General features: G+C 43.6%; 1 pseudogene; it reads left to right on the plus strand.

The window, feature by feature from the left end:
- The first annotated feature begins 49,269 nt into the window (after positions 1-49,269).
- On the plus strand, positions 49,270-108,826 carry LOC144751970 (nicotinamide N-methyltransferase-like; annotated as a pseudogene).
- The last annotated feature ends 35,353 nt before the right edge of the window (positions 108,827-144,179 follow it).

A 144,179-nucleotide genomic window follows, 5' to 3' on the forward strand; every position in this document is an offset into this window, starting at 1 on the left:
TTCGGTGCTGTTCGACTACCTACTTGCATGATACAGCTCGCTACAGCAAGTGCCAAAGGAAGCCAACTCTCCAGCTGACGCACCGATCAGAAGCTGTCATCCTATTCTGAGAAATCCAGCACCAGCGTTTCTGTCTCCCCCCATGGGGTTGGGAAATCGAGCCTGTCAAAGAGATACCAACCTCTCGCATTCTAAGGCATGGAGCTGATTAGAACCTAGAGAAACCTTTGCCAATTCTTGGCAAAAACTAAATCTATGCTAAAGAAAAACACCTACTTCTTCCCTCGTACTAGACCTAGGTTAGGTGCCCTGGGGTAGGCGTATTTTAGAAGCACCAGTTGAGTATTTAACTTGTGTTATTCGTGTTTGTATTTTTACATGTCATAGCAACAAACAATGCTATTACAATATTATGTTATATTACTGTTTCCTCTGTACGCATTATACTTTGCATCGGTCTAACAATTGTAGCAGTTCACCGCTCTTGCATGAGAAAGAAGACTGTTCAATAAACCCATTTTTATTGAAACGCCCTTCTCTATATTTCTATGCAACTCTGAAGATATGTTTCAATTCTTGGGGAAACAAAGTTGTCATATTTAAGCTAATCCCTTCTTGTTTATTCAAGAAGCTTTCTAGTGACCTTTGAGCTAACTGGCACTCACAATTAAGTTTAGTATACTCGATAGAGACATACTGACCTCAGTCCTATGTCAAATCTATAGTGTATATTATTCCAATGCGCAGAGCCTATTGGAAATATAGGAACTACAATACAGAAGGCTCCAAAAATAGTTGTGTGAATACCCAGAGGGGACAGAAAACTGACAAGGGGTATAACACTGACTGGATAGGAGGAGCTAGAAAAAACCAGGACCAGGTATGCTTGAAGTGAAAAATGAATTGTTTGCGCACATGACTGGTGAAGTGAGGCTTCACAGAGGCCAGAAATGACTGACTGATTGGGACCATGCTGCCGCCGGCCATAATTAATTATTTCTAGCCCCTGGCTAGCTCAGTTTTGCCCCGTCTTCTGCCGCCCGCAGATTGGGGTGCAGCTCGTAGCAGTCTTTGGTGTGTGAACTACTTGTGGACAGTCGTTCTTCCTGGGAGCCCGTGGACCGCTGAAATCCCTGCCTGAAGCCTTTGGGGGAGACCTGAGCCAGTCCGGCTAGTGGGTGCGGGACTGCGAGTCCCAGCAGGCTAAGCGCGTGAGTCACCAGCGCACCTGCGACTCTTCCCACCCCACCCCCTCCCTTGTATATAGCTCAATTTACATCCGTGCACACGGGACGTGCGCGGGACGGAGTTTGGGCAAAGGGCGGGCCCTCTGAGGCCCTCAAAGACTGAGTGAGGCCGGGCAGGGCCTACTCTCTTTCATCGCATTTACTGTCACTAACAGTTGGTGCATTTGTCCGCAATATCCCAAAGTCCTGAAAAAGCACTCCCTGAGAAGACTGGGGGTAATAATAATGGCACAGTTGATAATTATTTCACAAGGGCTCTCACTGATTCAGATAGGGAAAAGTCACTGGCAGAGCGCCGGGCAGATCGTTGTCGCTCTGTCGAATGTATGAAGAACAGGGCTTCTATAGATCCCCCGCTCCATGCCCTTTTTCCCTACTGCAGGATGTACTGGCAGCAATGAAGACTTCCTATCCTTGGAGAGTGTCCCACTTTTGTTACGTAATTGCACCTCCACACCCTAGTCCCTATTGACCAGCCCATAAGTGATATTCCTCTCTCCAGTCCGATTTGCATAGATGTCGACCAGACTACCCAGACTCCGGTCCGGGTCAAACCTGCTAAAAATAAACCGGAAATACCAGTGCCTGTCAAGGTCCATGCCCACCACCTACCAAAAGAAGACGGAAGGGGGGGACCCGCAAAAGCCCAAGATCAGTCATACCGACTTTGGCAAACCCTCAAAGCTTTGTACTAGAATTGCCTCGGCCCCAATGGCCGCACTAGTTAATATGTCAAACTCGGCACCTCTCTCATCACTGCTACCAGTTGTTCAGGCTGTGAACACTACTGTTCAAATTGATATCCCTGTTGACCCCTCCCTAAAGGACGCACCTACTGCTGTCTCACTGGATAACATGGAACACCTAATAAAGTCTTTCATCCTTCCCATAATAGAGAGGCTGAGGAGGGTTGAGAAAAGGCTTGAGGACATTGAGTCTGCAATTAGTAATCACGAGGGATTATCCAAGGTACTGGAGAGTGGGGTTGCCCCACCCTCAGCCTTGGTGACATTGTGTACTCCCATTGCTCCTAAAGTTATAGTTCAATCTATTAATCTAACAAACCCCAAGCAACAGAGGGCACCACTCCCCAAGCAGGGTAACAATCTAGCTCCAAATCCGGCTAGTGAAGTTCCGAGGGGACCTGAAAAAGTATCTGCAGGAAACACACAAGAGACTTGGGGCACCACCAGATATACCAGGGCACCTTCCCGTAAAGGCCCCCAAGTAGAACTACCCCCTGAAGCTGTCCCCTACGTGGTTGTTCTGACAGGGGTCCCTAGATTGCCAGATAATAAGAGGGAGGGGTTTCACCAGTTGAAAAATAAAATTATGCACTGGCTCAGCCAATTTAGACCACTCACACACAACATCAATGGTGACATTGTGCACGTCCGGCGACACTCTTGGCTGGGTAGTAGGGTCAAGGACAACGAGGGAGACCTAGTTGTTGTAAATTTTAGAGACCCACGAGCGGTCAACTATATATTAAACTGGCCCCTAGGTAGTGGTAGCAATTCCATTGTCCCTCGCCCCTTGACTTATTTTTACCCCAGATCCCTAGTGTTCCCCCCCATCTACACTGGTGGCCAGGCAGCCAATCAGATTATCCCTTCATTACCTTACAATACTAAATACCGGATACTAGCACCACACCCTTTACCTGCCGCTGATCCCTTTGGGTGGAATACGGTACTTCCTAGGCTTAATAGAAATACCAATAGGAGAATGGATCACCTGAGACCTTTTACACCCCTGGAGACAGTAAATAGGTTTGATGTGTTTACAGGTATGGACGATTGTGATAGAAGATTACAGTCTGAACAGGACATGGGTGGCCAAACAAACGCCATTTGCCTTGAAGGTACAGATTATGAGAGTCCCAAAGTAGTCCCAACACAAATTATGTCATCCTTGCACCGGGGGTTAAACATGGCAACTGGATCTAAATGGGGAACCCCATATAGTCCCCCTTCCCCCCCCCGGACGAGGGTGTGACCGGCGCGGAACACCAATCTACCGAATCTCTCACCGAGTTGGTGGACACTACTGCGGCTACTATACCTGATTTCCCTGCTACATCTCCCGGCGAGCATATATCCTGTTTGTCCATTCTCTCCTGGAATCTGGCCGGACTCCAGGGCAAACTAGACTCCCCTGAGTGGGGGTCTTTTATCTACAAACAGGATGTATGCCTGTTTCAGGAGACATGGGCACGGGAGGACAAATGGCAATCGGGCTATGCAACCTTCTCAATTCCAGCTAAATGGGAGGGGAAAGGACGGCCCTCGGGGGGTCTTTGCATATAGGTGGCATCCCATTTGGGATGCAAGGCTATAGCCCTCAAAACTAATTCATTGGATGTTCAGTGCGTGCTGTTGGAATGGCCAAACCATACCCAACTCGCGCTGATAAATGTATACTCCAGACCGACGGGAATAACAAAGCCCTCACCCACTTTTGATGAGCTCTCTCTATTTCTGCCCACAATACCCAAGGGTGCTAGGATCCTTCTGGGGGGAGATTTTAACTGTCAGTATGAGCCGCTAACCCTGACTATGGAGGGAGCACTTCTGGAGGAGGATGACCAGTGGGGAATTCCGCAATTAGTTGGCCCCCCAGCTAAGCCATGGTCATCCTTAGCAACACAAATTCTGGCACTCACTCTCAGTAATTCTCTGAGGGCTTGTAATGGCCGAACTAAGAGTGACATCCCTTCAAAACCCACCTTTAATAAACGAGGGCAGGAGTCTCAGTTGGACTATATCCTTGTTGAGACATCTGACTGGAACAAGGTCTCTGACTTCGTGGTAGTCCAAAGAACTGACAGCGATCACAATGCGCTGATTCTTTCACTGGTTTTGCCAGGTGGTCTCATGGGTGATCAGCCAGCGGAGGCATCCTTAGATCTTAAACTAATTTTAACTAATGACAGGCGTAGAGTGAGGTGGGCCAAGCTCCTGGACAATCCTGCGCACATTTTCGAGCTCTATGCACGGATCCTCCCCATATTTGAACGCGTTGGGGCCCTTATTTTTCAACCCTATCCAGTAAAATTGTTTCCCAAGTTGGGCACCCTCCATACGGAATTGGTGGACATCCTTGCGGAACTTCTAAACCCAATTCCGCGGAAAGGGCCCGCAGGGGGCAAAGACCCTCCTGGTTCAACTCAGCTTGTTGTAAGGCAAAGGCCGACCTCCTCGCTGTATTTAAGCACCCTAGGTACACAGAGATAATTAAGATTAGGAGGGCGGAACTGAAGCAAGCAATCCACCATGCAAAGGTGGAATGGGACCATTCCAACTGGGAAAGTATGTTGGCCTCTCTCCAGACTAGAGATGCTCGCAAATTTTGCAGATAGTGAGAACAGGGTCTGCCGAGCCGACTCAAGCTGTGGAGGCCAATATAGCAGCTGCGGTGTGGGAGGACCACTTTCGCAGCCTCTATGAAGAGGTTAGCCCTGGTTTGCCCAAGCTCCAAGATGGGCTACCGTTTGAACACCTCCTACTCTCCGGCAGGCCAACCGCGCAATCTAAAATTATAGAGGGCATTGAGGTAATGTAATTTTCACTGGGGGAGGTTCTCAATGTAATATCTAAGCTGCCATCGGGTAAAGCCCCCGGGTAAGATAAAATCCCGGGAGATCTATTCAAGCACCAACCGAGGGTTTGGGCCCCCTACCTGTTGGAAGTTTATAATGCAATCCTTGGGGGAATGGCGGTCCCTAGTACTTGGCTGGGCGCAGAGATTGTACCTATCTTCAAGAAGGGCTCTCCTCTGCTCCCAGCCAATTACAGGCCAATCAGCCTCATTGATGTTTCCCATAAAATCTTCGCGAGGCTTATACTTGACCGCCTGCAGGAATGGATGATGGACCATTCAATCCTAAGCACGTTCCAGGCTGGGTTTAGGAGCAAGGTGTCAACTACGGACCAAATTTTTCGTCTGGCCCTCCTCTTTTGGAAGACGGTGCGGGTGGAGGGGGGTACATTGTATACCATCTTTGTTGACCTCCGTGCAGCCTTTGATTTGGTTCCGCGGAGTAAACTATGGACGGTACTCGCCAAACTCAGTATCCCCCCCGCTCTTTTAGACATCATTGTTTGTCTACACACACATAATTATGCACATGTTAGGTGCGGGAGGATGGGTAGCCTTTCAAAAATATTTCCCGTTGGCAGAGGGGTAAGGCAGGGATGTGTCCTAGCACCGACTCTGTTTTGCCTCTTTGTCAATGGGGTAATCGATTATCTAAATAAGGTCCCCAACACAGATGCACCAAGGCTCGGCGGCAGCAGGGTGCCCGCAATTATGTTTGGGAACGACACCCTGCTGCTGTTGAAATCCCCTATGGGGATTCAGCGTATTCTGGAGGGCTTTGAGGCATTTTGTGGAGAGCATGGTCTCGAAATAAATGCCCTCAAGACCAAGTACATGATTTTTAATCCCCCCAAAAAAACACGCCCCAACCCCTCTATAGGCCTGAACAGGTTAGAAAGAGTCTTTACGTTTGAGTATCTGGGTGTGACCGTGAATGATAAATTGGAATGGGGCGACCATCAAGTTAAGTCCCAGCTCAGATTGGCTCAAATAGCAGGGGGAATAATCAGGCTAGTTAACTCTAATAAATCATCTGCTAGACCGCTAGCACCCCCGTTTGAGATCTATAGACTCCAGGCCAGAGGTGCGATTCTCTATGGCAGCGAACTCTGGGGACATGTCTGCAAAAAAGAGCTGGTCACTGCTGAAAACAAGTTTCTTAGGCAACTCTTAAAGATACCGGCTAGCACCCCCCTTCTGCCCCTTAGGTTGGATTTGGGTCTGAAACCTTTGGACGAAGTACTGGGTGTAAAGCCCTTAACTTTTTGGAGAAGATTATGGTCCACTCCTGAGTTAGCCAACTATAGGCAGGAACTGCGGGAAATTCTTGCTCTTCCTACTATAGAGAACATCCCGTGGTTTAAATATCTAAAAACTGAGTTTGCCCGGCTGGGTCTTCCGACCCTGTGGAGTGATCCTGAAGTGGCCTGTCAGGGACTGTCCCGCAAACATCTGGTGGCAACTTTCGATGCATGCAACCTTGCATTTCACACACAGGGTACACACCCAGATTCCTTGGCTAACACTTTTCTTGGGGTGAAAGATTCCTACAAGTTTGAGTCAGTTCTTGATGACATTTTTCCGAATCTGGCCAGGAAATTATATCTGCAATGGCGGTATGGCACTCTCCCGCTAAGAGCATTTACCAGTAAATGGAAGCAGCACTCCCTGGAGAACTGTCCTGGCTGCAATTGTAGGCTTGAAGATGAATTGCATTTAGTTTTCTTTTGCCCCGCCTACATTGCGGCTAGAAGGTTCTGGATAATTCCACTCTGTAAAAATCTAGGATTTGCCAAATGCTCTGAGGCCTTTAGAATTCTTAAGACTGACCTTTCAAAAGTAACTGTTTTTGCAATGGCCACATTTCTCGAAGCAGCATGGCACAAGAGATTGCTTTTAATTCCCAGGGCACTCCATCCCTGATTCAGATTCCGTATTAGTTAGTGTATAAATTTCTTGTACCAGGTCATTTTATGTAAGATTTTAGCTATATTGTTAAATTGTTTCTACTTTTAATTCGTAATATTATAGACTGTTTGTAAATAATTAATCAGTACTGATTTATTCGACTGTTTTACAGTATAGGCTGTTGTGTACTGGGGCATTCTCTCTTTTGTATCTGTGTGCCATCCCGCTATTGATGTAATACTGATGTGTGATTTTTGTTTTGTATCAATTTCTTGCTCATCTTTTATGGCAAATTGCCGAAATAAAGATTAATGAACGAACAAATTGTTTGAAGTAAGGGCAGAATGCTTCAAAACAAAAGAGGCACGACACCACAGATAAAAGTCACTAAGAAATGTGTCTATATAAAAATACATTAAAATACATTTTAAAAAAGGCAGCAAAGACTTGGCTTAGTGCAGTAGGGAGGGTGATGACTCAAAGCAAATTAATTTACCTGAGGAAGTCCAATTTAAAGAGGGGGTGCCTTCCTCAAAGTCAGCGCCGGAACGAAACAAATAACAAAATGGCGGTTGAGTCCTGAAGAGAACGCATCATGGGAGCTAGGAGGACAGCCTTTGCCAGTAGAGTTTCCGAAGAATGAGGTACTTGTGCCCCTGAGGTACCAACATCAAAGTAACCACTTTATGATGGGCGGCGAAGCAAACTCCTGACGTATAAAAGCTTTTGGCGCTGTCGCGTTGCAGACCTTTAAAAGGGTGCAGCCATATTGCGAGCGCATTAGCCACTCCCCCAATACTACCTTCTTTAATTCTTAAATGGCTGTTTAAATGTGTATGCAGGAGTCTGCACAAATACTTCAGTGCCTATGTTAAGCAATAGAGAACTGTAGGTGTGGCTGCAACTACCTTTGACTCTGCTGCATGTATACATTGTTTCTGGTGAGTGATTGAAGCACAAGAGCTTCTGTAGCTCTCTGTAGCTGAAAGAAAGGCTCTAAACTTTTCTTAACATGTATGTCAAGTGTTTCAGTGATGGCATATTCTATGTAGTACATGATATAAATGGCTGCAAGTAAGTTATTAAACTTAATAGGACATCTGTTAAACTCTTGAGTATAAAACAGCATTCTTTACGGTATACCTACAGCATATCTTGGAAGTGTGTTATGTTCATATAACATGCCAAGTGAAGCTTGAACTGACAGTGCACATACAAGGTCTACACCAGTAGCCATCCCCAATGATTTAAGTAGTATTTCTCTGCATAGTTGAGAAGATGATCTCAGTACTTACCTACATATCTAAACAAATGTAGAAGTACACGTCTATAAATGCCATGAGATATTTAAGTAAATGTTTAGGTCTTTAACTGCCTGTTATAATACTACAATGACTGTCTAAATGTGTCTTCAAGTGGCTGCAGAAATACTTCAGTGTCTTCATTGAGCAACACAGTGCTATGTAAGTGTGACTGTAACTATGTTTGACTCTGCTGCATTTTTAAATAGTTTTGGTGAGTGACTGAATCTATACATGCTTCTGTAACTTTCTAAATAGCTGAAAGAGAGTCTCAATAAGTTCGACACGTGTTATAGGTTCCTGGTAATATAATTGGAATTACCTGTGAACACAGTCAGAGAAAACTCCAGGGAGAGCAGCCCTTAGGGGTCAACTAGCCTACCTTATACCGCCAGTATGCCCCAGATAGAGGCATTGCTGAGAGGTGGACACAGGCCACACACCCTTTGTCCACCACTCTGCTAACGTACATCCTGGAGTTCTCTTGGTTGATGATGAAGTTCTCTTGCCTATTGATGGTCTCTGGAGGCCAACTAGTCCTCCTGTAATCTCTAGTAAGCCCCACAGAGTTTGATTGCTGACATTGGTCCAAGGCCATGCCCCCTTTTTACACCACTACACAAACGCACCTCTTAGCGTACTGATGCTTGGGGGATGAAGTCCACTTTAGTCCTGAGGTCCTCAGGACATAAAAGGAATTTATCGTCTCACCAGTTCTCAGACTGGTGTAAAAAGGGTTGTGGCTTTGGACTACTTCTTAGCAAACCCTTACTGGGGCTTACTGTAGGCACCTGCTAGGCTAGTTGGCCCCTAAGGAGTCTTAAGAATCAAGGGGACATAATACCCCAACCCAAAATGGGCTAGGAAGCGGATTTACAGAGTGGTGCAGGGAGGGGGCAGGGCCTCCAGTGAGATATCGGCTTCTCTCACTTTTTTTTAAGAAGGGGGATGAGTGGCTCCCCTTCTCTTAAAATTTTAGGCCACAATGGACCCCAATATTTAAAAATTAAGTGTACTGGGGAGGGCACGTTATTCGGGTCTTACGGGGATATCATTTGAAACCCCTGGGAGGTGGTAGTCCCCGTGGCAGCATGGGGGAATGGCCCATCACACATTTCAATAAAAAAAACCCAGGGAGGGGGGTCCCTGGTGATGTGGGGGGGATGCTCCCCTTGTGCATTATCAGCAAAGCCCTGTGAAGGTGACAGTCCCCAGGGCTGAAGGGCCCCATGGTCCCCCACACAAAAATTAACCTATACCCGCGGTACCTGGCCCCACCCAGTGGCTTAAAACAAACAAAGCCTGTGGTTATTTTTTTTTTCCAGATGGTTTTATGCACCCAGTGCAAATACCACAGAAAATATTTAAAGAATGTTTTTGGGCCATGGGGTGGTCCCTGTTGGACCCATAACTAGGCCTGGGGGGTCAGAGTGTTTCTACCCTGTCCCCTTTTCTTTTTGTATAATTTTTTTACCTTTTTTCTTGTGACTCAGCTCTACTGAGTCACAAGATGGTTGCTAACACTTCCTGATTTGATTGTTGGCAGCCAATGAGAAACAAGCTTGAGAGGGCTCAGTCAATCGGATCCCACAATTCTCAAATATTGATATCTGTAAATGTTTACATTTCTAAAAAATACTGCATGGATTTATACCATTTTATGAAATTAGTGCTTTCTGTTTGCAAAATTTGGTGTAATTCCGTTCTGCAGTTCGGGGTGTAGCCATGACTGAAGTGTCCTATGGAAATTAACATGGAGAAAACAAGTTTTGGGAACCCCCATTTTTTCTCAGTCCCTGCTTGATGAAATACCCCGAAACTTTCAAGGCAGGAGCTGACCAGAGTGCCCCATTAGTTTTTGTAAATTTTGCAAAGATTTGTCAAATGGCGCTAAAGATATTGACAAATGAAAAAAACACTTTTTGAATAGAATTAAGGATCTAACTATAACTAATAATAAACAAACCAATTTGGGGGCATACCTTGCTGCTCCGGACGCTGCCACCGCCGAGAGTCACTTGGAGGCAGCCATCAGCGTCGTCGCCGCTCCGGAACCACAACTCCCGGCAGCCCCAGCGGCGCGACGCCAACACACGTAGCCAGCAGCGCCAGGAGGCGCATTAAAATCGGCACAGCCCTTGGTGGAGTGGGGACATAACCAATTTGGGGGCATACCTTGCTGCTCCGGACGCCGTCACTGCCGAGAGTCACTTGGAGGCAGCCATCAGCGTCGTCGCCGCTCCGGGACCACAACTCCCGGCAGCCCCAGCGGCACGACACCAACACACGCAGCCAGCAGCGCTAGGAGGTGCATTAAAACCGGCACAGCCCTCGGTTGAGTGGGGGACATAACTAATTTGGGGGCATACCTTGCTGCTCCGGACGCCGCCACCGCCGAGAGTCACTTGGAGGCAGCCATCAGCGTTGTCACCGCCCCCGGACCTCAACTCCCGGCAGCCCCAGCGGCGCGACGTCAACACACGCAGCCAGCGGCGCCAGGAGGCGCATTAAACCTGGCACAGCCCTCGGTGGAGTGGGGGACATAACCAATTTGGGGGCATACCTTGCTGCTCCGGACTCTGCCACCGCCGAGAGTCACTTGGAGGCAGCCATCAGCGTCGTCGCCGCCCCGGGACCACAACTCCCGGCAGCCCCAGCGGCGCGACGCCAACACACGCAGCCAGCAGCGGCAGGAGGCGCATTAAAACAGGCACAGCCCTCGGTGGAGTGGGGGACATAACCGATTTGGGGGCATACCTTGCTGCTCCGGATGCCGCCACCACTGAGAGTCACTTGGAGGCAGCCATCAGCGTCGTCGCTGCCCCGGGACCACAACTCCCGGCAGCCCCAGCGGCCCGACGCCAACACACGCAGCCAGCAGCGCCAGGAGGCGCATTAAAACCGGCACAGCCCTCTGCGTCGCGGGATGCGCGCGGGCAACGCCGGGCTGAGCCTGGGCAGAGGGCGGGCCGTCTGTGGCCGTCAGGGGTCGACAGTGGTCGGGCGGGCCATCCTACTAAGCTGCTATATGGGTGAGCCTTTCAGATATTATTATGGGGAAACGGAATAATACCCCCTCAACCCAGCTTACTAAAGCTCCCTCTGCTATACCTGCCTCAATTGAAAGTATGCTGGAAAATGCTTTTAACCTAGTCACCACTGAGATAGCCAACACTGAAAGAAGAATGTCTATGGGACTGTCAAGCTCATACTTAGAACCCCCAGAAATCCAGCCAGTTGGTACGACTAACATTCTGCCACTTTTTCCAGTGGTCACAATCACCAAAAATGTTCTTCCGGTTAATTTACCGCTGTTTTACTAGCGGATAGCAATATTATTACCATCACTGACTCACAGCAAGATCCCACGGACCTCATTGATATCCCCCCCTTGGTTCCTGGCGATAAGACAGTTGGAGAGAAAAGGAAGAGAGGCCCCACTAAACCAACACCAAACAATAGGAAACAACCAGTACGTAATAAAGGGCAACCTACCCCACAGAGTATGTGGTCTCGAGGGAAAACCACATTGAGCAGGGGTCCTGACATAGAGACTGCACCCTTGGAACACTCCACTATTGTTACTGCCTCTTTAAGTTGTGAGCAAATCTCTGCCTACACACAGACTGAACCAACCATGGGAAATGCTTCGCAGGACAAACCAAATGGGAATTTTATTGAAACTATTGTAGACTCAATTTTTAACCAAATGAAAAGTCAAATGGATAAAGAGTTTAATATGATTTTGAAAAGACTGGATAGACTAGAAAGCCTGGTGAAAAGGGAAGATGTAAAAAGGAAAGGTACCAAGTTAAGGGGAGATCGATTCCTGAAAGATATGGAGACTGTCAATAGGGGCATTATGGGGGAAAGGCCTACCCAAGGTACATTGGTCACTAAGAGCATAACCAGGGACAGTCCAACAGCTTTTGCCTTCACGGGGCACTACTGTGGATAAACCACTTCAGACCGGGTCGCATGTACCAGATAGGCAGCCCTGTTCTACTGGTGGGGTGCTGGGAGCCCCAACGGGGTCTGCTTCTGGGAAACCGGGGAAACTAGGAAATGCTGCCCTGGATAATGGGCCAACCAATGTCACACGGCCCAAAAAACAAAACAGGGCAAGTCCTTCATTTGCCCCCTGAAGCTTGTCCATACGTTTTAATCCTAGCAGGAGTCCCCCCCTTGAAGGAGGACCAAAGTGACTTTTGGGTTCAGTTAAAAAATAAGTCTATCGATTGGCTGTCTAGGCACAAAGGTGTGGGGATGCAGATCTCTAGCGAAATCTTGACAGTATGACGGGTAGACTGGGTTGGTCCCTCGCCCAAGAATATCGATGGAGACTGCATTGTCATGAATTTTAGGCATCCCTCAACCGTAAAACACTTATTAAACATCATTAATACCTATTTCAGCCCATCAACTGCTGTGACCCCTCTATCCCTGGGATATTTCTATAGACCTCCAGTGAGACCATTCAACCCAGTCATACCAACTTATCCATTATTTAATAGATTTAGTGCTCTATCCGATCTAGAGAGCCAGGGTTGACCACCAACGGACCCCCTAGATGTCATAGAAAGGCCCATGACCTACGATAATGCCTCCCAGCATAATAATAAACCAAATGCCGTCATTACTGTTCTCAAGCCTTGTAGGGAGGTTATACTACCAGGGAAATTAAATACAACTGATCTTGTCACCCCAGTCGTTACACCTACCGATAGGTTAACCGTACTAAGCTGGAACATTGCTGGTCTAAAAGCAAAAGTGAAATCAACTGACTGGATTGAATGGATCAATAACTTATATCTTAATGTTCCAGGCAACATGGTGCACCAGCCGCCTACTTCTTGAAGGTTATACTTGTCATAATCACATTGTACCATGTCCGGCATGGGTAAAGATCACAGCAGGTGGAAATACCAAAACTCTGGTGACTAATGACGAGAATTTTCAGGCTTTAATCTATTCCAGTAGGATCAAGCTGTGTTTAATTAATTTTTATAATAACGATTTTTCATCCCAACCCAACAATAATTTTATAAGGCTATTTGATTTTATTGATAAAGTTGTGGATGGTCATACCTATGGTAAATTTGAAGGGTTCATCTTGGGAGGTGACTTTAACGCCCACATCCACAAGGGTAACACCAATCCAGCAGCCCCTTCTAGTCTGGTGCTACCTTGTAAAAGAGGGGAGGAATTACTTAATCATATAGCTACTCATGCCTTACTCAATGTCATGGAGATAGCCAGCCGCACCACGGGCGATGGTACCTTGGCAACATACACAGGGCGTGGCTGTTTCTCCACAATTGACTACGTATTTATTTCCTCTCTATTTGTGGATTGTTTAATAAAGGCTGACGTCCCTAGCACTGTATATAGTGATCATAATCCAATTCTGACTATTTTCAGCTCTATTAAAAGATTGGATAAGCGACATGAAATAGGGGCAACTAACCTGACGGCATCAACTGATAAACTCAGAATAATCTGGAAGGGGATAGACAATAAGGGGCTTTTAGCATGTATTATTAATAAGCACCCCCAACTGATTGATATCTGTTTATCCATTGATTATCAAGTTCCTGATATCATAGCGGCCTTTGTACGACTATGTGTGGCTTTTAAAAAGTAGATCTCCAAACCAGTCAATCGCCCTAATAAAGATCCCAGGTGGTTTGATAGCTCCTGCTCTAAAGCAAACCGGGAGCTACAGGTGGCCCTTCTAGTAGAACCTCGAGATCAGCCCCTGCTAAGATTATTGAGAGCACGCTACAAGCGCGCCACAAAAACTCGGGCTGATGAACTTTTAAAGGACAAGATGTTGCCTGGTTTTGGGGCGCGGTCAAATCTTTGAGGTCTATCGGATCAAATATTACCCCTATTAACTGCAATATATCAGGTAAAACGTGGGAAGATCATTTTACAAATATTTACGCCGCACCTTGCGCATCAGATGACATCACTTACCCAGTCATGACACTTAATTTTACTATAATTTAGGTGGAAGATGCCATAAATCAAAGCGCAGGCAACAAGGCACCTGGCCCGATGGATTATCCATCGATCAAATTAAATCAGAGCCTGAACTTTGGTCACCCTTATTGTGTAATGTTTTTAATAACTTGTCCGACTCTCCTGCCCCGGAGACCTGGTCTAATAGTATCAGCGTCCCCATCTTTAAGAAGGGTGACAGACTCAACCCTAGTTGTTACCGCCATATATACATATATATCTTTAATTGATAACGCCCTGAAGAATTTAGGCAGAGTAATTTTTAATAAGATCAGGGCCTGGGGAGAGGATAATAAGATCTTACACCCGTGCCATCTAGGCTTTAGAAGCAACGTGGGGACCGTGGAGCAATGTCTGAATTGAAACCTAATAATGGGCAAATATATCATAGCTAAAAAAGCCCCATTGTATTTAGGATTAATGGATTTAAGTTCAGCTTTTGATTTCATTAACCGCTCCCAACTATGGGTGGCTCTTTTAAATTATGGGTTGGACAAAGCTCTTGTATATTTTTTGGCCCACTTGCACAGTGACCTGAAAGCCCGTGTCAGAATAAACAACAAAGGGGAGGTCTCAGAGGACATTTTAATAGGCAGGGGGTCAGACAAGGTTGTGTCTTGGCCCCCCTGCTTTTTATTTTGTACATAAATGAATTAAGAAATTCATTGTCTAGACAAACAAGTGATGTCCCCAGTATTAATGGAACATTACTCCCCTGTCTCTTATACGCGGACGATGCGGTCCGTATGGGCCGCACCTCCAAAGCACTGCACACTTTAATAATGGGCTTTGTCTCTTATATGGCGGATCTTGACCTGTGTACTAATTTTAATAAATCGTATATAATGTCGTGTGGGCCTAAAAAATATAATATTCAGCATATCATGTCGGGGAGCAACGCCTTAAAAAGCACTAGCACTTTCCCCTATCTAGGCCTGATGTTCTCTAACACATATTCCTGGCAGCCCCATGTGGCCCATGGGAAGAAAAACTGGGAAAGGCAATAAATGCTATAACCAGCCTTCGACAACCCAAACGTGCTGAGATAGTAAATCCATTATTGCAAATCTATAGAACCCAATGCCTACCTACGGCATCCTATGGTGCTGAGGTATGGGGGTACTCTAACAGCACCAGTATACAGATCGAAGAGAACAGATTCTGTAGAAAGGTTCTGGGGGCGTCTATCTCAGCACCCACTTACATCTGCCACTGGGAGCTGAATCTTTTTTATGTGGAGGACTTCATCAGGTCAAGACCAGCACTATTTTGGTTAAAAATATGGCGTAACCCTGCCGCTTCTTTGACCCAAGAACTAATTATGGATTGCGTAAGGTGTGACAGGGCAAATCACATACCTTGGCTGGGGGCAGTAAAAATAAGTTTAGCAAGTGTGGACATGGAACACTTATTCTTCTCCCTCCGAGCCACTGAACAAGCACAACATAAGCTAGTAAGAGGGGCATTGTATAATTTATATCAGAAAGAGAGAGAAACATCTGAGAAATATAAACCAGCCATCATAAGATACATTCCCGTCCTGGCACAGGGTAACAGGCTTATTAACATGCCACAGGGATATCTTAGAACAAATGTGGGAAGGTGGAATAGACGCTTGCTCTTTCGTTTTAGGAATGGAAGCATTAAACATTCCTTATCATTTCCATTGGGCTTCAATAAAAACCTGGAGACTTTGCAATGTCCTTGTAATCTAGGGTGTAAACAAACGTTGTTACACTTCCTGTTCTTCTGTGGTTTCTATGCTAGATACACAAAACTTTATTTTATTCCCTACTTTAAAGAGCATGCTGTGGTGGACTTTAATCTAGCATTCAAGGAATTATTACTGTTGAGTTGTGACAAAGTAATTTTTAGAGTAAGTTGCTTCCTACAATCAGCGATACGTTCCCGAGCAACTATGAATATGCCCTGATAAATTGATCACTTATTATTATTATTGCGGTTTTGCACAAGAGTCTGAATATCTATTTATTGCACCTCTGCACTTTATAGCAGTCCGCACAGTACATTTACGATACTTTGTACATAGCCAATTAGCTTACAATGTTTAAATTTATTGAGCGCCAGTCTGGACTATAAAGTGATGTATTTATAATGATATAATTTGATGGTTCCCACCTTATATAGATTGCTAGGTAACCATTGCACATATTGATTATATATTTCTAAATTGTTTTTTATTGTCTTAAATGCTTTATGTGGATTGTTGAGATGTCTTTGTACTTTTATGGATGTTTTTATATATCCGAATAAAGATCCTTTGACTTGACTTGAATAAACACTTTTTCCCCATGTTAATTTCCTTTGGAAACTTGACGCAGCTAAAGCCCGAACTGCTGAACCGAATTACACCAAAATTGGCAGAAAGGTATCCCTTGGTCCAGAGGGCACTCTTTTTGTTAAAGGATGTAAAACAATTCAGTAGTTCCTGAAAAATATAAAGATTTCTCAGATAGACAACTGGGGACGAGTAGGATCTGTGTACCCTTCCAATCGTGTGCCTGCAATCTGACTGACTGCCAACACTTCGAACCAGGAAGTGTTGGTAGTCATCTTGTTACTTTGTTGAACCAAGTCAAAAGAAAAAAGGTAAGGGTAGAAACAGGGATCCACAGTTCCATAAAAAGCATGTAAAACATCTTTTTTTGGCCCTATTTGCGCTGGGTGGGCCCTTTTTGCGCTGGGTGGGCCAGGTCACAATTCTTAATTATGGTGTGGGGGGACTACCTCCTTCCCAGCGGCTTTGTTTTTCATATGCAAGGAGCACATGGCCCCCTGCAGCCCCATGGACCGCCACCTCCCCGGTGGCTGCACTCCGTCCATGTCTGTTATAGCTAGGCTGTATATACCTAAGGATGTGGTTAGAGAATTCTATAACAATGATGACATTGGGCAGTGGTTCAAGGTCTATGAGGTAGCCATGTCCTCCCACTAGGTCCCTGAGAAGGATTGTGGAGCCGGGTTGTGGGGGCGGTTCCTTAGTGAGGGGCAGGATACCTTGTTAAGCTTGTCCTCTTGTAGTAGCAAGCCTCATCCAGGCCTACTAGTGCAAGGGATTTGCCCTTCTCTGCTTAGAGTCCTTAGACCAATAACAAGAAGTTGGTACAGAAACTGGAATAGAAAAGACAGAGTTTATTAAACCTCATGAGGTGGAACTATATTCACACAACACCCTTCGGTAAAGTACGAGGTAGCACACTGACTAGAAGGGGCGTGGTCCTTTTATACCCACACAGATGAAGGTGGTACAATGCACAGAATGTTAGTTTCAAATACATATAAGGTCATACAGAGAGTGTGCTAGCAACAAGTGGGAATGGCTGACAATTCTGGTGGACACATCTTGACAGTTACAAGTTAGCGACAGTTGTAAGCTTGCTTGGGCATGCACAAAGGAGAAGAGGATAAATATATCTTGTCTCTTGGCAGATTTCAAGAGCAGGAAGGTAGGACAGAGCACATGGCATACAAAATGGCCGACAGAAATACAAAATGGATTCCCTGAACGGACAAGATAGTCTCTAAATACAACATGTCTTCTGCTAATGCTTAACCTAGTCATTGTTGAATTACAACACTCTGAAGTCTACAATTTGTATAGCCATATGACAGAAGCATTGATTTACAGGTATGGGTTGACTCCTGAACTGTATGGACAGAGGTTTAGAAATTGCAAGAAGACGGAGTCAAACCAGTGCTTTAAATGGGCCGGTACTGTCCGGTACGGAGTACCGGCACTTTTTTATTTTGAGAGGGGGAGTACCGGCACTTCTCCAGAGAAATGCTATACTTTTAATTGGAGAGTACCGGCACTTCTCAGAAACAAGCAGGCACTCTGGTACAGAGTACCTGCACTTCTATTTTTCCATTTCAAGCACTGAGTCAAACACCTGGGTTGAGTATGTAACTGTTTTTTGCAGAGCAATGGGTGATTGGGTAAAGGGTAGCAGAGTGAAGGATTTTGAGGCGCTCTTTAATTTAATTGCATGGGAGCACCTGTGAAGCAATTGATTTCCAGAGCTACGCCGGCACCTTATGGATAGTAGGCTGCCTAACCCTAGGAAGCTTGCTGAGGAGGCGGATCGCTGGGTGAGTAGCCGGGTCCACAAGGGTCATGTGGGAAACTCTGCCAAGAGTGGGCGGGGTACCCAGCAGAAGAGTGGGGGGGACAAGGGTAAACAGAGTGAGTTCCAGAAGGGCCCCACAGTAATCCCCAAGGGAACCCAAGGAAAGGTTCCCAGCCTCCCCCTGAGAAGAAACCCAGGACCCCGACCGGTAGGCCTGTTTATAGGGGACCCCTGATGTGCTTCAAGTGTGGTGAAGTGGGCAATAAGTTGGTTGATCCCCATTGCCCACCGTATGGAAACACATCACCCACTGGTGCTCCACCCTGGCTGACGGTGGGTCTAGCCCTGGGGGAGGAGATGGGTGCCCAAGGTAAGTGGAGTCCCGCAGAGATGTCCCTTGTCTCTTTAGGAGACTGTGAGTTAGTCCCCAGCTACCTGCGAACTCTAAAAAGTACAGGCAGTAGGTGACCTTAAATGGCCATAGAGTGGAGGCTCTGAGAGGCACAGGAGCCAGTATGACAGCTGTCAAGTGTCACCTGGTGTCTGAGGAGCAGGTGTTTTCCAATGCATTTTACCCAGTTGTTGCCGCTGACAACACAGAGAGCCACTGCAAGGTGGCACAGGTTCCCTTTGAGTGGGGGGTCCTCTGGTACTCTTCAAATAGCTGTGAGGCCAGCCATGCCTGTTGATTGTCTGTTGGGTAAATATTTGGAGAGCTCCCTTGGGATAAGGTGGATCAAAATGCTCATCTGGAGATGTTGGGTATGCCTGAGTAGGCGTGTGTGACCACACGGTCCATGGCAGCCAGTAAGGGTTTTCAAGAGGACCTGGAGCCTGAGAGAGAGGCCCAGGTGCCTGCCACAAAGAAAAGAGGCAGGGGTACTGGAAACCGGCACCTGAAGTTCACACGGTCCAGGGGGAGGCAGACCCTGAGGGGGATGCCCTGGAGCCTACAGGGGAACAGGTAGCTGAACTGGGTGAACTGCCTGAGTTGACCCATTGCCAGCAGGAAGCAGGACCCTCCAGGGAAGAGTTCTGCACGGAGCAGAAGGAGTGCCCTTCTCTTGTGGGCTTGCGGCAACAGCCTGCAAACCAGGCAGCAGGTGATCAGTCTGGATCACATTGGACCTATAGGGATAATGGCCTCCTGTATAGTGGGCCCAATGTTCCTGTGCCTGGGTCAGCACGTGTGATGTTGGTATCCCAGCACTTCAGAGCGGTCATACTGGGACTGGCTCAGGATGTGCCTTTAGGAGGACATTTGGGGCAGGACAAGACCTTTGGGAGGCTTGTCACCTACTTTTATTGGCCCCAAATGAGCAAGAGTGCAGACACACATTGCAGAACCTGTCAGACTTGCCAGGCAAGTGGAAAGAGTGGGAGCAAGCAGAAGGCTCCGCTAGAGCCATTCCCTGTGGTCAGTACCCCCTTTGATAAGGTGGGTATTGACATTGTGGGGCCACTGGACCCCAAGATAGCCATGGTTATCAGGTTCATCCTGGTCTTGGTGGACCATGCCACCCGGTACCCAGAAGCCATCCCTCTCAGGACAGTGATGGCCCCTTTGGTGGGACGGGACTGATGGGAATGTTTTCCCGTGTGGTGTTCCCTAGAGAGGTGGTGTCTGACAGAGGTCCAAACTTCATTTCCAAGTATATGGAGTCCCTGTGGTAGGAGCGTGGTGTAACATACCAGTTCACCACTCCTTACCATCCCCAAGTTATGGGCTGGTTAAAAGATTCAACCGGACCCTGAAGGGCATGATTATCGGTCTAGAAGAACCCATGAGGCATATGTGGGATGTCCTCTTGTCATGCCTTCTCTTTGCATACTGTAAGGTGCCACAGAAATCTCTAGGGTCCAGCCCCTTTGAGCCTCTCTTTGGTCACCCAGTGAGAAGACCTCTGAGCTACATATTGGCCTTTAGGAACCAGACTAGCTATTCAGACAACTCACTGAGGTGAATCTGGAAGCCAGCCAGGAGGAGAAGAAGCAGTGGTGTGACCAGAATGACACTTTGGTGGAGCTTCAGCCTGGTCAGAAAAGTGTGGGTCATGACCCCTGTGGAACCCTGTATGCTCCAGGATAAGTGGACCGGACCAGTTGAGGTGGTGGGGCGCATAATTCCTATTACCTACTGGACTTGCGGTCTCCCGCGAAACCCTTGCAGTTCCTGCCTGTCAACCGCCTAAAGCCCCACTTGGAAAGGTCCGAAGATGGCATGCTCTTAACAACAGATGCTGGAATAGAGGATATTGAGCCTCTTCCTGCAACAGAGCGAGATGGGTCAGTGGATGGTGTGAACCTCTCTTTCACCCTGACCCCTGACCAATAGAATGACTGTCACCAGTTGCTGGGACAGTTTTCTAATTTGTTTTCCATGCTTCCCATTGTCACAGATTGGTGCATCCATATTGTGGACACTGGAGACAGCCCTCCTGTGATGCACAAAACTTACAGAGGGACTGACAGGTTGAGAGCTTGGATTAAGGAGGAGGTCTCCAAGATGCTTGTGTTGGGGGTAATTGAGTCCTTTAACAGTCCTTTGGCCAGCCCAGTGGTCTTGGTCCCAAAGGCTGCCACACGGGATGCCACGTCAGAACTCTGATTCTGTGTGGACTAACGAGGGCTTAATTCAGTCACCAGGACTGACACGCACCCCATCCCCAGAGCTGATGAGCTCATCGATCAGTTAGGGGCTGCCCGTTACCTAAGCATGTTTGACTTAACGATTGGGTATTGACAGATCACCGTGACTGATGGGGCAAGAGAGAGGTCAGCATTCTCCACACCAAATGGGTATTACCAGTTCTGGGTTATGCACTTTGGGATGAAGATTGCCCCTGCTACCTTTCAGTAGTTGGTCAACCAGGTGATGGGTGGACTGGAAGGGTTCAGTGCCACCTACCTGGATGACTTTGGAGTGTTCGGCGCGAGTGGGTAAGAACATCTGAGCCACCTCTGGGAAGTGTTGATGGTGCGGCAGTGAGCAGGCCTTATGATCAAGGCGAGTAAGTGCCAGATTGGGCAGGGTTTGGTAGTGTACTTGGGACACCAGGTTGGGAGCGGCCCAGTGGCGCCCCTACAGCCCAAGATTGAGACCATCCTGGCTTGGAAAACCCCCAAGACCCAGACAGAGGTGAGAGCCATTTTGGGACTCTCTGGGTATTACAGGAGGTTTGTCAAAGGTTATGGCAGCATCGTTGTCCCCTTGACTGAGCTCATTTCCAGGAAGCAGCCCAAGAAAGTGATTAGGACTGACACCTGTCAAAGAAGCTTTTGATGCCCTGAAAACTGCCATGTGCACAGCACCCTTATTTAAGTACCCAATTTATGTTTTCCAAGTCTACCTTGATGATGATCTGCTGCTGCTGTGAACTACAAAGCAACTAACATTTCAGTTACAAATAAGACCAAAATCAGCACCCACCCTGCTAAAAAATGCCTAAAATTAGTGTAGCCCAATACTTTTGACATTGATTAAAAGGTATCAGATATTTACCCAGTCGCCATGCAAATAGTGAAATGTCTCTGTTCTTCTTTCGGCTTTAGAAACTATTTTGTATTGGACCAGCGGCCTTGAAAACAGTAGAGAATCTTTATTATTTACCTATCAGCTGACTAAATATTAGAGCTGCAGCACAGTTTGGCCAGCCGTAGTGCAAATAACAGAAATACTTCACTATTTACCTGGCTGCTGGTTAAATAATCATTATTTCCCCAGTCGCTGGAAAAATATTAGAAATTCTGCACTGCTTACATGATGGCCATGCAGATAGAAGAAACACTTACATATGTACACACCGGGTGGCTAAATAATAGAGATTCTGTATTGTTAGGCCAGTGGTCATGTGAATAGGGGAAAGACTATTTACCCTGCCGCTACCTAATAGTAGAGATTCTGCACTGGTTGACTGCTGGAGGTGCAAATAACAGAAACACTTCACTATTAACCTGACTGCTGGCTAAATAATAGAGATTTAGCACTGCTGGGCATGCGGACGTGCACATAACAAAAATAATTCACTATTTACCTGCTTCTGGCTCAATAGTAGAGATTCTGCAATGTGTGAATACTAGGGGTGGGCGTAATTTGCATAATTGTGTTACTCAAATCTCTGCAAAATGGTAAAAAATCTCCGCTAACATGCAGAAATTCCACGAACACGCGGAAATGCTTGTTCGGGGTGCTTTTTACCTATCCGCAATCGCTGTTTGCTTGCTCGGGGGGAAATATCTCGCGACCACGCATTTTGAGAACGCGAACAAGCAAAACATTTTGCAAATTTTAGGCAATTTTGCATTCTCCGCGGAACGCAAAATTACCCAAATTCCGCAAGTGGAATGGAATTTACCATCCAGGCTTAGTGAACACCGGCTTTGCAAATAGAAGGAAAAAAACTGTTTACCTGCTGCTGGCTAAATAGTAGTGATTTTGCACTGATCAGCTGGCAGCTGTGCAAATAGCAGAAAAACTTTCTTATTTAACCGGTCACTGGCTAAATAGTAGATATTCTGCACTGCTTGCACGATGTCCATACAGATAGAAGAAACACTTAACCTCTTCACTGCGCCGTGAATTCTGCCGCAGTGCTGGACATTCCAATCGTGGGTGTGGCTCGGAGGGCCCCCAGCCATCATGCGCACACACCCACCATGACTCATGACGGCCGGGGGCCATCATGAGCATGGAAGAGGTTAAATATTTACCCTGCCTGTTGCTAAATAGTAGAAATTTCTCATGGTTTGGCAGGCAACTGTGCAAATAGCGCAAAAACATTACTATTTAGTCGCCCGCTGGCTAAATAGTAGAGATTCTGTACTGTTTGGCCGCTAGCCATGCAAATAACAAGAGAAAGTCAGTATTTACCTGGCCAATGGCAGGGATTTGTAAACAATAACATTCACTCATTATGAAACTGCTGGCAAGTGAGAAGACATGTACAATTTAGCCGGCAGCCATGTACATAGGGAATACATGTAAATATCTATGTGGCTGCCAGTTACACAGCAGACATTTTTTATTTACTTGACCAGTAGACTTGTATTTAACAAATCACTTTCAAAATGTATCCTAGAGTTTGCTGAATAAGCAGAAATGATGCACTGCTGGTGGCCTTACAGATACCTTGACAAGAAACTTCATTACATACTGGTGGCTGACTAATAAAGTGTGCACAACGTGGCCAGCAGCCATGCAAATATCCACTTGTCAACACTATTTATCTGTCTGCTGCCTAAACAGCTTACATTATGTTTTACTATGCCTTAAGGTGATTTCAACAGGTACTTATACCAAGTAGAACTGCAAACATGGAGTGAACAGAAACAGAATGCATCTCCATATGAAAGTTCAGGTCTTGCTGTATTATTTCATTTGTAAAGTTGCAAATGGGGCACAAGTGTTGGGAGGCTAATCTCTGATTGGATCTATGTCAATATATTTGAATTTGGTTGACTTCAATTACCAAATCTGACTAAAACACCAGAAATCAATGATTTGTAAAAGAAAAAACATATTTAGAAATGTTATATCCAAGTGATATTGAGCCATGTATTATTTTGGTTTATTCGATCAAAATACAAACAGTTCCATAGTGGCCATTATGAAGTAACCAACACAGTATAACGGAGAGGCCTCATTCCAATCTCATGACAGAAAGAAGGAAAGTTATGGGATTGAGAGTTTCAGGCTGGAGTTAACTCTGTCAGAATGGTGGAGGACAATACCTCTGCCATCCTGGCGGACCTCTGCATGCCAAATTCAGAGTTGTCAGCTGGCCCCCTGGGTACTTCTCCACATTGACAGGAACTGCTGTCATGGGGGTTCCTGTTTATGGATGAAATGTTTAAAGGACAGTACAGTCAGACATGATGGCCGGCCAGCAAACCTTTCAGATATGTTTTGTTTTTCAAAATGATCCCAAATTGTGTGATTTTTAAAAAAAAAAGCAATTGTCCCTGATGCTGCGAGTTTTCTCTCAGAGTGATGAGGTCATTTTTTTGGCCTATCCCATAAAGCTAAGTTTTTACTCTAAATAGACTAGACAGTATAAAGTCCTTCTATCCATGGCCCCTGCCTACTCTGTCATGCCATCAGTGGAAGTATTCCATTGAGGAACCACAAGCAGAGGAATGGACCTAAAACTAATTGAACTAAATGTCACTGAAATATGAATGAATGTTCTCAGTAAATCAAAAACAGGCCTCAAAGACACAGACAAAAAATAATTCACAGAGATTTGTAGTTACTAACTATATTACAAATATCATAAGAAAATACATTGAATGGAACTGATTATAAGCTATTTGCATACGCAGACAACGTGGCTATTATAACATCGAGACCTGGGGGAGCGATAGTGGAAATTGAGCAAGAGGCATTGAAGTTTGGAGAGATAGCTGGATATTTAATCAACAAAAGCAAGACACAAATCGTGCAGAATAGTTATAGAACATACCAAGATAATAGAGTGGTAACTGAAGCCACATATCTCGGTATAAAAGTGACTACGGACTTAGATAATCTAGTAGGGCTTAACATGGAACCACTACTATCCAAAGTAAAAAGAAATACAGAAAGGATAAATCATCTCCACTTGACATTAATGGGTAGGATAAACGTCATTAAAATGATTACGTTCCCGAAATTTTTGTATATTTTAGGAGCAATACCGTTATTTTTTGATCAGATATGGTTCAGGAAACTTGAAGTAGTACTTAATAGACTGATATGGGCTCAAGGGAAGACCAGAAGAGCGTATAGATATATGGTACTACCTAGGGAGAAAGGGGGTTGAGGGGCCCGGATTTTAGACTTTATTATTTAGCAGCTGCCCTTCAGTCCGCACAGGGGCTTTTGGGTGGAGGTGATATCGAGCAGCAAGGTGGCAGCACAGGTCTTACAAATGTATATAGGGCATTGGTGGGGGGGAGGCTGAGAATGGCTTGTTAAATACGATTGACTACAATTACTTTAAACATACCAGGTTTAAGACTCTACGAGCGGCATATAAGGTATGGAACATGGTGGCTAAAAAACTTGGTATAGGCAGATACAACTTCTACACCCGGTTGTACACAAATCATTCACTCCCAGAGGAAATCTTCCGGGATGTAATTATGAAGGATTGGAATAACAAGGGGATTAGGAAGATAGGGGATTTACTGGATACAGCGGGGGTGGTCATGCAATTCCAGGATTTACAAAGGAAGCATGGGATATCGGGTAACAGCTTCTTTAAGTATTTGCAGATAAGAAGCTTCTTGGCAAACAAAAGGGGTGGCTCGATAGGATTTAATCACTACAGACTAATGGACTTCATTGAAAATAGTTATCATTGTACAATTCGTCAGCTGTATGCAGAGATGTATTGCCTAAAACATGATGATAGAGAAAAATATGCCAGTAAATGGGCAGATAAGGTGGGCTGTACAACGGAGGGATTACAGACATCTATAGACCTCGGGCGAACAGTTTTATGCTCTGCGACATTACAATCACAGCATTTTAAGACAGTGTACTCACTTTATCATACCCCGGCCAGAATTGCACAGTGGGGGGGAGACACAGGGATCACCTGCCCACGGTGCGATGCAACTGAGGAGGATATTGTACATATGTTTGCGCAATGCCCACAACTACATACACTAAAAAGGGGCAATTGAGGAATTTCTGGAAAACCCATTGGGAATCAAGATTAAATTGACAGACGAATTAATAATCTTAGGTGTCTCGGCAGGCTCAGTGGGCGACTCCAGAGAATTCTTATTTATGGTAACTGCGATATATTGAATTGAAATTGCAAGGGCATGGCTCGACAGGGTGCCTCCATCATTTCAAACTTGGATTGCAAGGCTACTCTCTACGTATAATTTGGAGAAAGCTATATATGAAAGGAAGGGTAGAAGGGCAAGAGCACTGGGGAAAGGATTTGGCTACCAATAGACCAATGGAAAAATAGGTCAAATAGAATGGATTAGAGAATTGATGTGTTAGTAGGGATTATAAAACTATTTGCTCGTATGCTCCTTGTCCAAATTTGTCTTTAGGACGGGAAAAGTATATGTACCTGACTTTTATTGATGCCTGTATGATTTTTGTCGTTTGAATTTTTTCTTTGTGCTGTAATATGTAATGGAAAATATGGAAAAAGGGGGAGAAAAAAAAAAAAAAGAAAATACATTGAATGAACAGAGACATTTTATTGCCTCCATTCTTCTGACCGATGGATCGATCATTTCACAGTTCCAATTTAATACTAATTTTCCAGACAGGGATCTGGATCCACTCTTGAGGTTTCAGAACTGATTTGGGGTGATTCTCTTTTAATTATCATTATCTGGCTGTGACTCATACATAGCCTTTGTGCTAGGCGACAGCTGTGACAGAAGTTGCAACAATGCTGGCTCCAAGCAGAAGTATCTAACACAAGGATGCAAGCATGACATCTCAGCACCTGGTTGTGATTAGCCTTCCTGAGCAGTCATCATACACAGACAAAAGTGCAGTCAAACTTAGAAACGTTGACACCTTAGACAAGAGATAACTTTGACCTACCCCGTACTCCTACCATCTACCATATTTTGCCACTCAGGAAAATCGAATCAGCATCCCACTGTGTAGGGAAGGTTTTCTACATATCATGCAAATTGCATCCCACTAGTCCCTGCACTTAGACTTCGATCACACAAGGAGTCTCACTACTCCAAACTAGCTACCTACCCATCTTTATACAGGCATAAGTACTGTCAGCACAAAGATCTGAAGGCACACAGAATTCCTCTTTGGGCCACCTAAGATGATTAATCTGTAGCCTCCTTCACCCCCTCATCTGCTCTTTGGAGCCTTCATATGATCCCAATCGCTCATTGCTGATGGCCATCACCTATTAACCTCTTTATTTGACATTAATCATGTTTCCTGTCTTCAGCCATCTATGTTCCTGAAACCCTTTCTGCCATCGTTCACAGACCACAATCATTCCATTCACCTTCAAAGTCCTCTGCCAAGTATCAGTTCCTATGCCCTCAGACCCAACCCCCAGACTTCCGTGCCAGCATCAGAAAGTGTCTTCCATCACCCAGAGGTTAGGGTGTAAAAGTTCTAGCTTTTTATTCACTTTTCATGCTCTTATTTTTCAGCAAATACTTACCAGTTCTATCTGGGGTCTGAAGAGGTGGGAGATTTCCCGGGGTCGGCAAATAAAGAAGCATAATTAAGAACAATTTATAAAAGGGATTTCATGATGTTTGTGGCCTAAACTTCCATAAGAGTCTTTCTGCTCCCACTATTCTTCCTTCCCTTCTAGGTCCTTCTGTGCTGTTAAGAGTTCGTCATCTTTTAAGTCCTGTTCCAAATCCTCCTTTCTGTTGGGCTATGATGGTCCTCCTGATCCTCACCCTGGCCCTGGTATAACTAGTTCTGCTCACCCTGGTACTGTTTTTCTAAATCTGGTATGCCTGGTTGTAGTCCTTCCTGACACAGGCCTTCCTGTGCCTGCTGCAAGATTATCCTTGTCCTGGCCCTTCCTCGGCCTCCAGATTCAGGTACCACTGTTCTTCACCCTGATCCTACTGGTCAGCTGGGTCCTTATCCACCTCACCCTTGTGTCTGGTTCTCCTAAGTCTGGCACTCCAAGTCTTCCTGGTTTGCATCATCCTGGCTCTTCTTGCGCTTGTCCATGTGGAACTGCATCCACTTGTCTTCCATAAATGTCCTATTGGGCTGGGGCTGATCATTCCAGTACTGGTCTGGTTCTATTGGTCATCCTGGCTCTGACTGTCCTGGTACCCCGATTCTTGCCAGCCTGGTCCTTATACCCCAGGTAAGATGTCATGAAACTCTTGACCTTGCTCATTGTCATCGTTGACTTAATGTGTCCACTTTGTCCTGATCCTCCTTGTTCATGTAATGCTGTTCCTAGCCACTCGGTATGTCAAAGTATGCCAGGTCCTGATACTTTTGGCCCTCTGTGACTTACCCTTCCTTTTCCCCTTGGCTGTGATATAACTGGCCCTTCCCTGCTGCTTTAGGCCCTTTTCCTGCTATCTCTGGTTGCTTGGCCATCTCCTCTTTATTCTTCATATCCTGGTCTCCTAGTTATCTTTCAGATTGCGATTCCTTCTATGAGAAAACATAGGATTAGGTAGAGTGGTAGTGCTGTCACTTAGAATTCTTCTGTGCTTGTTGATTATTTTGGTAACCGTGTTGGAAGTGGTATTGGTATGTTGTTAGGCAGATGGTACGTGTCTCATCAGTTACTCTTGTGGTGTGATCCAATAGGGCTTGTCCGTCATTGTTTCTTGCCCTTTTCATCACCTTAGCCACTAATTTGTCTGGATAGTAGCATGCTTTCAGTTTTGTGCTCAGATCTGTTACTTGTGATTTGTTGTTGATTTCAGAATAGTTGCTCCTTTGGAATTGCCCGAATGGTAGGTTCTCCCTGAGGTGACTATCAAAACTTAAAAGGCAGTTTTGGGCTGTTGCTTTGAAGTGTGTTGCAGTTTTCAAACCATCCCCAGTGGGTAAAATATTGAGGTCTAGAAAAAACATTTCAGTTCTCAAGATGGTGTAGTTAAATTTTAGAAATGTGTTTTGTTCATTGAGCAATGTGATGAAGGTCTTGCCAGTGTCTTCATTGCCGTTACAAACACATCATCTTTATATCTTTTCCAAAGCCCAATGTTGTTGAGGAATGGGTTGGTGGTTGATTGCACTTTACGCTGTTCAAGATGGTGGACATACAACCTAGCCACACTAGGACCAAACATGTTTCCCATACTAGTGCTGTGCTTTGTAGAAATGGTGATCCTCAAAGGCAAAAAAATTCTCAGTGAGGGCGTGGTGACAGTGAGATTGCGCGGATTTTGATATTGCAATTCACGGGTGAAAAATAGTTCCTCACAGATCATCCTAACCTTTCCTAGTGCTGAGGTTCTTTGACTTTTAGTTCACACTAGTCTGAGAACTTTCTCGCCCTGTACTTCTTGTCCTGGTTTGATTGGTTGTCATTCTCAGGTACCCCTGCATCTAGTCCTTTTGATCCTGAGCCTCAGCAGCAGCTGCGGTGGCGGCGCGCATCTCGGGGATGCAAGGAGTTTTCTTCGATGCGGTGCAGTGTGACAGTTCCAGCGGCAACAACCTCCTTTGGAGTTGAGACAGCAGGCACAGCAACGGCAACATGCTCCAACCTCCTTGCGATACTCTTCTCTCGATGCGGTGCAGGGCGACAGCTACAGCGGCGACACTCTCCTTCAGAGTTGCAACAGCAGCAGCAGTGACGGTGACACGCTTCCTCTTCGTTGCAGCACGCTTCTCTCGATGCGGTGCAGTGCGACAGTTCCAGAGGTGACACCCTCCTTTGGAGTTGCGATGGCAAGCACAGCGACACGCTTCTTCTTCGATGAGTCGCGCATCCAGCTCCTTGAGACACGCAGTTCCTCAGAAGGCCCGAAACAGCAGCAGGCACTTCCACAAGAAATCTGGGGAGCTGGGGGTTGAAGTCTGTTGTCCCTGAGACTTCAGCAGGAGGCAAGCTCTTTTCAAAGCCCTTGGAGATCCTTTACAAGTTGAAAATAAATTACACAAAGTTCCTTTCTCCTTCCTTTGGCAGTAAGGCAACCACTGCAGGCCAATCTCCCAAGCAGCAATTCAGCATGGGAATAGTCTCTCCTCAGTTTCTTCAGGTTCCGCTCCTCAGTAAAGGTTTCTTTTTGTGGTCCAAAAGTGATCTAATTTCTTGGGATCAGGGTCGCAATATTTATACCCCAAAATCCTTTGTTCTCTGAGAGGAGAGGGGCATTTACCCAGTCAAAACCAGTTTTGAAGCACTCTGTTTACCAGACTTCTCCTTTCCTTTCACAGTGCAGGGCATACACATTAGACGCCCTACAGGAGGTGGAGCCAGCATTGTGGAAGGTAAGTACAGTCCTGGAGCACTTTCTTGACAGGACTCCTTCTCTTCTTTCAGTGTGCAGGGTAGAGACATCAGACGCTCCCCAGAAGGTAGACCCTGCATTGTGGAAGGCATGCACAGCCCTTTTCAAGGTTTGGGTGCAACTCCTCCCTCTAATCTAGATGCAGTTCTCTCTTTTTTTACGACTGGGGTGGCTCATTCTGTCTCTTGGAATCCCCCAGCCTTGTCACTCACAAAACCAGACAAAGGAATACACAACCTTGCAGAGGCAGGCTTGAAAGGTTAGACAAGCAAATACCTACTTTCTAAAAGTGGTATTTGCAAACACAGAATGTTAAAACCACTAAAAGATGCATCTTATCATTCTTAGTCCAGGCATACTAAACTCGAATATCTACCATGTTCTCTGAGACAGTTAGGATTATAAACATGTAATAATCTAACAACCCATTCTGGCCTATGGAAAAAAGGTAGCCTTGCAATAGTGAAAAACGAAGATGGCTGTAATCCTCTATTAGGACATGCCACACACATCAGGGCTTGCCCTACCTTATACTTACAATGCACTCTGCCCTTGGGCCTACCGTAGGGGTTACTGATATGAAGAAAAGGGAAGGTTTAGGGACTGGCAAGTGGGTGCACTTGCCAAGTCAGCATGACAGTACCAGACTGCACGCAGGCTCTGCAACGGCAGACCTTAGACACATTTTACAAGGCTTCTTTGGTGGGTGGCACAACCAGTGCTGCAAGGTCACCTGCAGCATTTGGATTTACACGTCCTGGGTACACTCAGTGCACTGTATTAGGGTGTGACAAGTAAACCAAATAGCCAAACATGGAACCACTGATTAACACATCAATTTACAATAGGGAGCACCTGCGCTGTGGCACTGGATAGCAGTGGCACAGTGTACAAAGCATCTAACACTAGCAAAAATACATGAGGCAACAGTAAAAAGGGAAGGGAGACCCACACCAATGATGCCAGGTCTAACAACACTCATGTACCCTCTGATCTTGGTCCACTTAGAATGGACATCGTTATTCTGATAACCTTCTGGTCATTTCATTTTAAGGGTCTCCACAATCTACGATCCCTGGTTCATATTTGTCTTAGTCTTCCCTTTCTTCCCTTTTGCTTCTTACCCCTTGGTTGTCTGTGATATAATATCGGTAGACTTGGCCCTCCTGTCTTTTTCCTTCTTTCAAATGGTATCCTGGTAGAGGCCCTCTTTGGTCTGTCTACAAAGATCTGCTACTACTGGTCATGGTCGCCCTTGTCCCTCTGGTCCTGGTCAGTGGCCACATCTCCTTACAGTCCACCTTGATGTTATGTTCCAGGGCATTCTAGAGATAACCTTTCGAGTGCATATTATTATAGTCAAGACCATGGCATATGGTGTAGATTTCAGGGTACTGTGTTTGGTGCATTGTATTAACCTGATTGTTCTGGACATTCTCAGAAGATAAGATATAGTCAGCAACATAAACTTTCCACCTGCAGAAGAATATACAGTCATTTCAGTCATTCTTTTAAAACCCAGAACCAGTTGAGGACCATTCAGCATTCTAATAGAGTACCTGCTAAAGCCCTCACATTGGAACTTAAACCAGTACATGCCAATCACAAACAATGTCCTTCAAAAAGGAGAGGATCTAACTGGGAAAAGCAAGTCCATGGTGGATAGTCAACTATCTGATATACATGTTTCTTCCTTTTGAGGTTTCTACAGGAGAAGTCAGCAAGTAGGACCCTACGATGAGCCAAGAAATCCTGTTGTTGCATCTGCTGCCTGAGCAGTTAGAAAACGTGTCACAAAGGTTTGCCATTGTGAATGAAGAAGATTGTGAGTTGCTTCAGTGCATACTCCTTTGTTTGGATATTAATACAAGTTTGCAAAGAGTGATAATGTCCTCCAAAGAGTATATCTCCCGCTGAGAACTTTACAATCTAGCTCTCTACACCTGGCCACCACTAAGAAAATAAGGAAGATGAGATGGGTTGGACGCTCCTTCTTATTTACTGCTGAAAAATTGTGGAACTCCCTCCCCAGGCCTTGCGGGGGAAAAACAATCTGTTGGCCTTCCGTAAGCTTCTAAAATCCCACCTGTTTGGAATGCTTGTATAGCTTCGCAGACTGACTGCACTCTGCTCTTCTTTTCCTCAGCGCTACGAGGCCTCCGGGTAGTTAGGCGCTATAGAAATATTTTTCATTTCATTTCATATCTGTGCCACAATACTTGATCAATGGTACAAAAAAATACTAGCTACTTTCATTCCTTTTTCAGATAGGGATGTTTCACAATACAGAACTAGGATTGTTGACCAAGTAAATAGACTGGAAGTAGAACAACTGGAAGTGAGAGGCCCTAGCAGAGGTTCTAGCATGCAGACTTCAACCTCCAGAGAGGGCAAGGCTGTTGTCTTACAACAGCCAACACGAGTAACACTAGCAGAAACAACAGCAACAACTCAAGCAACAGAAGAATTTGACTGAACCTCTGTAAGGGCTTTTTTTGAAGTGGCAGGGCTTAAGTCAAGTGCAGAGGTGAGGGTAACAGAGGTTAACCAAGTAACAAGGAACAACACTAGTGACTACTAAGAGGATGGTCCAAGACTATCTGGATGACCATAAAAGGTCTGCATGGACCAAAACTCATTGGTCTATTATGATGGGAAGATTAGCCAATGACCAGAGTTTAAATATGATTTTCTAGAGAGAGGTGTGGCGCCTCGGCCAGGGCGACTGACGCTGGAATCTGGGGACCACGGTTCGATCCCCGGCACCGGCGGCAGGTTAGCCCAGCACCATGTGACTCTGGGCAATAGCTCGCTTAATCTTCCCGACGGCCCCCAGCGCCTAGAGACCCTTACGGGTGATTGTGCGCTTTACAAATGTGGACTTTACTTTTACTGAACTATGTGTGAGTGACGTCTAAATATCACACTTGATATATAATTGCATACATGGCTCTCTAGGAACATGCATTCCTTTGTTACTGAGCACGCGCATGCATCAGTACATTTATAAAATAGAGAAAAAAACATTTTTAATTTTTGTAAAACGCAAATCTTTTTGTGAATGGTATGCATACATAATTGGTCAAATACTTCTACTGCTACTGAAGCTCGTGTGATCAAGACACCGGGGGTGTTGAAACGCGTAGCTTTATCCGGAAAATAAAACTTTCTGACTGAGAATCCTTGAGTGCGCGGTTTTGCTTACTTGCAAACTTGAAAATTTTATTGAAATTTACTCGGCTTTGGGTTTGCAGAACTGCCGCACCACCTGACTACGGGAGGAGGTACCCAGAAGGACCCAGTGTGCTGTTTACATCCTTCTAAAGCATGTATTCAGTATTTCTCAAACAAAAGTTACACTCCAAATGAACCTGGCATAGGAACTCTCGAAGCATCCGGCACTATTAATCCTCCTCCATTTGAATCAAACCGTGTTTAAATGAAAAACACCACCCTCACCATATAAATGGCATTTTCATCGGCCTTACTGAACAAAGATTACCATGTAAACATATCTGCAATTTCTTAATGGATGTACACCTTCAACCAATGTTTCCAACTCTGCCTCTTTAAGTAAACTTAAAAGTCCCACCGTATATATAGCTGTCTGCAACCACAAGAACCAAATCTCACCGTTCATGCATATGCACAGCTACCATATAAGACAAAAACCACATTGACAAATACTTCCTAATACATACCTAAAACGTATTACTTCTTTTGAATTTATATACAGGCAGACAACACGTTCTTATCTTTTACTTGTGTCTACACTACTATTGTTTAATATCTTACTAAAAGTACTACAACTTCAGGAATGCAAATAACAGCTGTATCGCTTCTGCACATGATGTTTAGATATTTAAGCATACTTAGTTCCTCATTGCAACTTTCCACACTACTATACTTTCATTTTACAATAAAGTACACAACGTAATAAAGAGGCACTAATTCAATGTTCTCTTACTTCACAAAACCTTGACAGGTATAAATAAGACAACACTTTGTGAATGAATTTGTGGAAAAATTGTGAAAAAATGAGATAGCACCAGTGAAAAAATATACGCCCAATTAGTCACTTAACAATCTCACTTATTCACACACATGTATCTTGTGTATTCGCACCAGAGGTTCATATTAGGCCCACTAGTTCAGAATAAAGTGTTTTGGTGACAGTGTTGCCTATCTCAATTTTAACTTCACAGAGTTTATCATTTTTGTTGTCAGCAGACATACATTTTTTCTCTGGTTTTCTGGACACCATTATTTTTTGTGAGATAGCGACCAATTCTGAAAAACGTGAGCACGACTGGTGATTATTAACTAGTAAGCTCTGTTGGTGTTGGGCACGTGAGGTGCTATCTCGTTTTTTCAAAAAAAATTCCACAAATTGAATCACAATTTTTTGTCTAATGTAGACCTGCCAAAGTGGAGGGTATTTGTGTGTAACAAAGTGACTGTCAATTTGAAGGTTTGTTTTATATTAAATAGAAAGAGGGGTAGCGTGAGTAGGGACAATACTTTAGAAATATTGAGGATTGTTGTTGGGGTAGAAAATGAATTCCCACTCCCACTCAGAAAGTCAAAGGAATCAAGTGCTCTAGTTTATCAGGTCTATTCGCTTCTGTTAGTTGCTTTCAGTGGAGGGCGACCTCATCAGTTTTCCCTCTAGAGCTCCTTTGTGTGTGGATGTAAGTGCAGAAAGAGATAACAGGGATGCATAAAGAAACATCAGGGGTGTGTGAACAGGCAATAGAAGTGCAGAAAGAAGCAACAGATGTCCAGAAAGAGGGAAGAGGGGTGCAGAAAGAAGAGGCAGTAGTGCAGAAAGAAGCAAACGAGGTGAACAAAGAGGCAACAGAGGTGCACAAAGAGGCAAGAGCAATACAGAAAGAGCCAAGAGATGTAAAGAAAAAGGGAAGAAGGGTGCATAGAGAAGCAAGAGAAGTATAGAAAGAGGCAAGTGTGGTGCAAAAAGAGGCAATAGGGGTACAGAAACAAGCAAGAGAGGTGCAGAAAGAGGGAAGACGAGGGCATAAAGAGACAACAGGGGTGCAGAAAGAAAAATGAGAGGTGCATAAAGAGGAAATAGAAGTGCAGAAAGAAGCAACAGATGTCCAGAAAGAGGAGAGAGAAGTGTAGAAAGAAGCAAAAGAGGAGTAGAAAGAGGCAAGAGAGGTGCAGAAAGAGGCAAGAGAAGTACAGAAAGTACCAAGAGATTTGCATAATGAGGCAAGAGTGGTACAGAAAGAAGCAAGAGTTGTTCATAAAAAGGCAAGAAGGGTGCAGAAAGAAGCAAGAGAAGTACAGAAAGAAGCAACAGAGTTACATAAATAGGCAAGAGGGGTGCGGAAAGAAGCAACAAAAGTGCAGAAAGATGCAACAGAAATGTAGAAAGAGGCAAGAGAAGCACAGAAAGAAGTACCGAAATACATAAAGAGGCTAGAGAAGTGCAGGAAGAGGGAAGAAAAGTGCAGGAAAAAGCAACAGAAGTACAGAAATATGTTAGAGAATTGCAGAAAGAGGCAAGAGAGGTACAGAAACAGGGCTGAGAGGTGCAAAATGAGGGAATGGGGGTGCATAAAAAGGCAAGAGATGTGCAGAAGGATGCAGGAGAACGGCAGAAAGAGGCAAGAGAGTTGCAGAAACAGGCAAAAGGAGTGCAGAAATAAAGAACAGGTCTGCATACAGAGGAAGGAGAGGCACTGATAAAGGGAAGAGGGGGACGGAAAGAGGCAAGAGGGATACAGAAAGAGGCAAAAAAAGTGCAGAAAGAGGTGCGGAAAGGGGCAAGAGAAGTGCAAAACGATGCAACAGAATTGTAGAAATAGTAAAAGAAGCACAGAAAGAAGGACAGAAATGCAGAAAGAGGCTAGAGAAGTACTTAAAGAGGGAAGAGAGGTGCAGAAAAAAGCAACAGAGGTGCAGAAAGAGGCAAGATAAGTATACAAAGAGGGAAGAGAGCTGCAGAAACAGCAAAGAAAGGTTCAGAATGAGGGAATAGGGGTGCAGAAAAAGCAAGGGAGGTGCAGAAAGAGGGAAGCAGGACTGCAGAAAGAGAAAGGAAGGGTGCAGAAAGAGGCAATATAAGTGCACGAAGAGAAACAAGAATGTGAAGTCTAGAATGAAGCAACAGAGGTCCAGATAGAGGCCGGAGAATTACTGAAAGAGGCAAGAGAGGTGCAGAAAGAGGAAAGGGAGCTGCAGAAGGGTCAAGAGGGGTGCAGAAAGAAGCAAGAGAGGGGCAAGGAGAAGCAAGAGAAGTGTAGTAAGAAGCAACAGAGGTGCAGAAACAAGCAACAGAGGTACACGAAGAGGGGCACAGAAAGAGGGAAGAGGGTGCAGAAAGAAGCAAGAGAAGTAAAGTACGAATAGAGGTCCAGAAAGAAGAAAGAGAGGTGCAGAAGAAAGCAAGGGATGTGCAGAAAGAAGCAAGCGAGGTGCACAAAGAGGCAAGAGAAGTACAGAAAGAGTCAAGAGAGGTACAGAAAGTGGTAAGAAGGTGAAGAAAGAGGCAAGAGAAGTGCATAAAGAAGAAACAGGGGTGCAAGAGAGGTGCATAAGAAAGAACCAAGAGAGGTGCAGATAGAAGAGAGAGTTGCAGAAAGAAGGGAGGTACAGAAAGTGGCAAGAGAAGTGCATAAAGAGCCAAGAGATGTGCAGAAAGAGGCAAGAGGAGTACAGAAACAGGCAATTGAGGTATAGAAAGAAGGAATGGGGTGCAGAAAAGGGCAAGAGAGGTACAGAAAGAGGAAAGAGGGTTGTAGAAAGAGGCTGGTGGTGTGCAGATAGAACCAACAGAGGTGCAGTGAGGCGAGATTAGTGAAGAAAGAGTAAATAGAAGTGTATAATACATCAACAGTGGTGCAGAAAGAAGCTAGAGTACTGCATAAAGAGGCAAGAGAGGTGCAGATAGAGGAAAGAGGGCTGCAGAAACAATCAAGAGGGGTGAGGAAAAAAGCAATAGAGATGCAGAAATAGGTAAGAGAATTATTGAAAGAAGAAACAGAGGAGTGCAGAAAGAGGCAAGAGAAGTACAAAAAGATGAAATGAAATGAATGAAATGAAAAATTACACTTGTATAGCGCATAACTACCCTGAGGCCTCGCAGCGCTTGGTGACTAATTGCTTAACGCAGGCTCAGGGTAGATCAGTAGGGTTTGGAGAACAAGTGTGTTTTCAGAGCTTTCCTGAAGGACATAAGATTACCGTTTCCTCGGATGGAGAAAGGAAGGGAGTTCCAGAGTCTGGCCGCCGAGTGGGAGAAGGAGCGGCCGCCCCAGCGGGCTCTATTGATTTTGAAAGAGGTAGCCAGCTGCAGGGTGCCAGAGCGAAGGGGGCGAGATGGAACATAAGGCGTAACCATAGAATGCAGAATCGCTGGGCCTATTCGATGAAAGGATTTGTGCAAAATGCACATAGCTTTAAATTGCACTCTGGCAGCCACTGGGAGCCAATGGAGCTCTTTCAGGGCCTTCTTCGCTGACAGCCGACGAGGCAAGTTGAACAGTAAGCGGGCCGCACTATTCTGGGTGACCTGAAGCCTCTGTATAACCGAGGCCGGGGCTCCCAGATAGAGAGCGTTCCCATAATCCAGGCGAGAGAGTATCAGGGCCTGGACCATGATCCTCCTCGCCTGGAAGGGGAGCAGAGGAAGCACCTTACGGAGCATCCTCATTAGCCCAAAGCAGGTGGCGGCAGTCTTAGTGGCCTGAACCGAGAAGTCAAGTGCAGTGACGAGCCAGATCCCGAGCCTCTTTATCTGGGACCTTGGGACGGGAGGTACGCCTAAACATGGTGGCCAGATGGATGCAAGAGCAGACGGGGGAGGATTGCCAAGAAGAATAATGTCTGTCTTCTCCCCGTTGAGTTTCAAACAGGAAGCTTGCATCCACCTGGCAACAGCCTCTAGACAGGGGCCTAAGGTGTTGGATGATCCTTCTGAGTGGTCTAAAGAGACCACCAGCTGTGTATCATCCGCGTAGGTGACAATACGCACACCAAAGGGACGGATTATCCTGTCCAGAGGTTCCATGTAGGCATTGAAAAGGGTCGGGCTCAGGGAGGAGCCCTGAGGGACCCCGCACCTGAGAGGATGTTTGGGAGAGGCTGCCTCCCCCTCAAAAACCTGAAAGAAACGCTCGCTCAAGAAGGATGCCAGCCATTCCAGGGCCGCGCCCGACACGCCCATGCCAGCCAGTCGATGTAATAGCGTGGCATGGTTTACCGTGTCTAACGCGGCACTAAGGTCCAACAAGTTGATGGCCACCTTTCCTCCTTGATCCAGTACGGCTCTTGCTTCTTCCGTTACCGCTAAAAGAGCGGTTTCGGTTCCGTGTTGCGGACGGAATCCTGTCTGGGAGGCACGCAGCAGACCATTGGGTTCCAAATAGTCTGTTAGGATGTTGTTAACGTGCCTCTCCAGCAGTTTACTCAGCCACGGGAGTAACGAGATGGGGCGATAATTGGCCAAGTTACTCTGGTCCAGGGTGGGCTTTTTCAGCAATGCCCTCACCATAGCACACTTCCAGGAAGGTGGAACAGATTTGGAAACAATGGAAGTGTTTAGAGCTTCTAAAATAACCGGGCGAATAACGTCCAGGACCTTAACAAGGATCTGAGGGGGTGCTGGGTCGTTGGGCGACCCGGAGGTGACCTTAGAAATTAGTCTGTCTAGACCACCGGCATCGAGGAGTGGAATTGTGTCCAGCCTACAGGGGGCCGGAGAGTCAGATATATCGTAAATAGCAGATCCTGCATCGTCCGTGGGATTGCTAAATGAGGAGTATATGGTCTGAATTTTATTTGAAAAGAAGACGGCCAGCTCATTGCAGCGGTCTTGTGCATCTTCAGCGAAGGGACGCTCAGCAAGAGGTGAAATGAGGGACTTTGCTATCTTAAAAATTTCCCTTGGCTCGTTGGCTGCTGCATTAATTTTCCCTTCGTAAAAGAGAGCTTGTGTCCTCTTGATCTCTGATTTATAAAGCTTTATTGCAGCCCTATAATCATCTTTCCTAGACTGAGAGTGGTCCTTCCTCCAAGCTCTCTCAAGTTTGCGGCACTCAAGTTTTATAGACCTAAGAGCAGGAGTATACCAGGGTGCAACTTTAGTTCTTCTTATAGAATTACAAGAACATTTAGGAAAAACCTGGTCAAGGGTGCTAGAGATCCACTTGTCAAATTTATTAGTGGCAGAGGCAGGATTCGTAGCCTTCCTCGGTGGATCTTGGGCAAGAGCAGCTGTCCAATTAGTAAGGGGGAGTGAGGACCATTTCCTTCCCAGGCGCTTGGCAGAGTCATGAGAGGGGGAGGGAGGTTTGGAAAGCCAGGTGAAAGGTATTAAAAAATTGTCCGTCCAGGGTAATGGAACAGGGGTCTCAACAATAAGATCAAAGTTCCTATAAATGTGATCAAGAAGATGTCCCCTATTATGAGTTGCCTGATGGCCTCTTTGGCAAAGGTCAATCGCTTGCAAGTTAGCACGCAAGTTATTGGCTGACGTATCATGGGGGTCGTCAAGATGGAGGTTGAAATCCCCAAGCAGAGTAAAATTAGACGAGGTCAGCACAACATTTGCAGTGAGGTCAGTGATCTGAGTGATGAAGTTATTAAGGGTGCTGTTGTATATAAAAGATGTTCTTGAGTCATAGGTATATTTAAGGTTGCTTTATTCAAGGTAGTTACAGGTCCAGTTCTTATGATGGTAATTAACAGACCCCACCAGGAGTGACTGCCTTGTCACTCAGCCTGCCTCCAACTGACCGTAGTCTCAGGTCTAACTACAACATTCTATGATGTCACTAGGAATTATTACATTGGCATCAACAGAGCAACAAGGGAATATATAGTTAAGAGAAAGGGACAAAGTCCCTGTACAACAGGTGCCTGGTGGACCGTAAAGCAGAATACCGGAGAAGGTAATAGTGGGGGAGAACTCCAACGCGAAGTGTAGACTCTCGCAGGTCAGCGAGGAGGTTGGAGTAACACGACACCTAAAACTATCTCTATATATAATGGCCAAACCACCCCCTCTCCCAGACTGATGGTCAAGGCGTTTAAGGGTATAGCCTTGAGGTATGGCCCACGTTGAAGTCGGGTCATTGTCCATCTGGAGCCAAGTCTCTGTGAGAAAAAGAGCATCAGGATTGAGCTCTTCAATTAGCAGGTACAGCTCAGTAAAATGTTTCGGTAACAACCGACAATTGAGGAGATACAGTCTCCATTTATGTCCAGGGGGGGGGATGGGAGCTATATGGACGAGAAGTACTCCACTTGCAGTATTTGCAATAATATTCTAAGTTAGTTGGGGAGAAAGAATGACAACAGGACAGACTGGTGGAGGGTCGTAGGGCATGTAACAGCGAGGAGTTGTAGGTTATATGGTTCCCTACCATTGTAGTAATCGGGTCCAGAGCCGGGGCCGGCGAGAAGCGTCTGAATGCGGACTGGCGCAGACTGGCTTCTCTTTGGCGCCTCTTCGGCGCATCTACGGCGCTACCGCTGCGCGTCACCGCTGCGCGAAAGGAAGAGGGACCATATAGATTAGGCGAGGGTGGAGACTAGCACGTCAACCTCCCCAAGATGGCCGCCCTAGATGGAGCAACCAGGAAGTGGTGTCGCTTGACCTCCCTCCACAACAATCAGCACAAGAAGCTGCGGTGGACCGGGGAGTGGGCGAGCAAAATGCAGGTAGGATCCCAACAAGTGTAAATAAAACACAATTTATCACATTCAATATAAAAGTTTTAGAAAGTTTTAAAAAGCAGTAACAACGCTTGCAGCAGTCCTATTCACTGCCAAGCGCTAGCGCAGCGATCTTCGTTAGTCAATAATCGCGCGCGAGTGACTCCCGCCCTAATGTAGTGAGGGCGAGGGGGGAGACTAGCACGTCAACCTCCTCAAGATGGCCGCCCTAGATGGAGCAACCAGGAAGTGGTGTCGCTTGACCTCCCTCCACAACAATCAGCACAAGAAGCTGCGGTGGACCGGGGAGTGGGGGAGCAAAATGCAGGTAGGATCCCAACAAGTGTAAATAAAACACAATTTATCACATTCAATATAAAAGTTTTAGAAAGTTTTAAAAAGCAGTAAAAACGCTTGCAGCAGTCCTATTCACTGCCAAGCGCTAGCGCAGCGATCTTCGTTAGTCAATAATCGCGCGCGAGTGACTCCCGCCCTAATGTAGTGAGGGCGAGGGGGGAGACTAGCACGTCAACCTCCCCAAGATGGCCGCCCTAGATGGAGCAACCAGGAAGTTGCAAAGGAAATGTTAAAAGAGGCAAGAGAAGAACATAAACAAAGACAGAATTTCAGATAGAGGGTAGATAAGTACAGTAAGAGGGAAGAGAAGTGCAGAAAAAAACAGCAGTCTTGGATGCAAAACCAGCACAAGCAGCACCACACAGCGTGCCAGAGGGCGCTGCTTCTTTATTACCACCCAAGTAGATTTTCTACTCGAGTGGCAGTTTTCTCGCCTTGAATGGTTGCAACCGCCCATGAATATCATGCTAGAGTATGCCAGTTATTACTCACAAATAGTAAGTTGGGGAGCCATGCACAAGGAAAACTCCAACATACGGTGGTTGGTAAAATTTGGGTAGAACTCTGCGTTACATTTATCACCCACCCCAGTACTGAGCTTACTACAAAAGTACAGCTTGTGAGTACTGAACTGTAGTAAAATGACTCACAAGTGTATAATGTAGTTTGATCATCTTGGTACATTTTTTATCACAAATCTTTTTTCTATTTTGCTTAATTGTTTGGAAATGTTAGTATGTTTTGTGCTTTACTTTAAAATTGTTGATACTGCTTGAACTTAACACACTCTTTGCTGAGGATTGCTTGCCGTTTGTGGCATAGCTACCAGGAATTGAAAAGTAATTCACTCTGTATTGTATTTTGATCGACCAGAGGTAGTTTATGAGTTGGTTGGGGTGTTGTCACCTCAAATGAATAAACCCATGTCAGGCATTATTGTTCAAAGGCTGGGACAAGAGAGTGTCCAGCAGTTGCCATGCAGTTTTCAATATTAGTCATTTAGGGCTAGATGTAGGTAAATCTATTTTACCACTTCTTAAATACCGAATTTTACCGATTCGGTATTTAAGAAGTGGTAAAATAGAGGGGGGGGAGATGTAGGTAATTCCAGATGTGGAATTATCGAATCGGTAATATTCGGTATTTTCCGAATCTGTAATTACAGAATCGGTATTTCCTATTGATTTCTATGGGCTGTGAAGCCCACAGGAATCAATGGGAAATACCGATTCTGTAATTACAGAATCGGTAAATACCGATTTTAGCAAGGGTGCAGGGGGTGTCTCTTTGACACCCTCTGGCACCCCAAAAATTGACATGTGTGCCATGTGGCACACAGACATGCCCTAAGGGCATGTCTGTCTGTCACATGGGATAGGTGTGCATGCACACATGTGCATGCACACCTGAATTCGGTATTTTAACACCCAATTGGATTGGGTGTCAAAATACCGAATTTGTAGGGCCTTTGGGACTCTGAAGAGTCCCACCTACATCTGAGATTTACCGAATCGGTAAAAATACCGATTTGGTATTTTACAGAATCGGTAAATTTACCGATTCGGTAAATTTACCGATTCTGTAAAATTGTGCTCCTACATGCCAAATCTGTAATACCGGTCGGTAACGGCCGAAATTACAGATTTTTGGCCGTTACCGACCGACCTACATCTGGCCCATAAACATTTGATTTTTGGATTTTTAATAGGCAAGGAACTTTTGATTAATTGTTGATCAAGTTATTTTTTTCATTCTTTAATCACATTTTAGTACCTTGTTTTTTGAGTGGGATCATGGGGGTGAATCTGCCCACTCTGGATAGCCTTACTATGATGGAGACGAAAGTGACTTGCTAAGTAAGAAAGCTTAGAGTAGCCCTAATGCAGGCTGCAGGACTGACCAGGAAAAACATCCCAGTTATTTGAAAAAGTTGTAGACTAGGGACTAATTTGAAGTTTGTTCAATGCGATACTCTATCACAAATATGAAAAATATCCTGTTCACCTTAGATAAGGTAATTGTATCCTGAGGTGCTTTTAATAAGGTGACTGGGACATCTGTCACATTTGCGTAACACTTCAGTGCCCTTAGTCATTGTTTTCATCTCTGAAGTTTCAGAGGAGTTGCTGAATTATGCCCATGGAAATTGCACAGAAAGTGAGTAAGGTTGGCAACAAATCCGGGTTTATCCTGCTCAGAGCTTTTTGCTCCTATCAAAACGGATTCAGTGTAACATCATGCCAAAGGTGTGCAGCATTGTGGAGCCCTGCTGGGCCTTGCCTCGCCAGATGATTGCTGCTTCCAGTGAGAGGCTGGCTCAGTATATGAAGTACACTTTTGTAAGTGTTATAAACAAAAAGGGAGGAGATGGAGGTAGACATTAGGTTCATCAGCCAGACTGTGTATAGTTATTAACAAATCTGTAAATGACAGATCAGAGAACCTAACCAAAGGGAAGTGCTGCCGCTGAATGTGCAAAACAGCACCCCAAATCTAAGAAGAAAAAATTCTCTTCTTCAGTCCCCTCACTCACCAAGTGTTGTCCCTAGGTAACATGCTTCATTATTGGGGCCATCCCAGACAGCCTCTGTCAGGGGTGTGCTGCAACTTGCGGAACTACGTAGGAGCACTTTTTGTGAAGAAATGTGTATTGCAGTGTATGGGAGAGTGGTGATGTGATGCTTAAAATACTTAGCTAGTGAGCAATTAATTTATTCCTGATCCTAGTATAGTAGTAAACATCAGCCAGGCCTACTAGTGCAAGGGATTCACCCTTCTCAGCATAAAGTCCTTTAGACCAATAGTAAGAATTTGGCACAGAAACTGGAATAGAAAAGACAGAGTTTATTAAACCTCATGAGGTGGAACTACATTCACACAGCACCCTTCGCTAAAGTATGAGGTAGCACACTGACTAGAAGGAACTTGGTCCTTTTATACCCACACAGGGGCTCATAGAAAGGCGGTACAAGGCACAGAGTGTTGGTTACAGTACATATAAGGTCATTCAGAGAGTGTGCTAGCAACAAGTGGGAAGGGCTACCTGTTAGCCTATTCTGGTAGACACATCTTGACAGTTACGAGGTAGCAACAGTTGCAGACTAAACAGAGCATACGCAAAGTAGTGGGAGATAAAGATATCTTGTCTCCAGACAGATTTCAAGAGCAGTTGACAGGAAAGTAGGACCAAAGACATGGCAGCCAAGATGGCCAACAGAAATACAAAATGGATTCCGTAAACGGACAAGATAATCTCTAAACAAGAGATGTCTTCTGCTAATGCTTAATCTAATGATTGCGAAATTACCACAGACGACCCTTTCAGCATTTGCTGAAGACATCCGTCTATCTGGGGTTATCTAGATCTGCATCTCGTATTTTGATATTCATCATTTCTGCAATTGATTTTTTTGTATTTGCCCCTCTTTCACAACATTCTTTCTAGTAGAGGTAAAAGCAGTGATGCGCATAGAACAGAGCATGGGACCACATTGTATACAGATACAGCATGTAAATAGGATAACCAGTAGTATACAGAAAATAGTAAGTAGTTTCCAGCCCCAAGTATCAAAAAGTGTCCATATCCAATTTGAGAATGTCCAAGTGCCAGTCTCTGTGTGAATGTCTGCAGCAATCTTATGCAATTTGGAGATTGTGTCATAAACTGAGGGCGAGTGGACTGGAATGAAGACACAAAAACTGCTACCGATGATGCGGCATGCACCACCTTGATCTGCCAGAATCACATCGAGCACCATCTGGTTTTGGAGTGCTACAACTCTCGCAATTTGTAGTTCTTTGGTAATGTTTCCAAGTGCCATAGCTGTCTGATTGGTAACAGCTTCTACTACACGGGTCAATCGCCTAATTTTTCTACTATTCAATGGAGCACCCACAAAGAAGTACAAACCCAAATTGAAATCAACATATTGTTGTAGAGCAGTGTCTGCCTGGTCAACATCATCAATAGTTGTAGTACGTTTATAACTATTTTTGGAAATATTGTTGTACAATTTCAAGTCAAGATGATATGATGCAGGTGCCAAAAATACAGGGGGCAACAGGAATGATATATAACATACCCCTAACCACCCAACAGGTAATTGGTAATACCCTTTATTACCGCACACAAAGTAGGTATGATGCGGTGAGGTAAAGCTGCTGTTGTTCATAACATTAATACTTAGTACAGTAATACATTCACTTCAACCAACAGGAATTCTCCCAATGCTACTAATACATAAATCTGCTTTTGCTCTTGTTACAGATATTACAAAAAGACCATTGTTTTTTATTGTCCTCACATTTGTAAAAACATATGGTGTTGAAATATTGTCCGGTTGGTATTCATCCTATTCCCATTTAGTCCCTTTAGCTTGGGGATAACCATTCTTACCTTGGTAACACTCTTTAATTAATTGAAAACATATTCCACCTACTGAAGGCTTTCCATAAGCAAACAGGAGAGCATACCCAGCTTGACATGAACCATTATGGGAAAATGGTAGAGGAATAAAAGGCGTTCCTTCTTTCTTCTGGTGTGCAGGTATCATTCCACACACCCAACAATTAGTAGCATTCGTGGCATTATGAGTATGATGCAACATCTGAAAGAATGTATTATTCAAATAAGACTGTCGATGTTTTTGCTCATGATAGGAAAGGGTATAGTAGAAATGCTGCGGTGGAGCTGAAGTTGTTGCAACAAAAAGCTGTCGAGCAGGAACTGCTTTCTCAATGAACCAAGTGGTTATTACCAAAACCACCAAGGAAACAACAACCCCTATAGCACAAATGATTTTCTTGGTATTATTCATCTTTATAGCAATGATGATCAATCTTTCAAAGAACCTTATAAACAAAATGCAATTGTTGGAGCTCTTCTCCCATGGGTTGCCGTTGATTTCTTCACCACAGGCCAAGGCGGGTGTCACTACCCTAATGCAGGGCTGACCCCCCCCTTGCCTTATTGGCTCTATGTTTCACAACCCAGGGCGGTAGCTCAACCAGTCTCGTTCAAAACTGCAGATTCTTTTCTTGGTCTCAAATTATATTGTGCTTTTGCAGCAACAGTGTGGTCCGGGAATACTTCCGTAGGCTCGTCAGATGGGATGGCTTGGCCTTTCTCCGTTTCCAGAATATCTCGAAGGTCAGTCAATGCAGCTTGTTCCACCAAGGTGGGCGATATACGTTTGCAGTGAGTAGTGTGAATCCACTCTTTCTTGTTTGTGACTCAAACGGCTGTCCTTGTAGCTAACAGCACCTGCTCTGGACCTCGCCACCTCGGCTCCAAGCTGTTTGATCTGTCGAAGACCTTCACCATAACATAATCTCTGGGACGGAGATCATGGGCCTCACTAGTCGATTTATCAGGAAGAGCTTCTCGAACCTGCTGATGAATAGAAGTCAAACTGTCAGTTAACTGTGCCAAATAATCGTTCAACAGAACACAATGTACATCGTATATGGGGTGTGGTTTAGGAACTCTCCAAATGTGAATTGGTCTTCCAAATACCACCTTATACGGTGTCAGACCTGATCGTGAGTGTGGAACTGATCTAATAGACAATAATGCCATAGGAAATGCATCAGGGCACTTTAGGGAGGTAGGTTTTGCCAGCTTTAATTTTAAGGTAGCATTATATATCTCCACCAATCCTGTTGATTGTGGATGGAAGACTGCATGGAATTTCTGTTTAATTCCTAATCCTTTTGGGACATATACAACTACTTGCCCAATAAAATGAGGTCCGTTGTCACTCCATACAATTTTACAAACACCATACCTAGGAAAGAATTCCTTCAAAAGCACCTTTTCTGTGGTGAGGGCAGTATTGTCTTTCGTAGGGTAGGCCTCTATCTATTTACTGAAGGCACATACCACTACTAGAACATACTTGAGATTATTGCAGCGTTCAAGTTGGATGTAATCCATCTGCAATACCTCAAAAGGTGCGATAGGTGTAGCAAATCCTCCTGTAGGAGTTTGCATCCCTTTTCCAGTATTATACTGTAAACAGATCAAACAGGACTGTACCACTCTTTTAGCTGTGCTTGCAATTTAAGGATGCTCCCAGATTTGTGTAAGCAAATTAGTTATTGCTAGAGCTCCAACATGTGCCAGCCCATGTGCCATTTGAACGATAGGTTGTAAATAAGCTGCAGGCAATTTCCACCATTGTTGAAGTTCTTTCTGAAATGCAGATCTCTGTATGTCTAATACTTTAAGGGGTGGTTTCTTTCATATAGTTCATCAAAATGAATTCACTAGAACTCACTATTTGGCCAATTTCATATTCATGTTCATGTTCATATTCGTATTTGTATTCGTATATCCAGGTAAGTGTTCCTAATCTACCTTACCGATCAGGACTTCAAATCTTCAACAAGTGCCGTAAAATGGCTCTTACCACTCAAATGGTCCAGGTTCCTCCCGCCAAGTTCTCAAATGGACCAAACGGTCACTGCACAGCGACTCAACAGAAGAGATCTCAGTCGAGGACCGGCGCCACCTGGATGGTCAGATCGGAAAGAAACTCCGTAGATGCCAAGACAAGATTTCTAAATTACCACACTAGTTGGTATGGCTAAAGGAAGTGTAACTGTTATGTGTATACAATCCCTAGTATTTGGTCAACATGTTTCAAGGTGTCCCCTAAACCTCTTCTTTAGGACCACATGGGGACATCCCCATGTGTACCACTCTTTGTGAAAAACAATCCTATACTAAAGAAATAATATAATAAAGAACAGATGCACACGTAATGTGTGAGCTCCAAAATTAAATACATACGGCTGAAATCAGACTAGTAGTATCTGTTCAAGGAGATAAAGTGACAAACATATTGCCTGCAGGTCCAAACCATGTGCAGTGCTTAAATCAATGCATTCCTCTGTAGTTAAAAAGGTAAATAGTGAGACTGGAATGTTTTCTTCATTTCGTTTTTTACTTTAAAAAAGTTTGTGCTGCTTCAACATAGCACGCATTTCATATAAGCCTGCTGGCTGCTTGTACTGTAGCTACCAGGGGTTTATTGGAGATTCTCTCAGAACTTTGTTTTGATATAACCAAAGAGGGTTTTTTGTGTTGGTATGAGTACCCCCTCCCAATTAGTAACCCTATTTTTTTGTATTCACAATGTGGTTATTTGAGTGAATCTGATAACTTGTGCATGGTTATACTTTAAGGGGTGGGTGGAAAGCCATCCAACAACTTGTCGGAGGCTTTTCACCCGACATCATTGGTATAATACTGGTGGTTTGAGGGAAACCTGCGAGAATTCCTCTCTGCTTCTGGAGGGCTCACAGAGCACATCCAGGTGGAGGGTAGAATTGTAATACCAGAATGACAATGGAGCCAGACATTCAAAGACAGGTGGAAAGTGACTTTTGGGGCTCCTGGCAGGGTCCCCTTAACCCATGGCCCTCTGGTATAGGATCTGGGGGGCACCATACATCCTTGCACCATGTGGCAGGCATCACATGGTGTCTGCCACATGGTGCATGGATGTTTTGAATGTGTATTGTTTCTATTAAGGCCTATGCTGTAGCCTGTAGTACAGGCCTCAATAGAAATATACACTTTGAAGTTATGAAAATAACCACCGTGAAGGTGGCCACATCATAATAGTGGAAGCAGGACCGCTCTCTCCATGTCAAACAGTCCTGTTTCTGCTACAGTGTCCATTGGATGCTCATCCTACTGCCTTTATATATGTATTTTTGTGATACTAATAATTTCATTGAGCAGTAAAAAAAGACTAAAAACAAAAAGCCCAAAACCAAGCTGGTTAAAAGAATGAATAGCAAGTGCCTGTTTTAAAGTACTTTTACAAAAATCCTGTTCACTGTAATGGCAGAAATTGCATTGCTTTCTGTTTTGCAATTACAGTGATGGGACATGTGGAACACTTTATGACATTGTGCTTTGCAAACAGGATGCTAAATATTTACAAGCTTCACTGAGCTAATATCAAACAAGAATAGAATTTAGAATGAGGTTTGGAACACACACAAATAAAACTGTCTTCTGTTCATCAGTAATTTGCAATTTAGATTATTTTATAAAAGAATAGGTGCACACACAGAAGAAGTGAAGTTTGACATTTTTCGTCATTGAACATGGCATCATTTTCTGAGCTGAAAGAGCTCCATGATCGACACTTCGATGCAACTGAGCCAATTACTGAACACTTGTCAAAGGATTCTGCCTTCCTTGATGATGCGATTACACGAATGTTACCTTCTTTCAACACAATCTTCGCCTCAGGTCTGTTTTTCCAATCTCCTGTTATCCAACCTGAAGGTGTGGATAAAATTATGTGCTCTATGTTTATGCATTGAATTCTGAAAAATGTTTTGAGAGCTTCTTTGCTTTCTGTGCATTATGTGTTTCATTGGTTCTGGTTATTTAAAGACAAGATTGTGTAATACATGTATGTTTAGTTCATGTTGCTAGTGAAATCAAAAACAGGAATAGGCAATTAATGGAAAGATCAAGTGTAAAATCTTGGGCAAAGGCACATTGATGATGAAAAGTACATTGTAAAGTAAATTAATATTTACAATCTATCCATAACGTCATATACGTTGTGTATTGAAAGCAATAAACCCAGGAGGCTGTTTCTGCAGCTCAATGTATAGAATGCACTAGAGACTGAGAAGGGACCAATTGTATTACAGATTTGGTCCTCCTAAACATAAGTTATCCAGCGGGACACAGACCTGTGGACAAGTATCACTAAATTACACACATTCAGGCCCATAAAACCAATCTCACTTACTATATCCTGTTGATGAAACCTCGCTGGAGATCAATTTAGGGTTTTCTATAAGTCCAATCTGTCTAACAAATTGTACCTATTTAATTACTAAGCCCTTCCTTACATGTGGATCTAGTTTAGTTGATTAGTTATAGGTAATTAAGCACAATAATATTCACCTGATCTATTCATTAAATGACCAAAGCCTCAGTTTCAATTTTAAAGTTATAACTGAAATATTTTTGTGAATCAAATACAATTTTCAGTGGTAACTCCATCATTCTGAAGAGGTAAGATTCAGGTACCTTAATTAGACCATACATGTTAATGACGGGTACCTCAAGAAAAAGAGGATAGAGAGAAATGGCACATTGACAAAATACACAGATTTTAGTTACCTAGGATGATGTAAGATCAGACCCCTCTGGCCCCTCGAAAAATAAGAGTTTCAGGACAGCTCACCTTTTCTGGATTTAACATCAGTGTCAAACCCCTCTCTGATGCTAGTTTCCCTCCTTGATTTTCTTCCGCAAAACTCCTTCCTAGTTCCCTTGCCTCCTCGATTCTTCCACACAACTCGTTCCTCGTTTTATTTGATGGAAAATTCTAAGTCTGCTTTCAAGTAGTTTAATCAGCATTCGAACAGCATCTCTATCTTTCAGCGTTCTGACAGCGATCAGGCTACTTCATTTAACTAACTATCCCAATTATACCTCTCGGTGGCATGTTCCACCCCCAAATGTTTCAAACTTGTGTAAATTGTGAATTCTAATTGGACAAGCCAAGGAGATGATTATCACACCATACTAAGTGTATTACTATTTCTTAAGAGCATTGTCTCATGTTCCCACCTATTAATTTGTTTAATCCAATATTTATTCCATGTGGTTGTTAGCCTCGTCTCTCATTTTAGGCTCAGTTACAAACTAACAGAAAAGTAAAAAATACAAGACTTTAGATTAAAAAAAATAGTTTTCACTGTATACCACTCATCTCTACTCTAATCCCATTTAAAATAAATATTACTAAAATGCATTACCTCTTAATATAAAATACAGTTTAGTTTCAAGCAGAGCAGATGCTTAGCATGTGAGTTCTGAAGCTGCCATTGTTGGTGTTAGTACGCAGAAGCAGAGCTTTCCCTCCAAAAGTTATGACATTATGCATTTAGCGCATGCGCAATTACATTCCTGCACTTTTTAGCGACCATTTTAGTCTCATTCAGGGTACTTGTTAGTAGACACGTAGGCATGCTTCCCCTTCTTCTACATTGTGTACGAATTTCATGTAAATTAGTATTACAAACATACATTAATACTTTATTAGGATTTTATGAGAGGATTCATCCAGCAAGTTGCTTACATGCAAATCCTTGCGCAATCATAAGTGAGATTAAAAATCTCATGATTGAAATGAATAAAGATATTTCCCTGGATCTTTTAATGAATCTTTTATATCTCACTATTTTTTGATAAAACAATTATTCCTGAGTATATATGCACAGGTGCAGATCTTTTACTATTGATGATGAAAACTAGACTCAACAAAAAATAAGACATAAAATGTAGACCCCCATACCCTTTAGCTTTCCCAGAGCATAAATAGTGCACGGTCAAGGGCTACATGCAAAGATATGTCAGCCTGTCAAATTTCTGGAGGTGGAAGCAGTTTTCTTAAGTCACATATTTACATTTTGTGTTATATTGGGGAACTGTTACCTAAGATAAATCTACTATGAGTATAATATACTCCAACAAGTTTACGTATTTTACTTCTTCAGGTCTTAACAAAATAGGACTGTTACATTTTTCATAAATGTAGACTTACATTTCTATAAGCCCTGAAACCAGGGTAAGAGTTACGTTTATAAGTGAAAAGTTATTTTTGCCAAAAAGGGACAGTAGTAAGTCCAGTGCCATACATGGCCCACCACTGATACTGCACACCCTCCCATAGAAAATAATGAAGTTTGTGACTTAAAATAAAATCACTTTGTGAATTAGCAACTACACTTTATATAATCTTATTTAATGATTAAAAAGTATCTATTTTTTAAATGATTTATAATAAAATATTTTAACAGCATTTCATAATTTGATAAGTAAGGTGACATTAAGTTTTACTAAAAGATAATTGAATTACGTTCAATTATATTTAAACATTACATATAATAAGTAATAATGCATAGCAACAAAAATACATATTTTTACTGTGTGAGGACTTTTTTGTGTTTTAAACTTCAGAAAAATAAATATTCTAAATGTATTTTAATATATTTGACTTACTGATATCCAGCCTACCCCTTTCAGAGTTGAGAGGACCACCAGCTTTCTGTCGAGGGAGTACTACATTGATGGAAAGCTACGTCTGGAGGCCCAACGGAATAGGGGCTGTTTCAGGAAGCACCTTACACAGAGCATACTGTCTGAGTTTTTTTTCTGTTTCCCACTGCCAGATTAAACCTGGTGGTGGGTACACATTTTGACCTCACACCTAGTGGAAACAGGGTTAAATATATTTTGTTTTTGTTATGCTCTGGGGATTACACTGTGTGTGATGCTTTGCAGATCCTGGCATGTGTGGGACCTGTGGGCACTGAGAAATCAACCAAGTTCTCCAAAAAGGTTGCTTGCACCTTAATGCAAACACAACAAGATGATGGACAGAGCGCAGAAACTTCTAAGAGACTCACCCCAAGTCACAGATCTGGGTTGAATCCATCATCATTATTTAGCTCACTTCGCCACCCAAGTTCAGACCTAGTCATATGAAAATCAGTCTTGACCCTGTTCCTCATGGGAACAGTCCAATCCAAGTGGACAAGTGGATACTCTGGGAAAAAGATTCACTGCTGTGCTTCTACAGGACTGCCATTCTAATGAACTGCTGTTCTGGAAGTATTGTTTTTTCTGCTGTGCTGATCTTGCTACCTCTTGCCCTTCTTGCCTGGATGAGATGGACCAGACATACATCACTTGAAACCAGAACCGTATTGACTCCATGGTGTTGCTGGCTTGCTTTCTGTTCTGAAATCTTAGGGACATCAAAGACTTCCAATCATCCTGCAGCATCTGTCAGTCTGCCCTGTGAAGATGGGATCCTTGGAAGTGGTTTTGAAGTGCTCCTCCAGCAGAATCCATGTATTGATGTTGATGCAACAGCTCGGAACCAGCGTATCTCTTCAACTGCAGAGGCATTGCTGACATTGCAAGGATCGACCATGACGCTTCGCCAACTGCACGGCACAGTAACTGTATTTCTGATGCATCTTCGACTTTGCATGGCTTGGAGTGACATATCACCTTTATCCTGTGTGTGAGAAAGTCTCATCACCCCTTTTTTTCTTGCATCTCGGCCGGATTTGATGATGCAACTAAGGTACTTTGTAGTGGGCCAAGCTTGGCCCCTGTGTCCGACCCACACTCCATTGGAGTTGCCATGATCGTTAGGATTTGTGGTAGTCAAGTGCAACCAGATCGCCTCGGTTGGTAGTTTATGTCCTTAAGCACTCATTTCTGTTTATTCTTTAAAAAATAATACCTTAAGGTCTACTTATTGTACTTTTGTCATGGTCTTAATTTCTTCATTAAATTACGCTCTATTTGGTCGTGATGTGTTCATCAAATTAAGATCTATTTTATAATTTGAAGTACTGCAAACATACTTGACACATTGCCTCTTAAGTTAAGGCTGACTGCTCTGTGGACGGCTACTGGGGGGACAAGCAGAGGTTAATTTAGGGTGTGTTTGTGACTTACCCTGACATGGATTGGGGTCCCTGCTTGGAAAGGGTACATATCTCCAACAACCAGAAACCAAACTTCTAACATTGGTGATCAGCAGTAAGGATAGGACTTGTATTTGTGCAATACCATACAGTGACTGTTGTACCCGGCCATTCCTTGTCTAAAGACCATTACAATTTGTTTTATTCTTCCTTAGTTTTTAATTGACTATTTCAACGTTCCTTCATTAAAGTGCCTTAAAACAGTACCATGGATATAAATACCTGAATCTGTGATGCCCTCAGCTGGACTGAGCTGTTGAAAGTCTGCAAGCATAAGGGACTGAAAGCAGACAAAAAGGCTACCAAGCTGGATCTCCAGGTGGCGTTGAGGGCATTTGAGAATGTGCACAGATGGTAGGACACCTCAGAGGACTCAGAATGTTTCCTTATGTAATGCAATTGGTGCTCATGTAAAGCATAAAGATAGCCAATACCTTTGGGTAAAGTTTGTGCTATATAAAACTAAAAAAAACAATAGGCAGGAGGGTGCACTATCAGAGCATGAGTGGGAGGAGGACCCGGACTAAGGTACTGGGCAACAAGGAGAGCCCCAGTCTTTCCCAGAAGATGACATGGATGCTCCTACTACTCAGGATGGAGCAGAGAGCAGTGTGTCTGCCGGAGGCCTGTCTCCACAGGTGGTTGAGGACAGGAAAGAGAAATGGACATTTAATTTGGAGTCAGTCAAGCTAAGGATGGAGGAGAAAAAGTTGGCAAATGAGCTTAAACGTAAGAAGCTGGATATCAAAGCCAATCAGGCAGAGTCCAGCATTAGTGTTGAAAGCATATGGTTCCAACAATACTTCCGGAAGACGCCAGATCACCGTGCCGCGAGATGGCGTGTAAAGGGCCTATTAAAGCTCACATTGCTGCAACTTCAATCACAGACTTGAAAGCCAAAGAAGTACTCCACCGCTGCGCTCGCTGAATTAACTTAGTTAGAAATATTAGTCTGATGTGTCACCGCCCTTTCATGGTAAATGATTGCTTGACTTGATGTGTATTGGACATAAGTAAACCAATAACACTCTAGTGAAAAAACTCCGCAAAAGAGTTACACTTTTATGATATTTGGGAGCACAGCAAATTTACCTATAAGACGGGGAATCAATTCACTCACCAAATTTAAGGTACAACATCCTATTTACTAAATGCGAATTCCAGGACTGGTCTTGATACTTTCCAGTTACAGATCTTAGAAGCGTTGAGGAAGTTACTTTTCAGTAACGAAACACGTGTCGGCTGCACGTATCATTCTTTTTCTTCTGGGATTACAGTACAGAAGGACCTTTTGACTACAATATTTTGTGTGTCAATACTATGAAAGACTGTACAAATATATCTCTTAAATAAGTTATTAAAAATTCAAATCCATTGCACCTTGTCGGATGCTCTCTCTATGATTGATTAAATATTAGTGCTGTGTATTTGAGCCATAGGCGGTCTTGTCTCTCTAAACAGGCCAAGACGGAGAATAAACTCCTTTAGAAGCATTCGCTTCTATGACATTACATTTTTAGAGTGCCAAGGTACGACAAACTTTGATGAAAACATATCTTCAGTGTCTCATAGAGAGGGAAGGGTCCACATACCAGAGGATTTGGTGCCCAACTATGTAGTGGGAGATGACATTGACAAATGATTCTTAGCTGATGAGGTTACTTTACACTAGCAATAGAGGACAAGATCCAATACACCCAATGTGAAAGGAGTGTGGAGTTACCCATACGTTTTCCATACCCCACCATCCAAAAACCAATAGGCTTGTTGAAAAATTCAACAAAACCCTCAAAGGCATGTTCAAGGTACTGCCTAAGACCAAGAAGCATAAAACCTCTCAGTCTAGCAAGCTACCTAGAATCCTCCCCATGATGAGTTTAGCTACATGCTAGCCCTGTGGCATGAGACAGCCAAGTTTTCAGCCTGAGCAGAACATGCAGGTGATCGAGCTTTTGGAGCCCAGGGCACTCCAACACCTTTGGACTGGGCTGTATTAGATTGTTAAGAGGAACAGGGAGACCACCAACTTGGTTGACCTCAAGACCCCGCAGACTTACTCTAAGGGTTCTCCATATTAATCATCTCATGCCACACTTTGAGAGGTCTGAGGTCACCATGATGCTGTGACAGAAGATGGGGAGGAAGAGGAAGTGAAACTCCTAGCCTCCAAAGAGAAGGATATGTCAGAGGAAGTTGTACACCTTTCACCTACCCTGACTTCATAGCAGCATCGGGACTGTCTTAATTTTTCTAGGACAATTCTGCTCCCAGTTTTTACTCATTCATGGGATTATCCATCTGTGTACCCATGATGTGGCCACAGGAAACCGCCTACCTGTCAAAGTGAGGGCCAGCATCAAGGATGAGGTATTTCAGGGGTTAGAGCTAGGGGTGATTAAATCCCTAGTAGCCCCTGGTCCAGCCCTAAACGCTGCCAAAAGCTGCCCCAACGAGCACTACCCCAGAACTGAGATTTTAGTTAGATGACAGGGTGTTCAATTCAGTCACCAAGACTGAAGCTCATCCCACTCCCACGGCTGATGAGCTGACTAACAGGTTTAGAGCAGCCCAGTTCCTGAGTACTTTTGACCTTTCTTCAGGGAACTGGCAAATTGCCCAAACTGAAGGAGCAAAGGAGAGGTCAGACTTCCCCACCCCAACAGGCCACTACCAACTTCAAATGATGCCCCCTTTGGGCTTGAAAATGCCCATGCCACCTTTCAGAGGCTGGTGAACCAGGTTTTGAATTGAACAGAGGTCTTGTATGGCACAGCTGTCTTCAGTAACAGCTGGAAGGACCACCTCTGTAACCTGCAAGAAATGCTGCAGGCCCTCTGAAATGCACATCCAACTATCAAGGTAAGGAAGTGCCAGATAGTGCAAGGGTGTGTGGTGCACTAGGGACACCTGGTAGGCAGGGGTAAGGGGCAGCCCCTCCAGTCCAAAATAGAAACAGTCAATACATGGGAGCCCAGAAAATACTCAAACAGAGACAAGAACCTTCATAGTTCTCACAGGATATTGCAGGAGGTTCCTAAATGGATCTGCCAAAATGCTTGCATCCTTGACTGAGCTGAATTTGAAGGAGCAGCTGAAGATGGTGATCTGGAAAGAAACATGCCAGCAAGCACTTGACTCACTAAAGCAGGCCATGTGCACAGCCACAATGCTCAAGGTCTGTGACTTTTCCAAGGAATTCATTTTTGAAACTGATGCCTCAGAGCATGTCATAGGACAGAACTTTCACAACGTAATGATGAGGGTCTAGATCAACCTGTTGCTTTCATCTCTAGGATGTTACTTCCCACGGAATAGAGATGGAGTGCTACTGAAAGAGAAGTGGTTGGCATGGTCTACACACTCAAGATGTTATTAATCACTTACTGATTCAGATAGACCATAGGTCCTCAAACGAGGGGTGAGCAATCACAATTGTTGAGGCGGTCCTTCTCCTTCACCTTTCTGGTGGAATTTATTCCTGAGACAAACTACATCAGTGCTGAATGGTCTCTATAGGTTCTTCTGCTTAGTGATGAGAACTCCCAACGCTTTCAGCTGAGGGGACACATGCTAGACCTGTCAGTCTTGGGGTGATCATTCTCAAACCCTTCTGCCTGCGTGTCTCCAATTTTCCTGATCTTGTTTTATAGGTTATAGTAATACAGGCACTTTACCACTGCTAACCAGTACTAAAATGCATATGCCTTCTCTCTAAACACTATTTGGTTGACTTATCCACAATTGGTATATTTATTTTAATTATATGTCCGTAGGAAAGTGCACTGCATGTGCCCAGTGCCTGCAAATTAAATGCTATGCGTGAGCCCGCAGCACTGATTGTATCACCCACTTAATTGACCCTTTAAAACATATCTCATGCCTGCAACTTCAGAGCCTGTGTGGGCTGTTTACCTGTCATGCGGATTTTGCGTTTAATACCCCTTTCCAAATCTTAAAATCTCCTTTTATTACTTAGAACTTACCCCTACGGTAGACATTAGATAGCTCATAAGTTATAAACGTCCTATTAGTGAAAAACACCCACATTTGTTTTTCACTGCGGTGAAGCCTACCCCTCCCATATGTTAACATTTGGGATTCCTTGTTACATCTTACATGTGAAGTTTCCAATTGAAAGGAGGTAGAACTGTCATATTTAGAACCTATGGAATTGTAATGATACATCCACTCTAAAGGTAAAGTCAAACTCATCATTACAATTTTAGAAATTCCTTCTGAACAGTTACACACAATGGGAGGTTAGATGTGACTTGATGGGCCATTCACTTCCTGAAGGGCCATCCTGGGCAGGATTGGACGGAAGAGCTGTCCATGGCCTCACACTTATGCTTGAGTAGGCTGTGTCCTGTCTCCAAACAAAGGGCTGCTTAATCCACTGTAGTGAGTCTGGTGCCAAGGCAAGAATGAGGGACCACTGTGCACTTCACACCCCTGTTTGAAGCCCCCCTCCAATTCAAAGGTAACACTGTATATACTAACTGGACTTCTGACCCCAACAGCTCAGTATACTCCTTGACCTTGGAATAGTCTGCAAGGAAGAAGGACCAATGTGCTGCTCAAGGATTGTCACTTCTCACTAACCGCAGACAAATGGCTACGTTCCTTTCAGCAGAGCGCAATATAACAATAGGTGTCCCTCAAGGCTCTTCATTGAGCCCATTTTTATTTAACATCTTTATGGCCCCCCTCATTGCTCTGATTGGATCATTTGGGATAGAAGTTACATCATATGCAGACGATACCCAAATTATCCTCTCAGTAGACAATACTACCTCAGACGTTGAATCTAATTTTAAAAGTTGCCTATCTTCAGTACTCCAGTGGATGAGTAATAATCCCCGAAAAAAAACGAAATCCTCCCAATAGGTAAAGATGTCTCATTCCAGCCTTGTAAATGGTGGTCAGAGTGAACCCCCCCCTCCGCTAGATGTGGTTAAGGTAGCAAAGAATCTGGGAGTAAAATTTGTTGTAACAATCTTTTCTTCCACACGCCACAGGGGTGGCAGGGACTTGCTTTACTCTGATGAAATCGAAAAAAAGAAAATCTATTTTCTCCCAGTAGCTGCAAGAAAATCAGTTGCCCTGATTCTCTTGTGTTTAGAATATTGTAATTGCCTTCTCACAGAAGCTAATAAAGCTATTCTCAAAAAGTTACATGCAGCGGCACGGCTTGTGCTTAAACTCCAACGTAGATCTTCAACAGTGGCAGCATTAAAAAGTTTGCACTGGCTCCCGGTACACAAGAGAATTATTTTTAAAATTCTCCTGATATCCTATAGGGCCAGGCTTAACGTGGGGCCTAAATATCTTGCAGCACGATTTTTCCCTTACACCACCTCTAGGCCACTTAGGTCATCATCAGCAAACTTGCTTAAACCCCCCACCTTCAGATACAGATTGAAAGGAGGAAAAACAGTAGCCTTCCTTGGGAGTAGAGCTTGGAATTCATTACCACCTCACTTAAGGCTTCCTAACTCGGAAATTCTTTTTAGGAAAGCCCTGAAGACTTGGATATTCACTGCCCCAGATGAATTATGTCTCTCTCATTTAGTTTCTTCATGGCCTACTCTCACCTCCAATCTAGACAGCCCCAGGATACTCCTTGTGGAGTGACAGTTGCGCTTTACAAGTACAGAATTACTTTACAATGTTTGTCTACTGCCTTCCTTGCCTGGGTGAGAAGGAGTGGACCCACATCACTTGAAAACAGATCCAAAGAGACTTCAAGGGATTGCTGGGTCACATCCTGTTTGAAGTCTCAGGGACATCAAAGACTTCCAACCACCATTTAGCTGCACCTGTACTCTGCCATCTGTGGGTCTGCCCTGCCAAGTGGTGCCAAACCAGTCTTGGACCCCTGGAAATGGGCCTGAGGTGCTGCTCCAGCAGACTCTATGCATTCCCATTGACCCAGTGGCTAAGAACCAATGCACCACATCAACTTTGGATGCATCACTGCCTATGTGAGGATTGACTGTGATTCATCGCCGACTCTTTGGTGCAGTGACTACAATTCTGATGCATCTTCGACGGTGCGTGTCTTGGAGCTGATGTATCACCATCATCTTGTGGATTAACAACAACAAATCACCCTTCTGCTTCTCGTACCTCAGACCCATCGATGATGCAATTAAGGAACTTTACAGCCGGTCAAGCATGGACGTTGTATCCTACCCGGGTTCCATTGTGGTTGGCTTGATGTTTTGCATTTGTTCTAGTGAAGAATGACCTGATATCCCCTGTTGGAGGTTTATGCTTTTAAGCACAACTTTTCAGTTTATTCTTTAAAAATTGAAACTCAAGTTTCACAATTTGGATTGTTGTAGTTGTGGTCTAGTTTTGTTCCTGTAATTAAGCTCAATTTATCTAGCCAGGTGTGGTATCTTTTTCTGTGGCGGTTTCACTGTTTTACTGTTTTAGGTGGTGCACAAATACTTTACATGCTGCTTCTAAAGTTAAACCTGACTGATCTGTGCCAAGTTACCAGGGGATAAGCAAAGGTTAATATGATTTAATGACTTCAAATGTCCTAATCAATAATCTATTTATGTGCATTTATTTTATCAGGTTGCTTGAAAGGGGAGCTCCTGATCGACCTGTCTTATGCTCCTTATTTCCATTGGACCTTTCCAGCCTGTGACTATTTTTCAGACATCGTTCTTGGTGGCTCCACTGATCAGTGTGTTGCGGTGATTGAGAAGTGGTGGAGAAATGAACCTGGAGCTATGGACTGGAGTCATGTAGCAAAGGCGCTTTGTGAGCTTCAGGGCAACAGGTATGCATTTTACACCTGATGATGTATTACAAATGCTTTCCTTTGCTTACCTTGCCAGCAATCCTAACGCCGAGGGAAGCAGTTTTACTTTACTAAAATTAATTTCAACGTTTTTTGTGATTTGGTCATTCGTGTTGTATCACAAGTAGGAGAAGTCATGCATTGGGCATCTCCATTGTTTTTATGACTAGCATTGAGGTGTGTCAGGGTTTGTCACTGCAATTGTGCGAATCACTTGTAAAAAGTTACTTAATTCTCAAAAGAGTTGATAAAACATTCAAATGAGGATTGCTGTCCATTGGACAGTTTCCTCTCCAGGAAGTTTGTTGGGATGTCTGCTTCTGTAAATGAAGTTCTCAAATGAGATTTTGATGAACAGTAGTGCAGGTTCCTTTGAAAAAAAATTCCATTTTGGAATTCAAATACAGGGATTGTGGTATGCAGTTCCATGTATTCATGCATCCTTGTGTTCAAAGGCAGTAACTGGGAGTGATAAAAAGTGTCCTACCTATTTAATAAGCCATAGCGCAGCTTTTCTGACACCCAATGTCGCTAGAAATCCCACCATGCAACTATATAAATAGATAGATTGTTTTGCAGATGGTGCAAAACTCCCAATCATTAATTGTTTATACAACATGCCCTAAGCTTAGTAGGGTGTATACCAAATGAAACATTTTGATATTCAAAAATAGTAAGAAAACATGAAAAAATTAATATTTCACCTATTTTATTGTTGTACAATAGCAGCTAGAGCAACCAAGAGCAACGTTTATGATACCTAATCTAAATAAATATTCAGAGGCCTATTCATAAAATGCTTTTGTAGTATGTTTAGTTCTACTTAAATAGTACTGCAACTCCTAGAAAATAGAGAAACACCAATCCATTTTTGTTTGAAACAATTACAGTTATGCTATTTAATGTTTATCTATTTTTATTCACCTAAATCATTTGGAGATTTGAATCAGTTGATTAAAGTGTGAGAAGTTAGCCTGGCATATGATGTCCACTAGTTCTAGTGGGCACCTCGCACCAGTCTAATCGACCCTCATTGATGGTGGTTGTAAAGTCAACCTTATAGAAAGCTATCCTAGTAGTAGCATGGACCAGGAGTCAACATGCTAAGACTTCAGAGAGCATGTAAAGTCAGTTGCTTTACCAATTATAATCCCTTGAATAGCAAATGAAAAGACACCACACAAGGTATATATCAAATATATATGAATTTATTCTTAAGACAACCCCTCTGCACTCTCTATGAGATCAGAGGTAAAAGTACATCACAAGTTACTCAATTAGCATCCAATAAGTTGCACAATATACAGTAATGCCATAGGGGCCTCACGAACCAGATACCAAGAAAGTGGTATAAGAACCACGTCTGAACTAGAGAGTAGGCCAAGGGCCTGGGGAATCCCTGGGGCTACACTAAACAACCAAAGGTTAGGAAGTAGGAGGCCCACGGGAGACGTGTGCAGTGTCTAAACACAGTCGCGAGTTACCATTGACTTATAATGGGAAAAAAGAAGTTACTGTTTAATGGCACTTCCGGTTGGACTACGATAAAACCCCTTTAGACTAGGAAACTTCAAGTGTCAAGACCTACCAGAGCACTGGAGTACTCGTATTACCTCACCCAGGGAAGCCGGGTGCATAGGTGGCTTTTGTTGTCGGGTTCCGTCGTCGGTTTCTATGGAGATCTGCAAAGAAGTGCTGCAGGTGACCAGAGGAAAAGTTTCCGGGTGGATCCAAGGGTAGATCCAAGATCTGAAGAACCTGAAAGCAGAGGGGACAGTCTGGGTCACTAGCCAGTGACCTGGAAAGTACCAGGAAGGAACCAGGCGATGACGCGATTATCTCAGGTGAAGAAGGTGAGTTTGTCTCTTTAGCCACAAGGTCCAGGAGGCATCGACGATGACCAGGCACTGGATTTGAGCTGTCCCCCAATGGTTCTAGTTGACTGCAGTGTTGGTATCCAGATTGGACCCAACAAGCCATGGCAAAAGCAACCCATGCAGGATGTCGAGATTGGCTCTGTTGCAGACCAGCAAGGTTTGTGGCGCTTCTCCTTTAAGGGAAGCTGGAGCAAGCCTGGAGCAACTAGGAAAGCATGTTTGTTTCAAAGAAAGGTCTTCAGGGGGCTCAATAGCCAAAGGGCAAAGAACCAGGACGACGTATCAAGCTGAAATGCAGGAGCAGGCCCCACGCAGCACTCGTGGAGTGTGGAGGGCTGAGCTTTTGGTGCAAATGGTGCTCAGGCTGCTTCTCGTACCCCAATGCACAACTGCGAGGGTACCTCGGGAGTCGAGCAGTCAGCAAAATGCAGGATGTCCAGGGTGTCCGGTCCCACGTCTCTCGTGTCTGCCACAGGTCTCAGCTTTGCTGTGGATGTGGGTCGAAGTTACAGAAGTCTGGAAGTCCAGTTCCTGTGTCACAGATTCTTCGAGTTCCGGTGGGAGCATCGACAAAGCAGACTTGCAAATCACTGGGTGGTAACTCCTTGACCAAAAGGATGATGTCTTTCGTCTTCTAGTCAGAATAGAATGTTGAAGGTCCAAGAGTTCTGTATCAAACTTTTGTTCCAGGATAATCTGAAGTCCTCGGGACTCAGCTCCTATACTTATACTAAGCTAAGGGGCTGGATTACCAGCTAGGTCCCTCCTATGGGTGGACCTGAGAAGGGGGTGATTACACCCCTTTCCCTTTGTCCAGTTTCGTGCAGAGCAGTGCTGGAGTGCCCCAGCAAATGGTTTGAACCGGGCTATGCATGGAGCACCTTGTGTGCCCCAGGCATTGTCTAGATGCATTCACTGAATGCAGCCCTCCATGCCCCAATGAACAAAACCCCTATCTGGGGAGGTGCTGGCCCTGGACAGGAAACCTATTGTCCAGGCAGCCCTTGCAGGAGCTTCCCTCAGCAACAGGAGGTCAGACTCATGTCTGTGGCAGCAGCATCCATTTGGTGATGCTGAGGCTCTGTTTAACTTTAACCGGGTAAAGCAGTAACTACATGTTGTCTCTCTCTAGAAGGGTGGAATGCCACCCCCACCACCAGGACTGGTAGGGGGTAGTATTCCAAAGTGTTTGACACCTTACACGACATGTTTTGATGAAGCCAAACCAAAGTTAGCATTAACCGTGTATTTAAGAGTATATGGTATGGCTATATCATAGAACAGCTATAAGTAGATGGTTCCAAAAGCTGCAGAGGGGCTCAGCTCATGCTAGGGCACCCTCTCACAAAAAACCAAGCACTCTGCCTCAGGTATTGTCGAGGCCTACCATATGAGTAATTTAGAGGTGCATATGTGTCTATATATAAGGTAGATATAGGTATACTATATCTAAGTAAGGGGTGTGGAAGCTGAGTCTCCTGTTCAGGTAGGCTGGTCCGGCGTTGTGGAGTGCTTTGTGTGCATGAGTGAGGAGTTTGAAGGTGATTGTCTTGTCGACCGGGAGCCAGTGTAGGTTTCTCAGGTGAGGGGTGATCTGGCTGTGATGGGGGACGTTGATGATCAGTTAGGTGGAGGCCTTTTGTATGCGCTGTAGTCGTCGTAGGTGTTTGGCTGGGATTCCGGTGTAGTGTGCGTTGCCGTAGTCCAGCCTGCTGCTGATGAGGGCCTGTTTCACCGTCCATCTTGTTTCGGTCGGGATCCACTTGTAGATCCTGCGGAGCATGCGGAGCGTGTTGTAGAGGAGTAGGAGACGGTGTTGACCTGTTTGGACATGGAGAGGGAGGAGTCGAGGATTAATCCGAGATTGCGTGCATGGTCGGAGGGTGTCGGTGCTGTCCCCAGAGTGGTTGGCCAGCAGGAGTCATCCCAGGCTGAGGGGTTGGGTCTGAGGATGAGGACCTCCGTCTTGTCCGAGTTCAGTTTCAGACGGCTGCTCCTCATCCAGTCGGCGATGGCCTTCATTCCGTCATGGATGTTGGGTTTGGCGGTGCGTGGGTCCTTGGTGAGGGAGCGGATGAGCTGAGTGTCGCCGGTGTAGGAGATAATATTGAGGTTGTGGTGGTGGGCCACTTGTGAGAGGGGGGTCATGTAGATTTTGAACAGCATCGGGCTGAGGGAGGAGCCTGGGGGGGCGCCACAGATGATGTTGGTGGCTTTGGATTGGAAAGGTGGGAGGCGAACGCTCTGGGATCTGTCAGAGAGGAAGGATGTGGTCCAGTCGAGGGCCTTCTCTTGGATACCGGCTTCTTGGAGGCGTGTTTTTAGAATGCGATGGCAGACCGTGTCGAAGGCGGCTGAGAGGTCCAGGAGGATGAGGGCAGATGTTTTGCTGTTGTCTAATTGGCGCCTGATGTCGTTTGTGGCGGCGATGAGGGCTGTCTCGGTGCTGTGGTTTCGTCTGAAACCGGATTGGGACGGGTCCAGGATGTTGTTGTCTTCGAAGTGGTGGGTCAGTTGCATGTTGATGATTTTCTCGATGACCTTCGCTGGGAACGGGAGCAGGGTCATGAGTGATGTCACTGACCATGTCGTGAGTGATGTAATATGTGACATCATCAGCAGTGCATTGCGGGCGCGCGAGTTATAGTCAGCTCAACTAACTATAACAGGGGAATTTCTCTGGTTTTATATGAGTCAAATGTTCAACTAACTATAACGTCCCTGAAACCTTTGTTTTTTTAGTGAATTTCTAAGTTTTGATTGAATTAGAAACCAGTTATTGCTTTCGTATTTGGAAAATTAGTTATGGTTGTACACTAAAATTCAGTATTCACATTTCTGGAATGTGTGCAGTCATGTTAGCCCTTCTTCATTAATTAATAGTGTTGCTTGTCTAGAATCAGACTTGTGTTTCAAATCTTTTTTTCCCAGTCAGTATACATACACTGCTGCATACACTCTGGGGCAGATTTGCAAGCCCCTTGCGCCTCTTTGTGGTTGTATTGTGTCACTTTTTTGATGTAATGTTGTTGTAAATAGTGCATCAAATTGCTTATGTATTTGCAAAATGAATAAGGGTTGTACAATAAAATGCAGTAGTTAGATATGGTAAATGGTCAAAATATCGAATCCAAAATATAGACAAACCAAAATATCGAGTCCAAAATATAGAATGGACAAAATATCGAATGGACAGAATATAGACATCAAAAATATCGTTTTGAAGGTAAGTAATGTAATATCGATTTTAAAAATATAGACAGTCAAAATATCGAAGTACATAATATAGTTTATTAAAAATATCGAATTTTTAATATATTTCAAGTAATTAATTTTATGTTATTTAATTATTGTGTAATTTAATTCTGTAGCAGGTTGTGGGTTTAGGAATAGGGTGTGAAGTAATTTAATTATAATTAATTACATATGTTAATTAATTAATTGGTATTTATTTAGAATAAATTGTTAATGAATTTTTTATTGTTAATTAATTAATTCTTAATTGATAATTATTTTTTATTAATTGATTAATTGATAATTATGTGAATTAAATTAATGTATTTACTGTAGCGGGTTGTGGGTTTATAGGGGAATAGTGTGGGAAGTAATTTAATTATAATTAATTAAATATGTTAATTAATTAATTGGTATTTATTTTGAATAAAATATTAATTAATTTTTAATTGGTAATTAATTAATTCTTAATTGATAGTTAATTTTTAATAATTGATTAATTGATGATTATGTGAATTATATTAATTGATTTTCACTAGAGTGGGAATAGTAAAAATTACCCCGATGCTATCCAACGCTTTCTCTACTGTTGCACTCTCTGGAGTAGGAATAGTAATTTTTACCCATACGCTATCCAACGCTTCTCTACTGTTTTACTCTCTGGAGTGGGAATAGTGAATTTTACCCCTACGCTAACCAACGCTTTCCCTACTGTTGCACTCTCTGGAGTGGGAATAGCAATTTTTACCCCTACGCTATCCAACGCTTTCCCTACTATTGCACTCTCTGGAGTGGGAATAGTAATTTTTACCCCTACGCTATCCAACGCTTTCCCTACTGTTGCACTTTCTGGAGTGGGAATAGTAACTTGTACCCCTACGCTATCCAACGTTTTCCCTACTGTTGCACTCTCTGGAGTAGGAATAGTATTTTTTACCCCTACGCTATCCAACGCTTTCCCTACTGTTGCACCCTATGGAGTGGGAATAGTAATTTTTACCCCTACGCTATCCAACGCTTTCTCTACTGTTGCACTCTCTGGAGTGGGAATAGTAATTTTTACCCCTACGCTATCCAACGCTTTCCCTACTGTTGCACTCTCTGGAGTGGGAATAGTAATTTTTACCCCTACGCTATCCAACGCATTCCCTACTGTTGCACTCTTTGGAGTGGGAATAGTAATTTTTACCCCTACACTATCCAACGTTTTCCCTACTGTTACACTCTCTGGAGTAGGAATAGTAATTTTTACCCCTACGCTATCCAACGCTTTCCCTACTGTTGCACTCTCTGGAGTGGGAATAGTAATTTTTACCCCTACTCTATCCAACGCTTTCCCTACTGTTGCACTCTCTGGAGTGGGAATAGTAATTTTTACTCCTACGCTATCCAACGCTCCCCACTGTTGCAATGTGTGGAGTGGGAATAATAATTTGAACCCCTACGCTATCCAACACTTTCCCTACTGTTGCACTCTCTGGAGTGGGAATAGTAATTTTTACCCCTACGCTATCCAACGCTTTCCCTACTGTTGCACTCTCTGGAGTGGGAATAGTAATTTTTACCCCTACGCTATCCAACGCTTTCCCTACTGTTGCACTCTCTGGAGTGGGAATAGTAATTTTTACCCCTGCGCTATCCAACGCTTTCCCTACTGTTGCACTTTCTGAAGTGGGAATAGTAATTTTTACCCCTACGCTGTCCAACGCTTTCCCTACTGTTGCACTCTCTGGAGTGGGAATAGTAATTTTTACTCCTACGCTATCCAGCGCTTTCCCTACTGTTGCACTCTCTGGAGTGGGAATAGTAATTTTTACCCCTACGCTATGCAACGCTTTCCCTACTGTTGCACTCTTTGGAGTGGGAATAGTAATTTTTTTCCTACGCTATTCAACGCTTTCCCTACTGTTGCACTTCCAGGAGTGGGAATAGTAATGTTTACACCTCCGCTATCCTACGGTAATAATATTGTGTATTTGTTATTAATATTATGTTAATATATATATATATATGTTTTAACAGATATGATTGTATTTTTTTTATATAAGTTAAATTAGTTATTTAATAAGTTTAAGGTAATTTAAGTATTTTTAAGTATATTTTAGCTATTTTATTTTAAATTTTACATTAATTTTAAGAAATTTGATATTTTTATAATGTAAATATATATATAAACGATATTTTGGGGTCGATATTTTGGTACTTACCTGTTTGGAGATAGGAATTCGATATTTATTCTGTCGATATTTTGGAATCTATATTTTGGGTAGTCTATATTTTGTCCCTCGATATTTAGTCAGTGATCCCAGACATATAGTAGGCCATAGGACGTGGACTGCTTCAAACCCCTATGCACTATACATGCAGTGTTCAATCCACCTGCACACTTGTGTTTCACATCTTCAATTCCCCAGTCTGTATCCTTATACTTCCAGCAAACACTCTGCCACTGCTGTTGCACTTTTGTAGTGACCCATTCAGCAATATGCGCTAATCCATTCACTGCACTAACACTCAAGCACTTAAAAATTCAGTCAGGCACTGTCCTTGCAGAACTGTAATCATTCATGCTGCGAAGTAGGTCTTAGGACATGGACTGCTTCAAACCCCTATACACTATGCATACAGTCTTCTATCCATCTGCACACTTGTCTTTCACACCTTCAATTCCCCGGTCTGTATCCTTACACTTACAGCAAGCACTCTGTCATTGCCCTTGCAGTGTTGTAGTGACCCATTCAGCGGTATGTACTAATCCATTCACTGTGCAAAAACTCAAGCACTTATAGACGGCCAATTTTGTGGCACTTGGAGACTTTAATCTCCATTTTGACGATTCTGCTGACTCACTCGCTGTTGACCTGCAATGTGATTTGCAAGCTTTTGATATGAGGCTAATCAACTCAGGAGCCACGCATTGTAAGGGCCACTTACTTGACCCAGTTTTTGCGAATATGGTCTGTATTAAAGCCCTGACTCCCCTGGCTCTACCTTGGTCAGACCATTTTCTGGTTCCCTTCAATTGGCAGTATGATCTAACAGATGTAATCACTCCTAGGACCTACTCTGTTGACAGAGCTTGGTCCAGGTTACCAGTAGAGCTTTGGACTGCTAATTTGGATGCTACCTGTCCCCGCCCGGTGTTAGATCCACTAATGGCAGATGTGAACCTGGAAAATTGGCTGACCAGGTCCCTGGATGCCATTCTCCCTAAAAAGAGAATGCCGAAGAGGGAGAAGAGAGTAGGTTCAGCCCCTTGGTATACTCAGACGTTAAGAACTCTTAGGAAAGGCTGCAAGAGGCTAGAGCGGATCTGGAGAAAGGATTGGGGAGAGACAACTCGGAAAGAGTATCGTTCGGCAATCAGAGGATATAAAGCCGCTCTCCGGGATGCCAAAGCTAAGTTTTTTGAGGAGAGAATTGGTAATTCGGTTAACTCCTCTAGAGAGTCCTTCAAGGTCTTCAGAGACCTTTTAAAAACTCCCGAACCTCCAGTGAACCACGAGAGTCCTCGAGAGAAATGTAAGGAACTGGCCAACTATGTTCATATGAAGGTAGAAAACATCGTAAGCTCCCTACCACGACCAGCCCAGGTATTAGACACAGGCAATCAGCGGAGTGATGTTGAAATCGAGCTGGACGCTTTTGGACCAGTAACTATGGACGCAGTCCTCAAGGTGTTAGGGGCCATCAAGAGTGGCTCGCCTAGTGATCCTGTACTGATGAGATACCTCAAGCAGATAGCAACTACTATCGCCGCACCAGTAACAGATCTTATCAACTCATCTTTGGTGCAGGTGGTGGTTCCACCCAGTTGGAAAAAAGCGGTGGTAAAGGCCTTTCTGAAAAAGCCGGGTCTAGATCCATCTGACCTGGCTAACTTCAGACCTATTTCCTTGCTGCCCGGGCTCAGTAAGATCGCGGAGAGACTGGTGAACAGGCGACTGTCACAGTTTCTTGAGTCCAATGGCTTGTTGCGGAATTCCCAAACGGGGTTCAGGCCGGGCCAAGGCACTGATACTGCCCTTCTGGCAGTCGTGGAAGAAGCCAGGAGCATTTTGGATTCAGGAGGATCGGTGGCAGTGATCCTCCTAGACCTCAGTGCGGCTTTTGACACCGTAAACCATCAGGTGCTGCTCCAGCGACTGTCAGAGGTAGGCGTGACTGGAACGGCCTTAAAGTGGCTCGCGTCTTTTCTGAACCAGAGAACCTACCAAGTCTGGGAAAGCAGTGTACAATCAGCCCCTATCCCCCTCCAATGTGGTGTGCCTCAGGGCTCCTCCCTGATCCCCACATTGTTTAATGTCTATATGGCACCGTTGGAGGATGTGGTGGAACCATTTGGTATCAAAATTATCAGCTGCGCTGATGATACCCAGTTGGTGGTGGCCCTTTCCCAATTGGTGAATCAACCGGATCTACTTCACTCCTGCCTCTCCAAGGTGAACACATGGATGTGCAATTCAGCATTAAAACTGAATGGCTCTAAAACAGAGTTGATGCTGCTTGGACATTCGGGGCTTTCCCTTCCGCCAGGCAGCTGGCCGAGTTGTCTTGGCGATCCTCCAATCCCCAAAAAGGAGATCAAAAGTCTGGGGGTATGGCTGGAGCAAGACCTGTCTTTTAGGACCCATGCAAAAAAAATCGCTGGAGTCTGCTTTGGTCTGCTCCGGTCAGCCCGTAAGATCTTACCTCTTCTTCCTCCAGCCTCCAGAAAACTCCTTATCCAGGGATTAATTGTTTCGAGGCTGGATTACAGTAACGCGATTTTTTTGGGCACTCTGGAAGCAACGCTCAATAAACTCCAACAAGTGCAGAATGCAGCAGCAAGGCAGCTGATGAATATTCCAAGGAGACAGTCTGCAAAGCTGGCATTAAGAGCATTGCATTGGCTCCCGGTACGGGAGAGGATAACATTTAAATCTCTCTGTACGGCCCATAACATCCTTCGGGGGAAGGGACCTCCCATCTTGGCTAATATGGTGCTCCCCTACAAGGCTACTAGAGCCCTGCGCTCTGACCATAAATTTCTGTTACAAGCGGTCAGAGTGAAAAGAGCCCGGACGGGCGGTAGAAGATTCTCTGTGAACGCAACCAATTTATGGAATGCGCTGCCTTTGAGCTTACGGACTGAGACTTCTACTATTCGGTTCCGGAAGCTACTTAAGACCCACCTGTTCCCTGCCTAATGCTGTCCTCCTAGCTTTACACCCTTGAGCCATGAATGAGCGCTGGGATGCCCTAGGGTAACCGCACGCTATACAAGATTCCAAATAATAATAATAATAATAATAGATTCACTCAGACAGTCTCCTTACAGTACTGTAATCATTCACTCAGTTCCCAAGTACTCATGCAGCGAAGTAGGCCTCAGGACAAGGACTGCTTCAAACCCCTATGCAGTATCCATGCAGACTTCTATCCACCTGCACACTTGTGTTTCACACTTTCAATTCCCCAGTCTGTATCCTTACACTTTAACCAAGCACTCTGTCACTGCTGTTGCACTGTTGTAGTGACCCATTCAGCAGTATGTGCTAATCCATTCACTGTGTTAAAAGTCAAGCACTTATAAATTCAGTCAGGTATTTTCCTTGCAGAACTGTAATCATTCAGTCAGTACCCAAGTACTTATGCAGCAAAGTAGGCCTTAGGGCATGGACTGCTTCAAACCCCTATGCACTATGCATGCAGTCTTCTATCCACCTGCTCACTTGTCTTTCACATCTTCAATTCTCCAGTCTGTATCCTTACACTTTCAGCAAGCATCGCTTTTGCACTGTTGTAGTGACCCATTCAGCAGTATGTACTAATCCATTCACTGCATTAAAACACAAACACTTTTAAATTCACCCAGGCAGTTTCAGCTCTTTTTTTGACCAGTGAAGTTAGTTCTTAAAATAACTTTTTTTGTCTTTTTTGTTCTTTTGTATTTTTGGGGATTTTTTTAACAACTTTTTTTGGTTGTTTTTTTTTTTTCAGGAAAAATAGGGAACTGAACAAACAGAACAGTCTGGAACAGGAACAAATAAACCCAAAAAAATTAACGGTGGGAGCAACGGTGGTCCTGTTTCCATCTGCAAATTAATTCAATGGATTGTTATCTATAAAATAACGTTTCCTTACAAAATTTACTTAAGATGATGAGGTCTGCAAAATCGGGATGGATGTCCAGATGCGGACTTGATGGTGCTGTGGAAGTGCTGGCTACAGCTGACGGAGGGTCTTCTCGCAGACTGTCGCATGCAGCTCTCGTATAATTGTGGGGATGAAGAGTCTTCACATGCCTTACCATGCTGGCAGTTCCAAATTAATATTTTTTTTTCAGATCGCCTCTTGAAAGCAGTGTTCCACTCACCTTACAGGAGACCTTTGCAGCATTAACTTTCTTTTCTCCGTCAGGAAATGTAAAAAAAAATCCAAATCCGAGTTTCCTTCCTTTTCGGGACTGGGTCCTCAGCAACAAGTTCTTCTTCTGAAGAGTGTTCAGATGAGTCTTCATTCTGCTGTGCAGCCATATTAAAGATGTTTTGAAAAACACGAGCTTCACAAAACAGATGGTTCTTCTGTGAAGGTCAAAGAAGAATGATTAAAATGAGTGGGGTCCATCAACAGTCAAAATAGGACGTATTATGAACCAATCAAATCTCTTGTTTTGAAGTAACATGGGGTGCGTGTAGGGAGCTCTTATGATGCGCGTACGTACGACGTACCCCGCGATTTGCGTAAATGCTTTTAAAAGGAATATACGCTTATTAAAACTAAATAAATACTATTTTCATGATAACTTCAGATGTCTTGCCTTAAAATTTACATTAAATACATAAATATATCTTTTTAAGCATTAACAATTTTTTGCGTGGTACGCTTAGCGTACGCATTTCAAACATACATGACGTCACGCGGAAATGCGGATGCGACGCATAACGTCAAAACGTATCTGTGACGTATGCGCGGGTACATGTACAGTACGATTACAGTTGCGCAGCAGTGGGCGAGTACGCGTAACCTACATTTACCACAAAAAAAATGCACCAAAAAATATATAGAAAATAATTTTCATATATTGAAAAGAAATATAAAATAAAATAAACTTTTTTTTAATTATTATTTTACATAAAAAATATGTAATGTAATTTAAAAAATAAAATAGCTAAAAATTATTATTATAAAAAATGTAGTAAATTAGTATCGAAAAAATAAATATAACAATTAATACATTTAAAAATTGGCATTTACAAAACCTATGAAATTCACTGAAAAAACCATAGGTTTATGGCACGTTATAGTTTGGAATTAGCATTTAAAAAACCTTGCAAATTCACTGAAAAAACCATAGGTTTCAGCCACGTTATAGTTAGGAATTAGCATTTAAAAAACCTTAGAAATTCACTGAAAAAAACGTAGGTTTCACACATGTTATAGTTAGTTGGCCATTTCACTCATACAAAACCATTGAAATTCCCCCATTATAGTTAGTTCAGCTAACTATTACACGAGCACCCGCAATCCACTACTGATGACATCGCATATTACATCACTCATGAAATGGCCAGTGACATCACTCATGACATCACTGATGACATTTCAAATGAGTCAGTCATTCATGCATCAATGCGCTAAGTGATACCCCCCACCAAACTATACAGACACTCATACTGATACTCAAAACACCAACTAACAACCCATATAGACACTCATGTAGCTACTCACCAACCCATGCAGCCACTTATACACAAAGTAAGATGCTGATACAGGTATTTACATATTTAAACATTACTCGCTAATACATGTATTCACTAAGATACACTTAATAAGTCAGTTATACAATCAATTTTACAAAAATAAAATCCATTTATACACGTATTTACCCATTTATTCTTCCATCGACCTTGAGATATACATATATAAAAAATATTTAATTTAAAGAAAGACACACATCCACTAGATGATGTAATCACTGATGTCATCAATGATGTCATTTGAGAGGTCATCAGTGATGTCATGTGTGATGTCACTGACCATGTCATGAGTGCTGTAATATTTGACTTCATCAGCAGCATGACATCATCCAATGACTGTGTGTTTCTGTAAAGTTTAAATATGTTAATATATATAGGCCAAGGTGTATTGAAGAATGAGTGGGTATACAAGTGTGTGAATGGATGATTTAGTAGGTGCGTGACTGACTGAATAAGTGAGTGATTAAATGTATCTTACTGAATGCATGGGTTAGAGACTAATCGGTTTGAATGTCAGATTCAGTCTGGCTTTTTGTGTGTTACCGGCTGCATCGGTTGGTGAATAGCTACATAAGTGTCTATATGGGTTATTGATTTGTTGTCTGAGTATCTGTATGGGTGCCTGAGTGTCTGTGTGGGTGGGAGGTTTTTGACTCTGTGCATAGATGTGTGAGTGGGTGATTCACTGGGTGCATGGATTCAAGAGTGCATTTGTGAAGGGCCTAATGGGTAGGTGAGTATATGTATGGTTGTGTTGGTGAGTGAATGGATGTCCCAGTGGTACATGTGTGAGTAACTACATATGTGAAAGGTAGTATATGTGAGTGATGGAGTATATACATGACTATATGTGAGAGTGATTGATTGTGAGAGTGGCTGTATGGATGAGGAATCAAGTCCACTGACTCATTGTCAGTGAAATTGCTCTCCCTCTTTCGCAGCTCCACCATTAAGTGAGGCCTTTCCCTGAGCCCCTGCACTCTTGAGTATTGGTGTTCGATGACCTCCTCCACCCACAGGTTATACATGCCCCTCATCCCTGGTGGTCCAGTGGACCTCTGTTTCCTTTCTCTCACTCTGCTTTTTCTCTCTTTTTTCACTCATTGTTTCCTCGTTTCTATCTCCCCCTTTCACTCTCCTTCTGCGTCTTTCCTGCCTTTTCACTTGTTTTTTCCCTCATTTCAAACTTCCTCCTTTCACTCTCCTTCTGTGTTTTTTGACCATTTTTCACTCGTTTTCCACCTTCATCTCAATCCCCCCTTTCACTCTCCTCTGTGTCCTCTGTCTCTTTCCTCCACGCTGGGTGCAATTTTGCTGCATTATAGTCACTTCCCCTCTCTTTTTGCCCTTTTTCTTTACCTATTTGCCTATTTCCATCTGTTTTTTCCCTGCTGCTGCTGCTCCCACGGCCCCCCTGCCCGACCAGCACAACCGGCCCAATCCAGCTCCCCTCCCTTCTCTCTCCTCCCAGCTGTCCAGCCCTCCCCAACCCCTACATAATGGTGGCCGGTGCAGGGACAGGCGAGTAAGACCACTGACTAATTATCAGTTAAATTGCTTTCCCTCCCTCGCAGCTCCACTATTAAGTGAGGCCTTCCCCCGTGGCAGACCGTGCCCAAACCCATGCTTTCAGCAGGACACACCCTCAACCCCATCTTCACAACAGGAAACTCCATTACCTTCAGCCGCACCACCAACCTCCCATGGACCCTCCACTTCACCTTCAGAACACCCACCATCCACAGATACCAGCACCTGCCCCCATGAACAAATTGGACCTGAATCACTGACAACCAGCTAACCTCATCACTCAGCAACTCCACTCCTACCATAGCAGAAAACAACGACCGGAATGCCAGAGCCCAAACCATGCACAGATGGATCACTGACAGCACCAACACCTTAGCCCCCCTCAACAAAAACAATACCCATGCCAAGAAAGCTAGATGGTTCACCACATAACTTCGAGAGTCCACACACACCTGCTGCTGCGTCGAAAAAGAATGGAGGAACACCAAATCCAAAGAAGCACACAAATAACTTCAGAGCTGCCACCAAAGTCCACCACCAACTCATCAGAAAAATGAGGAAAAAAGCAATCAAAGACATAATCTCCTCCTACGCACACAACAGCAAAGAACTCTTTAACATCATCAAGAAGTTTGCCCAGCCTTCCAGCGAGACTACCAACATCCCACCCTCACAAGACCTATGCGACAAACTGAGCACCTTTTCCACCACAAAATCAAGAGCATCTATGACAACTTTGATGAAGACAGCCAACACAGTGAACCCTCAGCAACCACCCCCGACTCCATGAAGCCAACGATTGACAACTGGACAGCCCTCACCACCAAAGACACACTGAAGACAATGAACTCAATCCACTCCGGGGCCCCCACAGACCCCTGCCCCAACCACATTTTCAACAGAGCCGCTGACACATCACACCCATGCTCCGGCACACCACCAATGGCTCCCTGGCAACTGTACCATTCCCTGATGACTGGGAACATGCCAAGATCAACCCCCTCCTCAAGAAACCCTCGGCGGACCACACCGACCTCAAAAACTAAAGACCCATCTCCCATCTCCCCTTCCCAGTGAAAGTCATTGAGAAAGCCATCAACAGCCAACTGTTACAATGATGGATAGTCCAGAGGTGGTAGGTTTCAAGAAGGTATTTATTGTAATACAGAGTTACAAATATATGATGTTTAAGCCAGGATAGAAAGTAGGCCTGTAAGTTTCTCTGTAATTATGCCCCACCAGGAGCTGTCTTCCTGGTAGCTCAGCCTTCAGTCACCAACTGAATCTGAATACCTGTCCAACATCTATGACATATAGAACATTCCACACAGGGAGAGAGGGGAAGAAAGAGAATATAGAAATAACTATACAACATATCCCCCTTCTTTACACTTGAAACAAAAACAAAAGAAGAATAAAAGGATGAATAAAAAATGCACAAAGAATAAATAAAACAAGCTAAACGTAATACCTAGTATAATGGTGAAAGCATAAATGTAAAGAGAAAAGAATAGAAGGCTAGTAAGAAAATTGAATAGAAGAATTTATAAGCTTGAAAATAAGAGAACACACATCTTCTCCCTTTAATGGTAACAGAATGAGTAAAACAGTTACAAGAGGTGGAGAAGAAATAGAAAAATTGGAAAGTTAGTGAAGAGTTGTCAGACACTACAACACACACCGGTTGGCCGGACCAGGGTGGAGAGTAACCAACTAACATAAACACCATGAAGAAAAAAAAACAAGAGAAGTACTCCCAACAGGAGAATTCAGGAGAAAACTCCATTTCAAAATGAGAAAAGAGAAGAGAATATGTAAGAGAATATGTACACTGAACAGGAGTACGACGAAGAAAATTAAGTTTATGCATTTGCCAGTAATAAGGAAACATGCGCATAAAGAAAGAAGAACTGGCATCAACTTTAAATACAAATATGAAGGAATACACTCACCCAACATTCTCTTAAAAGGAATACATCCTTAGACCTAAATGCAATAATGTATGTAAAGTATAATAACGTATATATCTCTAATGAAATGATAACCGAATTTCGTGTGACGTACGTCTACGCACAGGAATTACAGGAAAAATATAAATAGAGCTCTAGAATAATAAAACAGTACTGAATTTAAAGAATGACGTCAGAAAATATCATTTTAAACCGGTAATAGTAGACAAATAATGTCTACTTAAAAAACATGTATAAATTTGATATACTAAAATATCGTTTGTATCCTTTAAACCGGTATCAAAAAATATCATTTTAAACCGGTAACTGTAGACAAATAATGTCTACTTAAAACATATATAATTTGAAATGCTAAAATATCATCTGTATCCTTTAAACCGGTATCCGTAGACAAGTGTCCACTAATAAAGCATGCTTAAATCTAAAATACTTAAATACCATTTGTATCATTTAAACCGGAAACCGTAGACAAATAATGTCCACTAATAAAGCATGCATAAATTTGAAATGTTTAAATAAACACTATCAATTATAACTGTGCTTCGTGAAATTGATGTCATAATACTTTTAGCTAGCACAAAAGCTAAAAGACAAACACTAAAATTGACAAGCAAAAATAATGTTAAAGAAAGTCCCATGCTCCGGTGAGCGGTTTCTCACTTGAGGGTATCTTCTATTTTAAAGGGAAGACTGCTCTCTAAAAGTCACCTGCCTCAGTCAATGTAGCAGTAGCCTTGGAAAAGTGTTCACAACCTCTGCTTTGCCCGACAATTTCGATTTGTACTTCTGTCAGCTGCAGTTTCGCTGTACTTTCCTCCATTGTTCATGAAATGACGTCTTGAAAAAAACAGTCTTGCTTAGCTTCCTCCGTAAACAGATAACATGGCAGGATGGCATCACACACTCCGTGTTGCACCGGGTGGCTCTGGGCACGCCTCTGCTGTCAAACTAGTAAGTGCAGAACAAAGAGGAATTACGTCACAAGGAGCTGAAGCGAGAAGGTAGGCTTCACGCGTTCCTCGTGCCCTTCACTTTTAAAAGTGACAGCTATGCATTGTGCAGTTCTGCTCATGTTAAAATAATAATGGCGATCTATGAGCGGTCACTTTCGCTTGTGATGTTTAAAATGGCAATAAAAGTTAATGTATTTGTGGCGCATTTTCAGTCGCGCATTTCCCATCAGCATGACCTCGCTCATGACCTCGCTCATCTTTTTATTTACAGCCATCTCGAGTAACGCCTTTCCCATCGCGCAGTTCAAGTAATGTTGAAGAAAAACATCCCCAAACATTGCCAAAGTACATGCATGTCTCCGCTCAGTTTATAAATCGAAGCGCTGCGTGTTCATCATTTTCACAGCTCAAACCACTTTTAACACATCAGCTGCGTGTTGTTCACTTTGAAATATTCCAGGCACACGCTGTGACAGTTCAAACTGCCTAATTCATGTAAGCTGAAGCCGATGCTCGATCTTCACACCCACACGGTGTTTCCTCTCAGCTGCTCAATGACAGATAGTAATCACAGGGTAGAACAGCAGTCCCAAAAAAAAAACGCTCAATCACAATGAGTGATTACAGGGCTGAACAGCACACTTGCTGAATTAAGATTAACTGAACTGAACGCTTGCTGAATAAAGTAACAACAGTCCAATGGCCATATGTACATAATATTGATTTGTGCCTTTTTACGCACTGGTGAACTTGGTCAACTCTCTTACAATATTATGCAGAACTGCACCCTGGGTTTGCAGGTCGTTCGTTAACAAGGACACTGGTGGGACTTATAAATACCTAAGCTTTTCGCTTTCAGTTTCTTGCACGCTGTAGGCTTATTTCATTAGTTGCGGTTAGTTAACCAGTAGGCTTCTTAATTAGGTGAAGTAGAGTGGGAATTTTAAATCAGAAGGCTTGTAAATGTTGAGTAGTTCATAGTAATTAAAATACAATCAATTTAGAATATGTAAATAAACTCACCAAGCTCAAATTGGCATGCCCGAGTTGAGGCTGACAGTGTCTTTGTCACTGGTGGGGCTGGGGCTGCCAACGAATATTGCTGAGTAGGTACAATCTTGGGTTCTTTGAAGCAGTTTCAGTCTTTTAAAAATATATAATTGCTGTAGAAGTAAGTTCTTTGAAATAGGATCCACGCAGGTTTTTATCCAGAAACGTCGCCAATGTTACAATGATGGTAGCTGGTAGCTCAGCCTTCAGTCACCAACTGAATCTGACTACCTGTCCAACATTCTATGACATATAGAACATTCCACACAGGGAGAGAGGGGAAGAAAGAGAATATAGAAATAACTATACAACACCAACTCTCCACATTCATCGAAGAGCACAACATCGTTGACGATTCCCATTCAGGCTTCAGAAAAAAACACACCATGGAAATCGCCCTCCTCGCCAAAACAGACGACATCCGCACCCCACTGGACAAAGGATAAACAGCAGCCCTCATCCTCTTCGACCTCTCAGTGCTGTTCAACACAGTCTCTCACTGCACCCTAATAAACAGACTCCACAACGCAGGGATTCAAGACAAGGCCCTCAAACTGGATCAGCTTCTTCCTCTCTGGAAGAAAGCAGCGGGTCCGACTCCACCCTTTCCTCTCCAACCCTACACCAACCACGTGCTGAGTCCCCATGTGTCATCCCTCAGCCCTACGCTCTTCAACATCTACATGGCTCTGCTCACCCCTATCGTCAGAACCAACAGACTCAATATTGTGTCATACGCAGATGACACCTAACTCATCCGTTCCCTATCCAACAAACCCAACACAGCCAGAGACAATTTTCAAGAAGGCATGGAAGCTGTCACCAAATGGATGAAAAACAGCTGCCTTCAACTAAACACCAACAAAACAGAAGTGGGCCCACACCCTGACGCCTAGAATGACACCCGGTGGCCCCCCACCCTCCGAATTCACCCACCCCAATGGACCATGCGCGCAACCTGGGAATCATTCTGGACTCCAAACTCAAAATGGACCACCAGATCAATGCCGTCTTGTCCTCCTGCTTCCACACCCTCTGCCTCCTATGAAAGACCGTCAAATGGACCCCCCTCAAACACAGAAAATCTGCCACTCATGTCTTGGTCACCATCAAACTCCACTATGGCAATGCACTCTTCCCCGGAATAAACATATACCTAACACGCAAGCTACAGAACATTCAGAGCGCCACCGAAAGTCTGGTCCTCAACCTGCCAGGACACTGCAACATCTCCCAGCATCTGTGCACACTCCACCGGCTCCCTATCGAAGCTAGAGTCACCTTCAAGATGCTCACCCACACTCTCAAGGCCCTCCACAACACCGGTCCAGCATACCTGAACAGCTGACTCCAATTCCAGGTACCCCAAAGGACCCTACGATCAGCTCAGCTGCTCCTTCTCCTTCCTCATGGCCAGAGCCTGGAATGCCCTCCCGCTCCACCTTAGACAGACAACATCTCTCCCCATCTTCACAAGAAACTGCAAAAAACCTAGTTCTTCAACATGCCCCCTCCTTGATGGACTAGAACCTGCAAAAAAACCCTCCCCCAGCACCTTCATACCCTCACGGGTGAGGAGTAGCGCTTAACAAACACATGATTGATTGATTGATTAAGTGTCTGCTTGTATCAGTGATTGTATAAGAGAGTAAGTATGTGTTAGTACCTGTATGAGTATGTGAGGTGGGAACAAATATGTTGTTCCTCGTTGCATTCTTTTTATGAAAAATTGAGAACTTATACAAGTTGAATACAAAGGGTCCATTAGGATGACGGGCGGACTTTGTCCGCCTGTCATCCTAGCGGGGATTGGGACTGCCCGCCATAAGGGCGGCGGTCCCGTGGGGGACATTAGGATGTGCCCGCCACAGTGGGAGGCAAATCCTGCATTTCTAGCATCGTGGCGGGCGGTGCTTTCAGCACCGCCCGCCACAATGCTGGTCACATGGGGTACGCGTAGGGTGTGCGTACGCAGCTCGCACCCAACTCGCACCCAGGAGACTTCACAAAATTGTATTTATAAGTAATATAACTTCATTGAAAGTTAAAGAAATGATTAGTTTAGATAATGTCTTGTGTTGATATTGATATTACATATATATATTTGAACATTTAAAAAATTTCGGCGGGGTCGCACACTCGCCACGCCTGATGAGTGTATGATGTCACGAGCAATCTGTACATGTTGCGTATGCGCTACAAGTCGCGTTCCAGTCCATAGCGTCTGCGTTGCGAAAGTGGTACCCGTCGCACACCGTACGCGGATCCTACACAAGAGTCCTAAAATGGCGGACAGGTTCCGTGCAGTGAACAAGAAGGGTGCGCTTTTGGTGTGCGACTAAAAAAATAATAATAATACAAAAAATATATAAATATATTGAAAAGAACATAAGAAAATAAAAATATATATATATTTTTTTTTTAAATACATTTATATTAAAAATGTCTAATGTAATTTGAAAAATAAGATATCTAAAAAAAAGTGTTTAAAAAATATAGTAAAACATTTTTGAAAAAATAGAACAAGAAATATATATAAAAAATATCATTTAAAAAACCTTTGAAATTCCCTGAAAAAAGCATAGGTTTCAAACATGTTATAGTTAGGAATTTGCATTTAAAAAACCTTTGAAATTCCCTGAAAAAAACATAGGTTTCAGACATGTTATAGTTAGGAAATAGCATTTAAAAAACCTTAGAAATTCACTGAAAAAAACATAGGTTTTAGGGGTGTTATAGTTAGCTGGACATTTCACGTGTACAAAACCATTGACTCGTGCGCCTGCATTCCACTGCTGATGATGTCACATATTACATAATTCATGCCAAGGTCAGTGACATCACTGATGACATCACTGATGACATCTCAAATGACATCACTGATGACATCACTGACTCAGTCACGAGAGAAAGCAGATCTTTAAACTTGACAGCTTGCACTTCCCATTTGAATACAGAAAGAGGCATGATGAGTTGAGAAAGATGCAGCAGAAGTGTAGGAAAGAGTAAGAAATGTACATAAAGAGGAAAGAGAAGTTCAGAAAGAGGAACGACTGGAATAGAAAGAGGGAAGAGACATACAGAAAGAGGGAATAGGGGTACAGGAAGAGGCAAGAGGGGTATAGAAAGAGGTAAGAGAGATGCAGAAAGAGGCAAAGCGATCACTGACACTGAAATGCGTTGGTTCACTGCCACAAAAATGCTTAAATGCGCCTTATTAATCAATTTATAAACGTTCAATGACACTGAAATGCGTGCTGGAAAGAATTGCATGAAATGCATGTGTGCTGACACATAAATGCCACTGAAATCATTGCAAAAGCAGCAATTAATAACGTGCATTCTGAAATGAATGCACGCTGATACTTAAATGTCACTGAAATCAAGTACGCGATGTAAAATTACGGCGCTGACACTTAAATGCAACTGAAATCATTGCAAAATCAGCTATTAATAACGTGCGTTCTGAAATGCATGCACGCTGACACTTAAATGTCACTGAAATCAAGTACGCGATGTAAAATTACGGCGCTGACACTTAAATGCAACTGAAATCATTGCAAAAGCAGCTATTAATAACGTGCGTTCTGAAATGCATGCGCGCTGACACTTAAATGTCACTAAAATCAAATACGCAATGTAAAATTATGGTGCTGACACTTAAATGCCACTGAAATCATTGCAAAAGCAGCAATTAATAACGTGCGTTCAGAAATGCATGCCCGCTGACACTTAAATGTCACTGAAATCAATTACACGATGTAACGCGATGTAAAAGCTTGTCATTGTAAAGGTTGTCTGTCCAAATAAGTTGTGGAAACCCGCGATGCGACGTGATGCGATGTAACAGCATGCGCGTTGTAAAAGCATGCATTGTAAAGTTTGTCGCGATGCAAAATGTGCGTTGTACTGCACCTGTGTTGTAATGGGTGTTTGCCATTCATAATATATCACCCTGTCGGTTATTTGGTCACCAATCACTTATAGGTTCTTGCAGTACTAATGAGCAGTTCACAATGATCTTCTGCAGTTCTAATGCATTGCTATGCAGTTCCTAATGCAGTTCGTAATGTAGTGATACCACAGTCCTTAATGCACATGCTAAGGTCGTTCATAATGCAGGCATAATGCAGGTCGTAATGCAAGAATAATACAATTCATAATGCAAGAATAATACAATTCATAATGCACGGATAAGGCAGTTCGTAATGCAAGAATAATGCGATTCGTAATGCAAGAATCAGGCAGTTCGTAAAACAAAAATAATGTGATCTGGATTTCAGCCTTGACTTCAGGTGTTTCAGCTCTCATAATTGTACCCCAAAAATGCATTTGAAGTCTTCGTATTCAGGGGGCTCTGACCCCAGTCCAAACCAAACCCGGGTGTCTTCGTTCAAGTGCACACCATCTTCCTTTGATAGCACAGGTCTGGGCCCCAGACACTTAGCAGGAGGTGGAGCCATCATATGTGGCAACAACACAGCCCTCTTCACATCTAGGGGGGCTACACTTCCCCCCTCACATCAAATGCTGGTCAGCCCGTTGCTGTCTCACATACCCCTCTCTGAGGTCAAGACAGTCCCCAGACCCTGTCACATCCAAACCCAGATGGTCAATAGACAAACAGGCAGAGGCACACAGGATGGTTCAAGACAAGAAACCAGACAATTCTAAAAGTGTGGTTTCTAAGCACTCAATTCAAAAACCATCTTCACAAAAATGTGTGTTATTAAATTCAGTTCAGGCACACTACACTCAAACTTTCCATCTCATGCCAATCGGAAGATATCCTGGAAACATGTGAAACAGCATTCCCCATTCAGTCCTGTGGGCAAGATGGCCTTGCAACAGAGAAAAATGAATTTGGCATTATTTCACTGTCAGGACATGGTACACACCTCAGTACATTTCCTCCCTTTCACATGCACTGCACCCTGCCCAGGGGGTACCTTGGGCCTACAATAGGGGTGTCTGAGATGCATAAAAAGGGAATGTAAGGCCTGGCAAGTGGGTGCACTTGTCTGGACTACAAGACAGTTAACACACTGCATGCAGGCACTGCAGTGGCAGGCCTGAGATCTCTTTTTAGGGCTACTTGTGTGGGTGGCACAATTAGTGCTGCAGCCCCACTAGTAGCATTTGCATTACCAGCCCTGGCACTCATAGTGCACTCTACTTGGAACTTTGCTGGAAAGCAAACATACCAATTATGGACAACCTATTACCATAACACTTTATATGGGGAACACTTGCACTTTGACACTGATCAGCAGTTGCAAAGTGCCCAGAGTCCTAAAACCAACAAAAACTGTTCAGAAACCATACATAAGGAAGGCAAAATGTTCAGGAATGACCCTGCAAAAAGGGTCACGTCCAACAGTGACCTTAAAATAATACCAGGATCATACTTGTGTAGGCATAGTTTTATCTCTATTCAGAATACACAGCAAAGTAGGCGGATACTGGGTAATAGTACCCTATACATAATACTGAAGGTTGGGTCATCTCGATCATGAAAAAAATTAGATCAATTATTCAAAAGAAATGATCCGGGTGAAGTACCCACTACGTGACACTTTATATTTGTCTTCCTAATTGTGATGTCATTGGTGGGTATGCAATTCATATACTTTAAAAAACTTAGAATGTGATTGCATAGTTCATTAATCTTCAAATATCTCCCGAAGATCACTGATGTTGAGAGAGAAAAGAATTTGCAAGGATTTTTTTTATGTATTTTGAAACTTTCGACAATGACATTGTTATGAAATTGTATGTTGATTTAAATTTTGTGCTTTATTTAAGAAAACGTTATTTATTTGTGTTTGCACTTATGATAGAAATTGCTCAAATAGCAAATGATACAAAAACTTTGCAAGATTTTGAGAACAAAGATAAAATATAAAGTATGAATTGATACTAAGGGGTCCATTAGGAAGGCGGACGGACTTAGGGGCCGATTATGATGGCGGATGGACCTGAGTCCGTCCGCCACCATAGAGTAGGAGGGACCGTCCACAGGGGCTGCGGTGGTCCCTCCGTGCAGATTAGGATGTGACCACCAGGGTGGCGGTCACATCCTCAATCTTTAACATTGCGGCGGGTGCAGCTTCAAGCTGCACCCGCCGCAATGTGAAAAATGCATGCACGGCATTTGCGTGCACAAAGCAGCAGGCACCACACCGCGCCTGTCGCTTTGTCCACGCAAATGCAGGGGGGTACCATAGTGCACCCCCACCCCCATTTACCAAGGGGGCCCGCAACGGGCCCCCGAAGTCAATGTCCGTATGCTTTTCCACGGCGGAAAAGCCACCGTGGAAAAGCATATGATTTCCGCCATCCTAATATGGCTGGCGACCGCGGCGGAAAAGCTGCGGACGGATTTTGAGACCCACCGCCGTCCTAATTTGGCGGTGGGTCTTTTGTGCCTCCGCAGCGGTTTTCCCGCATCCTCCGGGCCGGCGGTGGCTTCCGCCGGGCCGGAGGATGTGGGAAAACCGCGATCCTAATTGAGCCCTTAGTCTGCCCGCCATCCCATCGGAAATCGGGACCGCCCGCCATAAGGGTGGAGGTACCGCGGGGGAATTAGGTTGCACTGCACGCAACAATGCTAAAAATGCACTTTTACATTTGCAGGTGGTACCACAGGTACCCCCGTGTGCACCCCCTACCTCTCCTTCACTCTGGGGGCCCGCAGGGGGCCCTCAGAATGAAGACCGCATGCCTTTCCGTGGCGACATGACTGGTGGTGTCTAATAGACACCGCCATCATATAAATCCTTTCCATCTGCCGAGGTCCCCCCCGCCATACTAATATGGCGGGTGGGAATTCGAATGCAGATGTCAGGTGGATTGCCCCGCCAGGCTGGCGGTAGCCACCACCAGCCTGGTGGGGGCAATCCGCCCAACATCATAATGGGCCCCAAAGTTTCTAACACAATATATATATATAGATATATCTATATATATATATAGATATATCTATATTCACTGAAAAAACCATAGGTTATACACCATATATAGTTAGGAATTAGCATTTAAAAAACCTTATTTTACTCACACAAAACCATTGAAATTCCATATATAGTTAGTTGCACTAACTATATATCGCGCACCCGCAATCCACTGCTGATCATGTCACATATTACATCATTCATGACATGGTCAGTGACATCACTGATGACATCACTGATGACATCTCAAATGACATCACTGATGACATCTCAAATGACATCACTGATGACATCACTGATGACATCTCAAATGACATCACTGATGAGATCACTGATGACATCATCCAGTGACTGTGTGTTTCTGTATAGTTTAAATATGTTTTACATATTGAAGAATGAGTAGATGTATAAGTGTCTGGACGAAGGATTTAGTAGGTGCATGACTGAATGTATGAGTGAGTGATTAAATGTGTCTCACTGAGTGCATGGGTTAGTGAGTAAACTGTCTTAATTTGTGCATCATTATGTCTGTTGTTCTGTAAACTGCTGCATGTGTTGATCAGTAGCTATATGATTAACTATATGGGTTATTGATTGATTGTCCAAGTATTTGTATAGGAGACTGAGTGTGTGTGTGGCTGGCTGGGAGGTGTGTGACTCTGTGCAGATCAATGTGTACTTGTATCAATGATTGTATAAGAAAGTAAGTATGTGTTAGTATATGTTTGAAAATGTAAGGTGCTCTATGTTTAACTGTATAGACAAGAAAATGGAAGTGTGATTGATTCTTTACAGGACTGACTAGGTGTGTGAGTAACTCCATGGATGAGTGGCAGAGTGTAAGTGTCTGTATAGGTGTATGAGTGCATATGATAGTGTTGTAAAGATGAGTGATTGTATGTATGAATGATTGTATGGGTGAATGAGTGAATGTGTGTGTAGACGTAGGAATCAGTGAGTACGTATGTAGTAACTAGTATTGGTGTGTCAATGGTTTCAAAAATTATACTCTGTATTTAACACTGGGTGAAACAGAGGTTATATTAAAACGTGAGGAGATGCATTGTATTGTCACATGAATGATATCATCAGTGATGTGGTCATTGATGTCAAATGAGATGTCATCAGTGATCTCATCAGTGATGTCATTTGAGATGTCATCAGTGATGTCATCAGTGATGTCACTGACCATGTCATGAATGATGTAATATGTGACATGATCAGCAGTGGATTGCGGGTGTGCGATATATAGTTAGTGCAACTAACTATATATGGAATTTCAATGGTTTTGTGTGAGTAAAATAAGGTTTTTTAAATGCTAATTCCTAACTATATATGGTGTATAACCTATGGTTTTTTCAGTGAATTTTCAAGGTTTTGTAAATGCTAATTCCTAACTATATATGGTCTATAACCTATGGTTTTTTCAGTGAATTTCAATGGTTTTTTAATAGCAAATATCATAAGCTGTCGAATGTCAAGTACGTGGTAAGTGAAAACATTTTCGTGTTTATGCACACTGATCTGCTTTGAATGGTGCCCCCCCCCTCATTTCTATTAGGAGTACTCTCTCTTTGCAGATAGTGAAAGGTAGTTAACGCAGGCCTTTGCCCCCGTTGTAATCCGTCGTGCCTGCTTCTCTCTCCATTTGATTGATTGTTATCCAAGTATTTACTGTTTTAGAATTAGTTCTCTTTGGTTCATTCTCTATTTACAAACAAACACAGAGTCGCAATACTCTGTTTAGTCTTTGCAGATAACGAAAAATCGTGTAAAAAAAAAGAAAAGGAATCGAGCAAAATCAGTAGGCCACTAATGGGATCTCTTTTTGACCTCGCTAAAATAGAAACATTAGGAACAACCCCTCATGACAAATACAAAACTAGTGAGATGAACTGAACTCCACACAATGATGGCTGCAAAACAGCTCGGCTCCGCCACCCACCCCGCCCAAAATAACGATAAAGAGCGGCTGCCATGATTGGTTGCGGAATGGCCACAACGGAGCTACGAAATGGTGCTGCTCTCATGCTAACCCCAGCTTCGGTCTGAAACATCCAGAAACACTGTAGACTACCAATTCGATCAGTTCCGGTAGCGCCCCAATGTAACCCGGTAGAGAAGAACTAGCCCTCCCCTCTTTGACTGATGGTTCTTGTTGCCTGTCCTTTCTGTTGTCATGTAACAGAACTATTTAGCCTGCTGAAAGGGGTTGTGTTTCGACCGCTGGTTGGTGGAGACATTTTGACTATATTCTGGACCTGCGTTGTCGCGTAATGCGTCATATGACGCGCCGCGTTAGCACATCCGGAAGTCATCCGGGGCGCGCAGCGCGTAACGTAAGCATAACAAGTCATGTGACTTGTTAATAAAACTTTTCATTGGTTCATTTTACTTTTCTTATTCTAATGATGAAAGCCTTGGTCATATCACCTAAAAATTACGCTTTTAATTACTTCCGAACATTATTTTCTCTTAAATATATGTTATAATGTTCCAGGCTAATGTACTTTCCAGGAAATTTTACAACTGTCCTGCAAGTAAAATATATTCTTTTTTCGAGAAAAAGAGTGTTTCTTCGTCCCATGACGGAGCCGTTGAGCAAAAGAGGGTCGACCTGCTGTCTTAGTCGCCGATACGCCTGAATATGAGATTCTTATCGATCACTTTATGTTGCAGGAATAGAAAACACAACAGCCCTTGACCATTTATCTTTACTGCGTTCCTTCGTATTATACCTTTTACCCTTCATGTAATTGGTCTGCTTTATTTCACTTGCCTTTTAATGATTCTAAAACAGTGACTATTATTAAAAACTTTACCAATGTATACACTACTACCATGTTTTCTTTTAAAAACCTTTATTGTGAAAATTTCATTATACAAATACGAGCCTATAACCACGTGGGCCTGCCACGGAGCAAACTGTAATCGTATATGATGAATAGACATTTACACTGTAGAGGAACGTAACGGGCGGGCCATTAGGTTGCAAAAACTAAGGTGTCTAACAGTTACGGAATCGGTGGACGTACATTTTATAATTAAAATACGACAGGGCCAGTTACAATAAAATTATCTAGATATACATTTGCGGGCAAGTACCATGGGTGACGTTAATTCGAATTTTCAACAGTACAGTAATCAATAACACATCAGAACTTAATATCAATAGGGATGTCGAAATATTCAATCAATTCTCATCCCCGCCCGCCATGTGCTTCAAAACTGCATACGTATCTCGTGATTTCAAGGTTCTGCAACCAGTACACAACAAGGAGTTACGAGTCCCATTTATTCCGGCGCCATTTTGGGCGAGGACGGGCAGGTCCAGGATATAGTCAAAATGTCTCTACCAACCATCGACTATGATGATGTTCATATGCTGTATTTATTAGAGTAACACTCATCTGCCCACATGAAATTAATTTACCACAATCTAAACATGTCATTTTAATCTTTCCAAAGTTCTTCTAAATATTTGGGACCGTTTCCCTTGCCTCTGAAGCTCTCAGTGCCACTTCTTTGATGAATGTACTAGCAGGTCAGGGGTTCTCCTCCAAATCTCTCTTTTATGCAGCACTATAATTAATTGGTGCCACCTCTCCATATGACGATGCATGGTATAGTTACCACAACTATATATTTTTTCGGTTCCTCTGGAGAGTTCATCGTGGCAGATGAAGCGTGTAACATACCGGGCATTTACCTTTTTTTGCATGTACAGGAAAGGAAAAAAAAATCGAGCGTTCGAGTTCTTAGGTGTCCCAGGGCCATTTTAGTGGACCAGGCCCAAATCCAAAGAACAGCTATCTCACAGGCTAATGGGGCGACCCACGCCGAGTTTCAGCATTGTAGGATGACCACACAAGTACAGCAACTTGCTAGACATCACCTCGGTGCCATCCGGATCTCGGCGCCCCACTGCAGATGAAGTGCCTCTCAACTATGAAACCACCACGGTGACATCCGGATCTTGGCGCGTTGTGCTGCCTTCGGCCTATTCGCACATCGGTCCGCTACTGACGCCATCTCACAGGCTAATGGGGTGACCCACGCCGAGTTTCAGCATTGTAGGATGACCACACCAACTTGCTAGACATCACCTCGGTGCCATCCGAATCTTGGCATCTCAACGCCTAGTGGTATCTTCCATACAGAAAATATTGTTACGCTGCCTTTGGCCCCATTCGCACATCAGTCCGCAACTTAGACATCACCTCGATGCCATCCGGATCTTGGCATCTCAGCGCCTTGTGGTGTCAGTCAGAAAATATTGTTGCGCTGCCTTTGGCCCCATTCGCACATCAGTCCGCTACTGACACCATCTCACAGGCCAATAGGGCGCCCCACGCCGACTTTTACCATTGTACGATGGCCACACCAGTGGCACAACTTCCTAGACATCACCTCGGTGCCATCCGAATCTTGGCATCTCAACGCCTAGTGGTATCTTCCATACAGAAAATCTTGTTACGCTACCTTTGGCCCCATTCGCACATCCGTCCGCAACTTACACATCACCTCGGTGCCATCCGGATCTTGGCATCTCAGCGCCTTGTGGTGTCTTCTACTCCGAAAATATAGTAGAAAATATTGTTGCGCTACCTTTGGCCCCATTCACACATCAGTCCGCTACTGACACCATCTCACAGGCCAACAGGGCGCCCCACGCCGACTTTTACCATTGTACGATGGCCACACCAGTGCCACAACTTGCTAGACACCACCTCGGTGCCATCCGGATCTTGGCATCTCAGCGCCTTGTGGTGTCTTCAAATCAGAAAATATTGTTGCGCTGCCTTTGGACCCATTCGCACATCGGTCCGCTACTGACGCCATCTCACAGGCCAACGGGGCGCCCCACGCCGACTTTCAACATTGTAGGATGGCCACAGAAGTGCGACAACTTACTAGACACCACCTCGGTGCCATCCGGATCTTGGCGCGTTGTGCTGCCTTCGACCTATTCGCACATCGGTCCGCTACTGACGCAAACTCACAGGCCAACGGGGCGCCCCACGCCGACTTTCAGCATTGTAGGATGGCCACACCAGTGCGGCAACTTACTAGACACCACCTCGGTGCCATCCGGATCTTGGCGCGTTGTGCTGCCTTCGGCCTATTCGCACATCGGTCCGCTACTGACGCAAACTCACAGGCCAACGGGGCGCCCCACGCCGACTTTCAGCATTGTTGGATGGCCACACCAGTGCGACAACTTACTAGACACCACCTCGGTGCCATCCGGATCTTGGCGCGTTGTGCTGCCTTCGGCCTATTCGCACATCGGTCCGCTACTGACGCAAACTCAAAGGCCAACGGGGCGCCCCACGCCGACTTTCAGCATTGTAGGATGGCCACACCAGTGCTGCAACTTGCTGGACACCACCTCGGTGCCATCCAGATCTTGGCGCGTTGTGTTGCCTTCGGCCTATTCGCACATCGGTCCGCTACTGACGCCGCCTCACGTGCCAACGTATTTTCTCCTAATTTTACACCCTATGCCGCATAACAGTTCATGTGACTTGTTTATAAAACTTTTCATTGGTTCATTTTACTTTTGGTTTCCTAATGATGGAAGGCTTGATCATGTGACCTAAAAACAACACTTTTCATAGGATGAAATTTTTTTTTTTCCCCAAACGATGAAAGCCCCACCTTGTTTCTGGATGTTTCAGACTGAAGCTGGCGTCAGCATGAAAGCACCACCATCTCGTAGCTCAGTCGTGGTCATTCCGCGAGCAATCATGGCAGCCGCTCCCCACCAGAAGCCTGCAGGAGTCGGAGCCCCCAAAACTTTTGATGAATTCTCAAGGCGGAGGGGACGCTTTCGAGAATGAGGTCCAAGACCTAGCAGACAAGCGTCCGATTTCCAAGGTGTCCCAGGGCCATTTCAGTGGACCAGGCCCAAAAAGGAAACAGCCTGCCACCATTTTGAGAGTCCTGTGACAGCCGCCTATCGCTGCACCGCAAGAGTGGGCGCAACACAGCTGAATTGCGGCTTTTGACACAGTGGACCAAAAACGGACGGAATGGCAACTGAAACGGTAAAGGGGCGCCCCACTACAACAGATGACACTCCACCTGGAGAGGCCCGTTCACGCCGCCTCCCCCGGGGCGCTCCACGCCGTTATTCGGAGCAGCATTGTAGGATACCAAAACCAGTGCGGCAACTTACTGGACATCACCTTGGTGCCATCGTTCTGCTGCCTTGGAACTATTCGCGCAACAGTTTGCTACTGATGACCCACCCCCCGCGACGCCCCATGCCGTTATTTGCTGGGTGGCAACTTACTAGACATCACTTTCGTGTCATCTAGATTTCAACGCGTTCTGCTGCCTTGGAACTATTCGCACAACAGTTTGCTACTGATGACCCACCCCCCGCGACGCCCCACGCCGGAAATCTGGACGTTGTGCTGCGTTGGGACTATTCGCACAGCCGACCGCTACTTCGTTGTTTTTCCCTAAAAATGTTTATATGTTATTACTATTTTTGTTTTCTTGTATATATTTATAAATTATTAAAGTTTTATAATCTTACTACTTTGTCGGAGTGCTATATATTTTTAATGTGACACATAATTGTAAAAACTTTGATGTACAAACAGTCATCCCTGGAATCTTCCGCTTCAGGCTCGGTCCCCTCCCCAATCACAATACAGGATGGTTTTCAGATAATAGCAACGCTTCTGCTGTGACGAATCTCATCGAGTGTGGGCCTTGATCTACTATAACTCCTTTGAAGAGGGGTGATTCTTTACAGCTGTGGCCATAAACTACATCTGCAGGGCTAGCTGATACCCTAGGACAATCGGACACAGAGGAAAAGGAGTGTCAGAGGGTGCGGTAGTGAATAGGGCGAAAGGGAGGTGTCGGGCGGGCACAGGGTGTGATTCTCAGGGAACAGCAGCGCAGATGGGGGAGGTTTATGCATAAGACAGAGAGCGGGGGTGACCACTGCCTGGGGGAGATGTTTGCGAGGGTGGGGAGCCATGCTAAGGATCGACAGCGTGCACAGAGTGGGTCTGGTCAAGGCATCTAAAATGGCTGCCGTGCACGACAAAAGTGTGGCATTTGAAAAAAGACAAGATGGCGCAGACAATGTTTTTCAACACTTCCTGATTTCTTTCGAATCGAACGTTGACAGACGTTGGGGCATATTACCAAAGTTAAGCGATATTTATCCCTAACGATGCTTAGCAACGATTTTTTTACCGTCAGAAATTATCGCAGATAAACCTTGCTATTATCAAGGTTTATCGGAAATACGATAAAAAACGACCGCAATGCATTAATATCGCTGAAAACTCAGCGATATTCATGCATTACCGAGCTAATGCTCTTAGCCATGTTATCCACCTCCCATTGGATAACATGGCTAAGAACTGCTCAGGGCAGGTGGTAGCTTTTAGAGATATTCGCCCTTATCTCGAATATTTCCAAAAGTTGATAATAGGAGATAGCGATGTTAGCGACTGTTTCCAGTCGCTAACATCTTGGCATGCCCATAGATATATATATTACCTACTGGCGGTCGCCAGTAGGTATATATAGTTAGGATTTTTTCTCTATGGGTTTTTTGAAAATTCTATGTCTAATAACTTTGGCGTTTGTGGACGGAATTGGCTGAAATTTTCAGGAAAATGGCACATTTTGTTTCTGAGCAGCCCTTGAAAATTTGGGGGGGTTCGTCCAGTGGGGGCCGAGAAAAAAGGGGGGTCCCAAAACGTGTTTTTAACATTGAGTTTTCCATAGGGCGGTTGGCCTCACTTTTAGCCCGAACGGCTGAATGGATTTGCACGAAACTTGGCAAAATTGTAGGGACTGGTAGCCCGATGTGCCTTTTGTAGGTCTCAATATATGTGCTACAGTGGATTTTGAGAAATTAACGTTTAAAAAAAGATATATATCTGTAACAGCGGACCGGGCAGCGCTCCAGGACGCGTACTTTTCGCGCAACGGAGCTTTGTGAAGCGAAGCTGATTGGTTCTCCGGCGTCTGTAAACATTCCAAACAGTCCGTAGCGGCCGCCATCTTGTCTCTCAGTAGGATCGAGAGAGAAGAGGAGGCCAAAGCGAAGGGGCAAATGACCATAAGGGGGCATAGTAGATCCTCGCTGACCCCCTAGGTTTGATGTGGAGGTTTTAAAAGGGCCCCGCGGGGCAAAAAAAAAAAATAATAATAATAATCGAACCGCTGAATGGATTTGCACGAAACTTGGTAAAATATTAGGGACTGGTAGCCCGATGTGCCTTTGCTAGGTCTCAATATATGTGCTCCAGTGGATTTTGAGAAATTAACGTTCAAAAAAAGATATATATCTGTAATAGCGCTCCGCTTCGTTTACTTTTCGCGTTACGGAGGTTTGCGAAGCTGATTGGTTCTTCGGCGTCTGTAAACATTCCAAACAGTCCGTAGCGGCCGCCATCTTGTCTCTCGGTAGGATCGAGAGACAAGAGGAGGCCAAAGCGAAGGGGCAAATGACCATAAGGGGGCATAGTATATCGTCCCTGACCCCCTAGGTTTGATGTGGAGGCTTTGAAAGGGTCTCGCAGGGCAAAAAAAAAATATACAGTTTTTTTAGTTTTTTTGCGTGGAGTGCGCCCGGTTCGCGAACAGGGAAGCGTTCTGGGGAGCGTACTTTCTTGAAAATTAGTGAAAAAAGTTAGAGTAAAATAATAATTGTGAGTGATCAGATGTAGGGTAGCTCTGAGAAGAGCTTTTGGGTTTATGGTACATTTAGGTACTTATAAGTAGGTACCAATGCACAGTCTTAAATTCAGAGTGAAAATTCTGTTGCCCTCATCTGAGAAGTGAACTCCATCTCCTCTGTAGATATCTTGCATGTAGTAACGCAAGTTATTGTTGTACAGGGAGCCCATTCCATGGTCTCTCATGTAAGCTGAAACACATTTGTTTACATGCTTCCTCAATTTCTCAATTTGTGGACAAAATTGGTTCGACCACCTCCATTTTTGTCTTTGGCATATATTTGAATATACCAAGGCAGTCTGAGGAAAAAGTGCCATCAATTGCTCAAAGGTGTCCTTTAAAAGCATTTCCAGACCTACCCCAGTCAAAGTGCCCAAATCATTACCTCCACAGTGCACAATTAACAGGTCAGGTTTTGGCAAATGCATAAAGGTTTTCACCAATGGTATCAATTGGTGACATTTTAATCCTCTGTGGCCAAACCACTTAATTTCCACATCTTGTAAATTGAGGTTAGGTAAATTCCTGTTTTCAGCGTACCTTTGAGCCCAATAGATATAACTATGTCCAACAATCCAGACAGAAAACATGGCGAGAGAAGGTTCTGCTGCAGTCAGATGAAGTGTGGCAATGAAATGGCAGTTGAAAAAATGAGAGTGTAAAATGAAAAAAACTGAGGAGTTTCTGTGTTAATGAAGCAGTAAGAGTGATTGGTGGATTTTGATTGCTGAAAACAGAAAGTTAGTGTGCATGGATGAGTTCATTGAAAGATGTATTTTGAGTGGCGAAGAAAAAATCATTAAATGAAAGAATGCTCTGGATATGCAGGTGCACTGAGAGTTCAGAGTTCAATTGCAACATTGTTGTGTGAACTTGGAAACACCAGAGGTTTTGCAAGAGGTGGTTGCTATGCAGAAAAAGCAGAGAGGGGGCAGGGTTTTGCTTTGAAAAAAAGTGAGGGAAGAGTTTTGATTGGTGTGACATGAGAGATATGTGTGAGGAATTACAGCATTTCTGTGCTTTTGATAGCTGCAGACTCTGGAGTGCATACCTTTTGCTCTGCTGAAGACAAATTGGTGTGTTTCTGAGACTGTTTTGAAACTCAAAGTATGAATATATAAAAAAAAAGAAAATCGTTTTTGAGGTAAAGGAATGTTTTCAAAATTTATGTGCGCCATATGCCCCCAAATTTCTTTTTCGGGGGTGCAGCAGGGTGTTCTTGAGACACCCCTGCACCCTCGGAAAAATTCGTAATTTGCGATGAGGTAATTGCTAATCGCAAATTGCACCTTCATTCCTATGGGCCTCCTGCTGCATGGAAATGAATGGGTAATTTGTAATTAGCAAATAGGTCATCGCAAACTAGGAATGGTAAAGAATCGCTATTTATTCCTTAAAGTTCGCTATTTAGGAAATGCAAAAAACTTTGATGATACATATGGCGGTTCATCTCTAACAAGATAAGAAGCATAGGGATAGATTTATGATGTGTTAGTCATTCTGTGCCGCTGTTCCGTCACCTATGGTGTGCTGCATTTACAATGCGGCGCATCATGGGGCAAAAACAGCACAGATGCGTGACGTATCTGTGCCGTAAAGGTGGCGCATTGCTGGAGTTGTATCGCAAGTGTGATGAAGCTCCAGCAAGGCTCAGGGGTGCCCCTGTCGCAGGGTTTCTGTTCTCACACAGAACTGTGGACAGAGGATTTGAACCTCGGCGAATTAAAGTGTCCCAGAACTCACCTTAGTAATCAAAACCCCTTAGCAAGCTAGGTACAGTGTCACATTGGATATAACAAACTCTCAATGTTTAGACAATCCAGAATATGAACTTATAGTACCTCAGGATACGTGGAACTCATGAACAGTCGGTCGTTATATATTTCTTAGAAACCAGAACATGGAGTTAAGAAGAACACATGTGTATTTGAAATGTTTATTTACTAATGCCGTCTTCTCAGGCGTAGTATGTTAGATAATACAAGTACACATATTATCAGTAGCAAAATTACCAGCATAGTTACTAGTACATAAAAAGCGAATGGTGACAGTATGTTAACATGCTGTAAATGAATAAGAGTTAGCAACACTTATAAGCAGCCGCGGGCCGTGGAGGGAGTTACGGTGGGGCAGGGAGGCGGGGAGGGGGAGGGGCAGGGTGGAGAGGGCTCCACCCTGCCCCTCCCCCTCCCCGCCTCCCTGCCCCACCGTAACTCCCTCCACGGCCCGCGGCTGCTTATATCTCACCCTCCCTAATACACATATTATATTATTTGCTAAGAAGGTCTCTTTGTGTTGGTTTAGGGCGTGCCCATACTTTAGTGTCTTAGATTTGAAGGAATCACATCAGCATACACCAGCTCTCTCTTCATGTGAACCGCATCAACTGTTGTGTATGTGTGTTCGGCAAAGCAATATAAAACCCGCCTCATGCCCAGAATTGGCAGAAGTTGCACTTATGTTATGAGTATGAAGTCGTGGAGATCAGACCTCATAACAATTCTGTATCGTGTTGTTCTTGAAACTTCAGCACTCGCTGTACAGATATAGTTTAACAAGCAAAGCAGATAGTAGAGCAAGAACATATTATTCTCATGTAAACCACGATGCACTACTAGGTTGAAAGCTAAAGCAACAACTAAGTGTCGTGTGCAGAAGTTGCAAAAAAGGAAAAATGGCGTTTAAACCGGTAATGAGCCCATGCTAACTTAACACGGTGTAAAGATATCCAGGACCTAGATGACACCTCCCCATGATCCGGAAACGAACTGAATAAGATAATAGAAGTGCCATCTCATGAGAGCAGATTGCAAGTTTATATGTGCACGGTCCGCAAGGTAAAGCATTAAAAACTAGGAAAATTTAATGCTAAAGAAATATAAAACAGCCAAGTACTTTATCGAGTCTTAAGCCAATAGGCAAGCTAAATAATAAAAACTTGACAAATAAGTCAATGAATTGTCAATGAAATGCTAGTACTCAGCATATCAAACATGAAAAAGGTCTATGACATAACTGTGTATGCAAAATAAGCTGCAACAGCCTCCAATAGGAAGTCACCGTCTTCATCCGAAAAGAGTTCAGCCATCCAATTTAAAAGCGGAAAAGAACATACGTGCTCTCCCAGCACCGGATCCTCTATCACCATCAGAGGACAGCTCGGTGGGTTTTCAAGAAAGCTCTGTTCCAAGAAAGACTGTGTTGCCGCCAGTAAATTCCAGGGACCAATTAGTCCATGCATCAATGCCACAGCCATAATCCTTTCGCCAGGACAAACCAACTCTTGAGTAATGATAGGAGTCATCAGCTGATTAAAGTCGACGTCAGGAGAAACCGGTCCGCAGAGACACAAATCAATGGCCCAATCGAAATCACAGGTCAGGCAGTGAAATACAGGCTGGACACAGGTGAAGTAGGAGAATCGAAAAGATAATCCATATGCCGTGCTTAATATCGCCAACGGCATTGTGCCATAATATTCTAGCATGCGATTGCGGAACAGTGTCAGCAGCTGCAGGGCGGGAGCTTGCACAGGAGGGACATCCATATTTAAAAATGTAAAAAAGCACAAGAGCGTCCGCTGGTAATGCAAGTAAAAATGGGAATCCACGAAGCAGAGTGGAAAAAATAGAATGAAAGAAAGCAGGGATGACTCCAAAGATTTTCTCAAATGAAGTCACGAGACCACTGGTAACAACTTTAAAAAAGTGCGCCAGGGCCTTTGTGGAGGACGCGTTAAAGATAGTCCGAACCGTCTTGCTGAAATGGAAAGGCAAATCTGTATTGAAAAGGGTCTGCACCTCTGTACGGGTGTTCGCTATGTGAAGCACGAAAGTTTCACGGGCCGAACTCAAGGCCACCTCTCTCTGAGACAAAAGAGCTCTTATTCTTGCCATGCCGTTGAAATCTGCTCCCAAGGTTGGTATTTGTGGCGAGATTGAAAACTCCCTATGTTCATGTGTGGGAGGAAATAGAACATTTCTGCAGCAAATAACCCGTTCACTTACTGTTACGATAAAAGGAATACTTTTAATTAACCCAGAACAATCTTCATTATTGAGCATCAAATAACTACCATTTTCCAACAATTTGAACGTGGGGATGATAGCAGGAACTGGCGTGCCTTGCAACACGCAAGCCATATTTGGTCGGTGTTTGTTGCATGAACCGTGTAACTGTATGTGCCTACACATTAGTGAATGATGTGGCGTCTCAGTGCATTCCTCTCCATTCAGATAAACTTCTTGATCATCTTTGAAACATCTGTATGTGTATGGAAGCGACCAGACCTCATGAAGAAAAGCACTACCTAAAGGTTCATAACGACCTATTGGTATATATTTCATACAATTTGAAAACTTATATAAAGCAAAAGGCAGCGTTATTAAACCGTGGATAAGGCACGTTGCCAAAAAACCCGCAATCCTCTGCTGATGATGTCACTGAGCATGTCATGAATGATGTAATATGTGACATCATCAGCAGTGGATTACGGGTAATAGTATCTCTAGTTTACTCCCTTATAGCTGTCTTTCTTTTAACATAAGTGTCTGTTTCCTTCCCTTATACTTACTGTTCTTTTTAAAAAAAAAAAAATTTGGTTCACTTCCGGTTCGCGTACCGGCGAGCGAACTGGGAAGCGAACTACGAGAAATAGAGGTTGGCACAGTTCCAAATATTGTACCAATTTTTTAATAACGGGGAGGTAGTTCTGAAAAGAACTTTTTTTTTTTATTGTTTTTGTTGTTTTATATTTTTTTTATTATTTTTCTGAACATTTTTTTACTTTTTTTGAATTTTTCTGAACAGTTTTATATTTTTTTGGGTTTTTCTTGGAGGGGGCAATGAAAACGATTCATTGTAAAGGGCTCAACAGGAGCAACAAAACAAAAAAAAAGTATTTATTATTTTGGGCGTTTCGTACAAACTTGCATATGATAGTCAATAGCTCTGTTGATCAGAGTGATGCTTCTTTCTCCGTAGCAAATGAATCCATCGCAATGTACGCAGACGTGTTTTACTTCACCAAATCTCATTTGTATATTTGGCACTATCTCCCTGCCCTCTGGTCCCGTTACTTCCGGTACAACAGATCTTCTGGCCATAATAGGGAGATTATCTAGGTGGTTCCGAAACTGTGCAGCACTGTAGTTGTTAGGATGCCACCTAGTCATATGGCGATGCATTGTGTAGTTTCCGAAACTGTATTTTTTCTCGGTCCCTCTGGACAGTCTATCTTGACATATAAGGCAAGTTACGTATCTTGCATTTACTTTTTTCTGACCTTTGGGAATTTTAAAAAATTGCCAAATGAAGTTTTCTTTCCGGTGAGACGTCCTGGGCTCCTCAGGCAAAAACTGCCTCTCTTCGTGCTCGTCGTCCTGTTCCTCTTCTTCCTCTTCTTGTTGAATTATAACTTGAGCAGGTGGTCCACTCTTCCTTGGATGTGGTGGAGGTGGTGGGGAAGCACCAGCTGAAGCTACTAAAGAAGCCATTGCTCACTGGTAACAAAGGGTCTTTCTCTCACAAAGATGAAAGTCAGAGTGAGGAAAGAAGGAGGGATTTTCATCATTTGGGAAAAACAAGAGTTCTCAACCAATGAAAAGTGTTCATTTTATATTATATGACCTAGTCTTACATCATTAGGAAACCAAAAGTGAAATGAACCAATGAAAAGTGTTATTACCAAGTCACATGACCTGCTGTGTTTACGTTAAGCGCTTTGCAGGGCCTCCCGGTTTGCTTCCAGAAACCTGCGCTTTGCGACTCGCTTCGCGTACCAGTTCGCTAACGTAGCACGTCATATGACGTATCACGCGACAACGTGAAACGTCATGCGGACGGGAGGCGTCACGATGTTGTTTTCTAACGCGGCAGTTGCGGTAAAGAAACGTTTACCGGCTCGCGGTCTATTTCGCGGCATCAAGGTCAGCTAACGGGAAGCTTCCCGATTCGCGAAGCGGGAACGAAGAAAAAAAAATATTTTAAAAAAAAATTATTCATAAACATATAAAATATATTTTGGGATTTAAAGAAGAATACATTTTACAGCTACAGATATTAGCTGTTAAAAAACCAATGAAATTCACTGAAAAAACCATAGGTTATAGACCATATATAGTTAGGAATTAGCATTTACAAAACCTTGAAAATTCACTGAAAAAACCATAGGTTATAGACCATATATAGTTAGGAATTAGCATTTACAAAACCTTATTTTACTCACACAAAACCATTGAAATTCCATATATAGTTAGTTGCACTAACTATATATCGCGCACCCGCAATCCACTGCTGATGATGTCACATATTACATCATTCATGACATGGTCAGTGACATCACTGATGACATCACTGATGACATCTCAAATGACATCACTGATGACATCTCATTTGACATCAATGACCACATCACTGATGATATCATTCATGTGACAATACAATGCATCTCCTCACATTTTAATATAACCTCTGTTTCACCCAGTGTTAAATACAGAGTATAATTTTTGAAACCATTGACACACCAATACTAGTTACTACATATGCACTCACTGATTCCTATGTCTACACACACATTCACTCATTCACCCATACAATCATTCATACATACAATCACTCATCTTTACAACACTATCATATGCACTCATACACCTATACAGACACTCACAGTCTGCCACTCATCCATGGAGTTACTCACACACCTAGTCAGTCCTGTAAAGAATCAATGACACTTCCATTTTCTTGTCTATACAGTTAAACATAGAGCACCTTACATTTTCAAACATATACTAACACATACTTACCTTCTTATACAATCATTGATACAAGTACACATTGATCTGCACAGAGTCACACACCTCCCAGCCAGCCACACACACACTCAGTCTCCCATACAAATACTTGGACAATCAATCAGTAACCCATATAGTTACTCATATAGCTACTGATCAACACATGCAGTAGTTTACAGAACAACAGACATAATGATGCACAAATTAAGACAGTTTAGTCACTAACCCATGCACTCAGTGAGACACATTTAATCACTCACTCATACATTCAGTCATGCACCTACTAAATCCTTTGTCCAGACACTTATACTTCCACTCATTCTTCAATATGTAAGACACATTTTAACTTTACAGAAACATACAGTCACTGTATGTTGTCATCAGTGATGTCATCAGTGATGTCATCAGTGATGTCATTTGAGATGTCATCAGTGATGTCATCAGTGATGTCACTGACCATGTCATGAATGATGTAATATGTGACATCATCAGCAGTGGATTGCGGGTGCGCGATATATAGTTAGTGCAACTAACTATATATGGAATTTCAATGGTTTTGTGTGAGTAAAATAAGGTTTTGTAAATGCTAATTCCTAACTATATATGGTCTATAACCTATGGTTTTTTCAGTGAATATATATATTCATATATATGTATGTATATTCACTGAAAAAAACATAGGTTATAGACCATATATAGTTAGGAATTTGCATTTACAAAACCTTGAAAATTCACTGAAAAAACCATAGGTTAGAGACCATATATAGTTAGCTGGACATTTTATTGACATAAAACCAATGAAATTCCATATATAGTTAGTTGCACTAACTATATATCGCGCACCCGCAATCCACTGCTGATGATGTCACATATTACATCATTCATGACATGGTCAGTGACATCACTGATGACATCTCAAATGACATCACTGATGACATCACTGATGACATCTCAAATGACATCACTGATGACATCATCTAGTGTCTGTGTGTTTTTGTAAAGTTTAAATATGTTTTACATATTGAAGAATGAGTGGATGTATGGAAGACTGAGTGTGTGTGTGGCTGGCTGGGAGGTGTGTGACTCTGTGCATATCAATGTGTACTTGTATCAGTGATTGTATAAGAGAGTAAGTATGTGTTAGTATATGTGTGAAAAGTATGGTGTTCTGTGTTTAACTGTATAGATGAGGAAATCGAAGTGTGATTGATTCTTCACAGGACTGACTAGGTGTATGAGTGCATATGATAGTGTTGTAATAATGAGTGACTGTATGTATGAGTGATTGTATGGGTGAATGAGTGAATGTGTGTGTAGACGTAGGAATCAGTGAGTGCGTATGTAGTAACTGGTATTGGTGTGTCATGATGTCATCAGTGATGTCATTTGAGATGTCATCAGTGATGTCATTTGAGATGTCATCAGTGATGTCATCAGTGATGTCACTGAAGTATGGTGTTCTTTGTTTAACTGTATAGATGAGGAAATGGAAGTGTGATTGATTCTTTACAGGACTGACTAGGTGTGTGAGTAACTCCATGGATGAGTGGCAGTGTGTGAGTGTCTGCATAGGTGCATGAGTGCATATGATAGTGTTGTAATAATGAGTGACTGTATGTATGAGTGATTGTATGGGTGAATGAGTGAATGTGTGTGTAGACGTAGGAATCAGTGAGTGCGTATGTAGTAACTGGTATTGGTGTGTCATGATGTCATCAGTGATGTCATTTGAGATGTCATCAGTGATGTCACTGACCATGTCATGAATGATGTAATATGTGACATCATCAGCAGTGGATTGCGGGTGCGCCATATATAGTTAGTGCAACTAATTATATATGGAATTTCATTGGTTTTATGTCAATAAAATGTCCAGCTAACTATATATGGTCTCTAACCTATGGTTTTTTCAGTGAATTTTCAAGGTTTTGTAAATGCAAATTCCTAACTATATATGGTCTATAACCTATGGTTTTTTCAGTGAATTTCATTGTTTTTTTAAAAGCTAATATCTATAGCTGTAAAATATATTCTTTATTACGTGACGTATCACGTAGCCACGTGAGACGCCTCATGACGCGTCGCATAACCGTGACGTATCGGCTCTGCAGCGCAAACAAAACCCGTAACGTAAGCGTGCCGGAGCACGCTTACAGATATATATATTTTTTTTAACCTTAATTAGACAAAATCCACACGTGCACATATCTTGAGGCCTTGCAAAGGCACATCAAACAAACAGTCCCTACAATTTTGCCAAGTTTGCTGGAAATCTATTCCCTTCATTTTTTTTTTACTGTTTCTCTTGGTTTTCCCCTTGTTACGCTTACCGGGACGCTACCCGGTAAGCGAACCGGACGCTCCAAAAACACAAGATGGCGGACTCCCGTTACGCTGCCGGTTAGCTGCCCGGTTTGCGTACCGGGAAGCGCCTCTACCGCGAAAAATCGCGGGGGACTTTAATATCCCCCTCATCAATCCTAGGGGGTCAGGAGGGGTTTGCCTTGCCCCCTCTCCTTCATTTCCCCCTTCTTTTTTCACCACATCTTGTCTCTCGAACCTACCGAGAGACAAGATGGCGGCTGCTCCGGACTGTTTACAATGTTGACAGCTACGCTGCCGGTTGGCTGCCCGGTTAGCTGCCCGGTGAGCTGCCCGGTGAGCTGCCCGGTTCGAGTACAGGGACGCGCCTCTACGGCGTAAAATCTCAAAAAAATTTTTTTTTTATTTTTTGCCCCGCGGGGCACTTTAATATCCCCCTCATCAATCCTAGGGGGTCAGGAGTGGTCTACCTTGCCCCCTTTCCTTCATTTCCCCCTTCGTTTTTCACCACATCTTGTCTCTCGATCGTACTGAGAGACAAGATGGCGGCCGCTCCGGACTGTTTAGAATGTTGACAGACACCAGAGAGCCAATCAGCTTCGCTTCGCGAAGTTCCGTTACGCGTCAGGTACGCGAACCGGGGCGCTAACCGGAGCGCTGTCACAGATATATATATTTTTTTAAACGTTAATTTCTCATAAACCACTGGAGCACATATATTGAGACATAGCAAAGGCACGTCGGGCAAACCATATCTACAATTTTGCCAAGTTTCATGTAAATCTATTCAGCCGTTCGATCTAAAAGTGAGTCCAACCGCCCTATGGAAAAATGAATGGGAAAAACGTGTTTTGGGACCCCCCTTTTTTCTCGGCCCCCCCTTGACGAAACCCCCACAAATTTTCAGGGGCTGCTCAGAAACAAAATGTGCCATTTTCCTGAACATTTCAGCAAATTCCGTCCACAAACGCCAAAGTTATTAGACATAGAATTTTCAGAAATCCCATAGAGAAAAAATCCTAACTATATATACCCACTGGCTATCGCCAGTAGGTAATATACATATATAAACATATATAATCTGCATATCTATATAAATATAAATGCATGCATACATATACATATATGCATACATATGCATGTTATTTACATGAAAGTTTTAAAAACACTAATAAAAGCAAAGCTAAAAAGCCACCTCATTACAAACAGAATGGCTTTAACTTAAACGAGGGCGAGATCTATTGCATTTTCAATGCTTGTTTACTTTTGGTTCTATCAAGAAGGCATTCAGATGTGTCACACATTTGCCATAAATTCTGAATGTTAGCACTCTAGTTGCTCATTAGATCACTGTAGTAAAGCTAGTGCTCACCAGGGAAGTCTGCTGCTAATCATGGTTTGCAGCCATTTTCCCGCATTTTTTATCCCGCAGACTTTCAGTCCGCATACCATTATCCCGCAAGGTCATTGACCTCGCATACCATTATCCCGCATTTTTTCAAAACGCATGTGCATTTATCGCGCATGCCTTTACAAAGAATTACGTTTTAAAGGCATGTATGTAAATGCATTTGCGTTGTGAAAACCACGATGACGAGAGAGGTAAGTGGGTTTGTGTTAATTTTTTAGTGGGTTAGTGATTGTGTAGTGTAGTGTAGTGTTGTGTAGTGTAGTGTTGTGTTAGTGTAGTTTAGAGTTGTGGTGGTTGTTTAGTGTAGGGTCATGCTGGGGGTAGTGTTTTAGGGTTTAGGGTTGTGTTGTAGTGTTTGCGTAGTGTAGGGTCATGCTGGGGGTAGTGTTTTAGGGTTTAGGGTAATGTTGTAGTGTTTGCATAGTGTAGGGTCATGCTGGGGGTAGTGTTTTAGGGTTTAGGGTTGTGTTGTAGTGTTTGCGTAGTGTAGGGTCATGCTGGGGTTAGTGTTTTAGGGTTTAGGGTAGTGTTGTAGTGTTTGCGTAGTGTAGGGTCATGCTGGGGTAGTGTTTTAGGGTTTTGGGTAGTGTTGTAGTGTTTGCGTAGTGTAGGGTCATGCTGGGGTGTAGTGTTTTATGGTTTTGGGTAGCGTTGTAGTGTTTGCGTAGTGTAGGGTCATGCTGGGGTGTAGTGTTTTAGGGTTTTGGGTAGTGTTGTAGTGTTTGCGTAGTGTAGGGTCATGCTGGGGGTAGTGTTTTAGGGTTTTGGGTAGTGTTGTAGTGTTTGCGTAGTGTAGGGTCATGCTGGGGGGTAGTGTTTTAGGGTTTTGGGTAGTGTTGTAGTGTTTGCGTAGTGTAGGGTCATGCTGGGGGTAGTGTTTTAGGGTTTTGGGTAGTGTTGTAGTGTTTGTGTAGTGTAGGGTCATGCTGGGGGTAGTGTTTTAGGGTTTAGGGTAGTGTTGTAGTGTTTGCGTAGTGTAGGGTCATGCTGGGGGTTGTGTTTTAGGGATTTGGGTAGTGTTGTAGTGTTTGCGTAGTGTAGGGTCATGCTGGGGGTAGTGTTTTAGGGTTTTGGGTAGTGTTGTAGTGTTTGCGTAGTGTAGGGTCATGCTGGGGTGTAGTGTTTTATGGTTTTGGGTAGCGTTGTAGTGTTTGCGTAGTGTAGGGTCATGCTGGGGTGTAGTGTTTTAGGGTTTTGGGTAGTGTTGTAGTGTTTGCGTAGTGTAGGGTCATGCTGGGGGTAGTGTTTTAGGGTTTTGGGTAGTGTTGTAGTGTTTGCGTAGTGTAGGGTCATGCTGGGGGGTAGTGTTTTAGGGTTTTGGGTAGTGTTGTAGTGTTTGCGTAGTGTAGGGTCATGCTGGGGGTAGTGTTTTAGGGTTTTGGGTAGTGTTGTAGTGTTTGTGTAGTGTAGGGTCATGCTGGGGGTAGTGTTTTAGGGTTTAGGGTAGTGTTGTAGTGTTTTCGTAGTGTAGGGTCATGCTGGAGGTAGTGTTTTAGGGTTTAGGGTAGTGTTGTAGTGTTTGCGTAGTGTAGGGTCATGCTGGGGGTAGTGTTTTAGGGTTTAGGGTAGTGTTGTAGTGTTTGCGTAGTGTAGGGTCATGCTGGGGGTAGTGTTTTAGGGTTTAGGGTAGTGTTGTAGTGTTTGCGTAGTGTAGGGTCATGCTGGGGGTAGTGTTTTAGGGTTTTGGGTAGTGTTGTAGTGTTTGCGTAGTGTAGGGTCATGCTGGGGTGTAGTGTTTTAGGGTTTTGGGTAGTGTTGTAGTGTTTGCGTAGTGTAGGGTCATGCTGGGGGTAGTGTTTTAGGGTTTAGGGTAGTGTTGTAGTGTTTGCGTAGTGTAGGGTCATGCTGGGGTGTAGTGTTTTAGGGTTTTGGGTAGTGTTGTAGTGTTTGCGTAGTGTAGGGTCATGCTGGGGGTAGTGTTTTAGGGTTTAGGGTAGTGTTGTAGTGTTTGCGTAGTGTAGGGTCATGCTGGGGGTAGTGTTTTAGGGTTTAGGATTGTGTTGTAGTGTTTGCGTAGTGTAGGGTCATGCTGGGGGTAGTGTTTTAGGGTTTAGGGTTGTGTTGTAGTGTTTGTGTAGTGTAGGGTCATGCTGCGGGTAGTGGTTTAGGGTAGTGTTGTAGTGTTTGCGTAGTGTAGGGTCATGCTGGGGTGTAGTGTTTTAGGGTTTTGGGTAGTGTTGTAGTGTTTGCGTAGTGTAGGGTCATGCTGGGGGTAGTGTTTTAGGGTTTAGGGTAGTGTTGTAGTGTTTGTGTAGTGTAGGGTCATGCTGGGGGTAGTGTTTTAGGGTTTAGGGTAGTGTTGTACTGTTTGTGTAGTGTAGGGTCATGCTGGGGGTAGTGTTTTAGGGTTTAGGGTAGTTTAGTTGTTTAGTGTATGCTAAAGGCATATTCGTTCTAAAAGTTTTCGTTATTTTAATTTGCGGCCTAATAGTACATGCGGGATTTTTTTTGCGGACTGATGGTATGCGGGATTTCGTCATATATTCGCTAATCATACTTTCTATGGCAAAATGAACCCCCTCATTTTGTTCCTTTTTAAATTAAATGTTTTAAGAGTTACCACTTTATTCCAATCAAGATGGCTTCAGGTGTGCCATACCTTTGTAATAAGTAGGACTGTTAGCACTCTAGTTGTCCTTTAGAACACTCTGGGACATTCTGTCATTGGGCTATAGTTGGGCTACATCTGGCTGATATTTGGGCTACATTTTTTTTTTTGTCTCTGGTGGCCATCTTTGGGCTACATTGGGCTACATTGGGCTACATTGGGCTACATTTGGGCTCCAACATATATATAGCCCAATGTAGCCCAATATATATTTTTCAAAGTTAATTTTCGTAAAAACCACTGGAGCCTATATCTTGAGACATAGCAAAGGCACATCGGGCTACCAGTCCCTACAATTTTGCCAAGTTTGGTGTAAATCCATTCAGCCGTTCAGGCTAAAAGTGAGGCCAACCGCCCTATGGAAAATTGCATGGGAAAAACACGTTTTGGGACCCCCCTTTTTTCTCGGCCCCCCCTTGACGAAACCCCCCCAAATTTTCAGGAGCTGCTCAGAAACAAAATGTTCCATTTTCCTGAAAAGTTCAGCCAATTCTGTCCTCAAACGCCAAAGTTATTCGACATAGAATTTTCAAAAATCCCATAGGAAAAAAATCCTAACTATATATACCTACTGGCTATCGCCAGTAGGTAATATATATTCTTCATATTCATACAGACCAATTTTTAAAAAACGTGACATAACTGGTAAGAAAAGAACATGTTTTATTCAATAATAACATTTTATTTCAAATGTTTATATTTTTTTCTAGGGATGCATGGCCTGAGAAGCAAACTATGTTACGAAGAAAAATCAAGCTTGCTATTAAATATGATGTCAGCAAATGTAACCCCTTGTCTCCCACTGTCCTGCCTCAGGCTGACTGTCTGATTTTGCCTCATTGTTTGGAGGTCCACATGACAGATGAAGAAGGGTTCTGCAGTGCTTTAAGAAATGTCTCATCACTGTTAAAAAATAATCCTGATAGCGTGCCTCGATACCACTTTTTACATGAATGGGAGCTTTAAGTTTCCCCATCTATGTATGGATGAGAGATTTGTAAGGAAAGCGCTGGATGATGCTGACTATGTCATCAAGGAGCTGCAGGTGTTTCCTAGGAAAGTTAATAAATTGTTTAATGTGTCAGATTACGGTAGTTTAATACTTGTTCATGCTTGTAAAGAAATACCTGTTAAATGTACATATGAATCCTAATTGATAGACATAACATTTACAGAGAGGAAAGGAATAGTTTTACCCTGTACTGAATCAAGTTTCTTCTGTTTCCTCTTTTTTTGACCCTATTGCTGCTGACACCAGTGGTTCTCTGCTCTCTGTCTCTCCTTATTTCTTGACCACAGGCCTTTTTATTTTGCTTGGACCACTTTGCCTTGGCTCTGTGAGGTTCTGATTTAGTTAATATCCCCTTGTCCTTTACTCCAACGTCAAATGGATTGTGTCCCAGTCAATAACTGCTCCGAGGAGTGATGATTTGATCTTTCATTTGAAGCAATTTGCAGTTGGAAAGAATATTGAAATCTTAAAATAAAATGATGGTCTTTTTCTCAAAGAATTTCAAGCTTCTGTGTTTTGTTCTGCAATGTTCTAACTCTGTGTGTGTCCATGAATACCCATACATAGATATATAGTGGCTATTTTTCAAATGAGAATAGGATAGCCCTCTTTCCACTATCTATTCTGAATGTGCATTTTATAATCTGTAAATACGTCTTTAAAATACACTAGTGAAATGTGTAATAATAGTAAACCTAATTGATATATTTTGATATGTTGTAGTATACTATCTGATGCAGTGGAACAATCCAGTTCTGCGGACTCATTTTAGGTTTAAATTAAATATTTTAAAGCATGTGTAGCAATGAAATTACCACAACAGTGAGGACAGTGCGCCACTGTATTCTTTCTGCTTGTTCTTCTCTTTCTTTTAACACCCACCCTTTTTACCCACTGCCCCACCCTTGACACCCTACACCTTTTTATTGGCTGTAGTCATCTTAGACATCTGTTCAGCAATGTTTAGCCATCTCACAAGGACCAATTTATTGGGGATCTAAGAGGCTGTAGTGGTGCTGCTAGTGGGGTGTACCACTGCAGCACACGCCCCCTCCGCAATGTTGGTATTGAATTTACCCCTAGAGCGTAAGGGGTCTGTGGTTTAGCCCAAGCATGAGCGTGGACACGCAAGGTGATTAATAAAAGGCCCAGGGAGCTGGGCCTGGCAGTTGCTGCCACCAACTGCAACTAGTGTGTCCTGTGTCCCAATCATTCAGGCCTACACCAGGACACCACACTGGCTACGACGGCGGTCTACGAACCCACCCTACAGCATGCCCCACTTCACCACCGCGACCTGGGCGTGCTCTGCTGCCCCACGCCACGCAAGCCTGCACGTTGCGAGCCGCCCGACACACCGGCGCTCCACTCACCAGTGCCGGTCTGAATCTCCGGCCCGCCTCCTGAGCCGTCCTGGACCTGGTTGCCGCCCTCAGGTACCCCTGTGTGCCCCCGCTGCTCCGCGCTGCCTCAGGCTCTGGCCACGCCGCTGTACCCGGTCCCGGACCCCCAGTCGGCTCATCGGCCTTCCCGCGCATGCGCAGTGAGTTCCCGCACTACACTCCTGGTGCGCGACGCGGCCGCTCGACCTTTCCTCACGCTTCTCGCGTGAGCACGGACCCTGCCGAACCTCACGCATCTCGCGGAACGTCGCCTACGGACTGCCCATACTGCTGGTTTTCGTTCCCACGTGTCTACAACTACCCACAGTGCCGTCTGAAGCCTCTCCTGTTTCCAGCTCGGCAGTGCTTCAGCCACCATGGCCACCGTGCCGCATCTGGAGCCTTTTGCAGTGACTGGAAGCTCCCCCTCTCAGGCGGCCAAGTGGAAAAAGTGGGTAGAGCGGCTTGAGAACTACTTCGTCGCAGCGAATATTGCGGTGGGGCGTCAACGCGCAATGCTGTTGCACCTAGGTGGTGAAGCCATCCACGACATTTCCAAGGACGTCACAGAGGGTGCCCCGCCCCACACGTATGCGACCCTACGAGACACCATCACACGGTACTTTAAGCCATTCACTAGTGCAGACTACGAGCGCTTTCTACTACGCCAAGCACGCCAACTCCCTGAGGAGTCGTGGATGTCTTCTACGCGCGGCTCAAGAAATTGGCCAGCACTTGCACTCTCCCGGACGCGGCTGATGAAATTCGCGCCCAATTCATACAAGGGTGTGCCTCCCTGAAGCTGCGAGAGAGGGTGCTAGAGAGAGACGCGATGCCCATCCGCGACATCCTGGCCCTGGGGCGGTCCAAAGAGCTCTCCAAAGCACGTGCCGCACACATGGAACCGTCTCCAACAACGACCATCAAGACAGAGCCCGTGTGCGCCGTCAGGTCGCAACCTACAGACGACCGAGTGAGAACCCCCAAAAAAGGGCGACCGAAACCAAGCCAATCCACCCACGACCAAGCATGCATGTGGTGCGGAGGTCTCACCCCCCACAAAGGCACCTGCCCGGCCCAAGGAAAAATCTGCAGCGCATGTGGCAAGGCAAATCATTTCGCGAGCGTCTGTTTGTCGTCCCAGCGGAAGAAGCAAAGTGGCCCGCCCAGGAGAGTACGACAAGTGGTGCCAGTACAAGACGCGTCGAACAGCAGCGACATGGACGACGACGATGAGGACGCCACGACAGTCCACGTAGTGCGCATGCTCAACGTCCTTGCAGCCGCGTCGTCGACCGAACCAATGTGCACCGTCCAAGTGCATGGCCAGGCGGTCAGGGCCCTCATCGACACCGGCGCCACGATAAATCTCATGGCTGCCAGCGTATACCAATGCCTCGAAGACGCCCCCACGCTTCACCCCACACGAGTGCAAGTGTTTGCCTACGGAACCCGGCGGCCACTGCGCCTGTGCGGAGTATTCCAGTCGACTGTGGCCCACGACTCAACGCAGCTGCAAACGAAGATCTACGTATCCCAAGAGGGATCAGGTTTCCTTCTTGGTTGCAAGACAGCACGGGAACTCGGGCTCATACACTTTGCCCTAACGGTACAAGCCCAAGGTCTGGACCATCTGGTTACGGAACATTCCTCGCTGTTTGAAGGCATCGGATGCTTACGTGGCCCCCCGTCCGACTCCACATTGACCAGTCGGTGGCCCCTGTAGCCCTCCGGCACAGACGGATCGCTTTTCACCTCCGGCCAAAAGTCGAAGCTGAGCTGAGGATGCTCGAACACGCCGGCATCATCGAACGAGTGATGGGACCCACGCCGTGGGTGTCCCCCATCGTTGTAGCCAAGAAGCCGAAGCAACCCGAGGCGGTGAGGATATCGTGGACATGCGCCTCCCCAACCTAGCAATTAAGAGGGAACGTCACTTGACACCGACCATTGACGACATCATCGGGGAACTTGCAGGGTCGAAATGGTTCTCCAAGATGGACCTGCGGTCGGGGTACCATCAGATCCCTGTTCACCCAGACTCACGCCCAATAACAACATTCTCCACCCACGCAGGCCTTGTGGAGATACACGAGGCTAAACTTCGGCATCTCGAGTGCGGCGGAGGTGTTTCAGAACATCATTCACAATGTGCTCCAAGGCCTCGACGGTGTGCTCAATGTGAGCGACGACATCCTAGTACATGCCCCGACTTTGGAAGAACATATCGCACGCCTCCAAGCAGTGTTCAACCGGCTAAAGGAGAGAGGACTAACCCTCCATAAGGACAAATGCGAGTTCCTACGCAAGGACATCAGCTTTTTCGGATACAAGTTCTCCGACCAAGGAGTTGGCCCCGACGCGGACAAGGTCAAAGACATCCACGACGCACCAGCCCCCACATCTGTGACAGCCGTCCGCAGTTTCCTAGGTATGGTAACATACTGAGGACGTTTCATCAAGGATCTGTCGAATCTGACAGGCCCTCTCCGCGAACTCACGAAATCAAGTGCCACCTGGATGTGGGGCCCGGAACAGCAGGAGTCGTTCGCAAATACCAAAGCAGCCTTGTCGGCTGACACGACCCTGGCCTACTTCAACCCTCAACACGAATCACAATTACTGGTGGATGCCAGCCCCACTGGCCTGGGTGCAGTCCTGTCGCAGCGTCAGGCGTGCGGAGAGTGGGCCACCGTAGCGTACGCCAGCCGCACGCTGACACCGACCGAACAACGGTACTCGCAAATTGAACGTGAAGCGATTGCCATCCTATGGGGGTGCCGCCATTTCCACATCTACCTCTATGGACATCCTTTCTCTGTGATCACCGATCATAAGCCCCTCATACCACTCTTCCAAGGCTCATCCTCTCGCCCACCACCGAGAATCGAGAAGTGGGTATTGCAAATGCAGGAGTTCCACTTCACCGTGGAATACCGACCCGGCACGCGGAACCCCGCAGATTATCTGTCAAGACATGCCCGGCCAGTCACCGACGCTGAAGCAGCTGAAGCAGCAGCCACGGAAGAGTACGTCAGGCTAATCGTCGAACGGTCAAGGCCACGTCCGATGTCTCTGGAAGAAGTAGCAAGAGCCACTAAGGACGATGACTGCCTCCAGATCGCAATCCATGCCATAGAATCCGACGACTGGAAGGCGCTGCATAGCCCAGCATCTTTTCGCACTCAGGACGCCCAAGCTATTCTAAAAGCCCTGTATCAAGTCAAGCACAAACTTTCCGTCTCAGCCGAAGGATGTCTCCTGAGAGGCCCGCGCCTTGTACTGCCCAGCAGCCTCGCCCAGCATGCTGCTTTGCTGGCTCACGGTTCGCACCAAGGGATCGTCAAGTCCAAGAGCAGACTCCGAAGCAAGCTGTGGTTCCCTGGACTTGACAAAGCCATTGAGGAAGTAGTTCATAGCTGCCCGGTGTGCCTAGCGACGAGCCTTCCAAACCCTCCAGCCCCGATAATCACCGAAGAAGGTCCGACATCCCTGTGGGTACGGGTGAGCGCAGACTTTGGCAGCCTTCCCGGAGGCAAGTACATGCTTGTTGTAGTGGATGACTTCTCCCGCTACCCCGAAGTAGAAATTGTGACATCAACTGCAGCGTCGGAAGTGATCCCAAAGTTCGAGAAAATCATCGCCACCCACGGGATCATGAAAGAAGTCCGCACAGACAACGGACCCCCATTCAATGGTAGCGAGTTTACAGAGTACCTGCAGAGCCATGGAGTCAAACACAAACGGATAACCACAAGGTGGCCGCAAGCAAACGGAGAGGTTGAAAGGCTAATGAGAACTCTGAACAAAACAATCCAAATTGCAGTCGCTGATGGCCACTGTCTGGAGCTGGCTATCTACCAATTCCTCCGAGAATATCGCCAGACCCCGCACTGCACTACTGGAGTAGCCCCGAACAGACTCTCCTTCAACCGGGCTATTGCTGACACCATCCCACACCATCCCACGTGGGAAGTAGCCCCTAACCCCAGCAACCGATCCATGGAACAGCGCACCAAAAACAACCAGGAAACGTCACGACGGTGGAGGGCCGCAGACAGCCCCATTCAATCCGGGGACGCAGTTCTTGTGAGAGACCGCCATCCCGGCGGGAAGTTCCGCCTGCCATTCGAGCTGGAGCCCTGGAAGGTCACCGAAGTAAACGGAACCATGGTCACAGCCGTCAGGAATGGGGAAGTAGTCACAAGAAACGTGTCGTTTTTCAAGCAAGTACCTGAGAGAAGAGAAGACCCAGAACCGGATGACAGGCACCTGTGCCCACCGCGCAGACCATCAGGACCAAGCATCACAACACCTTTAGCAAGTGACCTCAACCCGAGCGATAATAGGCCGGAGAGACTAACAGAAGACCCCGGCGCCACTGAGACCGAAGAAACAGAAGAACCAGCCACGGCGGAGGGTCGCAGCCAAGCGAGGTACAGCCTACGCCCGCGCCCCAAGCCTTCCCAGAGATACCGAGACTTTGTGGCCCAGTGCTGGCGATGAGATGGTCCAGATGGCTAACCCCGCCGAGAATACAAGTAAGACTGTTCCAGTTTATATCTGATATGTTATGGTTGTTAGAAAAAAAAATCCAGAGACTTCGCTCGGTGGACTTTGTCAAACATTGCAGTGTTAACGGTCATAGCGCCTCCGCTGACCAGAGAGACTTTTGTATACCATTGTGTTTTTCCAGTTTGTTCTATCCCTAGGTAAAGGAGGAATGTAGTGTTGCTGCTAGTGGGGTGTACCACTGCAGCACACGCCCCCTCCGCAATGTTGGTATTGAATTTACCCCTAGAGCGTAATGGGTCTGTGGTTTAGCCCAAGCGTGAGCGTGGACACGCAAGGTGATTAATAAAAGGCCCAGGGAGCTGGGCGTGGCAAGTTAGTTGCTGCCACCAACTGCAACTAGTGTGTCCTGTGTCCCAATCATTCAGGCCTACACCAGGACACCACAGAGGCCTGACTTCTATATTTTTCCATCTCTCCTCCATGATGGAAGTTTCAATCATCTTGGTGGAGGTCCTCCTGCCCCAAATTTACATTTATTTATTTATTTATTTTATTTATAGGATTTTTATTGCGCAGCTAATACCCGAGGGTGTCTAGGCGCAGAAGATACTCTAGGATACGGTAATCAGCACACAAACTTATTGGTTGAAGAGCCAGGTCTTCAAGGCCTTACGGAAACAGATGAGAGTGGGGGCAGTTTTGATATGAGGAGGGAGAGAATTCCACAATCTAGGAGTTGCTACCAAGAATCGTCTGTCTCCCCAGGTGGCAGTTCTTGTTCGGGGAACAAATAGTAGACAACTAGCTGCTGATCTTAGGTTCCTTATAGGGGTATGTACCTGAAATGCCTCCTTTAAAAACTTTGGGCCAGTATGATGAATGGCCTTATAGGCAATGCATAAGGCCTTAAATTTGATCCTGCACTCCACTCTTAGCCAATGAAGATGGCGTATAGCTGCCGAGGTGGACTGGCGCCTTGGAATGTTGAGAAGGATTCTGGCTGCCATATTTTGAACAGATTGGAGCTTGTTCAGAATATATTTATGAGTGTTGAAAAAGAGGGCATTTCCGTAATCAAGCTTGGAAAACACCAAGGTGGAAATTAGGGTTTTTCCAGCTGATGCTGGTAAGTACGGTAGCAGTTTTTTGATCTTTTTCAGCGTAAAGAAGGCAGCTGAGACAACCTTGTTTACATGATGTTTGAATGATAGTTGTTTATCAAAGATCACTCCAAGATTCCTGACCTTTGCGACTGGGACCGGAAGAGGACCCATCTGAGTCGGCCACCAAGTCAGGGACCATTCCGGAGAGATGTTACCAAAGGTCATAACCTCCGTTTTCTCCGCATTCAGTTTTAGGCAATTACTATGCATCCATGCTTGTATCTCTAGTATCCCCTCCTGAAACTTAGCAGCCACCGTTGGTCCGTTTTTATGCACCGCCAGCACAAGTTGGGTGTCATCAGCGTAGGTAGTTAAACGCATCCCATGAGATTTTATGACCCTTGCCAAGTCTGCGACATAAATTTTAAAAAGCGCAGGACTTAGCGACGATCCTTGGGGGACCCCGCATGGCAGTTTAGAAGTCGATGAGTAATAATTGCCCAATTTAACTGCCTGTTTGCGGTTAGCTAAAAAAGAAGCTATGAGATCTTTGGCCAGATGGTTGATCTCCAGGGCTGCGACACGGTCGACCAAGATAGCATGGTCGACCGTGTCGAAAGCCGCCGAGAGATCCAACAGAATGAGCACTGCTGCTCCTCCCAAATCCAAAATTTCTCTAATTTCATCGGAGGCCTTTATCAGCGCTGTTTCGGTTCCGTGTCCCCTCCGGAAACCGAATTGCGTATCATCCAAGAGTTCGTGTTGTTCAATGAACTCTGAGAGCTGCTGATTCATAATGGCCTCTACGATTTTAGCGGGAAAGGGAAGGCATGCAATGGGTCTGTAGTTGGCCGTGATAGTGGGGTCTAAGGAAGGCTTTTTGAGTAGAGGTTTTATAATGGCCTTCTTCCAGATCTCTGGGTAGACGCCTGTCTTGAAGATGGCATTACAAATGGTGGTAAGTGGCTGTGAAATGATATTATGCAGTTGATTCATTATATCTGGAGGGCATGGATCAAGCGGAGAACCTGATTTGATCTTGGCAGCTAGTGTGCTAACCTGATCTTCAGTCACTAGCTTAAAGCCAGAAAAAGAAGGAAGGGTCATCGCCAAGTGAGAGGATGGATCAGTCCTGACTGCTGCTGGTTGCTGTGGGAAGATGGAGTAAATGTCCATTACCTTAGTGGCAAAGAAAGTAGCCAACGAATTACAGAGTTCCTGAGAGTGCTCAATTACAGGTCCAGTGGGAGGGATAGAAAGAGAATTCACCACCAGGAATAACATCCTCGCTGAATTCTGGGCCTGTTCAATTTGACCAGTAAAAAATGTGTTTTTTTGAGTGGTGATGGCTTTCTTATAGATCGCTAGAGCATCTTTATAAGTTTGCTTAGCGGAGGGACTGTAATTCTTTCTCCAGCGTCTTTCTAGGTTTCTACAGTACTGACGCTGGAGACGCAGCTCCTCTGTGAACCACTGGGCCGATGGTTTAGCTCTATTTGGGCGATAAGATTTCTCAGGTGCCACTTGATTGGCTGCCTTTAGTAACCATCCCTGAAAGTTAGTGGACAAGATTTCAGGATCACAAGAACTCTCCGGGATCGAGGTCCTTAGAAAGTTTGACAGATGTGGAATATCGGCATATTTCCAAGCTCGTATGTCTAGTGACGACTGGGCTTTGGTCTGGGGGGGGTTCGATTGTACTGCTTGAATTCTAAAGATGATTGCTTGGTGGTCAGACCATACCAATGGTAGTACTGCCACCAAGTCGATGCCCGGATTATTAGTAAACAGGCCATCCAGAGTATGGCCGGCTTCATGCGTGGGGCCCCTCACCAACTGTTGCATTCCTATTGCTTGCATGTTTGTGATAAGTTGGGCTGTATCTTTAATTTCCATATCTTCCAACGGAAAGTTAAAATCCCCAAGGATTGTATAATCCAAGGATCCTATAACTGCTTCAGTGATTTCTGTGAGTGCGGCTAAAAATGTTGTGCGAGGCCCTGGTGGCCTATAAACCAATGTTCCTTTAAAGGCTTGTTTCTGCGTGAGATTAATAGCGAATGCAATGGCTTCGCAGTTTAGGGTTGGAATATGCTCACATTTTGTCCGATAGACATCTTTATGGATGATGGCTAAGCCACCACCTCGCCCAGAATAGCCCTCTTAGGAAATACCTCCATCTGCCTTGACAGACATTTTATCATCTGACCAACATGTCTTCTCTCTCACCAGCTTACAATTGTCTGTAATCGGATAATATTCCATCAACAGTTATCTATCCTTGAGATCAACAGCCTGGCAGTAATGGAGCGATTACCTTGTGGTCTTGTTTTCCCTTGCTGTATCCAGGCATCTTCAAAACAGACATGTACATTACACACCTGAGATGAGTGTTCAAAGTTATCACCACACTATAGAGCATACCCCTTTTCATACCATGAACTTTTATGTTTGTCTTTTGAAAGCTGCAAGAAAAAGGGTATATTTACTGCCTTGTCCAAATTCTTTATTGGTTTTTTTGTTATCTCAACTAATCTTCATATTTGTAAAATTATTTTTTGTCTGCCCAATGTCTGGAAGTGCCAGATTCTCTGATATAGAAGTTACTGTTATGCTGGATGAGATAATTATAATAGAGCTACAGTTGTTGTTGCCCTTGTACAACTATTACCCAGAAAAGGCAAATGTGAGAGCGAATTGTCACAAATGAGAATGTTGTATCTAACAACAGACACTCACAGGATGAAACATTGGAATGATAAAGGCGAGAGCACTTTCTCCTTATTCTCGAAATCCTACCTAGAGTCCCAGCAGGCAGGAGGTTCTTCTCTCATTCACAAGAAACTCTTGCCTGGGAGAAAAAGGTATATGGAATCTTCCTCTCTGAAGGCTTTGCAGGATTCCCTGCTGGATTTGAAATTGGTAAGTAAAAGGACTATATGTAATTCAGAACCTTTAACCGCGTCTATACTTCCATATGTATACATAGATTCCATGTTTTTATTTTTTAAGATGAAATTCAACTTAATGAAAGTCATACTTATATGTTAATAGTGACTTTTAATATTATTATCAATCTTGTTTGTTGCTCTGTATATCATCTCTTCCTTCTCTCTAACTAATCACTACAGCCATGTATACTCATATATATTTGCTATAAACTGCTAACAAGCACCATCATGTTTTTTTTGTCTTCCTAGCATCTTCATTATTGTTAATTTAGCTCATTTTTATGGTCTGTTTAAAAACTAGAGTTTTCTATTTCCTGAGATATACTATCATGTAATATAATATCAAACACAGCAACCTATATGCATTAGTGGGTGGTTCTTACTTATGTTCGTCAATTTCTTCAACAGCATTTGTGGTCATTGACTACATCTCTCATAATAGACAATGCTAGTTAAAATGCTTGCACTCTGGGTCCAGTGGAACGAAGGAAGGTGACCAACCTGCTGTGCTCTGCCCCCCAAGCCTGCAAGCCTGCAATCACAGTTCGCCGGACCCGCTCCGCGGGTCCCGCTTCATCTGGTAACTCTGCGGGGGCTGTGGCCGTGTACAGGGCTGCGAGCGTGACGGCAGGGACTCCATGTACCAGGAGTCCCTGTGTGGCCAATTGACGACACCTGGCCTGCTCTCCCTGGAAGCCACGCCCACAGCGCACCTGCTGTCGGTAAAACAGCCCCTTCTTCCTGCACCAACGGGTTCCTCATTGCTTGCACTCTGGGTCCAGTGGAACGAAGGACGGTGACCAACCTGCTGTGCTCTGCCCCCCAAGCCTGCAAGCCTGCAATCACAGTTCGCCGGACCCGCTCCGCGGGTCCCGCTTCATCTAGTAATTCTGCGGGGGCTGTGGCCGTGTACAGGGCTGCGAGCGTGACAGCAGGGACTGCATGTACCAGGAGTCCCTGCGTGGCCAATTGACGACACCTTGCCCGCTTTCCCTGGAAGCCACGCCCACAGCGCACCGGCTGTCGGTAAAACAGCCCCTTCTTCCTGCGCCAACGGGTTCCTCATTGCTTGCACTCTGGGTCCAGTGGAACGAAGGACGGTGACCAACCTGCTGAGCTCTGCCCCCCAAGCCTGCAAGCCTGCAATCAAAGTTCGCCGGACCAGCTCCGCGGGTCCCGCTTCATCTGGTAACTCTGCGGGGGCTGTGGCCGTGTATAGGGCTGCGAGCGTGACGGCAGGGATTCCATATACCAGGAGTCCCTGCGTGGCCAATTGACGACACCTGGCCCGCTCTCCCTGGAAGCCACGCCCACAGCGCACGCGTATATATCCAGTCCAATAACCGCGCACACGGAACGCGCGCGGGACGGCGCCGGGCCAAGGGCGGGCCCGTTTGTGCCCGTTCGTGACCAGTAGTGACCGGACCGGGCCACCCCTCTTACTTCTTCCCTAACACATCAGTACGCTCTCCTGGGACTTCATGGCTGGTCGGGAAACACGGAGCAAGTCCTCGCTTGCCGGCGGACCGGCAACTGGAGGTATGGAAACATTTCTCATCAGGGCGAACACCATTATTGACTCTGAAATCAACATTCTTGAGAAACGTTTGTCCAAAGAACTGTTGTCTACCAAGAGATCCTCCCTGGGGACAATAGCAAATGCGAAAACTCCCGATAGACCTGTTGATAACGTTACTACTGTAGTGGCTAACCAAACCCCTCTCCCTGAAGCTGATAATCAGGCTCCAGCAGACATAGACATTTTGGTGAATGAAATCCTACCTGAAATTAACCAAGTTCTTGATATAATTAATGTTTCGACTGTCCCTGATCTTATATGTCATATATAGATTTATAACGCGCTTTGTTAGTCAAGACTGTCCTGGCACGGGGATGAAACTGAATCAGAGTAATTAGGGAATCAGCTATTCATGATCTATAAAAAGGTGAGTTTTTAGCAGTTTTTTTAAATTGATCAGGTTGGGAGCATGTCTAAGAGCATCAGGCAGGGCGTTCCACATCTGAGCTCCCTTTACCGTCAGAGATTGTCCCCCCAGGCGAACTCTTTTGAATCTGGGGACGACCACCTGCTTTCTAGAGGTAGATCGCAGCTGCCGGGTCGGAAGGTAGAAGGTAAATCTTTTGGCAAGGTAGGGAGGGCATGGTCCATGCAGGGCTTTATAGACGAGGACCAGAGTTTTAAAGCGCACTCTTTGGGCCACTGGAAGCCAGTGAAGCTCCTTCAGTTGTTTGCGAACGCTGAGTCTCCTCTGGATGTTATAGATGAGTCTCACCATTGCATTCTGGACTACCTGTAGTTTTCTAATCAGGAAGTCAGGTGCCCCGATGTAAAGGGCGTTCGAGTAGTCCAGACGGGAGAGCACCAGTGCTCTGGCTACCGTTTCTTTGGCCGTTTGGGGGAGAAGGGGAAAGAATCTGCGAAGAGTGGTCAGGGTTCCAAAGCAAGTCCCCGCCAGTCTCGAGATCTGGTCACGAAAACACAAGTCGGCTCCAAACCAGATACCCAGATTCTTGGCAATCCCACTCTCTCCCTTGGGGCATGATGATTCGCTGGGTCAAATAGACTCCTTAAAGTCAGTGGGAAATTGGCCGTAGAGCAGGATTTCTGATTTGTCCTCGTTGCATTTGAGGCATGCTCTAGCTAGCCAAGCAAATACAGAGGATAGGCATTGACGGACATCTGAAGTACATATGTTCTCCTTATTCCAGGTGAAGAGAAGTTGGGTGTCGTCGGCATATGCCATAATCTTTGCTCCCAAGTTCTCTGCCAGCCGGATCAGAGGTGTTAAATAAACATTGAATAGAAGGGGACTCAAGGTCGACCCTTGTGGTACTCCAGTCTCTACCCTTCGGTTAGAAGAGTGATAGGGAGGTAGCCAGATCCGTTGGGACCGTTCAGATAGAAAAGACCTGATCCATCCTAGTGCCATGCCAGAGATGCCGATATCCTCCAGCCTAGATAGAAGCTGGAGGTAGGGCACCGTATCGAACGCGGGAGAGAGGTCCAATAAAATTAGGGCCGCTCTGCCGCCTCCGTCTAGGCATTCCCTGATGGCCTCTGCCATCTCCACAAGTGCAGTCTCTGTACTAAAAGAGGTACGGAACCCTGATTGGTCTGGGTGAAGTGCCTCTGAGGATTCCACGAACCTTTCCAGTTGCTGGAATGCGGCCTTCTCGCAAACTTTGGCAAGGGCTGGGAGAAGGGATATGGGCCTGTAGTTAGATGTAATCAATGGATCTGCGGTGGTTTTTTTTATCAAAGGGAGGAGTTAGGCTTGTTTCCACTTGGAGGGCACCGTTCCTGAAGCTAGGGACTCATTAACCAGGGCAGTGACCATAGGGGTAATTACTTCAGCTACTCCACTCAGGACCCTCGCGGGGCAAGGATCTGCAGGGGACCCCGACTTCAGAGTTTTTAATATGGTCATCACATCCCACTCTTCAACGTAAGTAAATTTGGTCAACTCAGCTTTGACCTTTGTTACTTGACATAGTGAAGGTGAGGGTGGTTGATTAATTAAAAATTGATCGATTTGCGGGGAAGGTGGCTGATCGTAGATATTCAAACTATCTTGAATTTTTTGTATTTTCTCAATGAAAAAAGTGGATAGTTGTTCACACCAGTCTGTGGAGATCGGGGCTGGTATCTTCTCTGCTACCGGGGCTGTGAAGCTTTTAACAATGGAGAAAATTTCTCGGCTGTTGTTCTTAGCTTTAAGAATTCTAGCCGCGTAGAATTCCCCCTTAGCTGTTTTAACCGCTGCGTAGTAGCTTTTTTTGGGCTGCACGGAGTTCCGATTTAGCAGTGGGACAATAACTCTTTCTCCAAACTCGCTCTCGCGCCTTACATCCTACTTTTAAAATCTTTAATTGTTCAGTATACCAGGGGGGTGTGGGGGTGGCCCTATGGTTGTTTTTTCCTTTGCTCTCTGGTAGTGACCTAATTGGAAGAGTCTATCCAGGATGTAAAATTGTCTACGGCTTCATCCAAGTTTTGTGCTTTCATTGGGGTGGAGTGGGTGAGGGCCTCCACCAAATCCGGAATATTAATTCTTCTAGGGAGTTCCCCAGGCTTGGGTGTGGGTAACACATGGGTGTTGTTAATATCCCAAGAAAAGTGAACTGGATAGTGGTCTGACCATGTGATAGGGTAGGGTGGATCTACCGAGATGTTAAAGTTAGAGTATACCAGATCTAAACAATGACCCCCTACATGAGTGGCAGATCGCACCTGTTGAACCTATAGACACTTTTAATAACACAATGTCTCAGGGGGTAAAGGAAGGGGCTACTGCTAAACGGAAAAGATCTTATAACAAGAAAGCTGGTAGTAAATCGAAAACAGCAAAGTTACAACATGACCCCATCCCCCAACCCATGAACTTACCAACAGTCATGTCCAATAGTGAGGTCTCATTGGAAAGTTTGGCGGCCCTATTTAAATCGATTTTATTCCCCCTGGAGGCCAAATTGGAAAGGATAGAACTCAGATTGTCTAATTTAGAGAAAGCCACTGCCTCTATTCTAGCCATTTCCAAGCCCAGTAATAGGAGTACTTTACATATCACCCCTACTAACCCAGGCATTCAACAAACTAATGAGGTCCAACCCCCTATCTGTCCCCCCATAGGTCCCACTGTAGTCCACCAAGATCCCAACCATGATTCTAATCAGGGTAATAATGTACCCCCCCAACATCTACCTGGTCTGCAACCCCGTAATTCTAACACACTTGGATTAACGGCTGATGGTATACAAGGGTCTCCAATCAAAGCACCTAGAGCCCATAGACCACGACTGCCCGATCTTCCACCGGAAGCAAACCGCTATATGGTAGTTTTAGCCGGAGCCCCCACCTTGGAAACAGGCGAAACTGAAACTTTTAGCTCACTGAAAGGCAAAGTAGTGAAGTGGCTTAATTGGAATAGACCGTTCCCGGCCCATCTCCAAAATGAAATTATTATGGTAAGGAGGGTACCATGGCTACGTAAGACGGCTAAATCCATTTATGGGGATTGCATTATGGTTAGTTTCAGAGACCCTAGAACAGTATCCCACATCTGTGCGGGTTTTAACAGGTCTCTTGATTCAACCATTCAGACCCTCCCAGTTTCCTTCTTCTTTCCACCTAACCATGTAACCTATGGCAGAGGAAGATCTGATTGGACAGGGTTGAACGGAGGGTTAGACAAAGAAGGTATGTTACTGGCCCGGTTATGCTGCCTCAATATACCCCCCAGTACAATCCCTTTTTTGATAGTAATCGGTATAGCTGCCTGGATGGTCTAGAGGGAGTTGATTGACTACTCCCAACCTGTGATCTAAGGTCTTCCCCGCCTGAGAGGGTAAACGGTTTATTGAATGGGGAAGTTGGGGCTAAGGCAATACGTCGAGATGAATGCTTGTTAACTCCCACAACTCCCAATTGGTTGCCTATCGCACCCCCTCACCAATTTAATATAGCGGATATTCACCATCCACAATTGGCCTTGGGTATGTCCGATGAGCCGTTAACTACCCTGGTTTCTTCATCTTATCATGAGCTGGCAGAGCAGGTACCAGTATCAAATCACCCAGGTTTTAAATTGGCTAGCTGGAATATTGCCGGTTGGCGGCAGAGGTTGTCAGCCCTGGGCTGGAGAGAATCCATCTCCGGGTTTGACATCCTATGCTTACAGGAGACCTGGTCTACGACTGATATTCAATACAATGGCTTTGTTTCATATAACTGCCCAGCGCAAGAATCTTCCATGGGTAGGGCAAAAGGCGGGCTGTTTATTTTGCTGTCTGTGCATTTCCCAGTACGTGTGAGATCCCATTCCAATGTTGGTTCACACTCACAAATACTTAGGTTACAATGTAAAGGGGGCCGGGACACTCTGTTGATTAACCATTATAATAATACATTTGACCCCACAAGTACCCTTGTTGTAGATGAACTTGAATCAGCTATAAATAAAATCGGTAGTGACACGCATAAGCCATATGACATTATTTGGGGGAGGACTTTAATATTAGATCTTGCCCTTACTCATTTACTAATGTATGTGGGTACAATGGGGACAACGAGGAGAACCGGGCTCATTTTACCCATTCTCCTCATGGCGACTCCCTTAATGCCCTTCTGTTAAAACTCGATTTGGTTATTCATCAACCAGACTTGGATATTGAGGGGAACATCATTCCTACTTTTACGGGGAGGAACTCTGCATCCATTATAGACTATCTGCTGATATCGGCATACACGATCCCCCTCTGCACGGTCCCGATTATTGTGGACTTTGGAATTAGCGACCACAATGCCATTACTATGTGAATCCTCATTTGGGGTTCTAAGATCAGTTTTAACGGTAGGATTGCTGACGAGAGCATTCCATGTAGGCAAAATGGCATCCGGATTAAATGCTGTGGAAATAATTCCGATAAATTATTAAGAAAAATAGTGGGAGCAGGTTCTGAAGTCATAATCCGTTGTCTTGAAGCTGATGCCGCCCCTAGTTGCATTATAGTCGATTTTGAGGAACTTGGTAATATAATTAAAAAATCCCTTACCATCACAAAGGGCATCACCAAGCGGGCCACGCTAGGGTGATTTGATAGAGCCTGCACGTCTGCATTACAAGATCTTAAGAAGGCACTATCCAACCACCCGAGAGATAGGGATGCCGTAATACTCTTGAGGGCTACATATAAACAGGAGTTGAAGCGTAGGAAACAGGAACTAAGAGAACAAGCCTGGGAGGACCTGACTAAGGCCGCAGCACTACGGGATTGTAAGTTATTCTGGAGCACGGTTAACAGCCCATTCCTCCAGAAGGATGAATTTCCAGTTTTAACCGCACAGGTTAGTGAGGACAGTTGGGTCCAATATTTTACAGGAATATTTGATCCCATCTGTGAGATCCAGGACAGTTCCTGTGCTAATTCCATCAGACACAATCTACCATTGGGGATTACCCTACAAGAAGTTGACCTGGCAATCCGAAACAGCATGCCCCATGACCAGATGGGGTACCGGTTGATCTATACAAATCCGATCTGGCCCTGTGGAGCCCCCTACTGACCCAGGTGTTTAACGCTGCTGTAACCGATACTACCCCCTCTACCTGGAGTGAATCTGTAATCCTGCCAATTTACAAGAAGGGAGATAGAGGAGAGGCCAAGAACTACCGCCCTATCTCCCTCCTGGACTCCTCGTTAAAAATCATGAGCAGAGTTCTACTGTCACGTCTTGAGGAATGGGCTGAAACTAATAACATCCTTGCGGCCTCCCAATACGGTTTCAGGAAGGGTCTTGGCACTATTGAGCAGTGTATCAATCTAGATCTCCTAATTGGGAAATACACTAAAGTCAAACAGGGTTCTTTGTTCCTTTGTTTTGCGGACCTCTCTAGTGCCTTCGATGTGGTTGACCATGCATTGTTATGGTCAACCCTACTCGAAATGGGAGCCCCGGCAGAGATAATTTATTTTCCGGCAAGACTCTATAACAACCTCTCTGCCCAGATTCGCTACGGCCAGGAGGGGGAATGCACAAGGAAGATCAGGGTCAAATCCGGCATTAGACAGGGTTGTGTTTTGGCACCGCTGCTTTTTTCCCTTTTTATAAACTCCTTGGAGTCTGAATTGAAAAACGTGCAAGCTGATGCTCCACAAGTCGAGGGACAACCTATCCCGGTGCCGCGCTATGCAGACTATACCGTTTTACTCTCAAGAACCCCCATAGGCCTCCAAAAACTTATGAACCATTTTTATGATTTTATACAGGGGAAGAAATTAAAAATTAATAACTCCAAAACCTTCATCATGGCTTGCGGGAAAAAGGTGAACGAACTTAAATCTTTTCATTTTAAGGAAAACCGAATCGAGGTTGTGAACAATTTTTGCTATTTGGGCATTACTTTTAATAATGGTGGGTCCTGGACCCCAGAACAACACAATGTTAAAGCTAGGATGGGCAAGGCTTCCCTAGGTGTATTTAGTTTTGCTGCTAAACTGGGAAGCCGCTGCATACCTGACATGCTGAATGTTTATCGACACAGGTGTGCTTCTATTGCCCTTTACGGCTCAGGGGTTTGGGGACACAGGTCCCAAAAGGACTTGCAAATAGTTGAAAACATATTTCTTAAGAGACTCCTCTGCCTTCCATCCTCGGCATCTATAGAACTGACCCATAATGAACTAGGGATGGATTATTTATCCGACTTAATCGGATTGAGACCCCTAATGGCCTCGAGGTCTATTTGGTCAAAGGATGAAACTGGCTTTACCAGGGGAATAATACAAGACTGTTTACGCCTGGATAATGCCTACCAGATCCTGTGGCTAAAATATGTTGTTTCATCTTTTAAGGAACTTTTCGATCTGGATGTCCACGATAACCCCGAGTGTGCCACTGTCTTACCGAAGCAGGAGGTTAAAGGAGTCTTTTTGAGGCATAAACTTCACTGGTGTAAAGAACTTTGTAGTCATTACTCAACCCACGCTTTCTATTCCTCAAATAAGGAAGAAGGGATTGGTATTCATATGTACCTAAAAGTTATTACTAGACAGCCTCATCAGTATGTACTCACTAGGCTGAGATTAGGTATTGTGCATAACCTGGTGGCATTCCCGGGGATGAAAATCTATTCTGACACCCCCTGTCCGTGTGACGGAATAACTAAACAAGGCACGTTGCACTTTATGTTAATATGCCCTCTGTATAAATCTTTGCGGATTCTCTACCTCAAACCACTGTTTAAGAGATACTCTGTGTCCACAACCATCAATGCCATGAAATTTTTATTTGCACTTGCTACCCCGGAAATCTTTGCGGATTCTCTACCTCAAACCACTGTTTAAGAGATACTCTGTGTCCACAACCGTCAATGCCATGAAATTTTTATTTGCACTTGCTACCCCGGATATCTGTTTCTTTACTGCCACCTTTATTCTAAAATCAGTATCGTTTAGAAAAAGTTTGGTTTTTTAATGCTGTAAAAATTGTTCTTGATGTTAGACCATGTATCTACCTATTTTGAGTTTTGCATTTTTAATGTTCAGTATTCCCCTGTTTTGTACTAATTCATACGTGCCTTTTTAATTCTGTATACTTTTATGATGTTTTTATGAACAATCGAATAAAGTTTAAGAACTGAACTGCATGTACGTAATTTTAAAACAGAATCATGCTAAATGTTCCACTAATAACAGTTCCAGACGTGTGCCATGCTTATCTATGTACCAATACTGAAAGATTTATTAGTTTATCCTGTTCTCTGTGACTCTCAAATGTTGTTATATTTAATCAGTGCTCAATTGTCTTTATAGGTTAATACACTTAATGATTAAATCTCAAGTTGACGTTAGTCTTTCAACATAATGTTTTGATGTCATGCAAACATTAAGACAATATGAAGTAATGCCATATGCTTATATTGTAATCGGAAAGGTACATGTTAAGTCACTCTTAGCAGGCTGATGCATAGCACTGTTGTTAGAATATTATTACCTACCTTGGCGCCTTATAAGGATTGTTCTGTGTCGATTTAAATTCCGTATGAATTTCCCAATTCATGCACTTATATAGTTATATTTCACATTACCCTTATATAGGCATATAAATACAGTCATTATTTAGGCATAGTCCATGCTACCCAAATACAGGCATGACTACTTCCATCCGTTCATCTACATCACAACGATTTCTTGGAAAACCAGACTCTTAAGCCGTTAGGGACATCCTCTTGCTTGAATATTGATTTCTCCAAGAACATCTATTACTTAGGGGTTCTTTCATGACGTTCATATGCCCGACTTTTACATTAATACTGGCATTCCTAAACACCGTCAATGTATAAATATACCTTCATTGCTATGGCAAAGCACGGCGTTGTTCGGTGCAGTTCGACTACCTTCTTGCACGACTCTGCTCCCCACAGCAAGTTCCGAAGAAAGCCAACTCACCCAGCTGATGCACTGATCAGATGCTGTCAACCTCCCACCGAAAATCCAGCTCCAGTGTTTTCTGACCCCCCTTGCAGGGTGTTGGGATATCGAGTCCAGAGAAAGAGATACCATCCTCTCTCATTCCATCTCGATTCTAGGGGAAACAAAGTTGTCATGTTTATACGGTTGTCAGAGACTAATCCCTTCCTCTTTATTCACAAAGGTTTCTAGTGACCTCTGAGTTAGCTGGCACACACACAATTACATTTAATATACTCAATCGATACATACTAATTGATAATTTAGTCACACCAGTTATTTTGTACTAGTAAATACTACTAACAACTATATATTTTGCAATCAAAATGGGTCTGAGCGGTATGGTTCACGGGCACTATTTATGTGCAACTCTGTAGGAATGAAGCATGCATGATAGACTGAGTGAAATAGTTATCTATTGTTTTCATGACTCTGAAGATATTGTTTTGATTCTAGGGGAAACAAAGTTGTCATGTATATGCAGTTGTCAGAGACTAATCCCTTATTGTTTGTTCAAGAAAGTTTCTAGTGACCTCTGAGTTAGCTGGCACACACACAATTATATTTAATATACTCAATAGAGACATACTGACCTCAGTCCTATGTCAAAATTATAGCGTATGTTATTCCAATGCGCAGGGCATATTAGGGATATAGGAACTACACTACAGGATGTAATCACTGTTATGTTACTTGTATTCACAATTCACATTCTAATTGATAATTTAGTTACACCAGTTATTTTGTACTATTAAATACTACTAACGACTACATATTTTGCAATGGAAATGGGTCTGTGTGGTATGGTTCAAAGGCAACCTCATCTCAGTCGTACACTAGAAGTGTTTATGTAAATGGGGATAAATGCTTTTTAATCTCTCCCTTAGGAATACATAAATGAGTTTGTGAAATCCACAGGGCATAGGAAAACGATTAGTAACCTTTAAATTGTAGGACTATCACCCACTACTATTGCTGGTCTGGTTCATCATTAGGAGCCGTCTGGTTCATCAAGTTTGTCTGGGCAGGTTGATAGGATGAGCCTCAATTACCCTTTAACTCCTACAACTAGTAAGAAATGCCTGCTTCTCCCCAGTAACTAGACATAATATCAAAAAGAATATATAGAATGGCCAAAATATCGAAGTAAAAATATAGAATGGACAAAATATCGAATAGACACAATATAGTGGTCAAAAATATTGAATTGAAGATAAGTAATATAATATCGAAGTATAAAATATAGACATTAAAATATATCACATTTTTAATAATATCACATTTTTTAAAGTGTTTTGTATGTTAGTATATGAGTGAAAAGTGTATATTATTTTTGTAATGTATGTTTAATTTATTTTAAGTAATGAATTTTATGTTATTTTATTTTTGCATAATTTAATTCTGTAGGGAGTTGTGGGTTCATAGGGGAAAAGGTTTAAAAGTAATTTCATTGGAATTAAGTAAATTCTTTCTATTTATTTATTGGTATTGATTTTTAATTTATGTTAATTAATTTCTAATTGGTAATTAATTTGTATTAATTGGTAATTAATGTGTATTAATTGATTAATTGATTATTATGATAATTGTATTAATTTATTTTCCGTAGCAGATTGTGGGTTTATAGGGGAACAGGGTGCGAAGTAATTTATTTGTAATTAATTATATATTAAAATCATTTTTGTGTATAGATAATTAATTTATTGTTAATTAATTATCAATTGGTATTTATTTGTATTATTAATTCGTTTTTGTTATTGGAAAATAATTAGCTGTTAATTAATTATGAATAGGTAATTAATTTTAATAACTAATATTTATTTGTATTTCTAATTAATTATTACATATTATTACATTGGTAATTCATTTTAATACTTTTCTATTGGTATTGATATTTGATTTATTTTTATTAATATATTAAATCATTACTTTCCCTACTGTTGCACTCTCTGAAGAGGGAATAGTAATTTGTACCCCTACGCTGTCCAATGCTTTTGCTACTGTTGCACTCTCTGGAGTGTGAATAGTATTCTTTACCCTCCCGCTATCCTATGGTAAAAATATTGTATATTTTTTATTAATAAAATGTTAATATATATCTATATATGTATTAAAAATAAAATTGTATGTTTATTTTTTTTAACTTCCGTTAATTATTTATTAATTTTAAGGTTAAGTTTTTTTAAGTATGTTTTAGTTAATTATATGTATTATTTCATTAATTTTAAATTACTTTTAATACATTTATAAAATATATTTTAACTATATTTTTTACAGCAATATTTTTCATTCAATATTTTTGTACTTACCTGTTTGGAGATAGCAATTAGATATTTTAGCATTTTAGATTTTGTCAATGATATTTTGGTAAGTCTATATTTTGGTATTCTATATTATGCCAGTGATACCTTCTACTCCATAGTTTATAGCTGTCTCTGCTCCATGTGGTAAAAGATCTATCACTATCTCTCAAGTGTGCATCCCAGTCCTGGCTCATGTATTGCCAATACCTTTAATATCTGCTTTTGAGCCAGGACCCACGGTACACACTGTTCAAAGTCCACAGGGTAGTGTGGGATGGAGACAGCTGAGTGTAGCCACTGATGCCCAATGTTAATATGAAACTATGGGACACAATATCATGAAGCACTCTACAGACATAAAGTCCAGGTGGGTTAGGTAATAGGGTTCCTCAAAGCAACACTCAGCTTCTTGGGAAGCAAAACTACTAGTGGCATAGGGAGTGCAATGACCTTATGGAAAGGAATATTCTATTTTGTGCCTCCTTTATTGAACGGTGCAGGATGAGTTTTACGTGCGTAGGTATGGCTATTAAAGATTAATCTACCACAACATTAACCAATCCTCCTCCAGGCTCCTTCACAGAAAGGGAGACCTTGCAACCCATGAAAACATCCGTCGTCAAGTCACATTTTGAAATTGTAGGTACATACTACCCCTCATTAGGGGTTGTTTGACTGGATCAGTGGGTGAAGATTCCACCAAAACCACCACTAAGAAGAGTAAGACCTAATTTACTTTAGTGAGGCACTAACATTCGCTCTTGGGTTAAATTCATTCCACACATTTGCCTCGGGGTGAAAATAACTTTTTGCAAACATGGACTCAAAACTTCTGTGTTTTTACCCTGATCATTTATGTTCATCATACTTGTTAATTCAGTATCTGAAAATATATTTATTACTTCGTTTTTTTAAATGTATTTTTCTCTATAGATAATAATAACATTTTAGTTGTATTTTTGGAACAATAAAATCTATTTTTAAATACAATTCATAGTTCATTTAGTGATTTATCCTGAGTTGGTAATATTAGTTTGAACTATAGAATGATTATTGAAAAAAAATTAGAAGGTTCATATAAGCATTACCAACACTATAAAACAACACATATAAGTGGCTATATATATAGAGAGAGAAATTTGCCAGCACAAACTGGATGCTAAATTTTCCTATATTTAGGTAACATTTCAACACAATAATGTGTATTACATGTTACATCCATATTATGTAAAAATATTTCCATGTGTCTACATAATATTGACACAATCACATATTTGGTTTTTCAAATTTGAATCCTAATCCTTTCTATATTGAAGGCTAACCTCGCACTAAATACATTATATGCATTGCTGTTACTGAGTTGAAATCTACTTTAATTTTAAATGAAAAACAATTGATCTTCTAATTTTTTATGCATATGAGTATACAAGTTAAGAGAAATAATTTATGAACACACAATGTTCGTGATAATACACATTTACATACATACATTTTTGCCTTTAATGAGAAAACGCCTGGCTGTGTTTCTACCACTATGTACATTTTGTAACAAAATACAGAGTATCATAATATTACATGAGTATTATACTTTTTACATCTGTACATCTCCAAGTATTTCACTTGCCCAATCCAATATTCACCAACCATTCTTTAGTGCTGCAGATAATGTTAGTATGATGTGGCCTATAAGACAAAGGTGTACAATTCATTAAAACATTTTATTTTCACTTTCTTACCATTGACATTTTCCGATCACAGGACATTACTTTTCCTAAATACATTGTTTGTCTTGTCATCAAAAACTTACAGGATTTGCATCTTGCATAAATAAGGTATGCCAGTGTTTGTTTTAACAAAGTTGCACACAAATAAATACATCATCATATACATGTTTCTTCATTTTTTCATATTTTAAGACATATACCTTAGTGATTAACTGAAATTGACTGTAAGATTTATTGAAAATATAAACAAATAATATGTATGTGCATTGAGTAAAATCAACAAAAAAATGGCTGTCTATTGCATCTTGTCTCATGGCATTTCCTTTGTCCTAAACACTGTCATTATCATTTTTGAAAACTTCAGCATCACCCTGCGAAATCTAGGTAATCCAGGTAACAAAATCTTGCTTTCAGGAGCCCAACAGTGTGCTTCACAAGCCTTCTAGTTGTATCATGTGCTTCATAGAAGTGGACTTCACTAGTGATGGGTCACAACCACAGTCAGTTTAGAATGGCTGAGTCTACTTTAAGAAAAAATAAAGCTATACGATTGCTTATTACATTATATATTTTAGTCATTAAAGTATTTTTTCTATTTATGTATTTTAATATACTACTCACCAACAAGTCTGACCTTTTCATTTCCAATTTGTTCCATTCATGTGTGTTTGCTTCTATTGCATAGCAGAAAGGAAACATGGGTAGATCCAGTGAAATCGTGCACAAATGCTTGTGATGTAAAGATCAGGAAATCATGCTACTTGCACAATGATTAAAAGTACATATTTCGTATTGTTCTAATGTTGTTGTCTGTTGTGTGGTGTAAACCAAAGCAGTAAGTGTTCCATCAATAGCCCTAATCCTATGCCACCCAATGCATAAAACGATGCCTTTGTATTGTTGAGAGTTTGCACATCTTGCGTGAATTGAATAAAGTTGTTCCTGTGACTCATCATAACAGTAAGGAACTATAGCACACAACAGAAAGTTGGTTGGGACAACACATTACATTCTCCAAACGTGTACTGGAAGGACCCAGTGGCTGCAAAATAGTGGACTGTCATAGTTTTTACAATCTGTTTATTAGGTGTGGGATGTTGATGACACGCCAGAAGTTGATACTGTACCTACATTCAATATACCTTGGCAGTTCAGTACATATTTTTTTTGATAATGTCCCTTTCCTGCATGGAGGCAAGTCCTGGAAATGGATGGAGGACTTTTAGCTGGTGCCTTCCAACTTTGCTAGATGACATCTGTGATAGCTGTCATTTTTGTCCAAAAAGATGTTGTGTAAATAACTAGATACAACTGATCTTAGTTTTTGGGGATGTGCAATAAACACAAGTAATCTTTATTTATATGTAGATAACGAAAAAGGCATGCAACCCTGTTGGGTTTCCTAGGTTCATGCCATATATTAATTCTGTCAACAGAGGTTTATTTCATACGGCATACTGTAAAGGTATACTAATATCCGCTGCTTTAACTAGATTATTAAAAGGCACTGATTTGCAGTCTGGTAAAGTCAAATATACAAATCTTTCAGAGTCTATTCTAGTACTACTTGATAAACTACAGTTGTCGCAGTCATGCTGCCATTGATAAGAAAGGCTAAAAAGATTTTTTATATCTACTCCTTCATCTTGCAATACATCAAACATATACATTAAAAATTCCTGACAATCCTGCTGAATATTCTGTGAAAATTGATTTTGACCTGAACATATGTCTAGAAGATTTCTAATTTCTGAAACACTTTCTATTTTTGCTCTATCACTACTACATTTCTCAAACACAGAATTCAATAAACAGCACAATGTTTGTTCCCGAGTCTCGACAATCTGTTTTTGTAAATTTTGAAGAAAAAAAACAACATTAACTACTACATTAGCATAGCAGTTGACACCAGAACTGTTTTCAAACTGAAATCCAACAACATCTTCAACAGAATCTTTTTTCTTTCTCTTTACAATTACACTTTTATCTACTTTATGCCTTTTTGCTGATACCTCACTGCAATTACTCTAATTTCTTCTTTTTCGGCCTACCACACGTTTTTCAATCAGAGGATATTGAGGCAAATGTGGAGCATACTCTCTTCTTAACCTATTGTATTCTTTAACACAATCTAGATCTGCACAAATCTTTGTTTCATCACACTCAATCAAGTACAATCCTGATAAAGTTCTGACTCGTGATAATGCCACATATGCCATACCCTCTTTAAACACAGAACTTCCAATGTTCACCAAGCGCTATCTATACTTAAACCTTGAGACTTATGAATTGTCACCGCATATGCCAAACAAATAGGAAACTGTTTTTGGCGAACATATAGGTCTTTCACGAGCAAAAATCTAGCTGAACAACGACAAATTTGTTCTATTTCATCAATGCCATCAAATTTAATTTTTAAAATTTCAATTCCATCTCTATTTTTGTAATTCACAAAACCAACAACATGACCCATTGCTCCATTTACCAGACCTCTTTCAACATTTAAATTCCTTCTCAAAATGATACGACAATTTAAACACACATTCAGAGTCTTTTCAAAACCAGCAGTTTTAGATATAGTCTTCTCTAATGAATCCAATTTTGATTTCAAATTTTCAGACAAGATAATTGTTGCTCCCATATGCTCTATTTTATCTGTAGCTTCCAGTTTCACTATCTCTTCATTTTCTAACTGTAACATTTTGTTGTTGAACATGGAACATTCTTTCAGAGTTGGCATCAAACATATGCCAGATTTCTTCTCGTTAATTTTCTTAAAAATATTCTCTGGAAGAATGTTTTCATTTGGGTACAAATTTGAAATTAATCGTCCATGTAAAGCTTCTTTCCCTTGCTGACTTACTTTTCCGATTCTTACATCTTGTAAAATATTTTTATAATCTTCATCCTTTGCCTGCCGCATATTTTGAAGCAGTTCTGCATATTTGAAGTTTAACCATATATTAACGTTTCCAATGCTTCCTAAGCACTTCCTTGTATCTTCATGCATGAGCATTTTGAACACAGGTTGTCTTTCACTGGAGTCAACTGCAGAAGATCTCCAAAAACAATAATATGTTTTCCTCCAAATAAGACATCATAGTCTGTTCTAAGAATTTCTTGCATTCTCAAATGCACAAAAGCAAGCATTATATTTGACACCATGCTTACTTCATCAATGATAAGAAGTTTCATTTTCTTCAGGACTCTCGAAACTTCGGAACAAGCATCTCCAGATAGCTTGTGATACTCCAATTTGTTATCATGCTCCACTGGCAGCATCAGTAAACGATGTAAAGTAATCCCTCCAATGTTATGTGCAGCCAGCCCAGTTGGAGCGGTAACAACACAAGACAGCGATGATTCAGTCCTTTTCTGCAGATAAGTTGCAATTGCTTTAATCAGAAAACTTTTTCCAGTTCCCGCTTCTCCACTCACGTACAGTTGGACAGGCTTAAATGATGTATATGAGCACTCTTTTTTCTCCTGACTGAATCCATGTTCAATCTGTTCTGTGACTTCGTCATATATCTGTTTCTGCTCAAGGTTTAGTTGTTTCACCAAATCTTCTAAGTTAACTTCATCATCTTGAGCTTGTTCCATAGCTCTTTCCACCTCATCCATGGCAGTGGCAGCTTCATTTTGGATGATTGGTCCTCCAAGTGGATCCTAACTCAATGAAGCAGAACTCTGACTGTCTTGGGAACTGTCTCTAGCAATCTCTGCAGCAATTGTGGCTTCTTGCTCTATTTCTTCGTTCAACATTTGCAGATAATTTGGAAAAACAGGACATTCTATGGTATCCTTGGTTGCATTAAAAGAATCTTCGTAACAGAGAAAATCTCCAAGTAGTTCCTCTTCTGTACGCCATGGCTTAAAGAGTTGCAAAAGAGCTAAATAGTAAAATTCCCTTTTCTCTGGATTTTTGCAACTCAATTTTCGATGATTAATCAAATGGCCTTTTTTCTGTCTCACTAGACATCCTTCACACCCAATGATAGCATATATTCCATTGTTAATATCTTCTCTGATGGTTCTCTTATAAATATAGTTTTGCAGAACTGCATACAAACAAACGTTCTCAAGATGACTACTTCTATTTGGATAGTATGTATCCAACATGTTGGTCTTCAAAATATCTGTACTTTCCGGTTCTTTCTCCGCTAAATACTCTATTTCTTGTACAGATTTCAAAACTCGATTTTGTGTTGCAGCAAGACCTAGACTCACCCAAATGATGGTTCTAGATTTGGCATAGAGACTTGCTGATGACAATCGATCAGAACATTCATATGCTCCAATTTCTCGTTGCGACAACATCTTCAGACTGTAACTGTATAATTTCTTGCTTAGACTCTTTTCATGTGAAATGTCCTCCCACATTTCCTTCAGTTCTGTCTTTTCTTTTTTTGTGATGTAAGACGTCACATATCGAGCCACAGCAATAGAGTTGTCAGCAATGAATTGAATATCCATGTTAGCATTCCACATGGACAAAATCACTGGGTTGTAGTCGTTGATGTACTTGGACTCTTCGTTTCTTTTTAAATTGTATGCATTTTTTGGTGATTTCCTCGTAACACTATGTCGTAGAGAAGACATCAAATTATTTACTCTTCCTTTAGAAATCACTGGTCGTGGAAAGCCAAAACGACATTTTGTGTAGAACTTGTCCTTGTTTCTGAATTTTTGACGACAGTACTTTCCACAACGATGTGATTGAAAGCGTAAAACTTGTTGCCTTAAACTGTTTTCTTCGGTAGTTTTCGGAACAGCACATGTTGAATACTCTTCAATGAAGCTCATCACTGTCTCATCTGAATCTGTTCCAAATTTGGGTGCATCTTTAATCCATAACAACATATGTATGTGAGGAGCACCTCTCGCTTGATACTCCTTTCTCCAAAAGAAATCCAAAACCTCTCCAAGGGGAGGATTTTTTTTGTTGGTAATAAAAGACATCATAGCTTCTAATCTATGATTGAAATATCTGCATACGTTCACTGGATCCAAAAAACACAGTTCTCTAGATGTTTTGAATTCTATATTTTGTATATTTGCATTTGCCTCTCGTAGAAATTGAAGTAAGTCGTCCCATGCATACTCGGCACAGCTAAGAGTGAGGAACCATGTAGGAGTTCCTAAGTTTCTTAGCATACATTTCAATTCCCCATGACGACGGTACCAATACTCGTTTGTACCACGCTGACATGCCATGAGATTGATTAGATGAGATTCCAAAATATTATCTTGCAGATTCACTTTCTCCATAAAATCCCTCGCCGAAACATTTTGCAGATGTTCTCCACTTTTCAGTATATGGTTTACTGCATAGGAAAGCCCACACAAGTCACTTTCGTACAGTAGATGAAACAAATAGGGAATGCATTGACGAAACCTTGGATCTTCAGCATATAATCATACAGTTCGATATTCTGATGCAGGAATTTGAAGTGGTCGATCGTCATATCGTCCACCTCGACCTGTTGGAAATAGCTGTGGAAAACAACGAGCTTCCAAACTTTCTTCCCATACACTAACGGGACTGTTTGGGAATGCTATTTGCGTGCTCGAGGGGAAATATCTGGTGAACACGCATTTTAAATTCTTGAAATAGCCAAAAATTCTGTGAAGCCGCTGATCGCGGAATTTTTGGCAATCCTGCGTTCTCCCCTTAACACAAAATTACCAAGATTCTGCGCGCGGAACAGAATTTACCACCAAGCCTAGATTAATTCTAAATAATATCTGCCATGACTGCCAAGCCAATAGCTGTGTGGATTGATAGGTAAGGGGAATAAAAAAGAAAGGGATTTAAGTAAAGAGACTTTAACAGCAGTAGATAAATAGAAACAAGGTTAATTCTGAAATTTGCATATTTTCACAGATTTGCATCGATTTTTCTTCAGCGGGTTTTCACATCATTGAAACCTGGCAGACATTCAAGCATGAGTACATAAATAAATGTAGAAATGTAAAAATAAATACCAAAAAACAGGGAGCCCTTTTTACAATTCATGTGTTAAATCCTGTTTAAGGGTCACTTTGTAGGCCTTATCTGGTAGTTTTTCTAAACTTAATATATGTTGTTATTTGGAAAAAAATGGAAAAGGTTTAAATAAACAGGGCATACAAAAACAACATTTATCAGGTAGAGCTACAATTGGTGTGTGGGTGTGCAATTAGTAAATTTTTTAACTTTACAAACATTATCTATTTTACACTTTCTAACACTTTACCTACTGTTTACTTATTAGAGTGAGAATAGTAAATTATTCCCCACCACTATCCAACACTTTCCCTACTGTCGCATTCTTTGGAGTGGGAATAGTAAATTATTCCCCTCCGCTATCCAACACTTTCACTACTGTTGCACTCACTGGAGTGGGAATAGTAATTCTTACCCCTACGCTATCCAACACTTTCCCTACATTTGCACTCCCCGGAGAGGGAATAGTCATTTTATCCCCTCCACAACCAAACAATTTACCTACTGTTGCATTAATTATAGTAGGAATAGTATTTTTGTCCCTCTGCCATCCAATACTTTTCCTACAGTTGCATTCATTAGAGTGAGAAGAGTAAATTATACCCCGCCGCTATCCAACACTTTCCCTACTGTTGCATTCTTTGGAGTGGAAAAACTACTTTTATCCCCTCAGCTATCCAACACGTTCCCTACAGTTGCACTCATTGGAGTGGGAGTATTATTCATTATCCCTTCGCTATTTAACACTTTTCCTACTGTTGTACTTGCTGGAGTGGGAATATAAATTTTTACCCCTCCGTTCTCCAAAACAATACCTACTGTTGCACTCGCTGATGTTGGAATAGTAAGTTATTACCCTCCGCTATCTAACACTTTCCCTGCTGTTGCACTCACTGGAGTGGGAATAGTAATTTTTATAATTTATTAAAATAAGTATTTATTAATTATTATTAAGTAAATATATATATTACATTTTATATACATATGTTTTATTTATTACATGTAAATGTAATTTACATTACATGTATTACTTATCATTGTTAACCTTTTCTAATAAATCTAAATAAATTATATATATTATTTAATTCACCTTCCATTATTTTGTATACATTTAAAAACATAAATATTTTGTGCTTCTTAATTTTTAACAATATTTTTTTGTTGTTGATATTTTAGTACTTACCTTTATGAAGATAGGAGGTCGATATTTTTGACATCGATATTTATGTCCTGATATTTAGTAACACAAAATGTTGTCACTCAATATTATGTCAGTGATCCTTTATTTGCATTATATTGTTGGCCATTGTGGTGCTGTCTGCCTACTGGGATGCATTTTTGAGGAAGTTAACGTTAGGTGCTGGACAGATGTGGTCCACAGAAACTCCTGTTCTACGGTTTTGATTTTTGTAATTTTGGTGTCAAATAATCTATTAAAATGTTCTCTAAATTAGTTAGTGATTTTTCTTGTGTTGTGTTTTCACTTTATTACTGATTGTGTGCTGCGTAAATACTTTACAGAGTGCCTCTAAATTAAGCCTCACTGCTTTTTGTGCCAAGATACCCGGGGTCAGGCACAAGTTAATTTAGTGACTTTTTGTGGTTCAACCTTCAAGGGATTGTGGCTGTTGCTTGATCAGGGATCACAACACAGTCAACCAACAATCCAATTTATCACAGTACCCTATCCGGTTCTTGTATCTGAAATGTGCTTGCTCCATTGTAGTCAGCCATCCTTTTTTACATTTCAACAGATTGGATTTTTGTAATTTTGGTGAATTATATTTATTAAAATGTACTCTATTTTTTTTAATTGGTTTAGGATTTTAGCGTTCCCACTTTATTGATGTTTGTGTGCTGCAAAGGTACTTTACACATTGCTTCTAGGTTACACTTAACTGTTCTTTCTGCCATGCTACCCAGGGTAAGGCACAAGTTAATTTAGTGACTTTTTGTGGTTCATCCTGCAAGGGATTGTGGCTGCTGCTGCTTGACCAGTGCTCAGGCCCAGTTAGCCAACCTCCCAGTCTCTCACAGTTACTGTACTTGACACATACATCAGTGGACAATTACACCAATAATTGTTTGAAATCTCCTCAATCACACTCTGTTAACCTGTGGGCAAGTACAATGAGGAAAGATGGAAAGATAAGCTGATATACAATGTTTGTCTATCGTGACGGACAAGTCGATCAACAGCGATTTTAGGTACAGCACATGTAACCTGCTGGAAGATTCCCCAGAGCTACCTAAAATGATGGTTTAAATGTATGGAAACAGCACTGTCTAAAATATCAGTCACTGATTTATTTTTATAAACATATGTAAATGAGATACCCAATGTAAGTCCTGCGCCTCATCCCTGGTGGCCAGTGGTAAGCTGTAGGTTTGCTCATCCTAAGTTGTGTTGCCTGTATTTTATTTCATTGCTCCTGTTGTAGTGACTGCATTTTCATTGTTGTGTCTGTGACTGCTGTTGTCTGTCCCCCCCGCTGCCTGTACATGGTCTGTGCCCGTTCTATCCCTCTGTTCCCCTCTCTGCCCCATGTCTCTCTGCCCGGTTTCCCTTCTGCTTCCCTCGCTGCCCCGTGTCTCTCTGCCCGGTTTTTCCTTCTGCTCCCCTCCTGCCAAGCCTGTCTCTCTGCCCGTGTTTGCCTTCTGTTGCTTAGCTTCCCCTGCATTTCTGTGACCTTTCTGCCCTCTGTGCCACTTATTTCCTCCCGTTTTTTGTGACCTTTCTGCTCTTTCTTGGGACCTCTCTGCCTCCTGTGCCACTCGTTTCCCCTGGTTTTTTTGTGACCATTCTGCCCTTTTTTCTGACCTTTGTGCCTCTGTGCCACTCGTTTCCCCCAATTTTTGTGACATTTCTGCACTTTCTTGTGACCTTTCTGCCTCTCTGCCACTCGTTTCCTCCCGTTTTTGTGTGACCTTTCTGCCCTTTCTTGTGACCTTTCTGCCTCTGTGCCACACGTTTCCCCCCATTTTTTGTGACCATTCTGCCCTTTCTTGGGACCTTTCTGCCCTCTGTGCCACTCGTTTCCCCCATTTTTTGTGACCTTTCTGCCCTTTCTTGTGACTTTTGTGCCTGGTTCAACGATGATCTTAAGAAATCCAAGAAACTCTGTCGCTCCCTGGAGAAGGCCTGGAAAAAAGACCCAACCACCAGCACCAAGGACGCCTTCAAAAACGCCACCCGCATACACCACCGACTGATCCGGAATGCCAAGAAAGCCGCCTTCAAGGACCGACTAGATAACAACGCCCACAACAGCAAGGAATTATTCAACATCGTCAAGAAATTCACCAACCCCTCAGCCAACTCAAACGACATTACCCCCTCTCAAGCCCTCTGCGACTCCCTAGCCTCATTCTTCCACAACAAAATTGCTGACATCCACAACAGCTTCGACAACCGTCCCGAAGACCAACCCACCCAACCCCCTGCAGGACCCCCACCCCCCCTGAACATCCTCAATGACTGGAAGCCTATCTCCACTGAGGACACCATCCGTCTGATGAACTCTATCCACTCAGGATCCCCCACAGACCCATGCCCTCACCACATCTTTAACAAAGCAGACTCCATTATAGCACCGCACCTCCGAGACGTCATCAACTGCTCCCTCAACTCTGCAACCTTCCCGGAAAGCTGGAAACATGCCGAACTCAGCGCCCTCCTGAAGAAACCCACAGCTGACCCCACCGAACTCAAAAACTACCGCCCTATCTCACTCCTTCCATTCCCGGCAAAGTCATCGAGAAAGCGGTCAACATCCAGCTCGCCGCATTCCTCGAAACCAACAAATCCCTCGACTCCTCACAATCCGGCTTCCGAGCCAAGCACAGCACTGAAACCGCCCTCATCGCAGCAACAGACGACATTCGAACTCTACTGGACAATGGAGACACAGTCGCCCTCATCCTCCTCGACCTCTCCGCAGCCTTCGACACGGTCTGTCATAACACCCTTTTACAACGCCTCAGAAATGTCGGAATCCAAGGAAAAGCACTGGAATGGATCACCTCGTTCCTCACCGGAAGAACCCAGAGAGTCCGCCTTCCACCATTCAAGTCAGAGGCCACTGAAGTCATCTGCGGCGTACCACAAGGATCTTCACTCAGCCCCACCCTCTTCAACGTATACATGAGCCCCCTCGCGGTCATCGCACGCCAACATAACCTCAACATCATCTCCTACGCTGATGACACTCAACTGATCCTCTCACTCACCAAAGACCCTAACACCGCCAAAACCAACCTACATGAAGGAATGAAAGAAGTAGCCGAATGGATGAAGCACAGCCGTCTGAAACTGAACTCAGACAAAACAGAAGTCCTCATCCTAGGCACCTCCCCCTCCACCTGGGATGACTCTTGGTGGCCAGAGGCCCTTGGAAAAGCACCCATCCCGACGGACCACGCACGGAACCTGGGCGTCATCCTGGATTCCTCACTCTCGATGAACAGACAAGTCAACGCCGTTTCTTCATCTTGCTTCAACATTCTTCGCATGCTCAAAAAAACATTTCGCTGGATCCCCACCGAAACTAGAAAAACAGTCACCCACGCTCTGGTCACGAGCCGTCTGGACTACGGAAACACCCTCTACACCGGTACCACCGCAAAACTCCAGAAAAAACTCCAACGCATCCAGAACGCTTCAGCCAGGCTCATACTAGACATCCCGCGTAAAGATCACATCTCTGGACACCTGAAAAACCTCCACTGGCTCCCCGTCAATAAGAGGATTACTTTCCGGCTCCTAACCCACGCACACAAAGCGCTCTACGAAATCGGACCCGAATGCCTTAACACAAGACTGTCCTTCTACACCCCCTCCCGCTAGCTACGATCCGCCAACCTAGCCCTTGCCACTGTTCCTCGCATCAACAAAACCACCATGGGAGGTAGATCCTTCTCCTACCTGGCAGCTAAAACCTGGAACTCACTTCCCACCCACCTTTGCCTTACTCAGAACCACCTAGCATTCAGAAAGCAACTTAAAACGTGGATATTTGACAAGTAATTCCCCACCCTTCTCCAAGCGCCTTGAGACCCTCTGGGTATGTAGCGCGCTATATAAATTTATTGACTTGACTTGACTCTGTGCCAATCGTTTTCCTCCATTTTGTGTGACCTTTCTGCCCTTTCTTGGGATCTTTCTGCCTTCTGTGCCACTCGTTTCTCCATGTATATTTGTGTTCTTTTGCCCTTTTTGTGACCTTACTGCCTTCTGGGCCACTTGTTTCCCCCTCAATTGTTGTGCCATTTTGCCTTTTGTTTCCTTTGTCGCCCCTCGCTTCTGCATCTGCTGCGGCCCTGCCCACGTGACTGCCTATTCGCTGCCCCCACCTCCCACCTCCCAGTTGCTCCTCCCTTCCACCTCCCCATATAGGCCGGCCGCTGCGCGGTGAAGAGAGCGACCCTTGACCCTTCCAGGTAGGTCGCTCCCCCTCCACACAACACCGCCTGTGTCTCCTTGCCCAGTTGCCGCTGCTGAGGAAGTTTAAAGGCCCTCCTCCACCCGCAGGCTACCA

The sequence above is a fragment of the Lissotriton helveticus genome, chromosome 4_2 (assembly GCF_964261635.1).
Source record: "Lissotriton helveticus chromosome 4_2, aLisHel1.1, whole genome shotgun sequence".
In the NCBI taxonomy this organism is placed as follows: domain Eukaryota; kingdom Metazoa; phylum Chordata; class Amphibia; order Caudata; family Salamandridae; genus Lissotriton; species Lissotriton helveticus.